Source organism: Rhinoderma darwinii, chromosome 2 (genome assembly GCF_050947455.1).
Source record: "Rhinoderma darwinii isolate aRhiDar2 chromosome 2, aRhiDar2.hap1, whole genome shotgun sequence".
NCBI lineage: Eukaryota > Metazoa > Chordata > Amphibia > Anura > Rhinodermatidae > Rhinoderma > Rhinoderma darwinii.
The window spans coordinates 263,782,488-263,926,666 of record NC_134688.1 but is presented as its reverse complement, the minus strand read 5'-3'; the positions used below and the strand labels follow the sequence as shown (position 1 = coordinate 263,926,666).

General features: G+C 43.0%; 3 protein-coding genes across 6 annotated transcripts; all 3 read right to left on the bottom strand.

The window, feature by feature from the left end:
- Nucleotides 1–3,836: 3,836 nt before the first annotated feature.
- On the bottom strand, nucleotides 3,837–24,708 carry RRAGC (Ras related GTP binding C). Of its 2 annotated transcripts, none has more exons than XM_075853238.1 (7): nucleotides 24,257–24,708; nucleotides 16,129–16,332; nucleotides 14,234–14,433; nucleotides 13,608–13,722; nucleotides 10,002–10,144; nucleotides 7,637–7,785; nucleotides 3,837–5,942 (listed from the first exon to the last, which is right to left on the bottom strand). In XM_075853238.1, the coding sequence occupies exons 1-7, from the start codon at nucleotides 24,440–24,442 to the stop codon at nucleotides 5,791–5,793; spliced, it is 1,149 nt and encodes a 382-aa protein (XP_075709353.1). In that variant the 5' UTR covers nucleotides 24,443–24,708; the 3' UTR covers nucleotides 3,837–5,790. The 2 variants fall into 2 exon arrangements, with proteins under 2 accessions (XP_075709353.1, XP_075709354.1); XM_075853239.1 differs by having other exon boundaries at nucleotides 24,607–24,696.
- Nucleotides 24,709–35,779: 11,071 nt separating this feature from the next.
- Nucleotides 35,780–47,610, bottom strand: MYCBP (MYC binding protein). 2 transcript variants are annotated; one of them, XM_075850526.1, is made up of 5 exons: nucleotides 47,560–47,610; nucleotides 44,528–44,600; nucleotides 39,692–39,740; nucleotides 38,244–38,373; nucleotides 35,780–35,951 (listed from the first exon to the last, which is right to left on the bottom strand). In XM_075850526.1, exons 1-5 carry the CDS (start codon nucleotides 47,572–47,574, stop codon nucleotides 35,907–35,909), a joined length of 312 nt encoding a protein of 103 aa, XP_075706641.1. In that variant the 5' UTR covers nucleotides 47,575–47,610; the 3' UTR covers nucleotides 35,780–35,906. The 2 variants fall into 2 exon arrangements, with proteins under 2 accessions (XP_075706641.1, XP_075706640.1); XM_075850525.1 differs by lacking the exon at nucleotides 47,560–47,610 and adding an exon at nucleotides 47,163–47,270.
- A 12,484-nt stretch (nucleotides 47,611–60,094) lies between these two features.
- TBC1D32 (TBC1 domain family member 32) lies at nucleotides 60,095–127,087 on the bottom strand. 2 transcript variants are annotated; one of them, XM_075853237.1, is made up of 35 exons: nucleotides 127,032–127,053; nucleotides 126,850–126,922; nucleotides 123,790–123,984; nucleotides 122,204–122,365; nucleotides 119,350–119,527; nucleotides 118,276–118,347; nucleotides 115,345–115,470; nucleotides 114,927–115,005; nucleotides 113,451–113,548; nucleotides 113,308–113,369; nucleotides 112,158–112,293; nucleotides 110,968–111,027; nucleotides 106,513–106,609; nucleotides 104,159–104,296; nucleotides 103,664–103,756; nucleotides 101,382–101,524; nucleotides 98,728–98,852; nucleotides 96,819–97,020; nucleotides 92,927–93,009; nucleotides 91,943–92,081; nucleotides 86,915–87,002; nucleotides 85,856–85,974; nucleotides 84,124–84,243; nucleotides 81,810–81,898; nucleotides 81,153–81,275; nucleotides 78,258–78,366; nucleotides 76,493–76,586; nucleotides 75,875–75,997; nucleotides 74,279–74,362; nucleotides 72,874–72,937; nucleotides 70,149–70,264; nucleotides 66,688–66,842; nucleotides 65,459–65,599; nucleotides 64,813–65,001; nucleotides 60,095–60,389 (listed from the first exon to the last, which is right to left on the bottom strand). In XM_075853237.1, exons 3-35 carry the CDS (start codon nucleotides 123,951–123,953, stop codon nucleotides 60,279–60,281), a joined length of 3,882 nt encoding a protein of 1,293 aa, XP_075709352.1. In that variant the 5' UTR covers nucleotides 123,954–123,984; nucleotides 126,850–126,922; nucleotides 127,032–127,053; the 3' UTR covers nucleotides 60,095–60,278. The 2 variants fall into 2 exon arrangements, with proteins under 2 accessions (XP_075709352.1, XP_075709351.1); XM_075853236.1 differs by having other exon boundaries at nucleotides 126,850–127,087.
- Between the last annotated feature and the right edge of the window lie 17,092 nt (nucleotides 127,088–144,179).

The following is a 144,179-nucleotide window of genomic DNA, read 5'->3' as shown; positions in this document are numbered from 1 at the left end:
AAGTATGATGCTAGGAGCCCGGCTCCTTGCACTGTGTTCGGTCCGGGACTTGCGGCCGAAATACGTCCGTCAATTACGGACGTAATTAGTGTGTGTGCACATACCCTTAGAATTTTTGTGAGTGGATTAAGAGTTCTCTCTGTCTAGACAATGTACCTCCAGGACCTCTTTTCTTGCGGTTTATAACTCCGCAGCAAATTCCACCCGGGTACTGCAGGGATTCTGTCTGAAAGTCTGCACCATATCGTGTTTTATTTGGTGCAGACTTTTGGCTGTTTTTTTCCGCTGCCGACACCATATGAGAGGAGAAAAAAAAAAGTCAATATTCACCTCCCCCTGGACTCTAAGGGTATGTGCACACGACCTATTTTCAAACGTCATTCAGGGGTTTTACGCCTTGAATTACGCCTGAAAAGACGGCTCCAATACGTCTGCAAACATCTGCCCATTGCTTGCAATGGGTTTTACGATGTTCTGTTCAGACGAGGTGTAATTTTACGCGTTGCTGTCAAAAGACGGCACGTAAAATTACGCCCGCGTCAAAGAAGTACAGGACGTGTGTGTGTGTGTGTGTGTGTGTGTGTGTGTGTGTGTGTGTGTGTGTGTGTGTGTGTGTGTGTGTGTGTATGTATGTGTGTATATATATATATATATATATATTTTATATTTCTATTTTTTGTAGAGTCTTGATTGTATTCTTTTCCTAAATACTGGGATCAGTAAATTATGGAACAACTCCCCTATCTGATTATATGATGACCGCCCAGTGGCACTTTCATGGTTAAAACGGTGGTCTCCAACGTGTGGTGCTCCAGCTGCTGCAGAACTACAACTAAAAATGAAACCCTTAGTGTTCCTGAATCCTTTCGTGAGTCTTGGACGTGTAAGCTCTGCTGTTTGTGATCCACACTTGTCATCCATTTCAGGGACAGGAAAGACGTCTGACAGCTTCAATTGCCAGCCCTCATTGACCTGCTGTGTCAGTGGCTCAGTGAACCCCGCTCTCAGGATATGTTCACACAGAGTTTGTTCAGGCTTTTTTTTTGGTGTATTTCGGAGCGTACACCAGTCGCATTACTTTCCAAAATAAACGTTCAAAATACCTGCGAACATAATTTTATGCCGCCGTTTCAAAAAGCGTGGTGTCAAATTATGCCTCGTAAAAAAAAAAGTCGTGCACGTCACTTCCTGAGGTGTTTTTAGGCAGATTTTGACCATTTCCTCTGGTTAACGTCAAAAACACTTTGAAGAAACACTTCTAAAACGTTCGGCAAATCTGCCTCAAAAACACCTGGTTTTCAGAGGCGGTTTTCTTTTAAAAACAGCCTCGTATTTTCTGCCTCCTACAGATGCCATGTGAACATACCCTCACTGTGAAGAGACAGACTTGATTGAATCTATGACTATAGATTGGTTGCCAGTGAGCACCCCCTCCTGCTTTTTCCCCTTAAAGGGGTTTTCCCATCAGGGACATTTATGAACTGAATGGCAGTTACGGAAACCGCGTGACTGCCATTCACTACTATGGGACTTACGGACACCGCATAGCTTAGCGAGCTACGCAGTTTTCTTCTTCATGGTCAGGAATCACACGAGTCAGACGGACCACAGAGCGGTAGAACGGTGTTTAGGGGGCCCCATTCTAGAGATAGGTGCGGGTCCCAGAGATAGGACCCACATTCATGTGATATTTATGACATATCCTGTGGACATGTCATAAATGTCCCGGATAGTAAAACTCCTTTAATATTGTAAGCTTTATCTTCACTTGATTTAAGCCCTCCCACAATGGGAATTGTAGTTAAATTAAATATATGGGCAATTACTATGTTTTTTTTTGTTTTATAGTTTACACGTCCCGTACAGTACAGCACAGCAGTTCTCCCGGAGCAATGCAGGGACTCCTAGTCATAGATAACTATAACGCTAGGAGTCCAGCTCCCTGAAGTGTGTTCGACATACGGTCCGTATATCACAGACCGTACATGCGCGAGTGAATCCGGCCTTAAGGTGATGAGTATATCTTGCTGCTGGGAACCCTGCTGATCAGCTGTAAACTGTGGGCAGATCCAACACAATTGTTCGATTCCCCTGCGGTACTACCACAGGGGAAATTAAGCATTAAATATTGCCCATGGAAATCAATGGGTTGGCTGTGTAATGCAGACAGGACAGGCCAGGCCCTCCAGATAGATACTCTTCTTTTAGCCACCTTCCTCTCTGGCAAATAAATGAGGGACAACCTCAATTAACTCCATCCTCAATTCCCTAAAAGGGGCCTTGAAAATGGGTTTTCTAAATCAGACAACCCCTTTAATGAATAGTTTCTGATGTTAAGATGACAGATTGAACAATGCAAATGCAAGATCTGAAATAACTAGGAAAGCTGGGCGATTTCTAGCTCTGAAGGCTGCAGAATTATGAATTCAGCTCTGTGTTACAACACAAAGTGTAACTCAGGACCAGTACAAGATTAGTAATGCAAAGTTTTATAGTTATTCAAATCATTGTATGTAGGAAGACTCCAGGCAAAACAGATACTTGGTCTCAAGAGGCAGTGAATAATTTGCCAATCCAGCGCAAAAGGATTGAAACTTCAAGCTTTATTCCGGTCCATTTAGTGTTTGCAGAATCATTTGCAGGACAGACATCAACGCTTACGCGTTTTGAACACCAAACACGTTCTTAAGCATAGCAGGGGACAGTCAGGGATTCTGGTGCTATTTATTTAATAAGCAACCTCAGGCCCAGCACAGGGTATAACAAAGTATCAGTTTTGCCAGGAATGTTAGGGACTGTTCACATCTGCGTTGGAGGCTTTGTTAGGTGCCTCTGTCACAGATCTGGGCCAAATGCCAGAAACTGTGCAGCATGCTGCGCTATTGTTTCCGCCAAACCAGCGGACCCCACAATGGAAACTCATTGGAACCAGCGCTTCCAGCATTTTCATTCTGCTCCTCACACAGAGAAGAGCAGCGGAAACACCGCAGGCAGATGTGAACAGGCACTTAGCTATAAACTTCCTTTAAAGGGACACAATCATGAAAAAGTCTATGCCCATAATAAAACGGATCATCAAATACGCAAAACGGCTTAAACCGTAGGCATTAGCTGTTCGTTACGCTCGTGTTCGCGTGTTACCTTACAGTGTCATAGTAGGGTGTATTTTAGAACTAATCTAATGGTTGCCTTAGCAGTCTCGATCAGGCAATATGTTTGACCTGTCACAAACTTTAAGGGTATGTCCACACGAGGCGTTAACACGGAGAAATTTCCATCTGGATTTTCCAGGCATTAATTCTACAACATATTACCGTAGCAGCAGAGTGGATGAGATTTTAACAAACCTTAGCCAGCAGAAAACATGTGGAAATTGACCTGCGGTAGATTCGGAGTCAGTTTCTTTTGCGAAAATGCTGCGGAACTTGCACACTGCAGATTTTCCATCGAGCATTTCAGTGAGTACGCAGTATGTGGACGTACTTCAAAAACATAATTAAAAGTGGAGATGATATAGATGCTGCACAAGTCTTACAAAGTGGACAGACAACTGTCCTGGATGCAGCGATTTAATGAGGAAAACAGAGCCAAACACAAACTTCTAAATTTATTATTTTTCCTTTTTTTTAGCTTTTTCACATCACGGTTTGAAAAAAATAGATATAAATGATAGTGTCCCTTTAAGTGAGTCACTTAACTACCAGAGGGCGGCAAATGTACATACGGTTTGAAAAACAAGGCAATGTGATTACTTGACTTCTTCAAAGTGACCACTTTCTGTAGCCGATCTTGTTCTGCTAAAAGGGTGTAAGCCAGACGAGATCTGGGAAAAGGGAAACTCTACCATGAGTAAATATGTTTATTGATAACCCTTGTTAATACATTATTCATTGAAAAGGAAATATAAATATATAAGCTTTTTCCACATTTTCTGTTGACGTTCATTCTGGTCCATATTCACCAAATCACTGATCATTTGCAGAATGCGCTCTAGTCAACCACACAGAGGTTCATATACAGACAAGTTACAGTGGCACTTTGTTACATAATGATCCAGCAAGAAAGGGCCTTTGGTACAGCGAGTGGTGCAACATTATGGAATCATCACCATACTAGAATACACCAGTGGATTGAAGAAAGCAGAATAAAAACTAAAAAAAAAGCGTAATCTGAATTATAAACTGCAATAGGCGCCACATGATGTATAAAATGCTGCGTAAATGATTTGGGATTAGTGGATAAGTAGTGTTACTGAATGAGGGTTAATTTTTACCAGCAAGGGTACACACAGGATAATCTATGTGCTTAAAAACATTTACAGCATGAGTCCCATATACCAAACAGAAATCATCAATCAGTGCATAAATGACAACTAAAACTACAAGTGATCAAATACCTCATTAGCTTAGCAGTAAAAAGGGGCATTGCAACCCATAATGGGGTTCCCCATAACCAGTTTTGCCATATTGGTTTATTTCGCGATCCACTAATTATTATTTTTTTTAGAAAAAAAATTATTAATAATGAAAATTTGAGAGGAGGAATGGCATTAGCATGTCTGCTACCCAGATGTTTTTCCCCTCCTCTGCTGTAAGCACAGTGCAGCAGCTGACCGGTCTGACAGACTGGTTGCTATGGAAACTGTCTAACAGCTACAGCCTATTAAATGACGTTGCCAGGCAACCAGTCTGTCTCACAGTACTCACGATCTTCCGCTCAAGACCGCACCGGCACTGAGTTGAAGGCGGAGAAAGGGCAATGATTCTTGCCAGTACTTAAGCCACAGATTTTCTTTTCTCTCTTAGGAGGAGAAACTCTTTAAAATAACCAAAACTTCTCCATGTAGTTCAAGAATCAGTGGGGTTAATAGCAGCCCTCTAAATAGAGTTTGCTTGCCTCTTACTATACATGGTTTAAATCACAGAAAATAACATTTCATATTGTGAATAATAAAACGACTTTCAATAAACTATAAAATTCATGACCAATATGGCACCCTTTGCTTACTGTTCAGTTTATTTCACAACAAACCTTGAAATAATAATTAAAAAAAAACAAAAAACACAACATATTTTTATACATAGGCACCAGCCCAAATAGGCATTTGGAATTAAGCTGAAGAACTGCAAATATGAAGATAATCTGAATCGGTGTATAGAGGTGTGCGCTGGACTAAGAGCAATACAGTGAAAAACGACTGAAATATATTCCCAGGTATCATTTCCAATGGTGTCAGGAGCAGAGAGAGCAGCTGGCCAGTTTATCTGCGTTTCTTCTCTCACCTAGAAGATTTGATGGGCTTTCACAGGGTATAGGGAATCACGTAATGCATGCCAGGATTTCTCCTCCTTCTGGAATGTTTTCGGGTCTTGAGATTGTGTTCTGCGAACCAATCCCCAAATTTGTGATTCCCATGTTTGATATTAATGGCAAAAGATTTGCAATGAAGTCAGTATTTAATTTAAAAAAAAAACAAAGAAAAACAAAAAACCAGGTAAGATGACATGCGGATTTTCACATGCATACACTGCTTTTGAGATTTACCAGAGGAAAACAAATCCAAACCAAAATGATCCATTTCAAAATGTAAAACCGTTGAATCATGGCAGGAACGCAAACATGTCACTATGATCGGACATTTAAAAGGAAATGGTGCACAGCAGATGATGGAAATCCACAAGGTTTGTCCTTCGTTCCCTGTATTTCTTGCCCTGGCCTTGTCTCAAGTGACACACACCGTGGCGGGCAGTGCACTTGGGCTACTGGTCGCAAAGTCCACAAGGTTTTACTCTAGACAGCATTTGCAGGTGTGCCATTGTGAGTCACTGCATTGAGATTTGGACTGCTGGATTGATGGCTGAAGGTCCGATGGGTGGAAGCCCCTACCTCAAACACCTCATGGATGGCTTTTCGAAAGCAGTGAAAATTGTAGTCTATTAATCCTGCAGAAGAGATCAAAACGCATTTCATTTAATTTCTTGAAGCAAAAACATTTTTTAATTACATAGTTATTTAGGTTGAAAAAAAAGGACATGTCCATCAAGTTCAATCTCTCCTACATCATTCATTGGTTTGGAGTGTAAAATCTCATCTAAATTATACTCAAGCTAAAAACCTCAAGATTCAGTTTGTGCCTAGAATAAAGGGCCTTTTACACCGGCCGACAATAGGCCGGTCCAGCAAGCGCCGATCAATGAGACATAGTTGATCGGCGCTGGTTTGCCCGTGTCACACGAAGCTATGGATGGGGACGAGCGGTCGTTACTCCGATCGCTCGTCCCCATCCATCATCATCATGTCGGCAGCGCATCTCCCTGTTTACACAGGGAGACGTGCTGCCGACAACGATAATCTTTTACTTTTTCAAAACGATCCGATCAGACGACGATCGAGCGTTTGCTCGTTCATCTGCTGATCGTTCCAGTTTACACAGGGCAATTATCAGCAACGAGTGTTATATGAACGCTTGTCTGTCTGATAATCGCCCAGTGTAAAACTCCCTTTAGTCTTCTCGATGATCTCTCTATCTTGCTTACCTGGGTTGCAGTACTACAGCGGGCATTTCCCATGCAAATAACACATCATTTACTTTCCATAGTTTGTCAGGTCCCAGTGCTGCGTGGATAACGGGAAACAGGCGGTTGGCCAGGGAGCAAAACCTTCCACTGCCTATGCTGTGAGATGTAACCATTTGCTTCACAATAAAGAAGCAAATGATTTGTTTTTAAGTGGCGTGATCTTTTTTTTTTTTTCCTTTTTAGTACCATCAAGGTAATTCCCAATTTCACACAGTAGTGCCAATAATGCCTTCACTCTTGCTGGCTGTTACAAGATTAAAATCTTTTCCACTCTAAACTACTGGAAACTAAAAAAATGTAATGTCTTCATCTAGGTCTAAACTGTGCTGAAAGTCTAATATTAATTCTTAATAAAAAGAAGTGCCAGAAACGCGGATATTAGTGGCCTGTCACCTAAGCCAGATTCAGACTGCCATATTATACATCCGTGTGTGTGGTCAGTTAAAAAAAAAAAAAAACCCGGATAGCCTTTGGACTTATGCAATTCAATGGGGCTATTCACACGTCAATGGTTTTCACGCAGCACGTGTCTGTTGCGTGAAACTCAATGCATGTCCCATTTTGGTCACCCAATGAAGTCAAGGGTGTGTGCTGTCCATGTTTTTCACACACCAGTTGCTAAAGAAATGAGGAACACTGATGCCACACGAAACTGAAAAACGCATGAAATACGGTCCGTTTTTTTGTAGACGCAAAAGTCAGGCCTTATTGAGTAAATGGCTGCTCCAGCCCCCTTGGAGCGGACTCCCACTTTTCTCCTATGCACAGGAAGAGGGAAAAATGTGTCAACCAGCATCTGGAGAGTAATGGGGGGGGGGGGGCATAAATTTATGAATATCAGTGGTTCCAAGCCATGCACTGCATCCAGTGCTTCGCAAGTATGAAATTTTTAAAAATTGTGACGATGTACCGGATAATTGACGGACCACTAAAATCAGCTGGTCTGTCACTTCTTTATGCTGCCCTCAGACAGGACAGCATGGACACGACGGATCCGCTTTAAGTTTAGTTGTGTTGCAATAAAGGCCTGGACTCTTCCTGCACGACCATATGCTTACCTTTCCTCTCAAAGCTTTCTTCTCTAAGAATACAAACAAGGGACAGGAATTTCGTAACTTCTTTTAAATAGAGAACAGTTGTGTTGTTGAGCTTGATGATCGCCATGGACTCCTTGTCATATGCAGTCCCATTACACTCAGCATGCAAGCTGTGCAAATAGAAAGAAACTTGTATATGACACAGGTAGGAATAGGTAACAAGAAGAGTCATGGTAAGATGTCCAATGGACACAGAGATGCCAGCCCTCAGTAATCAACACCATTGACCATCACAAGATATTTTAACGTAATGGAAGCCCTGAACACGAATCAAGTTGTTAAACACACCAGTCTTGTACCAACTCCTGAAATCATGTAGGGCTGTAAAAAACCAAGTTGCCCCCCTTACTTGAAGTCCGAAAACTGGAGAAACTAATTTTTTCACCACTGGCGATGGGTACACGCTGCTGTAAGTGTCGATAGGGCTTAACTCTGACTAATGGAGGGAGGCACAGCATCAAGTGACTTTGCAAGGTGGCGCACATTTCCCTCTGTTTCCTTAAAACGTGCCCCAAATTCTCCTTAATCGGGCTGTGTGGACCCGGCCCTACGGCAGGTCGTTGCAGGCTAGACCAAGCCAACATATGTTATAGCATTATTGGCTTCTTTAACCCCTTACCGACGCAGCCATTTTTCATTTTTTCCCTTCACACATTCTAAAAGCCATAACGTTTTTATCTTCCCATCGACACAGCCTTTTTTTTTTTTTTTTTTTGTGGGACGAGTTGTATTTTTTCACGGCACCATTTAAAGTACTGGGAAACAGAAGAAAAAAATCTGTCTTGGGTAGAATGGGTAAAAACAGCGATTCCTTGATACGATTACGGGAATATCAAATTTATATAATTTTTTTTTTTTTTATGAATTGCATCATGGCCGCCGGAGTTCATGTACACTCCAGTGTCCTGTAAAACTCATGTGCTCATAGATTACACTGCGGGTGAAAAGCGTAGAAACTTCGATATAGTTCTGTCGATAGCAGACATTAGCTAGCACCGGCATTATTGTACCAAGCCGGATTGGTTGCAGATTATGGGACAAGAGATAGGAAATGCTGTATGATGTTTCACCTCATGCACTCTTTTTCAGGGCAAGACAGAATTGGGGATCCAATTGGGGTGCTGGCTATTCACATTCCTCAAATATCAATCACGGTCTGTGACAACGGAGAGTAAAATTTAGTTTTAATATATTTACTGTCCACAATTACCAGTGATGAGTTATATTGAAGTGGATCTGACATATTTTGAGAGCAGTGATTTTTGCAGAGGGGATAACTGCTAAATAATGCCATATACAAGTCATAATGGCCAGAAAGGTGTGTGTACATGAGGGACAACAATGACAGCTTATTCCGAAAAGTCACCTGAAAAGTTAGGTACGTTTTAACTGTTTTTATTAGTCCCCCTAGGGGGCTTGAAATAGTGATTGTTGCCCAAAAACGTGCGTATTGCAGTATATTGTGTTTTTTACCAGCTCCTATTAAGAGGAGAGGGCAAAGCACAATCCATACTTCCCCCCCCTTCCTGCAATCTCGGATGAACAGATATGAAATGCACTATTTCTGAGGTTTTCTTAGTCGGTTTTCCTTGACCTTAAAAGGGCCTCACGGCAATGAATCGAAAAATAATGTAAATTCAGCGCAATTAATGTACGTCATCTTGCGAATTTCGGTTTTATCAATTATTTTCTCCCGGTTTAAACTGTACCTGCAGACAAAGTTGAATCCAATTGTAGAGCAGGGGACCGTAAGGTCCCTGCTTCACCATTCACTATGTATCGCTGGACGCAAGGCAGTTACGTCACCGCGCCTGTCTGATCTGAGCTGCACAGACCAGAGGGATCTCCTCCATTTGTCATTGAAACGGGGGTAGGGGAGTATGTATATTATTATTTTTATCAGGCACTATTGGGCGCATTATACTGCGTGGAAGTCCGTTATGCGGGCTTTATACTATGTAGAGGCAGCTATGAAAGCATTATACAGTGGTCCGGTGACGGCAGTTATGGGGGGCATTATATTATGTAGAGGCAGCTATGAGAGCATTCTACTGTGTAGCGGAAGTTATGCGCCATTATACTGTGTGGGGAGCACTATGAGGTGGTATATTATATACAGTAGTATAGAGCAGGCTTGGTATCAATATTAATTCAATGGCGCAGAATGCAAACTGGGGTGTGGCTTAAATAATCATTCAATAATCGTAATCGAGGTTACATGCTCAAACAATCGTGATTTTGATTTAGGGCATAATTGCCCAGTCTTAGTAACGTTTTTGATACATGAGGCTATTTTGCACAACGAACACACAGCATACATATTTACCTGTATATACAGGATACATCTATGACAACATCTATCATATCACAACACAGCTCATAGGACTGCATGTCTACCGGAGAACTGTCTGTTGCAATATAGATCTTGCTGACCACGTCAAATAAAAAAGCCTTTTCAATGCCAGAATTCTGAAAAACATAAGACAAAACAGATAAATCTCCTACATATGTATAAGGCTTATCTAAAAAACTAAAAATTAACATCTCCTTGGTCCGATAAGCCACAAAGAATTGGAGGAATACCATTTTTAGCTTGTATCTTGTTTTTAGATTTGTTTCTGAGAAAATAACCAATATGGCTACGACTACAGATCCCAAAGGGGGCGTCCTCCAACTTTCTAACACTTCTGAATGACATCTGGCAGGTTATGCTGAGATTTACACCCTGCCCCCCACTCCGGAGCAGTTAGAAATCTGCCTGTGATGTGTGATTTTTCATAAAATCTGCACTTTGCAAAGACTTACTGTATTCTCACACATTCCTTTGCATAACAGCCATAAAAAAAAACACATCAAGGCAGATTTGTTTTACGACTGCTGCGATATTTCAGTTTGTAACGGGTTGTCTGGTTAGACAGCTTTTTCCAAATGTGAGTGGTGTTTAGCAGAGAGAGAGGGGGGGGGGATCATAACCCCCCTCCTCCTACCAGCCAGAGTGCAGAGCAGCTTCACAGACCATCCAGGAAACACCTTTACACAATTCCTAAAATGTAATTGTGGGATTTATTTTATAAACATCTGTTACTTGGACGGAGTAAGAGGGTCATCTAGGTTCACTCACGAGTGCGTCTTAAAATCTTGTACAAAGCAGCCAGAAATCACATGAGATCCTGACGACACGTCTCAAAAGATATGAGAATCAGGAAAAAAAGGCATGAGGCACAGCCCAGGGTATTTCTGGTATAGCTTATAGTCACTCAAAAGAGAAGAAGCCCTTTTACAACTCAAATAAAAGGAACCCGTATTATTAGGAATTCGAGCCTACTAAGATGATGGGCATACATGCAATCCATTGGGTACAGTCTATTAATACTCCTGACATTCCCAGGTCCCATCCAGCTTTTATCAATAGAGTTTAACTGCTAAGTGTGGCAGTCACAATTCCTCTATAAGGGTGCCCCATACGTGCAGCGGCCGTGCTGCTATAGTGTGCCATGCAGAGCAGAACCACGCGGTTTTACCCACAATTGTCGCAGTTTTGCGATGCGGTTTTTGCCTGAGCAGACTGTACAGGTGGCGCATATTGAGACCATGTGTCTCCCCTATACAAGCAGATTGGCCTAAAACTGCATTGCAAAACTACAGCCATTCGCTGTAAAACCGCATCACAAAACCAGGGCGTTCCTCAACCACAATGCACACTACCACAGCACGGCGGCTGCACGCACGGGCACCCTTATGAGACAAAGTGCTGCTCATGTAATTTGATTAGTGTCTGCTAGCATTCTATCACTACAGCATGAACGGCAGAAAATATCTATCAATTTACTAAGCAAGAGCTGTAAAATAACTATTTTATGTCTTTTAGCCGTGACAGTATAACAAATATTTACCAGGTCAGAAAAGGCAGAGAGCAAGACAGTAGCAGCACAAGGCTACATTCACACGACAGGGAGAAACGTGAATACTGGCCGTCAAAAAAAAAAATAGGACGTCCTACTTTGGCAGATTTCACGGCCAGACGGCCCCCACAGAACTCAATGGATCCGTTTTTCAGGAATCAATCCTTGCGACAGCCGTTAAAAACCGATCCTGGCCAAGTGGACTGCCAGGGCACAGCTCTACTTTAAGCTCTTAGCCCAGGGAAACACTTGACATCACTGCCGGTAACGCCTGCTAGTGCGTCGGCAACACACTGGCCAGAGCTTCCGCTCTTAGAGAGCCCCTCGTGTCACTGTCCCTATATGGACAGAGACGTCAGGGGATCCCCCTGGAGCGGCAACCGAGGGACTCTGCGCCTAGAGGGAGCCCCAATGGTGCTATCTACAGGGGAGGGGTGGTGCGTGTGCGGCGCTATCTAGAGGACACTATGGCACTAGCTACATGGGCATGGTGTGTGGCTATCTACATGGGCACTGTGGCACTATCTACCGGGGCATTCTGCCACTATCTACATGGGCACTGTGGTGTTTTCAGGGGGTTTGGATAAAAAATAAAAACCTAACAAATTAAATCCATCCACGGCCATTTTGCATCAGTGCGTCTCCAAACTATCATCCATTTCTAATGGCCGTTTGACATCAGTTTTGCATCCGTTTTTCACGGCAGTTAAAAAAAAAACGGACGAATTTTATTTGACATTTCACAGCCCTGATGTAGATGATGCTCCACACCCTCCCCCCCTCCCTGTAGTAATTTTCCGGGATGGTCTCTGTAAATTCTGGACAGTCCCGGAAAATTTGCTACAGTTCTCAACTAAGCACTATGCCCCCTGTACTAGCGCAACACTACCCTGCATTGATCAATAAAATGCCTCCAAAACTCACCTATGCAGCACTGTCTTCAGGTGTGGTCTCTTTGTGGGTTCTGCAAAAGCGGTGCCGATAGCCATCAAGGGAACCAATAGTTCCCTCGCCCCAGATCAGTTTTTAACTGCTGTCAATACATGGAACAACCGTTAAAAACGGACCCATTGACTTCTATGGGGGCCGTCTGGCTGTGTAAACGGCCAAAAATAGGACATGTCCTATTTTCTGACGGCCAATATTATCGGGCCTTTAAATAAACGGCTGTGTGAATACACCTATACAACCTCATCGCTCTGAAAACGGCCATGTGACGGCCGTTCAAAAAACATCTGTCACACGTGTGAATGTAGCCCTAGTCTCTAAACACTGGACGGTAATAGGAAACCGCCAAATTAGACTGAAACGTGGAGTGCACATAATACAATACAAATATGGACAGGCACATTTTTCTGTTGTGCTCTTTTCCCTCAGATATGCTGCCGTCTCTCTCATTCATTTACATAGCACTAAGAAATGAAAGCAAGGACTTCCCTATAGAGAAGCCGGTGAGAAAAAAAACACAGCTGCAAGGCTCGGAAACTGAAAGATGTTAAGTAAATGTTGCTATAAATAAGAACAGAGGAGGGCATATTGACATAGTAAAATCATGTACAGTTTTGTTGGAGACATAACTGAAGATATTATAAGTGGGAGTCCAAGTGCGGACATCCCCCGATTTGCTTGGGACAGACTCCGACAAGCCAATGTACTCCATAGTCTGGCATTATCTTTCCGGAGTGAAGCCGAGAGGGCTTGGTGACGTCAGCATGTAAACCAGGATTTTTATAGAATAGCAACATTTTATTTTTGCAAAATGAAAGCAATTTCTTTGTATATATCTTTCCCATCTGGATAAAGTATAAAACCCAGTAAAAGGGGTAAGGATATCAAGATGCATAAAGCAAACACTCCGGGTGCATAGGATATGGTCTCTTGAGGCACTTTGAAGATGCAAGGTCTTAAAAAAAAATTATTAAATGGGTTTGAACAGCCTTTTAAAACCATAATAATTATTTGCTGTACATCCTCGATATTACATATGTGCCGCAAGGCAGAACAGCAAACAAAACAGGATATATACTCACAGATATAAAAATGTTTAGCAAGTTTTCTAATGTTGGCAATTGCGGAATAAGCTTCTGCACAACTTTACTGAAAGCTTCAAATATTGAGTGGTCATAAATACTGGTCAGATAGAAGCTGAAAGAAAAGAAAAATATCGGTTCATAACACAAGCAAAATCACCAATAGAGCATGCATCGATGGCAACATGAAATTCCAAGAACCAGCAGCAACGTCACAGTCTTCAGAATAGCCATGAGGAATGATTAGAGTTCGGACATTTGTGGAATAGGTGTATACACTTATGGAGTATGGGGTCTGTGTACCCTGAAACACTTAGACATGGACCCGACAGCCTAATGTGTATGGGGGCAGACTGACTGTCCACGGACATCTACTGTTAAGGAGAACCAGGATTGGACACGGATTTCAACATGTCCGATCCTTTGTTCCCTAGGAGAGGAGAGCTGTATGGCAACTCCTCAACCGCCTCGCCTTATGGCAGTTTGTGTTTGGGTCAATCCGTGTGCGTCTTGATGAGCTGGTCAGGGGAGATAGCTGTTGGATGAATGAAGGTTTGGCCAACAGCTATATTAAGTGTATGGCCATCTAAACTCATCCCAATTTGCACTCAACCCCTTTAGCTCACCTTAAATGGAGTTTTTCCAGTCCAACATCAGCCAGGTCATCATTCGCTCTCTGGTGAATATCCCTCTGAGTTTCTATCTTGTGGTCATCGGATAACCCATCTACTTTGTGAATGAAAACTTCAAAATTCATGTCCGGATTTGCTTTATAGGCTTTGGTGACTGTGACATGAAGTCTTGCCAGGGCTTCCATGTAGTCGTCCTGCAGGGAAACCGCAATAAGAGAACCATTCAGTCATGGAAGTTTACTTGAATAACTAAGCAATGCATCTAGAAAAGATTACACTTGCTTACCGTGGCCGTCTTATAGAAGATACTTTCTACAATGTCCTCACCCTCTATAGGCCAGGATCACTTTGGGCATTTTTGTTGTGTTTTTTGTTTTTAACACAACCAAAAGAAAACGCATCTGTAAAAACGTATGGCTTTTTAAATACCCACAAGTGTTGCAACTGTTCGGGTCCTATTACATGAGCGTTTGCTTGTTTATCAGCTAATCTTTGCCCTGTTTATACGGCCCGATAAAATCGGGAACAAGCTTTCATATGAACGCGCGTTCACCCAACCATTGGTCTGTATAAAAGGGCCTTAAGCCTATGACCATTAAACGGGAAATCATACAGTTTTCTAATCTACATGTATTAAAAATTCTGCTGACATACATTATAGTCACAGTGGAATGGTATAGCCCACAGATTAGTCCTGTGTAATGCATCCACAGGCTAATGGACTAGAACATCACGTGGCCCATAGCATTCAGTTCCACTACACAATGTGTTGGGACCACAGGGGACACAGGCATAGGCTAAGTGAATTAGAATTATGGTGACATAGTGATAAACCACTACATCGCTCTGCATGTATTCACCTTCTCTAGATTTATAAAAATGGCTGCCTGTCTCTAGGGGATGTTGTCACGTTGTTAATAGTTTAATTTAAAAAAAAAAATATATATATATATATATATATATCTATATCTCAAAACACACAGAGAGAGAGGGAGGGAGAAGAATGGAAGAGCTGCTCCTCAGACACGATGATGAGATGTTGAATGTAGAAATACTTTATTACTTCTGCTCCTCAATAACCTATTATATGCCTGGACAGTGTTACCTGAATGCCAGTGGTCACATGACTGCCGCCATCTTTAGTCCTTTCAGTCATCCTATGGATGCATTTCTATGGACTATTGTTGTTTTAGATAAAGGCAGCTACACTGATATAAGAAAGGTATGGGAGCGGAATTTTAAATACATGTATATTAGAATTCTGCATGATTTCCTATTATATAAATGAATAAAACAAAAGTAAAAGTTGACCTGAAATCATCTTCACTAATATTCATCAGACTGCTGCAGAAATATAACAAATAAATTGGTAGCAGTGAACATACCCTTAAAAGGGTAGCGATCGGTGGGGTTCTAAGCTGTCCAACGCCCAGCAAAAGGGGCATTGATCATTGCGATGTGGATTACCCTAGCCTGTTTATTCTCTTAATTAACACACGGTCTTTACTTACGGTTTCGGGGGCATTTTTGTTTGTCCAAAACACTGCAGCCAGTTGTTACTCTAAAATACATACTAAAACATGAGCGGTTTGTTCTTGTTTGATTGACAAGCCTTTTGAAGAATAACATGGCACGCACAATAGTTAACGTTTGCATTCTTTCATTTCAAATGCAATAAACTATATTTGCAATTTTTGAAATATTTGACAAGCTGGCCTTTTAAGTGCAGCAGCTCTGGTACAGCAATCCAGAATGGAATAATACATGCTCGCAAGCCATAGATACATTATTAGTAACAGGTTGTTAAAAAAAAAAAAAAGATACGATTGCCTTTCATTCATTTTTGCCTCTCTATATTATGCACCTATATATGTGGTATAGATCATCACCTGGGCATCAATCACATAAATTAATGCTCCTGTCCCTCGGAAAATCATTTCATAGTCGAATGTTGGGTCAAAAAAATCCACTTGTCCTGGAAAGTCCCAGATTTGAAAATTGACAAAAGAACTATTGGAGATGTCATCCTTGTAGATCTTGTTGGTGCTTTCCAAAAATAAAGTTTCATTAGGGGACATCTTGTGGAACACCACCTAGAGAACAGAAAGAAAAAAATACAAATAGTCACAATGTACAGGATATTAACATTTCTAAGATAAACGTGCTTCAAATAGCCAAACTGCTATGCACATCTTTCATGTGGAAAAATAATAGATTGTTTCATGTGTTAATGGTTAACATCTTTCTGCATTTTACAGTTGTGTGAATGGGGCCTTAGTTACATAATAATTTCGCACATTTAGTTGCCTAATTATGCACCCCTAGATATTCTCCCAAGACAGACAAAACCTCACTTTTACTTTCTTAAAGAGGCTCTGTCACCACATTATAAGTGCCATGTCTCCTATATAAGGAGATCGGCGCTATAATGTAGGTGACAGCAGTGCTTTTTATTTAGAAAAACTATCTATTTTAAACCACTTTATGAGCGATTTTTAGCTTTATGCTAATTAGTTTCTTAATGCCCAAGTGGGTGTATTTTTACTTTAGACCAAGTGGGCATTGTGGAGAGGAGTGCATGACACTGACCAATCAGTGCCCAATCAGCATCATACACTTCTCCCCATTCATTTACATTGCACTAGCGATCGTTATATCGCTATGTGCAGCCACATAAACACACTATAGTTCTCCTTGCACAGGAGTCTTTAGGGGGACACCTATGTTTTTGGAATTCCGCCACTGCCTGGGATCACCTGTGAATTCTTCATATGGCGCATCAAACAGCCTCTCCTATCAACTGTGTCAGTGTAAGGTCGCAATTCTGTGCTGTGCACGTGGGTCCACCACATCCACGAGGTCTCCGTGATTCTGGAACCGCGCCACTGCTGCAGTTGGCTTTGGTGTCAACTTCATGTGGTGCCTCTGCGCCAGGAGCCACCATCTTGGATGTTAGGTGGTATACTCTGCACTGCTGCTCGGACTCGTGGACCTGTCAAATGTCTGGAGACACACTTCTACGCAGAGGCACCGGCACTGGGAGGGACTGGGACAGTGAAAACGTTGACCAATGAGTTCTAAAACTGCACCATAGAGACCGGAGGTTGCGGAGTTCTCACTTAGGGTATGTGCACACGCTAGCTTCCTTTTACGTCTGAAAAGACAGACTGTTTTCAGGAGAAAACAGCTGCGTCGTTTCAGACGTAAAAGCTCCTCCTCGCATTTTGCGAGGCGTCTTTGACGGCCGATCATTTGAGCTGTTCTTCATTGAATGCAATAAAGAACGGCTCAAATTACGTTGCAAAGAAGTGCCCTGCACTTCTTTGCCGAGGCAGTCATTTTACGCGTCGTCGTTTGACAGCTGTCAAACGACAACGCGTAAATGACAGGCCGTCGGCACAGTACGTCGGCAAACTCATTCAAATGAATGGGCAGATGTTTGCCGACGTATTGGAGCCATATTTTCAGACGTAAATCGAGGCATAATACGCCTCGTTTACGCCTGAAAATAGGTCGTGTGAACCCAGCCTTATACAAAAGTCAGCCACCGCACATCTAAGGCCCAGCACTAAATTTGAAATTATGAGGCATTCTCCTGTTAAACCTGAACTATACGTAAATCTGCCAGTATATCGTCTCTGGTTGACCCCCTGATTTACTATACTGCTCTTGATCCTATTTATTAGAAGTGACAGAAGTTTAGCACTCCATTACGTTACCTGATCTGAAACGAAGTACTGAATATGAGGCCTAAAATCATTGGAGACCCTCTGTTGTACAACACCTCTCTATGATACATGTAGTTGTTAATGCGCTCTCTCAGCCTGATTCCCCTTTATGGACATCGCCTTTAATCCTGCTCCCCAGAACGGACTAGTCAATCTCCATTTGAAAGGCGTCTGTTATCAGAGGCGCAGTTAACCAGACACACGTGACTTACACTCTGAACCCTGCCTCCCAATCCCGTTTCACTCTATGCATACCAGATCTCACTTATCCACACTGCGGAATACCACCCACCTAACTCTCTTGCTTCACAATGAATGACTAAAAGGACAATCTGCTGCAGAGAAGCTTAGAGAATATGCCAGCACTGATTCTCAAGATGGCGCAGCAATACCACGCACCTCAAGCATAAAAAGCATGATCCCTCCAGCGCTGCCAATAGTGACTCCAAAGAAGAAGCAGAACCCACTTAGACAAGTCTCCATCCAGCTCCTGGCTGCGAGCAAAACATCCCTCACAAGAAAGATAGAGGTGAAAATCGATGCAGGTCGCATTTGACACTATGTGTAGGGCTCAGATCTAGAATCAAAAACCCTGAAGAAAGAATCTCACAAGCAGCAGATAGATTAAATCCTTTTCCAGCGAAACTACTAGCCACAACCAGAAACTGTGCAGCAAAAAATAAATAAATCGATGACCTTGACGGGTTCAAACGCTTTAAATAGTCAGATCTAGAAGACACCATGAAGGCGTTTCACTCCCTTGAGTGGCCCTTCTTAATAGCTTGCCATCAACAGTTGGGATTTGGTCCCCGGTTCATTGACTGAGTCCAACTTATATACAAAACGGAAAAGGTTTGTGGAAACTGTATCCCATCAGCTTACTTCCGGTTACACAAAGGTATTTGTCAGGGTTGTCCCTTGTCACCAGCTGTATTCACTATTGCCATTGAAGCTTTAGCACTCCACCTGCGGACAACCCACTCCATAACTGGCATCTGCTTAGTGTACGTGCATTTTATGCGGATGAAGATACTTTCATTGTGTGATCCACATGACGCCTAGTATGTCAGTCAATGATCATTTGGAGGTATCGGGACTTTAAATCAATTGGCAGAAGTCCGCCCTGAGGTTCCCATATGATCATCATATAACCACCTTCCTAATAGTATTTCATGGGATACCAGTGGCCACTAAATTAAAGAATATCTTGGCATCCAAATGGTTAGGAAACACTCCTTATTGATTCATTAGAAGTTCACCGTCCCCCCCCTTCTGGATTTCATAGCAATGAAGTTCAGAATCTGGGGCAAATTACCGCTGTAAGTAGCCAGTCGTATTAACCTAATAAAGCGGGTTAAACAACCCAAATGCTCATACACATTACAGCATATGCCCATTAAGGTCCCCCTGAGCTTTTTTTTTAGGGCACTAAAGGACTGTCAGGGATCATTATGGAAGACAACGCCCCCTGGAATGCAAGAAGAGTGAGGCCTCATTTACACGAGCGTGTGCGTTTTGCGCGCGCAAAAAACGCCGCGTTTTGCGTGCGCAAAAGGCACTTGACAGCTCCGTGTGTCATCCGTGTATGATGCGCGGCTGCGTGATTTTCGCGCAGCCGCCATCATAGAGATGAGGCTAGTCGACGTCAGTCACTGTCCATGGTGCTGAAAGAGTTAACTGATCGGCAGTAACTCTTTCAGCATCCACGACAGTGAATTCCGATCACCATATCGAGTAACCTGTTTAAAAAAAAAAAAAAAGAGGTTCGTACTTACCGAGAACTTCCCGGCCGTTGCCTTGGTGACGCGTCCTTGGTGACGCGCCTCTCTTGACATCTGGCCCCACCTCCCTGGCTGACGCGGCAGTCCATGTGACCTCTGCAGCCTGTGCTTGGCTTGTGATTGGCTGCAGCTGTCACTTGGACTGAATTGTCATCCCGGGAGGTCAGACTGGAGGAAGAAGCCGGGAGTTATCGGTAAGTCAGAACTTTTTTTTTTTTTACACGTTCACGTATATTGGAATCGGAAGTCACTGTCCAGGGTGCTGAACCAGTTTAACTCTTTCAGCACCCTGCACAGTGACTGTCTCCTGCCGGGTTCGGTCGAACCCGGTAAAGTTCGGTTCGCTCATGTCTAAGACATTCGGTTCGGATGTTTGTAAACAGAAAAGCACGTGGTGCTTTTCTGTTTACATTCAGTTTGACAGCTCTTGCGCGAATCACGCAGTTCGCACGGAAGTGCTTCCGTGCGACCTTCGTGGTTTTCACGCACCCATTGACTTCAATGGGTGCGTGATGCGCGAAAAACGCACGATTATAGAACATGTCGTGAGTTTTTTTTCAGCGCACTCACGCTGAGCAAAACTCACGGACTGTCTGCATGCCCCCATAGAGTAATATAGATGCGTACGACACGCGTGAAAAGCACGAGCGTATATTACGATCGTGTAAATGAGGCCTGAGTCTGAGAACTTACAGCTGAGAAACCGGTGGGGGCTTGGGCACTCCCACATCTCTGGGGAGGAGGCATGTGTCTCTTTCTGTGTTTCTTTGTTCTGAATAAAAGTTTCAGTCTTCCTCCTGGCTGACTGAGGGAAGCTGTGTACCAAACATCTTTGGCTGGGTTACTTCTTTCCAGGCATGCCTTCAGCTTTCAATTTACAGAGGTGGTTATTCGGTGTGAAATACGGACCTGACAGGACCACATACATATGGGTTCTTCACGACAAACTTCAATTATTTAACCTACAAAAACACAAGGACTGTGCAGGAATTCTACTTTGAGTTTTATCTCTTTATGCTGCTTTATTTCCAACGTTATATTTTTCACGCTACCTATGTATACTTTGTCAGCAACATGTTAAGCAAATAAAAGAAAAAGAAGTTACCCACGGGCCCCTTCTCAGTAGACCTTGCATATTGCTTCTGTCATCATAGAGCGCTCGTACACTGCAGATCAGAAGGGCGTGAAGGTAAATTAGAATATTAAAACCACTTACATTAAAGAACTTGTATTAAAACCTAAAGAGGAAATAGCTTTGTACAATGCACAATTCAGTGGGATACTTCTGCAAATACCCACCCGTGTTTCCAGCAGAGTGACTAAACTTTATATTCAAATAGCTAAAGCGTAAAAGGTCTTTCTTGACAAAAAGTGGGATCTGCCCTGCCACCAGAGCTGGTGGCTTCCTCTAGGTCTATGGCCGTGTCAATCTCTGCCTCACAACACAAAAATATATAATAAAAATCTCAGTAACAAGTGTCCCTGCCCAGCAATGTCTACCAAATCTTGTCAATCTGGGGAAAGGGAATGACACAACAGGACCCACATGCGGGTTACATTTTAGATTTACTAAGCAGAACGCACCAGAATTCTGTCCCCCCCATTATTTGAATTGTCCCTTGAAACAGGGAAAACAAGGCCAATATGCAAATGTATAAGAGTATGCCCCAAAATCAATAATGCCAAGCCCTCAGTGCTTTCTAGGTCAGGTTTGGTCAGTCTTCCATGGGACTTTGTCGAGGGTTCAGAAGACAGTAATGGCTACTGTTATCACTTTTCACCTGAAAATCAACCACAACATACTCAAATATGCTTGACGTAGACACAAGCGAAGGAGTCAACAGGTCATAACCAGACCAGAACACTAGCTAAAATATTGGTCATCCTCACACCAGTCTTCAATTCAAAATTGGTTAGTGGGAAGTCCACATCTGCGTTGGAGGCTCTGTTAGGGGCCTCAGTTGCAGATCTGGCAGTAACTACAGAAAACAATAGTATCCGATAAAACCACGGACACCCCAACGGAACCCAATAAGTTCCGTCAGCCGCCGTTGGTGTGCGTGGTGCAACAGAACCGTGGAGTCCGGCATTCCCTAGTTCTGCTCCTCTGACTAAACAGAACGGAATGCCCTGACGCAGATGTGAACAGGCCCTTAGGAAAACCATCCATATGCAACGTAAGCGAGTCCTCAGAGCTTGATGGACTGGGTCAGCATTGAATACTATGAGGAATGTTTAAATATATAAAGCAAAATTCTTTTCAAGGGGTTGTCTTATAACTATTTATCACCTATATACGTGATATGATCATAATGAGAAAACACCTTTAAGGCTTATTGTATAATACAAATTTCTAGAACTTTCAGATATACAGTACTTCAATTCAAAGTCACTGTTTGCGGTTAGCGAACAAACATTATTTTGATTACATTCAGAGGCTGAAAACGCAACGTTAGGCTATCAGATTCACGTGCGTGAAAAACACGCGTGAATCTGGTCCGTGTGTGTTGCATGATGCAGGTGTGCTTTGCGAGTGGCGTGCGTTATTTACGTACTAGCAAAGCACATTTTTTATCTCAAATTGATGTGCAAATCACGCACCGCACACCGGTGTACATCCGTGTGCAGTGCGTGGTTTTCACGCACCTGTTGACTTCAATTGGCTCGTAGGTGTCTGAAAATGCACCAATATAGGACATGCAGTGATTTTCACGCAGCGGACTCTCGCTGCATGAAAACTCACATGTGAATGGCCCCATTGAAATCAATGAGTCCGTGTGCTGCGCGTGATTTCCATGCGCAGTGCACAGACGTTATTCACGTTCGTGTGAATTGGCCCTAAGGGCTGAGTGTGCATGTGCTTTATGCCTCATGTACACGACTGTGTGTTCTATGGAAGAATAGGACATGTCCCATCTTTCCACGGATCGGAAAGTCTGGTCCATTTTCACAGACCCAATCCACCCGCTGAAGTGAATGGGTCAGTGAAAACAATCGGGTGCCAATCGGATGCCGTGAAAAACAGTCCAAGTGGCACTCGGTCGTGTGCAATGGGCATAAGGCTTCCTTCAGACGCATTTTGTGTGTTGTGTTTTTTTGGGGGAGGGGAAAACAAACAAAAAACAAATAAAAATAAACCAGATATCTGCTCACAAGCCATGCACCCGCATGAGTGAGACACGAGCAAAACTATTTTTTTTGGGGGGGGGGGGGGAGGTCTGAATATAAATAAGGTTTTTATTTACTAATGGAAAACAGATGGTTAAACTGTGAGGATTGATACAAATTTGCGGAACGATTATACAATGAAGCTTTATTTACATACCAGCATGCTGGAAACTAGAGTGCAAGAACCCTCCTGACCCTGAGAAACCGTTATCAACACCCAGGAAGGAACAACCCAAACCCCCGCTCTCTACTCAGACCAGAGACCGGCAAAGAACAAAACCAAGAGCACAAGAGACTCTTGGAAAAAGGAAGTTTTCAGAGGAGTCATGTGGAGATGCGCCACATGATCGGTCTAGGTGCTTCCAAAGTGGCTCGAGGAAAGTGACCACCATTTTCTGAGCTGCCAACCTGAACAATTTCGTACAACCCCTTGAAATAGCTCGGCACGCAGACAAAATATTGTTTATTTTAGGAAACTGACCACTCCAGATCCAATAGGAGTTCTTTAGTGGCCAAGCGATGAGACCTTCCATAGGAAAAAATAAAAAAAAGAAGTTAACAGTGCTATTTAGTCATAGACAAACCCTGGGATCCGTCTCGCACTTCAGACTGCTTATTTTTTCAACATATCGCGGTCGCTGCAGTGGAAATGTAGTATTACATGGGGACTATCCAGATGAATGGCCATCCATGTCCCCTCTATTGTGTCCATATTCTCTAATAGGCATAAGAGCAGGGGAGAACCACCAGCATAAATGTGTAGGCTCCTGGCATCTAACCAGCCCTCTTATACGATCTGAGTCCAGGTAATAACACTGGGCACATATCCATGCCATAAATGTGTGGGCTCCTGGGATCTAACCAGCCCTCTTATACGGATCTGAGTTCAGGTAATAACACTGGGCACATATCCATGCCATAAATGTGTGGGCTCCTGGGATCTAACCAGCCCTCTTATACGGATCTGAGTTCAGGTAATAACACTGGGCACATATCCATGCCATAAATGTGTGGGCTCCTGGGATCTAACCAGCCCTCTTATACGGATCTGAGTTCAGGTAATAACACTGGGCACATATCCATGCGTGAAATCCCATAAACATGCGCCATAGACAGCTGAGGTTATCATTAATTATTTATCATCGTGATAAGTCACTTCATGGATGGCATGCGATCAACCGCCTAAACTAATAGGTCACAAAGTTCCATTGGCGGGCATGGGTCTTGTTAGAACTACCAGGGAATGCTGGGAGTAGTAGTTCCACAACAGCGGGAGGACCACAGGTTGCAGAGCACTGGTCTAGAAGACGGCACAATAAAGCAGGCAGACAAAGCCTTACCTTCTGGATGGAGGACTTGCCGCTGCGCCTCATACCCATGAGTAGGATGCGGGGCTTGCTGTCTGACGCGGTCGAAGTCTCGTCCATTTCTGACTCATCAGCCCCATAGCCGAAGTCCTTGGGAAAAGAGTCCGCCACCCCGTAGCTGCCGGACAGCGGTTCCTCCACAGAGTACTGTATAGACATTTTGTGCTGTTATAGACGCCGGCGCGGTGTTCCGGTCACCATAATCCAGCCAGCACGGTCACGTGATACACCCGTCCCGGTTGCCTGGTTTCAGCCAATTTGCCTAAACCTTCCAGCTCCACCTGGCGGCGAGCGATATACTAATACCCTGAGAGTCTTATTACCGTATTGTTGTTGTGGAACCGGGAGATAAATACACCGTTCTCTTTTTCCTTTTCTTAGAGCTACCAAACCCTCTTAGCAGCGCACACCCAGTTTCCTGCGTAGCGCCCTCTCATTGGTCAGTAGCTCAGGAGCCCCGGCTGAGTGATTGGATGTGAAGGCTAGTCATTCACCAAAGTCCCGCAGCAAACTAGGTTGCATCAGGATCATGTGGCTGGCAATCACCTGACTGAGTACAGAGAGGATGGGGTTAGGGTGTCACACGTGACCTTTAACCTGCTTACTTTCCGAGCTAATCGACAATCGTATAAGTGCAGTCTAAGCAATATTTGTTGAAATGAGAATGTATGGTTCGTGGCTACCGAGGAATTATACTACACTTTACTGGTTTATAAAAGTTATACTATCAGTCCATACATGAATATCTAAAGAAATAGACACATACAGACTTCTCTGATCACATTTCCGTCAGAGGCTCTGTTCCGAGCCCCCACTTGCAGTCCCATCCGATCCGATGGGACGAAAAGTCAGCTACGCTATTCATCCCGTCAAAACCCTTGCACAACGGAGACAAACTGAAACCATTGGGACCGGATCCGTCACCATTGAAATCAATGGTGATGGAAACGGAAATCATTGGTTTCAGTTTGTGTTAGTCAGGGCTCCGTCTGCTTTTCGTCGGAACGGAGCCCTGACGCTGGTGTAAACATAGCCTTTTGCAGCGCTATTTTCCCATCAAAACGACAGACACTACGACGGAACTTGACGGACTCCATTGTAAGTCAGGACTTGGCACCTGCCCACACTGCCAAAAGTACCAATACCTGCTGTAATAACCACAGTATCACTCAGCTTGATTGGCCAGCAAACTCGCCTGACCTAAACCCCATAGAGAATCTATAGTGTATTATCAAGAGAAAGATGAGAGACACCAGACCCAACAATGCAGACGAGCTGAAGGCCGCTATCAAAGCAACCTGGGCTTCCATAACACCTCAGCAGTGCCACAGGCTGATCGCCTCCATGCCACGCCGCATTGATAACACCTCAGCAGTGCCACAGGCTGATCGCCTCCATGCCATGCCGCATTGATAACACCTCAGCAGTGCCACAGGCTGATCGCCTCCATGCCATGCCGCATTGATAACACCTCAGCAGTGCCACAGGCTGATCGCCTCCATGCCACGCCGCATTGATGCAGTAATTCATGCAAAAGGAGCCCTGACCAAGTATTGAGGGCATATACTGTACATACACCGTGTTCCAAATTATTAGTTTTTCAATTAAACTCATGGATGGTATTGTGTCTTAGGGCTTTTTGGATCATTGTGATCAATCTCAGACACCTGTGATAATTAGTTTGCCAGGTGTGCCCAATCAAAGGAAAACTACTTAAAGGGAACCTGTCACCAGCATTTCACCTATTGAACTTTACTTATCTTTCACTGGCCGCTGCTATCAATAGTTCATTACCGTTATCCCCTCTCCTAAACTCCTCCTCCAACTGTTAATAACGGTCTGCAAACATTATGCGGCTTTTATCGTAATGGTCCGGTGTCCCTCTGTGCGCACACAACAGAACAGGACATCGATGCACAAGCGCAGGATTTTGTGTGCTGGGAGAAGGCGAGGAGCTGGCAATCAAAAGTAAGGAGGCGGGATTAACTCGGAAAGACTTGAGGAATGAAGATGTGACTCTTTTCAAACGAAGATTTGACTCTTTTATGCTCATTAGCATACGGTGTGGGAACACTAAAAAACTGAATACTAAAGGTACAGAGCCGACTAAGAAGACAATTATAGGTTATATAGAAATGATTTTTCACCCACGACCACCAGGTATTGCTGGTTTAATAGGTGAAATGCTGGTGACAGGTTCCCTTTAAGAAGGACGTTCCACATTATTAAGCAGGCCACAGGTTTCAAGCAATATGAGAAAGAAAAAGGATCTCTCTGCTGCCGAAAAGCGTGAAATAGTGCAATACCTTGGACAACGTATGAAAACATTGGATATTTCAAGAAAACTTAAGCGTGATCATCGTACTGTGAAAAGATTTGTGGCTGATTCAGAGCACAGACTGGTTCGTTCAGATAAAGTCATAATGAGGAAGGTTTCTGCCAGACAAATTAATAGGATTAGGAGAGCAGCTGCTAAAATTCCATTGCAAAGCAGCAAACAGGTATTTGAAGCCGCTGATGCCTCTGGAGTCCCGGGAACCTCAAGGTGTAGGATGGTTTGCAAGTGTGCATAAAGCTATTATTCGGCCACCCCTAAACAATGCTCACAAGCAGAAACGGTTGCAGTGGGCTCAGAAATACATGAAGACTAATCTTCAAACCGTGTTGTTTACTGATGAGTGCCGTGCAACCCTGGATGGTCCAGTTGGATGGAGTAGTGGATGGTTGGTGAATGGCCACCATGTCCCAACAAGGCTGCGACGTCAGCAAAGAGGTTTGCCGAGTCCTGTTTTGGGCTGGAATCATGGGGCGAGAGATGGTAGGCCCCTTTAGGGTCCCTGACGGTGTGAAAATGACCTCTGCAAAGTACGTAGAGTTTATGACTGACCACTTCCTTCCGTGGTACAAAAAGAACCGTGCCTTCCATAGCAAAATTATCTTCATGCATGACAATGCACCATTTCATGCTGCAAAGAATACTTGTGTCATTGGCTGCTATGGGCATAAAAGGAGAGAAACTCATGGTGTGGCCCCCATGTTCCCCTGACCTCAACCGTATTGAGAACCTTTGGAGCATCCTCAAGCAAAATATCTATGAGGGTGGGAGGCACATCAAAACAGAAGCTCTGGAGGCTATTCTGACATCCTGCAAAGATATTCAAGCAGAAACTGTCCAAATACTCACAAATTCAATGGATGCAAGAATTGTGAAGGTGATATCAAAGAAGGGGTCCTATGTTAACATGTAACTTGGCCTGTTAAGTTTTTTTTGATTGAAAGAGCTTTTCATTTCTGTAAATATGACCTCCTGATGCTGCAAATTCAACAAATTACCATTTTAGTTCTCTTTACAACCTTTAAAATGTTTTGATCTCTGTTGTGCATAATAATTTGAAACAGTGCATTTTGGGTTTTTTACTTCTAAAAAAAATCTGTTATCATTAGGAGATTTGTTCAATAAAATTCGCATTATAATCCAACGGTTGATGGCTTGAAGATTATACTGACTGTCATTTGCATCGACTATTTAGGAAAATCAGCGAAAAATAACATTTGCATAATAATTTGGAATGCGGTGTACTTTTCAGTAGGCCTACATTTTGGTATTAAAAATCATTTTTGAAATTGGGCTTATATAATATTCAAATTTTCTGAGACACAAAATTTTGGGTTTTCATTAACTATTAGCCATAGTCATCAGCATTAAAAGAAAAAAATACTGGAAATAGATCACTCTGTGTGTAAATAAATTAACTTTTTATTCAATTCGAATTCATTGAGGACTAGTATATATCTATTCAGCCCTGATATTATACCCAAAGTGACGGTTTGACTGGACAATCACTTTCATTTTGACACGTATCCAGTTTCCAAGGATTCATTTAGGTCATTATTTAAGAGAATAATTATGGTTTTGTAAATAATAAATACGATCCTATATGGTGGCATATAGGGGTCTATTTTACAGATCTGTAGGCAGTTTGCGCAAAGCTGTTTGGTGCCCTCCATGCATCGCCATATTTTCCCCTAGTACCAATGCTTCTGGGAGTGGACACCATAATACAACATGCAATAATGCATGCCATGATTTAGTTTTACTCATAAATTTACATGGAATCATTGAGAGAATCTAAACTTCCATTAGCCTCCTTAAAAAAAATTGGCGGTACACAGATAAAGTATGGCATAAAGAATTCTATGGGTACATCATGCCATCTTCCCAACACCCAGTGAAGACCAGAACATTATGAAGTCTACTGAAGCAAGGGAGCGTCTAAACTCCTTCAGGAAGTGTCCGAGATTGCCCTTGACCAGAAATCTGACAGTAATAACACTACTATACCAATAATTTTCACAACTGGATATTTCCAACTTTGTCTAGGGTGGTTTGGGAACTGAAGAGTCAGGGCTCTTTAGTCAGGAAATTAGCGGGGGTCAATGTTTGCAGACCACCACCAACACGTTATTCTGGATTTCCTCTTTCAGGGTACAGGACCATTTCTGTACCCGGAGCAAAGTGCTGATGCAACATTCACAAGATCTCTATTTAGTAAAAATATTGCACAGAACTTCGGAATGACAAGCACGAGGATGTCTTCAGTCAACAGACATTTTTATCTACAGCTTCCTTATTCTGTTTTCTCATGTTTCACTTGTTGTAAAGCAACTAGTCACACAGCAGATTTTGTTGCAGAAACATATGCGACTAAATAGCAGGATCATTTATCTGAATAGGGTTGTTTCTGCAGCAAGCGTATGGATCTCTGTAAGTTCCATTCAGATAAAGAATGCAGGTTTTCAAATCGCAAATTTCTGCAAAAAAAACGCACGTAAATAGGGGGGTTACTAATAACAAATTGCAAGAAATCAGGTAGCTTGTCCAGTCAGATTTAAATAAACTTCATTCATTGTATAATGAAAAGATATGAAACTTAGGGCTTGTCCACACGTAACGGAATTGCTGCGTATTTTCTGTACGGAATCGCGGACGTAAAATACGTAGAAGAATACAGTAGCAGCAAAGTGGGTGAGATTTAACAAATCTCATCCACACGCTGCGTAAAATTTCGGAGTACAAATTCACCTGCGGTGCGTAGTTTTCATACCACAGCATGCCAATTCCTGCTGCGGAAAGTGGACTGAATTGCTGCGTTTTTCAGGAGATTTCACCATCTCCCAGATTGTGATCGCAGCAAAATACGCACCATTTTCTGCAGTAAAAAACGCAGGAAATGGTGCGGTTTTTCTGCAGCGGAATGTCTGCTAGTTTTAACGGAAATGCTGCAGACATTTTCTGCAGCAATTTCATTATGTGTGGACAAACTCTTACCAATATGTTTTGCTTCAATTCCTTGCAATTTTCAACATTTGTTTGCTGTCGTTGGACATTCTTATTTAGATTATAAAAACTCAAACAAACCTAGTCCTACTTGCACACAATTGCAGTTTGATGCAATATATCATTGTAGGTAAAAGTTGTGGTCAGATTTTCTTAAAGTAAACGTTCGACAAACTTCTGACATGTCATAGTGACATGTCAGAAGTTGTGATTGGTGGGGGTCCGAGCACTGAGACCCCCATCAATCACTAAAACGAAGCGGCAGAAGCGCTCGTGTCAACGTTCAGCCGCTGCGTTTCTGTTTGGCTTTTTCCGGAAATCAATGTATTAGAGTACGGGCGCAATAGAAAGTCTATAAGCTCGTACTCCACTACGTCGGCTTACCGGAAAAAGCCGAACAGAAACAAAGCGACTGAGTGCTCACACGAGCGCTTCTGCCGCTTCGTTTCAGCGATTGGTGGGGGTCTCAGTGTTCGAATGTTTAGTTAAATGGTCACAAATGGTTCCTTGATACTTGCAATACCTAAGGCCTTATTCACATGAGCGTATTTCACGTCCGCTTTACGCGTGTTAAAACAACAGACGTCACACAGACCTATGCAATTCAATGGGGCCATTACGTGTTTTTCACGCAGCTTGTGTCTGCTGCGTGAAACTTACTGCCTGTCCTATTCTTGTGCATCACGCACCCATTGAAGTCTATGGCGGCATGAAAAAAAAAAAGCACAGCACACGAACATCATCCGTGTGCGGTCTGTGATTCAAGCAACAGTTGCTAAAGAAATGATGAGGAAAAGAAAAACACCTCGTTCAGGTTTTTTTGCTGACGTAAAAAACCCATGACATACGCGCGTAAAAACGCAAATCCGCACCGTACACGAATGCCACATGGAACTGGAATGCAGGAAAAACGCTGCATATTTTTACACGCGAAAAACGGACACGTTCGTGTGACTAAGGCCTTAGGGAAACACTGGATTTTACATGCAATTGCAGGCAACTCCAGGTCACCATTTATTTGCAACTTTAAAAACATCATTTCAATTTTTCTTAAGTCTCATTAGGGAATATTTATATTTGATCATCATATTTTAACTATAATGTACGGTCATATCAATATACACTAGCAGTGTCCTGGGATATAATCACTACTTTTAAGGGTATGTGCACACACACTAATTACGTCCGTAATTGACGGACGTATTTCGGCCGCAAGTCCCGGACTGAAGACAGTGCAGGGAGCCGGGCTCCTAGCATCATACTTATGTACGATGCTAGGAGTCCCTGCCTCTCCGTGGAACTACTGTCCCGTACTGAAAACATGATTACAGTACGGGACAGTTGTCCTGCAGAGAGGCAGGGACTCCTAGCATCGTACATAACTATGATGCTAGGAGCCCGGCTCCCTGCAGTGTGTTCGGTACGGACGTAATTAGTGTGTGTGCACATACCCTTACCCATATGTGGCTAACGGATGAAAGAAGCAGAGCGCCACATGGGGGGAGACAGTACAGGAACAATAACGTTAACAGCGATAGGGAAGATTCTCACCTGTTGTTGTGTCGTCACAACAACTATTAGCGTGTCGTAAATCCAGCCTTACAGGACCTGCAGGTGCCACAGGTATCGCTTCTGGGGGTGTCGGGACAATGCAAGGTTTAAAATGTAGAGGAAAAACACGGCTCTAGCACTAACAAAAGGATTATGTCCAAAAGTTACCCTTCTTCAGATAAGCAGGACAACATTGTTATGGTTAGCTGAAGAAAGGGCTTTGCCCGAAATACAAAACCTCTTCTCTGGACATTATACAATGACCCCTCAAGTTACAATAATAATTGGTTCCAGGACGACCATTGTAAGTTGAAAATATTGTAACTAGAGACCACAACTCTATGGAAAACTAGTAATTGGTACCAGAGGCCCCTAAAATATCAACAAAAACAAAAAAAAATTATGATTTTAAGTGATTGAGCAGATAAAGCAAATCCATACCTATAAAATTTAGAAACAGCTGATGGAAGCTGTAACCCACTGTCTAAGATGAGGACAGGAGCCTCTTCGGAGTCCTGTACAGTACATAGGGCCGTCCTCATCTGGGGTCACAAAGAGTAACTCACCCTGGCCCAAGTATAGCGCAGTACAGGACAGAGGTGCTACTAGACTGCCAACCAGGGCATGCACTTCAGAAATACAGGTGGTTTACCAGTGAAATGCCCATGTTGATTGGCTTGATCCTCTAGCCAATTATATGAACCGCAGATCGAGACCGGCTGTGGCATAGTCTGTTTAATGTGGCTTCAAGTTATAATGCCCTGGGAAAGACCACTGTATGATAAAAACATTGTTACCTATGGTTAGTAACTGTATTCTGATAAAATATATCCTCCTTTACGATTTGGTAGCGCCAGTGCCATGTTTTTTCTCTACATTTGAAACTTTACTTTAGGGTTATCAAGATACCAGAATTTGGACTTCGATACCGTTACTTCGTGTAGTATTGTGATACTCTATACCAAAACTATACTTTGCCAACAATAAAAAAAAAAAGTTCTTCCATTTTCGGATGTGAGGCGCGAGGTGATGAATTTTGAACCTCACATTAATTAGTAATTAAACCCATCATGTTCCTCAGTCATAATGGACAACATTGGGTTAATGTGTAAGGTACATGATGGGCTTAAATACTATTAATATGAGGCACATGGAGGTTAAAAATTCATCACCTCGCGCCTCACATTAATAAGTGAAAGAAAGCAGTTTTTATTTTATAACCGCGTAAACATCAAATGATGCTATAAATTTATTGTGGTCGCGACGATAGCGAATATATGTATATCTTATGTATTGAGACTTATTTTAATGTTTGTTGTAACAAAAATGTGTGCGTTTCTTTAAAATTTAACATTACTTTATTTTTTACTTTTTATTTTTAAACTTTAATGTACTGGCATATATCTATATGACAGTCATTAGCCTGTGGACGGATTGTACACAGCCAGTTGTTCGGACATACCTAAGTATGCCCTAACAGGAAATATGGTAGGACAGCCCTGGGGTCCTCCAATGGACCCTGGGCAGTCTGCCCATATATGGTATGCCCCTCGATCTGTGATGCGATCCAAAGGGCATCCCCCGTTCTCATTTACTCCTTGAATGCTGCGGTCAGCTTTGATCGAAGCATTCAGGGGAATAACGACAGGGATGAGAGGTTTCTCTGATCTCCGCCGCGGGGCTGTGGCTGTGTAATACAACTTTTGCCCTGCTCCTGACAATAAGTGCGCAAGCGCGGTCAGCATATTATGCGGCTGGCGCTTCCCTAATAAGCAGCGGCGCAGGCACTGAAGACAGAATATGGGGGTGTTTTGCAGTGCGTCCGCTATGTTCGGTCTTCAGTGCCGCTGATCATTAGTGCAGCATCGGCCCCATCATATCATGCTGACCGCGCGCACTCGTCAGGACTCAGGAGCCCGGCAATGGCTGTATTACACAAGTATTACACAGCCGCAGCTGTGTTCTCATACATTCATGTGATACAATGCTAAGCTGTGCGGCCGCAAATACATGAAATAACAGTACCGGACCGTTTGAAGGGTGCACAGTATTGAAACAGTATCGAAGTTTCGATGCATCCCTACTACTTTATTTTACTTTACCCATAACTTATTTTTTTTTTCCTTTGATGCAGCTTTAGGAGTGCTTGTTTTTTGTGGGACGAGTTGTATTTCTCAGTTGCACAGTTTCGGGGTACATATAATTTTTTTTTTATTTTTTTTTTTAAATTAATAAAAAGTTAAAGACATTTCCCTATCATTCTTATCATTTTACAGATCTGTAGGCAGTTTGCGCAAAGCTGTTTGGTGCCCTCCATACATCCCCATATTTTCCCCTAAAACCAATGCTTCTGGCAGTGGACACCATAATAAAACATCCCTATCACTCCCTATCATTTTTTTTTTCAACATGTTTGCCGTGCGGTATAAATAGCATGTTAACTGTATTCTATGGGTCATTAAGATTATACCACATATGTATTTTTTTAAATGTTTTTGGGAAAAAAAATATATATTATTTTACATGGCTGCTTTCCGAGAGGAATGACTTATTTTTCTGTCGACGTAGCTATATGTGTTTTAGGAGCTATTGTTTTAGGAGGGACAAGTTGTAGTTTTTATTAGTACCATTTTGGGATGCATATTATTTACGGATTATCTTTAATCAATTTTTGTGGAAGAGGGAGTGGGGGGGGGGGGGGGGAAGAAAACCCGCCATAGCCTTTGGTTTATGCCGTGATGTATAAACGTTAACAGGTCGTTACAGCTGTGGCGATAAAAAAAATGTCAACAGATTTTCTTTTTGTAACAAAATAAAAAAATATATAAATGAAACCATACCAAGGTAAAACTATAACCAAGGACTTCATTTCAAGTACATAACTTCAACCAACTTGTAGTTAACTTTTGCCCCACTAGAGATATTTTATCTTTAATGGATATATCTTAACCTATGAAGATCCCATATTCTGAAAAGTCTCCCAGATCTATATCCCTCTTTCCTTAATACCACCCCCATTCAACTGCTTACTTTACTTTCTTTTTTTTTTTAAACTACCATAATTCAAAGCGTCAGTTCGGTCATTGAATAATTTTAATTCATTTTTACATACTTCCTTTTGTATTATTGGTAAGTAACCATGTTAAACTTGCTTCCAATAACTATTGGAACAATATCCGGTTTACAAATCTGTGCCATTTACGAATGCGTTTGATTAGTGTGCAATGTTTATTTACTGCTATTTTCTTGGAAAACGTAACAAAAAAAGTTTTATACGTTTTGACCTGTCACAGCTTTAAAAACGAGAGGTTTTGCAGATATGCCATAAATGCTTCATATTGGAATACCCTTTAATGGGGTTGTTGAGTTAAAGCAAAGTTTATCATTGTACGATGTAAAGTTATTTAAAGCGTAACTGTTTACATAAAAGTTAAAAAGATCAGTGATATGTCAGAAGATTTGATCTGTGGGTGTCCGGATGAGGAGAACCCAACCAATCCGAGTACTGCGCCCTTTCAGCTGTGATTGGATCTCTTCGGCGAGTTAGCTGAAGACTGCTCATGGAAGTCTATGAGCCCATCCTAAGACAACCACATCTCTCCGAGGAGAGCAAAAATGATCCTATCGCAGCGGAAGGGGCATATTGCTCGGGTGAGCGCTTCTGCCCCTATGTTTCAGCAATCGGTGGGGGTTTCAGCACCCGGACCACTAGCAGACAAAGCTTCTGACATGTCACTATGAAACGGCAGTTACTATTTAACATGCTTCTTGTTTCATTGCTTCACTATTTACAAGATCTTTGCCTTGTTTTGAGCAAGATGGAACATTTTTGTTAACATTCAGAGGATAAGAACTTGTCTGGGCCTTAGTTTATTACAACGTATCAGTGTAGGCAAGGACAAGAAAGAGATTTGTAATGATGCTGTGGTAACATCGTTTTGAGGAGTATGCGCAGTCAGATCTTGAGAACTACGAGGAACACTCTCATAATCAAGTCAATAGACCACAATCATTTTCATGCGAGTGTGTCTGTAGTCTGCAGATATGCTTTGCTACGTAACCTGGATTGTGATCCTGATCAAATCAGAGACCGCATAATACAATCTGTGCTGACATTGAACCTCTGCCTCCAGTTACATGATAACATCAGTGGGGTGAGCTGCGAGTTCAGACACCATTCACAAAGGTGCTGTGGTGGTGTGTAGTGCCCCTGAACATGGTCATTCATTTCATACATATTTCACAAATTCTGCTCCTTGAAAATCAGACTTTTCTCTTAAATCAGGGAAATCATTTAAAAATATTTTTTTTTTCATGTATAAGCCAGAAATTCTCCATGACTAGTAAGCTTTTAACCAGTTTGTATTAGGCTCTGTTCACATCTGCGTCATGGCTTCAGATTATAGCAGTGCTGGATCCATCCCAGGACGGACCAGTGGCCTCCATTGGGTTTCGCTGAGGTGTCAGTCGTTTTGACAGGAAAAGTACAGCGCTGCACGCAGTGCTGTCTTTCACGTCAAATTTGACGGAATCTGCAACAGAGGCTATGAACGGAGCCTCTGACGCAGATGTGAACAGAGCCTTACATGCAGAAAGTAAAAAAACAGTTTCAGTAGACGATTTGTTTATTTTAGGACTAAAACAACTGTACATTTGTGCCCAAAATATAATAAATCCTAAGGTTATTTATTATTTACATATCCAGTGCAATAAATCAGAGCTATTCTTATTCTATTATTCTGGATGTTTTTCATCTGTATGAGGTTCAAGCTGTGCAAGCTGAAAAAGTAAATAGAAAGAAGAAAAAAAAAAAAGTTACTTTCTATGGAAATACAGATGGGTGTACTAAACAAATCAATGGCAGCCATACACTGCTAAAGGACACAAAAAACTCCACTAATATTCAGGTTAACACAGTACTGGGCAAGCTATAAACCAACCTGTCCAATCACCCCCTCCCCCGCATGAGACATCGGGAGTACCATTGTGAAGGGACAAAAAGGCATGAGATTATAGGTGGGATATGCAACAAAGAATAAATAAATACATCTCTCATGTCTAAGGCTTGTGTAGTTTACATCTTTTTCTGCAACTATATAATCCCTCAAAACACCTTTGGAACCACTTATCTCCTGTTGGCAAAATAGACAAGACTCTTGGAGGGAGCCGGGCTCATAGCATCATAGTTATGTACGATGCTAGGAGTCCCTGCCTCGCTGCGGGACAACTGTCCCGTACTGTAATCATGTTTTCAGTACGGGACAGTAGTTCCACGGAGAGGCAGGGACTCCTAGCGTCGTACATAACTATGATGCTAGGAGCCCGGCTCCCGGCACTGTGTTCGGTCCAGGACTTGCGGCCGAAATACGTCCGTCAATTACGGACGTAACATGGTCGTGTGAATCCAGCTTAACAGTGCAGGTCCCAGAGGTCGGAAAAAACTTATCATTTCCCTAATCGAATTTGTTATTTGGTCTATTATGTGATTGCATACTTGTCTCTGCCCAAATACGTTTACATGGGCAGAAAAAGTATATATTCATCATTAAAGAGGCTCTGTCACCAGATTTTGCAACCCCTATCTGCTATTGCAGCAGATCGGCGCTGCAATGTAGATTACAGTAACGTTTTTATTTTTAAAAAACGAGCATTTTTGGCCAAGTTATGACCATTTTTGTATTTATGCAAATGAGGTTTGCAAAAGTCCAAGTGGGCGTGTTTAAAGTAAAAGTCCAACTGGGCGTGTATTATGTGCGTACATCGGGCGTTTTTACTACTTTTACTAGCTGGGCGTTCTGACGAGAAGTATCATCCACTTCTCTTCAGAACGCCCAGCTTCTGGCAGTGCAGACACAGCCGTGTTCTCGAGAGATCACGCTGTGTCGTCACTCACAGGTCCTGCATCGTGTCAGACGAGCGAGGACACATCGGCACCAGAGGCTACAGTTGATTCTGCAGCAGCATCAGCATTTGCAGGTAAGTAGCTACATCGACTTACCTGCAAACGCCGATGCTGCTGCAGAATCATCTGTAGCCTCTGGTGCCGATGTGTCCTCGCTCGTCTGACACGATGCAGGACCTGTGAGTGACGACACAGCGTGATCTCTCGAGAACACGGCTGTGTCTGCACTGCCAGAAGCTGGGCGTTCTGAAGAGAAGTGGATGATACTTCTCGTCAGAACGCCCAGCTAGTAAAAGTATTAAAAACGCCCCGATGTACGCACATAATACACGCCCAGTTGGACTTTTGCAAACCTCATTTGCATAAATACAAAAATGGTCATAACTTGGCCAAAAATGCTCGTTTTTTAAAAATAAAAACGTTACTGTAATCTACATTGCAGCGCCGATCTGCTGCAATAGGAGATAGGGGTTGCAAAATCTGGTGACAGAGCCTCTTTAAATAAAAATATACTATAGTTCTATATAATTTTATGCAGTTTTCTGTGAAAATCATTAGTACAGATCTTTGCTATTTTAAAGCAGATCTGTCAAAAGCATGATGTCCTATGGTAGACTTTGTTTCAACATAAGAAATTATTTTTCAATAGGTGGCCACACTCCAATAGCTGTTGGCCAAATGCTCCTCCGGCCGACAGCTTATTCTCCCGATCTCCCCATACACGCTCTGTTCGGCCGAGTGTTCATGTGTTCTTAATGGGGAGAGGGGAATAAGCCTCTGCCAGACACCTCTTGCTTATCTCCCTTGAGAACAAAGGATCAGGCATTTTGAAATTCAACACACTGTGCTATTGTTTCCATAAAAAAAAACAAAAAAAAACAAAGGCCTAGCGGAACGGAGGCAAACAAACAAAAAAGACATTGAAATTAATGGTATTGCAAACGGAAACTATACTTTTCGTTTGTCTTTCTGTTCCTCTGATGGAACAGATGAACGGAAAGCTAAACGGAAGGCTAACGATGATGTGAACAGGCCCTAATGTGTATGGCCACTTAATCCTGGAGTGGGGCTTATTTAGGATCCAGATGCTTCCAGCTCATGTATGCTCAGCCACATTAATATAAAAAAAAATAATTATATGGGAGGGGAAACCGAGTAAAGACACTAACCTTTGCTTTCAGTTCTTTGTTCTCTTCTAGAACAGCTTCATATTTTTGTTTCAGTTCTGCGATCTCCAAGCGTAAAGCTTCTACGTCTGGGGTTTCTGGACCAGCAGCTCCCATGTGCTGTTTTAGGAAGCTGGATATACTGTTAAGGATCTCAGAAAGAGAAATGGTTATAAACCATACCTAATAGACATCCCAAACTATGCAATGAATATATAGCACGGTGCCGTTTCCGAAGATAAATATTCAAAAACAATAAAAGAATAAGTTTTTTCAGACACCAGAGTGGTTTCTGAAAAATCTTTTTCTTTTTTTGAATACTGTTAAGGTTGACTACGTTTTAATAAAATACATGTACGCCCATTTGTGGACAGTGGCTTTAGTCAGTGATGTACTAAAAATATAAAACCAACCGATACACACATTAGAATTAAAAAAAACATGATATTTAATATGCCAGGATTGGCTAGCAGGCTATAATCTGATTTTTTTTGCCCACCTACAGAGAGACAGAAATGATAAATCGACTATTATATACTATTTACCTATATTCCCAAAGGAATATAATTTTCCTATAAAGAAACCGGAGTACTCGGGGGAAACCCACACAAACACAGGTAGAACATAAAAACTCCAGATGTTGTAATTGGTCGGATTTAAATCCAGCGCGGCCTACTGGAGGACAGGAGGGAGCGGTCAATCTGTGTGCAGCTAACGCCATGCTAAATGTGAACAAAGCACAGCCCACTGGATAAGCTGCAGCCTGCCACTACCTATAAAGGAAGGGGCCATAGTTTACAGGAAAACAAGTTAGCCATGCTGGGTAAAATGAGTCACTGTATATTTCCCATACTGGGTTGCTGCAGCAGTCGGTGTACTGTGACTGGAGCAATCCGTTTCTGACACCAACCACTGCATAACTTCCGGTGCCCAGTGGTAGCAGGTAAAGCTGATCAGTGCAGGGTCCGGAAGTCGGACTCCCACCAATCATATACTGAGGACGTATCATCAGTATGAAAAACCACCCCCTTAATATGAAATGTATGTATTAGTTCCTTTTTAACTTCAGCAATCCAGTCACTATGTGTTTGCAAATGTCAAAAGCGCTACCAGGGAGGCTGGGTCCACATGTGTAAAAATCTGCAAAAAGCAAAATTACATGCTGTGAATTTTAACATTCGCACCGCTTGTCAATTTCCGTGCGCAGCATGTAGATATAATTTGATGTACTTGGCAAGTACTGTAATCCACTGCGGATTTTCCATGCGCAAATTTACAGAGAAAATCTGCAGCATTTCTGCTACGTGCGAACCAGGCCTAATAATCCACCTGTCTGGCTTATAAAAACAGTAAATCCAAAATCTTGCATTGTAGTTAGTAACGTAGACCAGTGAATAAACTAAGCATTTTACCTATTTAGGTGACAAAAATGTTACGCATAGAAAGGATACTCCAATGCATTATTCGGCTTTTCTGGCTCTTCGTACAGTTCAACTAACACTGGAACAGAAAATGAACACTATTTAGCATTTTTAGCGCAGATTTTGTCTTGTTTTAGCAAGAAGTGTCAGCGGTGCCCATAGCAACCAGATTCCAGCTTTCATTTTTCCAATGCAGACTTGATCTGACTGCTTAATTTGGACTGTAGAGTTTTTCACATAGCATGCAGACAAAATTACCACACCTTTATTAGAAAATACAAAATTTACATTATAATATATAATTTGTCCCAAGCCCCCCCATTTCTCCTTACTGTACGACCGCAGTGGGGAGAACTTTAAAGGGGTTGTCCATACCCATATTCTAGTAATCGTTGGGGCCCCCAGCGATGAGACATTTATCACCTATCCCGTCGATAAGTGCTCATCTTTGGGACAAAACTTTTAAAAAAGAGAACCGCTCAGCTCTCCTGACATGTTTATTTTAGTAAATACCGTACTAGTATTCCCCATAAAAAAAAAACAAATTCCAGTTCCTCACGTATTTCTCCTAGAAATTTTTAAATACATTTGCAACTGCGTGTAACCAACTGGGGTTATGTCTCTACAGTCTAAGGCCCCATGCACACGACCGTAAAAAATCATCGTAACTGCAGACCGTAATACGGTCTGTAATTACAGACCCGGCGGTTCTATTGGCATCGGACACCTTTCTGTATCGCTACGGATAGGTGTCCGTGCCGTAGAACCGTGTTGGGAATTGTGGAGCATGTCCTACTTTTAGTTTTTTACGGGCCGTGCTCCCTTAATTTGTATGGGAGCACAGCCCGAAAATTCGGCCCACGGCAGATGGCCGTACCCGCAACCGCGGGCCGTGATTACGGGCACGGCTGTGTGCATGAGGCCCAACACTGTCCTATCAGTGCTGACACTATTAGACTGTGTAGGGATACATTCTTTTGACACTGGGAATGTTAACACCCAGTTGTCAATTTATTTATAAATTTCTAGGAGGAATAACAGAGCAACGGCACAACAGTTGTAAGGGGCAGTTCACATGGAGGAATTTTAGCAGCGGAGTCGACTGCAGATTCTGCCTCCCATTTAATTCAATGGGAGCCTGACACTTTTTTTTCCCAGCTAGCCTTTTTTTTTCAGCCAGCGGGAAAAACAAGTGTCCTGCTCGATCTTCGGGCAGATACCACCCAATCCTCCCATTGAATTCAGTGGAAGGAGGAATCTTCCCGTCGGCAAGAAGATTACATGGCTGATTTTGCGGTGGAACCTGCTGTTCAAAATTCGCTGTGTGAACGTACCCTAACAGTGGAGGGTACCCCTCTCCACCATTTCCCAGACAAAAATGGAACAGAGCAGACGAACACCTGTATTATCTGCAAGATATTTACAAGACTGTTAGTAAATATAATGGAAATATAAAATTAGAGCCGAAGAGGTCCAGACGTTAGAGTTAGTACACCAGGGAGGGTAAAGGGAAAGAGATTCATAAAGTAGTATAACCTGCCTTCTGAAGAGTAACAGGGGACTGAATAGTCAGTTTAATTAAAAAAATATATATATTTTTTTATAAACAACAAGCATGGAGCATGCCATTAGGCAGCTGGCAGAGGTCGCAAAAATTAATCAACTTTGACGCCTGTAAAGGCTCCTGAACGCCCTGAATTAATCTCATAGGTATTGTTAAAGCATGAGACTGAATTCATTTTGAGCAGGACGGCACAGATAACACAGTATGAGGTAAAATAAGTACATAAGAGTTTCTCAGAACCTCTCTTTATGTGCTTCTTTAAAAAAAACGCACTTCCGGACGGCCCCTAATAACTTCAAGTCAGGCACCGGCACATTTAGCAAGTAATACTCTAAGTTTTGACCAGCGGCGCGTCATTAGTAGCTGCCCGGCTCTTAGCTTAGAAGGGTCGCAAAGGATAGAGGACTAATCCTACATAGACAAGGTGGTAGAGGGGGAGACAAGTCTCTGCTGTGGCAGTGCCCAGGTCAGAGTTCTTACAGGAGGTAGGATGATTGCCAGTCCTTTCCCTGTGCCATCAATTCCCTTCTTCCATTGCATCCTCTTCATTTCACCCCCCTCAGCCCCTGTGTTTATGTGCCTGTGTGTATTGTACAACAGTGTGCTCCTTCAGGGTCATTTGCCCCTGCTCCATGTCTGCCGCTGACCTCATTACCTCCATAGGGGGACTCTTTCTATACCTCACCAATTGCTTAGGCTTTGCTCACATCTGCGTCAGGGCTCTGTTCCGACGACTACAGTATTCATCCCGTCAAAATGACAGACCCCTTGCACAAGAGACAAATTGAAACCATTGGCACCGGATCAGTCACCATTGAAATCAATAGTGATGGAAACGGAAACCTTTGGTTTCCATTTGTGTCAGTCGGGGCTCCGTTCCGACGGAAAGCTCAGACGGAACAGAGCCCTGACGCAGATGTGAATGAAGCCTTATGTGTTCTTACCTGGGTTCACAGGTCACGGTAAAAATGCATTATTTTGCCGTAAACCCGGGCAAAAACAGCACCCTTTTGCAGTGATTTTTGCAAAATTGGCCAAACACCCCCCTCCCCAACAAAAAAAGGAAAAAAGAATTTGCACTGCAATGTGTGAACCCAGATATCACCTGATACTGCTGCACATTTATCATGTGTGTATAGAAGACATCCAGATTATTTGGACTGCTCATTTTTGTGTTTTGGGGAGGCGTATTATAGTACTGCTTATATTAAGCAGTGTTGTACAGTACCCCCATGAACCACAGATTTGAACAGTCCAAATAAAATGAACGTCGGGGGCAACACGCAGGGCACATGACTTATGTTTCAGTTCCACTATTTCAACTACTTTTGCCTTGACTTGGTCTGCTCGCATCTTCTGCACTGGTCCCTGAGTGACAGGTTGTCTGCTTCAAGAAAAGTCGTGTCCACACTTATGTTCAGTGTGTAATATAAGATAGGTTTAGACTTCCCTAAACTCGCTATTTATGCATGAAAGCATTGGTTATAGGAATGTTATCTCTGCATAAATAGTGAGTTTTTAACACCACGTATCCGTATATATTAATTTGAATTTAAGCAAATTACATACTTTCCTTGGTTAAAAACACTACTCAAAAATGCTAAGAGGAGAGTTTTTACCCTGCCGGAAAAAATGCAGTGCGAGCTCTGGCAGCTGTGGTTTAGTGTTCTAAAGCTGCCTATGTCAAAATCGGACATTTCAAGAATAGTTAGTAAAGTACGTTACAAGTTAACGAGAGGAGTCTTGTGGTAAAAAACCACCACCGCATCTGAATTTTTTTTTTATGCGGTTCCAACCGCAGCTCAAGCGCAACGTGTGAATGGACCCTTATATGACTTGCATCCTGCACGCACATACTAATGGTCAGAAATAGTGTTAGTCCTCATGTACCGGCCTTTTCGGGTGACTTTTCAGAATAATCTATCATGTGAGTGTACATGAGGAATAGGACTATTTCTGGCCATAATATGACTTGTATTCTGCATTTGTCACCAGTTTCCCTCTCGGTATGCTTCAATTTTCAGTCTTCCCTGAGTGAGGCGGCAAAAACTAGCTGGAATGATATTTTCCATACACTGCACACAGAGATCTTGCTCTCCTATGTTTCTATAGCCACATTCAAAAGCAGAATCAGCATAGAGGAGACTATACAGAAGTAATGAGCAGTGTAGCTGTGAATCCAGTACTGTGGTGAGAAAACATTTCTCCCCCCTCCATAAACTTCTATGGGCAGTATGTAACCGAATTCCTTAGTGATCTGATAATCCAACTCTTCTTTAAAGACTGATTTAAGCAGGAAATTGAGAGTGAATGATAAGTGCAGAGGGCAGGGAGAGGAGAAGTGGTGGCCTATACGTGGAGAAAGAGACAATTTTCTTTATTGAGATATATTACAAGGTTTATTATATTCACGTGTACTTTTGAATTATGCATAGTTTGTTGAAACGGCAATGACTATTTTACCCCTCGGCGATTTCCAACATACTATTACTTTGGATGTACGTCATCACAATATGGAACAAGTTTAGGAGCTGAAGCAAGCACCATAAGCAGTGAGTTTCAATCAACTGAAACCCAATGCGGACGCCCGCCTGCATCTCTAATCCCGGCCGCTCTAACCGCTCCGGCGCGGTGGTCAATAGCGACCCCGGCAACTGAGCAGTTAGATAGAGAGAAGGGGCTCTTTCTGTTCCCCGATCGACCCCCAAGACAAAATCACGGGGTGCCGATTGATTACGGTGGCCTGATCTATTATTAAATAAGCACTCCAGCAAATTATTATTTTTTCACATATCTTGCTATCTCACCTGCAATATTCTAGCAGTCTCATTGGTTTCTTCCCAGCTTAGTTGCATCTATACATTTTGAACCCCTTCAGTATTGACAGCTGTGTCATGTGATCTCAGTCGGACACCCAGACTAGACAATGTTCCGATATGTAGATAGGAGGTCATTTCTCCTGTATAGATTACTTTCTGTGAGCTACAGGATTACATCCTCTACCACATTGCTCCTGGCAGCACTGAGACACCCCCCCCCCCCCACACCTGAAGAAATAATATTTGTCCTATCTAAAGGGAGTAGGAGTGAAGTGATATAACAGGTCCACACAATATCTAGCTGCAGATATATAACTCCCCTGACTGTCTATACTATCTGTGAGTGTGGGGTGTAGAATCTCCAGTGTATTCCTATGAGATGCAGCTTCACACTGCTCTACCCTGCATCCTGCTTAGAAGCGCTTTTTGTCACCAGTGCTACCATTATTACTATGATAGTAGAACCAAGTCTACACTGTTCACCTTTAGTAAGTGTGTCAAGGACACCAGCCTTTTCCAAATATCTTCTGAACTGTTCCCTTTTGGAATCTGCTGCCTAGAAAAAAAAGAAAAAAAGGCAAGTAAAACAAGAGACAAAATATTGTTTTCATGGAAACATTTATAAAGAACGTCATTTTGTCAGCAGATTTTATTAGGCTTCAATACCAAAAATTGCAGTATTAAAACATTTATATAAAAAGAGCCGCGTTTCTGAACGCAGATTAGTTCAACTTAATGGGGATGATCTGCAAGTGGCTAACCGACGCTGTTTCGGTGGAATACACCGCGTAAACCGCACTTAAAAGGAGCGACGTCCCGTTTTTTTAACAATATTATTTGCATTTCCTCCCACTAAAAATTCCTTTTCTAATGAAAGCAATAAGAGGCTTTTTACAAGCATTTTTCAGGCTTATTCGGATGCTGAAAGAACAGCGGAATCGGCATGAGAATTCCGCCATGTGAATAGGGCCTAAGAACATGCTCACATGTAACATTAGAAAGAAACATGACAAAGCAGTGTGAAATAGATAAAGATGTTCCTGTCACACCATGGATTTTTTTTTTTATATGCCAAATTGAGTGTAACATTTTGATACAATGAAAGGGCTCAGGCATAGTGGTGTGCATGGCCCGTCATTTGCGGCTCAGATGGCCGCAAAGTATCATCCGCAGGCCGCTCACAAATGACGTGCCGAGCACATTCATTACAACGAGCCCGGACCGCAAAATGCAGCCGTAATAAGACATGTCCTATCTTTTTGCGGTCCAGGCTCCAGGGCAATGCACAAGCCGTGTGCACGGGCCCATAGAGATGAATGGGACCGCAATTCACCCACAGATTTGCGGCCGCAAAAAACACGTGCCTCATGCACACGACTATATAACGGCTCTGTACATCTCCGGGATGTACAGGGCCGTAATGTGGCAGACATAGACTTCTGGGGGCCCATGCTGTACTCAGATTTCATAGGGAGGTATTTTCTGATGGATTGTATATATATAAAAAAAAAAAAAAAAAATAGTCAATGTTCCATCAGGTGCTGTATTCAGAGATATTCTACCCTGGAAGAATTGCCTCCTTAGGCCACGTTTACACTGCATATTTTTATCCGTATATCGGAGTGCAAACCGCTTGTACTACGCGCCGAAATACGCCTGCAAACAGCTTCCCATTTATTTCAATTAAAAATGAGACGTGTAGTTCATACAAGGCATATTTTTACGCTGCTGAATTAAAAAAACGCCTCATAAAAATAAGCTTGGTAAAAAAGAAGCGATACGTCACTTCGTGAAGCGCTTTACAAACTGATTTTCTAAAACGCCCGGATTTAGAGGCTATTTTCTCTTCAAATGAGCCTGGTAATTTTCAGCCTGTACATATGCTGTGTGAACACGGCCTTACACATATCTCTGTCAGACCTGGCTATCCAGTCTCTACAAAGCTGAAGCAGCTTAAGCCATTGCTACACCTAGGCTTTTTGTAGTACTACATAATTGATTTTAACTATTGAGTGACAGCTGCAGTCCAAGATTGCATGTAACTCAATGTACTCGTGTGGACATCAGTTGTAGGTAGGGGGCAGTGTAGTTAAAAATCTATTATTATGTAGTACTGCAATAAGTGTAGGTGTTAGCCCTGGCCTTCTAGTTGCCACTCCCACACCAGGTGCGGCTCATTTCTTTAGTAAGCTTTCCTGGGTGTAGCAGGCGGCATGAACAGCTGGGAGATACAGGGCAGTAAGTCTGGATTCATACATCACTGGCAGATTGCAGTTTTTACAAAAACGGTTAGGCTACATTCACCTGTGCTGTCCTTTGTGCTGTCAATGGGCGGCTAGGTGCGTGAAAACTCCTGCATGTGTGAATAGCCCCATTAAAATCAATAGAGCCTTGTTGTGCGTTGTTTCAACTCATAGCACACGGACGAGAATCACGCTAGTCTGAACGAGCCCTAATATGGCCAACGTGTGAATAGCCCATAATGACGCGGCAGAGAGCCACACCATGACAGGACCCTGCTGTTTAGGCACAGTTCTACCGCGATTGTAGTTCATCAGGGCTAGGGCTACACATCAACATTGGCCGCTATCAGGTCATGTGGCAAACGATTCACGCGTCGTCCTGCAACCGTGACTCCAGTCGCAAGAAACCCAACCCTGCTGAACTTCTTACAACTGTGGTGTCGTGGCAACGTGTCGTTCGGAAAGAGACTACATTGACCTTCAATACCTGCGACGCAGCCAAAGTCGCCGTGTAGACCTAGCCTAAAACCGTCACACCGCTAAAACTACAGAATAAACAGCAGCGGTTTTGGCTCTGCCACCCCATTACCTCCCCTGGTGAATGTACCTTTGTGCCATTTTTCTTTTTTTTTTTAACATGTCTTTGAATATAAAGTGGAGAGGTTCTAACAAACCAGACACTTAAAAGGCTATTGCATTCATAAAGAGGCAGTATTACCAGTGGACACCGCTACAGCCAGAGAACATATAAGGAAATGCACTCCTCTATTATATCTAAACCATGGTTTCGTTTATCAGTAGAACAAACAACATAATGAGGAACATTGCTATTTCTTTGAAATGATACCCCAGCGTTCCCGCAAGCCTCGTCTCACCTTGTAGTTCGCCATTGCGTTCCGAAGCTCGCTTCAGGTTTGTTAAGCAACAATCACCCCAGTAACCACATGAACGGTATATAACGCATGCGCAGTAACCAGCGCCCGATAAGGGAAGACCGCATGCGCAATTAGTACTAGGATGGTAACGTTGCTGACGCATGCGCAGGCTACCCTATCCAAGGCAGGCTACCCTATCCAAGAGCTTGTTGTTGCGCTGTACTGAATGAGTTGTGAGTGATAATGCTAGGGTTACGTCTAGAATGGCTTTGTTCCTGGTCGGTCCTCCCTCCAGCAACTCCATTCTAGACGGGTTCACTACTGAGGTGACTAGATTGGAGTTGCTGGAGGGGGGACCGACCAGGAACAACTCCATTCCCTGTGACCTCACACCTACCTGGAGCAACTCCATTCTAGACACGGCCGTAATGCTAGCTGGCCTGTCTGCGCTCGGTTCTTTCAGTCAGATATGACAGAATCACTGTTGAATTTGGCTTGTGTCTGCCAGATAGTGCCAACATACAGAGTGCCTGGCAGCATGCTCCACTATACGCAGTGCCTCACCTACCGTGTATATACCAGGGGTTGCCCGCTATATACAGTGCCTGACAAAAATTGTCCAATGATCTTACTGCAGTTAAATGAAGGGGTTCACAGAAAAAAAGTGTCTCTTTCTGCGGAAGATGAACGAGCTCCCTCGATGACTCACTGCCTATCCCTTGTACAAGTTCTGATGTGGCCATTTCCCTTTACTTTGCCTCTTTATGGTGGTCATTAAAGGGATAACCCCTTCCCAACATCCCAGGTCACGAGGGAAAGAACGGAGTAGGCTCACGGGCTGAGCCCGCTTTATAACTGGCGCGCTTTGTCTGTGGGTTACAGCGTCACTGCAACAAGCGGGTCCTGCTCGTTTAACCCCTTAAATGCCAGGGTTAATATCGGCTTAGAAGCCGTTAGAAAGAGGGAGGGCCACCCTCTGACGTCACATCCCCGCACCCCCGTGACTCGATATTGGGGCTACCAGATGCGGGGCTTAATAGAAGCCTTTGAACATTATGATATATTTCAGTATATCGTGTAAGCGATCCAACAATTATCGGTTTAAGTCTAGGGGGACAAAAAAAAAAAAAAGATAAATACAGCTAAATAAAGTATATATATATATATACAGTCCAATTGTAGATGAACACAGCACTCCACGCAGCTATATATTAGGCCATGTGCACGTTACCAGAGGGTGAATCAGTTCCCCAACTTGAATACATAGAAACCAGGGGACAGAATAACGGCACCAGGACTTCCAGATAGATGAAAAAAGGGTGGATTTATTCACCTCGAGAGCAGCGACGTTTCGGGGTTCGTCACAGAACCTTTCTCAAGCTGTACAACACTACACACATTGTCAGGTACAAATAGGAAGTACATCCAATAATTAACATAAAACCAATTGATGTACAATTTGCAAAAATCAAGTGTATACATAGAACTTTCAACCCATATTATGGAACAGTTGTTCAAAGTGCATAAGTACAATCGTGCGTTCATATATCAGGTGCAGTGTACGTGGATACAAAATATGTAAAAACAATCTACTGTGCTGCAATTAGGCTAATCAATGAAAGCTGCAGAGGCCAATCTAAAAGATATAGATCTATGTAAATCACATAGGAGATCATACATTACCAATCTGTTGCACACCTTGAGACAGCAGCATTCGCGCGCGCCTACTGCACGTGCTCAAAGATGGCGCCAAGACCGGAAATAGAGTCTATGGAACGCAAGCGGTGAAAAAGTCACCATTGCGCATGTGCCGGATCGGAACTTGCGTTCCAGCCCATTTGCGCATGCGTGGGCTGCGTTTACCCAATGTCAGTTCTAAAAACCTCAAAAGTTCAGGATTTACGAACATATGAGACTAAAGCAGTAAAGATAATACTGCATAAATGATATAGTGTGTGAACCGTGGGAAAAAGATATACAAGACATCTACTTTCAGATGGCACAGTGGTGAATACTCAGTTAAAGGGAACCTGTCACCAGCATTTCACCTATTGAACTCTCCTCACCCCTCACTGGTCGCTGCTATGAAAAGTTCATTGCCGTTACCCCCTCTCCTAAACTCCTCCTCCGACTGTAAATAACGGTCTGCAAACATTTTGCGCCTTTTATCGTAATGATCCGGTGTCCCTTTGTGCGTACACCCCAGAAGAGGACATCAATGCACAAGCACCGGATTTTGTGTGCTGGGGGAAGGCGAGGAGCTGTCAATCAAAAGTAAGGAGGCGGAGTAAACTCGGAAAGACTTGAGGAATGATGGTGTGGAAACATAAAAATACTGAATACTAAAAAGGTACAGATCCGACTAAGAAGACAATTATAGGTTATATAGAAATGATTTTTCACCCACTACCACCAGGTAGTGCTGGTTTAATAGGCGAAATGCTGGTGACAGGTTCCCTTTAAGACAGTATAGCTCAACTAGATGGCTTCACTATAAATCAATTTTAGTGGGAAGAGAATCATCCCACATGGGATTTCACACTCGATCCACACCCATACTCTCTAGGGGATGCATATATATAGAATATTTTCATCTATCTGGAAGTCCTGGTGCCGTTATTTTGTCCTATGGTATATATATATATATATATATATATATATATATAGCAGAAGAAAATTTGCAGCACTCCAACATGAAAAAAATGGTGGTTTATTCAATCCAAACTAACAGCTGTTAGTTTGGATTGAATAAACCACCATTTTTTTCATGTTGGAGTGCTGCAAATTTTCTTCTGCTATATATCATTATACGTCCTAGGATCGGGACGTTTTGCTGGGCACCTGGTCGATTATTCATTAGTGAGTGCTGCTGTCTTCTTGTGTGCTATATATATATATATATATATATATATATATATACACACACACAGTACTGTGCAAACGTTTTAGGCAGTTGTGGAAAATTTCTACAAATTAAGAATCGTTTCAAAAATAGAAGTGCTAATAGTTGTTTTATATCAATTAACAAAACAGAAAATGATTAAACCGAAGAGAAATCTAAATCGAATCAATATTTGGTGTGACCACCCTTTGCCTTCAAAACAGCATAAATTCTTCTAAAGTAGAACCAAATTCACTCAGAAGCCAGAAAAAGTATCACTATATGTAAGATTATAAAGGTAGATCAAGCATTTGGTTGCACACATCAGAATAACCAAGACATGGTGAGACTTGTCAAACTAGCACTGTCTATGTCACAATAGTAGTTTGAAACATGTCTGTGCTAGCAATGCCTCAGACCCAGCCAAAGCATCCAAGGCCTCATGAACATGTACAGCATCATATTACTTTTAACCCCTAAGGGTATGTGCACACGGTAGCAGGCTTTTACGTCTGAAAACACAAGACTGTTTTCAGGAGAAAACAGCTGCCTCGTTTCATACGTAAATGCTCCTCGCATTTTGCGAGGCTTCTCTGACGCTCGTAAATTTTGAGCTGCTTTTCATTGAGTTCAATGAAGAACGGCTTAAATTACATCTGAAAGAAGTGTCCTGCACTTCTTTTGCCGAGGCTGTCATTTTACGCGTCGTCATTTGACAGCTGTCAAACGACGACGCGTAAATTACATCTGCACAGTACGTCGGCAAACCCATTCAAATGAATGGGCAGATGTTTGCCGACGTATTGTAGCCCTATTTTCAGACGTAAAACGAGGCATAATACGCCTCGTTTACGTCTGAAAATAGGTCGTGTGAACCCAGCCTTAATGACCGCCGATAAGCCTTTTCACGGCGGTCATTAATGGGCTTTATTCTACAGCGCCGCCATTCCACGGCGCTGTATTAGAATAAAGTAAACAGAGCAGGGAGCCGTCAAATCTCCCTGCTCTCAGCTGCCAGAGGTAGCTGAGGGCTGGGGGCGTCCCTGCTCGACCGGGTGAGATCGATATTAGTATCGATCTCACCCGTTTAACCCTTCAGATGCGGTGCTGAATAGCGTGCACCGCATCTGAGTGGTTTTGGAAAGAGGGAGGGAGCTACCTCTCATCCCATTGACACCCGGCGATAAGATCGCCAAGTGTCTGTGTCTCCGATGGCAGGCGGGGGGCTAATAAAGGCCCCCAGGTCTGCCCGTAGTAAATACCTGCTAGGTCATGCCTCTGGCATGACCTAGCATATGCCTGTCAGTTTTAAACGGACAGGCAGTAATACACTGCAACACGAAGTATTGCAGTGTATTTTAATAGCGATCGGAGGATCGCATAGTAAAGTCCCCTAGTGGGACTAGTATAAAAGTAAAAAAAAAGTTGAATAAAGTTAATAAAAAAAAAGGGAAAAATAAATAAATGAAAAACCCACTTTTTCCACTTACAAAATGCTTTACTATTAAAAAAAACACAATAAAGCAAAAAAGTTACACATATTTGGTATCGCCGCGTCCGTAACGACCCCAACTATAAAGCTGTTACATTATTTAACCCGCACGGTGAACACCGTAAAAAATAAAATAAAAAACAATGGAAAAATTGCTGTTTTCTGTTAATCCTGACTTAAAAAAAATTTCATAAAAAGTGATCAAAAAGTCGCATCTACTCCAAAATGGTACCAATAAAAACTACAAGTCTTCCCGCAAAAAAAAAGCCCTCATACAACCGCATCAGCGGAACAATAAAAAAGTTATGGCTATTCAAATATGGAGATACAAGAACAAATAATTTTGAAAAAAGAGTGTTTTTACTGTGTAATTAGTAAAACATACAAAATCTATACAAATTTGGTATCTTTGCAATCGTAACAACCCACTGAATAAAGTTGTGTTGTTATTTATACCACACGGTAAACAACGTCGATTTAGGGCGCAAAAAAAGAGTGGTGAAATTTCAGGTTTTCTATCCACCCCCCAAAAAAGTTAATGAATAAATTATATGTACCCCAAAATGGTGCTATTAAAAAGTACAACTTGTCCCGCAAAAAGCAAGACCTTACACAGCTATGTCAACGCAAAAATAAAAAAGTTATAGCTCTTCAAATGTGACAATGGAAAAATGTAAAAAATGGCTTGGTCATTAGGGCCCAGAATTCAAGCAGGGGGAAGGGGTTAAGGGAGACTACTATAGTAAACAGCATCCAATGGAATATGGGCCATTTTTATGCGGAATCTGACAGAAATAAACTCTGTGTAAAATCCGAGGCATATGGAGGGTCTGTACAACTCAAAGGTACTACAGAGCCATAATAGTCTAGTGTGCATGAGGCCTAAAAGTAAAAAAAAGAACTGTGACAAGTAGAAATGGGTTATGGAGAATCATATAAGATGCAGGTCCTATAAAATGAACATCTCAATCATGATGCATGGAGTTAGAGGATGACAGTATCCTGACAGAATGAGAAAGTAAGGAGCTATTGTACATCACTTGGGGCAGGGCCATCCAAAGTAGCATTGTTTCCTCTACAGAATATTGCCGCAGCCCGGACTTATATACCCATCATTGGAAGGACACTCACATTTCTTCTTTGATAGAATGGATTCAAGAAGTGAACGTTATCATGAGAATAGAAGAGCTCACTGGGTTGTTGTCCACCTGGCAGTATGGGATTGCTTTTCTGGACTCTTGAGGTTTTTACATTCTATCCTTTTATGGTGGAGCCTTTGGTGTGGGGTCCCAGAGAGCCTAGCTGAAGGAAAGGTCTAGCCCTCCACTTTTCTTGCTCTCTTCTTTCTGTCCTTTTCTTCCCTCTACTTTGCTATTAGACCCCATTTCTTCTGACTGGGCCATGTATATATTTGCCATCCTTGCAGCACCTAACTGCTGTTCACCCTTCTCATTGTAATGTTTATTTGTTTATTATTATAAACCTCAATAGACAAAAATAAAACAAAAAAACACATTTTGTGGGAGAATGTGGAATTAACATAATGGATGCAGTCTGGCAAGGATGGAGTGGACCAAATCCAAGCAATCAATCCATTATTTAGACACTTTTTCTATAACCTCCGGCCCAGATACAGCTTTGGAAATAATAGACGTCTAAACATTAATCTTGAACCTATTGCCTATGTGATCGTTTACAAATGTAAAAACTTGTACCCAGAAGCCGCAGAGGAAACAGTAGAAGTACTAAAGTTTTTCACACCTTTTAGGGTCAGTTCACACGTTGTGTAAATACTACGGATTTTCCGTAACGGAATTGGTTGCGGAAAACCCGCAGCATAATACAGTAGCAGCAAAGTGGATGAGATTTGAACAAATCTCATTCACACTGTAATGGATTTGCCTGACACAGCTTCTTTGTCGACGCCCGTGGTTAATCAGCCTGCATCTGTGCCTAGGTCTATTAGAGTGACTCGATCTGCTACCACTCAGGCTGGGAGGCTGAGGAGTGGGAGAACCTATCACAGCCTGGCCAGACGAAGCTAGCTCCCGCCCTCTGTCTATTTATACCTTAATTTCCTGCTCCTCCTTTGCCTGTGACTGTCTGGATTCCTGGCTCTGCTGCTCCTGCTAATACTATTGACCTCTGCTTCATATTGACCCTGGCTTTATTGACTACTCTCCTGCTCTGCGTTTGGTGCCTCGTACACTCCTGGTTTGACTCAGCTCGTTCACTACTCTTGTTGCTCACGGTGTTGCCGTGGGCAACTGTCCCATTTCCTTTAGCTTCTGTGTACCCTTGTCTGTTGGTCTGTCGTGCACTTATAGAGCGTAGGGACCGTCGCCCAGTTGTACGCCGTCGCCTAGGACGGGTCATGCAAGTAGGCAGGGACTGAGTGGAGGGTAGATTAGGGCTCACCTGTCTGTCTCCCTACCCCGTCATTACACACACGCTGTGTAAATACTGAGTGGAAAAACCGGTGCGGAATTTTATTCTGCAGGATGTCAATTGTATTTGCGTAAACGCTGCTTACTTGTTGCGGGTTTTCCCCATTGAATTCAATCGAGAGGTAAAACCCACAACAAATAGCAGGTGACGCGTTTTTGCGGCGTTTTTGCAGCAATTCCACGGCAAATAAACGCAACAAAGAAAGAAAAAATTCTCATACTTGCCGAGAAGTCTGTTTCTTCTTTCACGCCGGCCTCCTGCAATAATGTTTCATCCCATGTGACCTCAGTAGCCAATCACAGGCTGTAGCGGCGGTCACATGGGATGAAACTTTATCCCAGGAGGCCGGCCTGGATGACAGCAGAGGGCCGATCTCTTGGGATGTCGTGTCATCCCATGTGACCGCCACTGCAGCCAATCACAGGCTGCAGAGGTGTCCTGGGCTGAAACGTCATCCCAGGAGGCCGGCCTGCTAAATGCTGTCGTTTTCCAGAGCAGACATTCCTGGTCGAAAAACTGCACCACAGTTTGGTGCGGTTTTTCGGCCGTAATTCCCTGCGGCGAACAGGGCGGAAACGCTGCATGCTTTTACGTAGTATATCTGCCCCGTGAGAACTAAGCCTTAGGCCAGATTCACACGAGCGTGTTCGGTCCGTGATATACGGTCCATATGTCGGCCGCATTTCCCGGACCGAACACACTGCAAGGTGCATAGTTATCTATGACGCTAGGTGTCACTGCCTCTCCGTGGAACTACTGTCTTGTACTTAAAACATGATTACAGTACGGGACAGTTTTCACGCAGCGAGGCAGTGACGCCTTGCGTCATAGATAACTATGATGCTAGGAACCCGGCTTCCTGCAGTATGTTCGGTACGGGAATTATAAGGCCGACATACGGACCATATATCGCGGATCGAACACGCTCATGTGAATCCGTCCTTAGGGCACAAACCTGGGCTTATTTTATGCAGATGCATTTAGTAAAGGTGGTTCTGTGGACTATGTGTACTTGGGTAGATCTGGCATTAGATAAGGAAAGGACTTGTTGGGATTATGAAAGTAGATACTTGAGATAAATAGTGGAAAGAGTATGTTCGACTAGCAACATTGTAAAGCGGTCCATACATGTACAATAGCTGTCAGTTAAATGCTCGTTCAGCCAACAGCTATTTGGCTTGGTTGAGCATGCATGTGTTTTTATTGAGGAGAGAGGAATAAGCAGATACCAGTGACTTCTCCCATGGGAATAATGTATAGGGCATGTTAAAATCCAACATGCCGATCCTACTTTCCCCGACATCTGCTGTAAGGGGAGAGTCGGCACATCCCCATACACATTAGATAGCCGGCCGATCCCACCAAAATCATCGTTTTAGGCCGAATTTCCTCTAATATGTATGGACGCCCTAAGTGATAATGCGAGGCTCCTGTTAACCCGTTACCTCTTTGGCCACTTTTGACCTTCCTGACAGAGTCTCATTTTTCAAATCTGACATGTTTCACTTTATGTGGTAATAACTCCGGAATGCCTTTACCTATCCAAGCGATTCTGAGGTTGTTTTCTCGTAACACATTGGACTTTGTTACTGGCAAAATTTGCTCGATAAATTCAATATTTAATTGTGAAAAACACCCAAATTTAGGGAAAAATTGCAAAAAAATTTTTTTTCTCAATTTAAATGTATCTGCTTGTAAGACAGGCAGTTATACCACACAAAAATGTTGCTAATTAACATCCCCCAGATGTCTACTTTAGATTGGCATCGTTTTTTGAACATCATTTTATTTTTCTAGGACATTACACGGCTTTGAACTTTAGCAGCAATTTCTCACATTTTCAAGAAAATTTCAAAAGGCTATTTTTACAGGGACCAGTTCACTTGTGAAGTGGCTTTGAGGTCCTTATATATTAGAAACCCCCAATAAGTCACCCCATTTTAAAAACGTCACCCCTCAAAGTATTCAAAACAGCATTTAGAAAGTTTCTTAAACCTTTAGACGTTTCACAGGAATTAAAGCAAAGTAGAGGTGAAATTGACAAATGTCATTTTTTTTTTTTTGCAGAATTCATTTTTAATCAATTTTTCTTGTAACAAAGTTTTTTTTTTAGAGAAATGCAACTCAATATTTATTGCCCAGGTTTTAGGAAATATCCCACATGTGGCCCTAGTGTGGTAATAAACTGAAGCACCGGCCTCAGAAGTAAAGGAGCACCTAGTGGATTTTGGGCCTCCTTTTTATTAAATATATTTTAGGCACCATATCAGGTTTGAAGGGCTCTTGCGGTGCCAAAACAGTGGAATTCCCCCAAAAGTGACCCCATTTGGGAAACTACACACCTCAAGGAAATTATCTAGGGGTATAGTGAGCATTTTGACTGCACAGGTTTTTTGCAGAAATTATTGGAAGTAGACCGTGAAAATTAAAATCTAAATTTTTTCAAAGAAAATGTAGGTTAAGCTATTTATTTTTTTCTCATTTCCACAAACACTAAAGGAGAAAAAGCACCACAAAATTTGTAAAGCTATTTCTCCCGAGTAAAACAATACCACACATGTGGTCATAAACGGCTGTTTGGAAACACGGCAGGGCTTAGAAGGGAAAGAGTGCTATTTGGCTATTGGAGCTCAAATTTAGCAGGAATGGTTTGCGGAGGCCATGTCACATTTACAAAGCCTCTGAGGGACCAAAACAATGAAAACACCCAAAAAGTGACTCCATTTAGAAAACTACAGCCCTTGAGGAATTCATCTAGGGGTGTAGTGAGCATTTTGACCCCACATGTGTTTCATAGCATTTATTAGAATTGGGCAGTGAAAATAAAAACAATCCATTTTCTTCAATAAGACGTAGCTTTAGCTCAAAATCTATAATTTTCTGAACAAATAAAAGGAAAAAAATAACCCCAACATTTGTAAAGCAAGTTCTTCAGCGTACGGCAATACCCCATATGTGGTAATAAACTGCTATTTGGGCACACGGCAGGGCTCAGAAGGGAAGGAGCGGCATTTGGCTTTTGGAGTGCAGATTTTGCTGGATTGGTTTCTGGGCGCCTGTGGGACCAAAACAGTGGAAACCCCACAGAAGTGACCCCATTTTGGAAACTACACCCGTCAATGCATTCACCTAGGTGTGTAGTGAGCATGTTAACCCCACAGGTGTTTTGTAGACATTAGTGTGCACTCGATGTTGCAGATTAAAAAGTTTTTTTTTTCCATAGATATGCCACTATGTGGTGCCCAGCTTGTACCACCATCACAAGACAGCTCTCTAATTATTATGCTGTGTTTCCCGGTTTTAGAAACACCCTAAATGTGCCCCTAATCTTTTGCTTGGACATTTGACGGCTCAGGAGTGAAAGAGTACCATGTAAAATTGAGGCCTAATTTGGCGATTTACAGAGTATTGGTTCACAATTGCAGGGCTCTGATGTGAAATAATAAAATAAATCCTTGAGAAGTGACCCCATTTTGGAAACTGCACCTCTCAAGGCATTTATTAAGGAGTGTAGTGAACATTTTCACCCCACAGGTCTTTTCCATAAATGAATGTGCTGCGGATGGTGCAAAATAAAAATTTACATTTTTCCCGAGATATGCCATTTCAGTGGCAAATATGTCGTGCCCAGATTGTGCCACTGGAGACACACACCAAAAAATTGTTAAAAAGGTTCTCCCGGGTATGGTGATGCCATATATGTGGAAGTAAACTGCTGTTTGGGCACGCTGTAGGGTGCAGAGCGGAGGAAGCGCCATTTGGCTTTTGGAGGGCGGATTTTGCTTGGTAGTAGTTTTGTTTGAGTATAGCTGGTGTTTCCGTTTATAATGTGGGGGCATATGTAAGCTGGGCCGAGTACATCAGTGGCATTGTCAGGTAGTATAATAATGGGGTAAAAAAACAATAAAATGATCCATAGATGTGTGTTACGCTGTGAAGCAATCCTTTCTGCACAGGCCTTTGTCGCACTGATATATGGTGTCCTTCCTTATCCCCCTTTTGGTCCACACTCTGCACCTTTGCAGTTTGGGGAATTTTACTGGGAAGTGTTGTCCTGGTATAATACGGGCGCCCTCTTTTCCAGCAGATATGTTTGGGCCCTCCCCTTCCTGGTTCCCTAATTTTAGGGCCTTGATAAATCGCCTCTTGAAACAGAAGAAATGTTCCCCTTGGAGCTGCACAACCGCATATTTTTATTTCCTGACTTATTGGAGCCTTAACTCATTTTATTTTTTGACAGACGTAGTGTTATGAGGGCTGGGGCTGTTATTTTGCGGGATGAGCTGTAGTTATTATTGGTACCATTTTTGGGTACAGGCGACTTTTTGATCACTTTTTATCCTATTTTTTGGGAGGCCAGGTGACCAAAAAACTGCAATCTGGCATAGTTTTTTTTATACAGCGTTCACCATGCGTTATAAACTACATGTTAACTTTATTCTGCGGGTCAGTACGATTCCGGCGATACCTAATTTATAGGACTTTTTTATGTTTTACAACTTTTTGCACAATAAAATTAGTTTTGTAAAAATAATGTATTTTTTCTGTCGCCATGTTGTGAGTAGCATAACTTTTTAATTTTTTTGTCGATGGAGCTGTATGAGGACTTGTTTTTTGCGGGACGAGTTTTTATAGATACCATTTTTGGATACTTGCGACTTTTTGATCACTTTTTATTTCAATTTTTGTAGGGAAAAGTGACCAAAAAACAGAAATACTGGCATTGTTTTTTACGTTTTTTTGTACACCGTTCACCGTGTGGAATAAATAACGCAATATTTTTATAGCCCAGTTCGTTACAGACGGGGGGGATACCATATATGTATCCTTTTTTTTTTTTTGACACTTTTCTTTAGTCCCACTAGGGGGGACTTGAAGGTCCAACTGTCTGATTTTTTTTCTAATAAATTGCACTACCAATGTAGTGCAATGTATTAGATCGGTCAGTCAGTCATTCACTGACAGCAAGCCGATTAGGCTTCGCCTCCCGGTGGGGCCTGATCGGCTTCCGTAATGGCAAAGCAGGAGGCCATTGTTAGGTCTCCTGTTGCCATAGTAGCAGTCCGCAGCCCTGATTGTACAATCAGGGCTGCCGATCTGCTGACAACAACTAAGATGCAGCAATCGCTTTAGATCGCTGCATTTAAGGGGTTAATGGCAGGGATCAGAGCTAGCTCCGGTTCCTGCCATTACAGGTGGATGTCAGCTGTAACATACAGCTGACATCCACCGCTGATGACGCCGGCTCAGCTCCTGAGCCGGCGCCATCTTGCTGGCGGCTACGGAAGCCTTTCAGGCCCTGCCTCCGGGTGGGGGCTGAAAGTTTTCGGTGCTAGGCAGATCGGGAGGCCAGTATTTGGCCTCCGGTTGCCATTGCAGCCACCGGCACCCTGGCAGTTTCATTGCTAGGGTGCCGAAGAGCTGCAAACACCTTAAATGCAGCGATCGCTATTCAGCGCTGCCTTTAAGGGGTTAATGGCGAGGATCGAAGCTATCTTCGGTCCCCGCCATTACAGCCGGATGTTAGCTGTAAGATACAGCGGACATCCGGGGGTGATGGCACCGACTCCGCTTCTGAGCCAGTGCCATGCATTTGTCGTAAGTATACGACATTTTGTGGGAAGCACTGGCTTTCCATGACGTATACTTACGACAAATGTCGGGAAGGGGTTAAATCTGAGCACACAAGTAGTGTGGTGCCTAAACACCTACATATAAAAAGCAGAATTAACATATTAAAAAAGTTAAAAAATAACTTATTTTATTTTTATAAGAGGATTCTATCATAAAATTGATATTCACCATATTATACACTATAAAGCATCCCGAAAATTCTATCTAAACCCATTCAACATAAGACAAACCAATAAAGACAACATCTTGTAAGAATACACCATTGTTATGGGAAGCTGCAAATATCACTCGCTCAGGTTATGAGAACTAGAACATAAGTCAAATGAAGTCGTAATCATGGGGGCAGGGATTTTCTTGACTCCCCGTCAGTCACTTCTGTAAAGAACACTATAGTGAACCTTGCTCCAGCCTGAAATGGCTGATAACAGGGAATAATATATTGCATTCAACTGCTCTGTTAACGACAATAATATAGGCTTTAGGTTTAGTGTCCCTTTAAATAAAGAACATATTTTTAATAAACACATATTACACATAATAAACACAACATCTATATATACAAATATGTTTTAATGTTTATTCCACCTTTTCTTCTTTTTTTAAAAAAAGCACTCTTGGTGTAGAGGGGTTGGTATTTTTTTTCTTTCTGTGGCTGGTTCAGTTATGTGCAGCATTTTTTCATTTCTTTTAGTACCATTGGCCTATAAACGTGCTCTAGGCTTTCCATGAATTCCAGATAATCGCTAACTTTAAATCCATGAATTGCTTCCTCCTGTGTGGACATAAAAAAATACAAAGTATAAACATAGCTTCCTAAAATTCATTGTTACTGTATTAAAGTCCCAGAGACCTCTTAACATTAATGGCTAATGCTCAGGATAGGCGAGGGTCCAACCTCCAGGACCCCTGCCGATCAGAACAGTAAAGTAGCTAAACTTGGTGCTGCAGCTCGCCCCATTCAACTGTTCACAACCAAGTGTAAATAATTTAGGGGACACTGTGCTCAAATGAGCCAGAGATCAGATCCCCACTCAGGCCCGCCAGAACCCGGGCAAGTGCCAGGGCCCAATACCCTTGGGGGTGCCCACTCGGCCGCCGACGCTGCCGTCATGTCTAGGAAGCCCCTGTCTAGGAAGTGACTTGTGCCACCCATCGTCATGGGCCCCTCCATGCCAGGTGGCGCCGCTAGCAACCGCTATGGCTGTTAAAGAGGTAGCAACGTCAAATTCAATAGTATCTGCATCTTTAGGACGCAGATACTAGTGAACACTATGGCAGAGCAGGCAGGTATCTCCCTACTCAGACATTTACTAGCCTACAGGCCGTGTTCGGCCTGCAGCCTATCATGCGTAGGGACGGGATCCCTGCGCAGGGTGGTGTGATGACGTCACTGGATCACGCCGGCCTACGCAAGGATCTCGTCGGTGTTGATTCGCTCCGTTCGTTGCGGAAACGGGGCTTAGGTGAGTATGAATTTTTTTGTTTTATTTATTTGGGGGTCGCTATATGGCTCTATATACAGGAGGGGGGGTCGCTATATGGCGCTATCTACAGGAGGGGGCTGTATGGCACTATCTACAGGGGAGGGCTGTATGGCACTATCTACAGGGTAGAGCTGTATGGCGCTATCTACAGGAGGGGGGCTGTATGGCGCTATCCACAGGAGGGGGGCTGTATGGCGCCATCTACATGGGGGCGTATGGTGCTATCTACAGGGAGGACCATATGGCACTATCTACAGGGGGGGCTGTGTGGCACTACCTTGGATGGGGGCTTTTTGGCACTACCTAGGAGGAGGGCTATGTGGCACAACCTTGGAGGGGGACTGTGTGGCACTATCTACAGAGGGCACTAAATTTATGGGGGTACAAACAGGGGGTCTAACTTTTATATGGGGGCATAACCAGGGCCTAACTTCTATATGGGGGCACAAAGTGACGTTTTCTGCTATTTTACTTCCGCCGTGAGTTCCCCCGCAAAGAGGCCCACTAAGTCTGTGTCGCCCAAGGGCCCACATAAACCTGGAACCGGCCCTGTCCCCACTAATCATATTTTTGTTGGTCTAGCCTAAGGTTAATGCTTCCACCTAAGCATTTATAAAACTGTTGGCCAAGAATTTGCATTGTGAGTCACGAAGAGAAGCAATATTTTAGGAAAGCTATTCCACAATGAAAATTTCTTCTGTCATTGAAATTATCACAGATATGTAGGTCCTATCCCAACAAACGTCTCTTTAATTAAGATATATATTTTATGCATTGTGATAACCCCCTCAATTAAGATTCTGTATGAATCAACTGCAGTCCTATGGAAAGACACCGTAAACACATGGTTTTATCAACACCAGTTGCGCGAAATGACAAACTTGGCTTTTCTACAGCTCTGTGGTCATTATTGTTTGTTTTTTAGAGCAGATCTGTCATCAGTATATGTTGCCCTATGTAAGTGCAGTATAGTGGGAGGACAGGCTTGCTACCCTGACAGCCTTAGTGACACAAATTAATATTGTGCCATTTGGCTAATAGGAGCTATCAACAATACACTGGACTCATAGTTAGTTATAATTCCGATGTATTCATGAGGAGAGGAGTGATTATTGGCTGGGTGTGCAGGGGAGCAGCAGACTTGTCCCTCTTTTTAGACCTTGAGCGGAAGGGTTATTGGATTTTGCACATGTGCAGCACCAGCACTTCTACGGACTGTGAAGAACACATTCAGATCCCAATAACAGTATGGAGATATGGACATGTCAGACACTGGTCGCAACATATTCGGGCCACAAGTTATTCTTAAGAGAATCAAAAGGGGCTACCTAATGAATAATTAACAGTTTTCCCTTTCTCTTAAAGGGAGTCTGTCAGCAGTTTTGTCTCACTTAAACCACTAAAAAGGTGATGGTGAACAAGTTGAAACATCCCCACGTTACTGATCAAACTGCCAGTATGATGCCGGAGACCAGTAGAGTCATCATACAAGAGGGGAGGGGTTGGGGAAACTTTACAGCCGAGATCCCAGGACACTTCCCTAGTTGTTGAACGCCCAGCAGACACTTGCGAGTCATTGGGATGTTTCAATTTGTTTTCCTATGACCTATTTAGCAATGTTAGCAGTTGTAGGGTCAAAACTGCTGACGGACTCCCTTTAAGAGAAAGCTTGAGAGAAGAAAAGGGAAACTCCTTTAAAAAAGGAGCCTTGATACCCTGATGTGGAACAACCCTCCTCTGGGTGCATGAATGATCTCGTAAGGAAAGGACAACTGGCTCACTTTAAAAAAAAAAAAAATTCACTTAATGTTTTTTGCCGTTTTCTCAAGCTTAGACATGCCCTCACAATTTCCTGATTATCCAGTTAACTCTTTACAATCCCTATTGCTACTTGATATAGTTACTAAATAGACAGGGAAAGGAATAGTGTTGAGGTTATCCAACGCTATAATGTGTAAGGTACTTGATATACTGCTCAGGTGCCACGGAGGCAGCATATACCATCTATGACTAATAATGATTGTAATAATAATCACAGTATCACCTGCTGTTAGCAATAAGCTTACTCATCTATACATTACTCATCGGTCGTACCTTACCACTTACAGGCTTCACAGAGCCAGGATTATACCTACTTGTACTTGTCCCAGGTGTCGTCAGGATGCCACTGACTTTAGGCACTTAATGTGGACCTGTGCTCCTATTGTTCAATTCTGGGGTGAAATCATTCTTTACTTAAGCTCTATTATGGGAATTAGGTTTCCCCTTCACCCAAACTAAGTATTTTTGGTCTTGTAGATGACGTTCAGTGGTCTTTCCACTAACAGATTTTCTGGACATAAACAATGTTTCAATTAAAAAAATCTATTTCCCTTTGATGGACAACAGCTACTACTACTTCTGTACCCCACTGGCTAGATAAATGTATGTTAGACATGACATCCTTACCATACTAATTACTATCTGGTAGGATTCTCTTACTGCCAAATTATCTCTCTGTTACACATTGTTAGGCATCATGCACAAAGCCGTTTCTATTTTACAGACTGCAAAACATGGATATAAAAAACCATAATGTCTTCTGCGTGCAGTTAGTTTTTGTTTTTTTTGTGGATCCATACGCTAGAATGGGTGAGACGGACCGCAAATATGGACAATAATAGGACCCATTTTATCATTTGCAAAACGGACACACAGATCCGCAAAAAATAACAAGTGTGCATGGCCCCATAGAGATAAATGGTTCAGTATGCTATCTGCAAAAAAATGGTTAGAACACTTACATGTATGTTTTATCGGTTGTTATGAAAAACTTAAACCAAGCTAAAAAAAAAAAAACTAAGAATCTCTGCATGCTGTGTGATAATACTTAATGATCTTGTATTACTGCATGAATTGTTTTTTTTAACATTGTGAAGTGAGATTTTGTGGAGGTTTTGCTTAAAGAGGCTCGAATCAGTGACCAATCAGCATCATGCACTCCTCTCCATTCATTTACACAGCACATAGTGTTTTCTTACTAGAACGATGTGCAGCCACATACACAAGTGTCCTGATAATGAATACACATGATCTCCAGCCTGGAAGTCATGTGTATTCAGAATCCTGACACTTCTGAACCTTTTCTGTGAGATTCCAGCAAGCCACTGGTAATCTCGCGAGATTACGCGGTAAACGAGATTTAGTTTCCCTTGCTGGAAATCTCACAGAAAAGATTCAGAAGTGTCAGGATTCTGAGTACACATGACATCCAGGCTGGAGGTCATGTGTATTCATTATCAGGACACTTGTGTATGTGGCTGCACATCGTTCTAGTAAGAACACTATGTGCTGTGTAAATGAACGGAGAGGAGTTCATGATGCTGATTGGTCACTGATTCGTCAGCATCATACACTTCTATTCACAACGCCCAGTTAGTAAAACAAGTAAACACGCCCAGTTAAAAACACAATACACGCCCAGTTGTCCATTTCAAAGCTAATTTGCATATATATATAAAATAGCTCATAACTTGGCCAAAAATAAACGTTTTTAAAAAAAACAAAACGTTACTGTTCTCTACATTGCAGCGCCGATCACATGCAATAGGAGATAGGGATTTGAGAATCTGGTGAAAGAGCCTCTTTAAAATACTTCCAAATACAAGCCACCCTGTATTACAGTAAATTTCCTTCTTGCATTTTGAATCATGGGATCTGAATTACCCTTACTTTAAGGAAGACTTGTAGATCTTGGGTTTGGGTATGTTGCAGGATTTCTTGCTGAAGGTGTTTGAATATTGCAATGCACATATAGACCTGATAATCTGCTCCAAGGAGAATACATACACCCAGATAATGACAGATCTCACCCCAGTTCAAGTAGTTCCAGAAACATTGACTTAGCCAGTGCTGGCAGATCTGAAACAAAGCACAGTACGTCAGAGATATATAAAAATGTGGAATCCTGGGACCAGCTTTGTGCTTTCTGAGTGGGGTTAGATTACCAACAAGTTTGGACAAAAGAGAAATCAATGTGTAATAAGGAAAAAAAAAAGGATTTTTTTTTTTTCATTTTAATAATTGCACATACATATATGGCAGCCACTCAGTATGAGGAACATGCATTCAAAAAGTGACTTGACAGCGCCCGAAAGATGCCGCATGGGCAACCCACTGTGCTGGGAACTTGTTCAGTTCCTTGCACAGCCGTGTGCGACGCTGTGCAATGAAAAACAGTGAAGCAAACACTAAATCAGCGCTGCGGCCCCTTCCTCATCAGGATTGGTTGGGGTCCTAGTAATAGGCAATCACTTTACAAGATTGTAATAACCATTAAGTCTAGCTTAAGAAGCAAAACGAATATCAACAATATTACCTGGGATGGTGTGAAGCCGGACATCCGAAATGCTGAAAACACAAGTGGCACCTCTGTCTTCATCAGCATCTCTACGTAATGAGCAGTGCAAAAATAGATGGGATGGATTCCGGTTGCTCTTATGTCCACAGGCAAGTGTTTCTGAAAAGCACGAAGAAGGAACACAAAATATGCAGTCACCTAGGTTAAGAAGGTTATGCTCTAATCTTGTAATAGGACAAGTTAATAACAGTTACAAAAAAAGCTAGAACTTGCAGCTTTCAGTGTGTTCATAGTTCTGTTTGCCATTGGCAAATAAGTTGCGTAAACCCAAATATTGGACATTAGAGGAGCTTGTGATGTCCTTGCTCATGCCCAGTATTTCACACATTACAGCTGCAGTTTGTGCTGCAGAGCTTCATATTCTACAGTAACCGGGGACAGGAAGTTGCAATCATAGTCAGCCATTTTGGAAGTTATGGAGAATGGTCCTCTAGTTATCAGGTCACTTGCCTACTTACAAGTATACACAGATGCTTCCCTGCTCCCACTACTGCCTCTTTTCTTGTCTGTTAATCTTTTATATGTTACACACATTCCTGTGCCTACTTTATTTATTTCAAAAGGAGAATGCACCCCTAGGGCTATGATCAGCCATGTCAAACCCAACGTGGATCTTTCCATGTCTAGATGACAGAAGTCATGCACTACAATAAAAACTCTTCCTCTAAGGGTTTCCCCTCTTTCAATGTAAATCATTCTGGTAGAAATGGTTTATAAAATATGATAAGAAACAGTTTTATGTAAATGGTGTTGACTGGGTGCACCCAAAAGCACAGCACTACACCTAACAATACTAATAAAAGAATATTAATTATACACATGTATGTAGAAAAGGATGAACATAGGCAGATTTATTACTGGACCGCGTACACGGACTCACTCCCTTTACCTTTATGACCAAGAGCGCTCAAATTCCCCTGGGCTTCCCTGCAGTCCATCAGCACATACAGGCTGTTTTATGCACCTATATTCAGAAGGACAAGCAGGACGGCTGCACTATTGCCAGATCTACTGTATATGCACTTTTCTCATTTACAATAGGTTCACATAGGGCAAACTGGTTTTTGGGTTTTTTAAAGCAAGTCCGGGAAGAACTTTTGCTTAGTAGGACTAGTAAACTAGTGAAGGACAAAGTGGCAACCCCGCTGAGCCATATTTTTCTTGTCAACGTGCAGAAGATTACTTACGGAAATGTGGAGACGTGGAAGCCACAGATATGCGGAGGTGAGGAGACTGGAGAATTTCTGCAGAAATGTGAATGTTTTTTCGGTGTCTCCTGACATTATCAGGAACATAGACGATGCAAACCAATCCTGACCAGGATAGCCTCCTTGTAAATATTCTAATGCAAGGACTGTCAAGGAAAGTTTACACTGGTTTTGGACTATATGCGGACATAAAAGGGTATGTAAAGTACATCACTGATGCTTTGGTGCCATTAGCAATAAAAGGAACTTCCAGAAATATTACCATAAAGAATTGGCCCCACATTGTACATGAAAATGTGACTTTTTACATGAAAATGTGAATCTAACTTTTTTTGTTTTTTTTGTTGCTTTGCCAGTACTTGATGTTACAGGTGTGCAGTATCTCTGCTCCTGTGCACCAACAACATTTCCAGCTCTCTATTCTGGCAAATCACGCTTTCTAAAAGGATTCTGTGCCCGCATATATTCCCACACATAACTTCCTCTATTTAGGCTAGTTAGGAGGCGGAATGTGATATGGATGATGACAGTGCTGCACTAGAACTGCCAAAAAAACTGGAAGTGTTGTCATTAGGAAACAAAAGGCAACCCCCATTTATTTATAAATACAGCAATAGGGGAAATAAAAAGATCTACAATGCCAAGTGCAACAATTGGGCTAATCCTTTTCCCTGGGCTAAAGGATATAAATCGCCATTCATTTTCACTACGTGGGCATGAAATGGACTAAAGTCTACAAAATGGGAATCATGTTTTTCTAGGTTCACAACTAGGAAAGACTGGGCCCCATAGCAAACTTTTGACTGGGGCCCCCCCTCCCCTGGGTGTCACACAACCCCCCCTTGTAGATAACGCCATACAGCCCCCTGCAGATAACGCCATACAGCCCCCTTTGTAGATATCTACAGAGGGGTTTGTATGGCGTTATCTACAAAGGGGGCTGTATGGCGTTATCTACAGAGGGAGCTGTATGGCGCTATCTACAGAGGGGGCTGTATGGCGTTCTCTACAGAGGGGGCTGTATGGCGTTCTCTACAGAGGGGGCTGTATGGCGTTCTCTACAGAGGGGGCTGTATGGCGTTCTCTACAGAGGGGGCTGTATGGCGTTCTCTACAGAGGGGGCTGTATGGCGTTCTCTACAGAGGGGGCTGCATGGCGTTCTCTACAGAGGGGGCTGCATGGCGTTCTCTACAGAGGGGGCTGCATGGCGTTCTCTACAGAGGGGGCTGCATGGCGTTCTCTACAGAGGGGGCTGCATGGCGTTCTCTACAGAGGGGGCTGCATGGCGTTCTCTACAGAGGGGGCTGCATGGCGTTCTCTACAGAGGGGCCTGCATGGCGTTCTCTACAGAGGGGCCTGCATGGCGTTCTCTACAGAGGGGCCTGCATGGCGTTCTCTACAGAGGGGGCTGCATGGCGTTCTCTACAGAGGGGGCTGCATGGCGTTCTCTACAGAGGGGGCTGCATGGCGTTCTCTACAGAGGGGGCTGCATGGCGTTCTCTACAGAGGGGGCTGCATGGCGTTCTCTACAGAGGGGGCTGCATGGCGTTCTCTACAGAGGGGGCTGCATGGCGTTCTCTACAGAGGGGGCTGCATGGCGTTCTCTACAGAGGGGGCTGCATGGCGTTCTCTACAGAGGGGGCTGCATGGCGTTCTCTACAGAGGGGGCTGCATGGCGTTCTCTACAGAGGGGGCTGCATGGCGTTCTCTACAGGGGGGGCTGCATGGCGTTCTCTACAGGGGGGACTCTGTATGGCGTTATCTACAGGGGGGACTCTGTATGGCGTTATCTACAGGGGGGACTCTGTATGGCGTTATCTACAGGGGGGACTCTGTATGGCGTTATCTACAGAGGGGGCTGTATGGCGTTATCTACAGAGGGGGCTGTATGGCGTTCTCTACAGGGGGGCTGTATGGCGTAATCTACAGAGGGGGCTGTATGGCGTAATCTACAGAGGGGGCTGTATACGCCATACAGCCCCCCCTGTAGAGAACGCCATACAGCCCCCCTGTAGAGAATGCCATACAGCCCCCCCTGTAGAGAACGCCATACAGCCTCCCCTGTAGAGAACGCCATACAGCCCCCCACCCTGTAGGGAACACCATACAGCCCCCCCTGTAGGGAACACCATACAGCCCCCCCCCTGTAGGGAACGCCATACAGCCCCCCGTAGGGAACGCCATACAGCCCCCCCCTGTAGGGAACGCCGTACAGCCCCCCCTGTAGGGAACGCCATACAGCTCCCCCCTGGTAGGTAACGCCATACAGCTCCCCCCCTGTGGGGAACGCCATACAGTGTCCCCCCTCCCAAAAAAATGCGACCTACAGTGTGTCCTACAAAATACATGTATCCCCTATCCACAGGACAGGGGATACATGTGTGATCGCTGGCACTGATAAGGAGTGAAGTTCTCCATGACTAACCTCTGACTTCCGGCGTCTGCGCAGCTCAATAAAAATGAAAGGAGCGCTGGTCACGCATGCGCACAAGCGCGACCGGCGCTCCATTCATTTCTACAGAGCTGCCGACACAGACCCCGGAAGTCCGAGGTTTGTGATGGAGAACTTCAGGGGAGTTTCAGTCCCCCGTTCTCCCTATCAATGCCAGCGATCACACATATATCACCTATCCTGTGGATAGGGGATACATGTCTTTTGTTTAATGGCACAGCGGGGAGATACCTCCCTGCTCTGCCGTAGTGTTCAGTGGCGTCGCGCAATAGCAGCCATAGCGGCTGCTAGCGGAGCCTCCGGCCACGGTGAGGGCCCATGCCGGCGAGCGACACAGGCCTCCTCATGCCGCGGGCCCCGTAGCAGCCGCTATGGCTGCTACGGCGGTAGTTACGCCACTGCAGGCTATGTTCACATATTCGTCCTGGTTTCTGTTTATAACAGAAGCAATGACGCCGTGCCGGATCTGTCGTACAACGGATACCACCAGTGCCTGACATACCCTATTGACTCATAATAGGGTCTGTCAAGGAACGTCGTGGTCATTTAAAAAAATATGCCGGAACATGTGATGGAGCCTCAGACAAAGATGTGAACAGAGCCTTATTAGTTCCTCCCCGGTAATTATATTCGGTAAAATTCATATTCCATACATTTCTCATTGCCACATTAAGACCCTTCTCAGTCCTAAATTCTGTGCCAATTGTGTCTTGAGTAATGAGTAATCTGAAACAGACTAGTTGCTAGGGATATACTTCCTGACAATCTCATAGGAAATACTGTGGTTGTTAGGCAGGTTATCACCAACAACTAGACTGTCAGTTATAACTCAGCTTTTCATCTCAAAGCGTTACTGACACCGAGCAGACAGCACAGAAGGGGAAAAGCAGATTGAAAGTATACTACAACATGCCACCTTCCATGCTATAGTACTAAACAGATTTTTTTTTTTAAATAGAATTTTAGCTTGAGAACCTCTTTAGGATACGTAATGGGGAGCTAACAGATACTTGTTGCTGTTGAAGGAAATTTTCACACTGTCGAAGAAGCCGAGTAAGATCCTGCTCTTTGTTACCAGCTAGAACACCTAGATGTCTGCCATACCTGAAGAAACAGAAACACACATTATTTTATGAAGAAAAGGAGACTTTTACAAATGTACAGTAATGAGATGAAATTGAGAAATCATGGACCTAAAAACATACCTGCTAACTCTCCTGGGAATGTCTGGGAGACTTCCAGAAAAATGGGAGGCTTCTGGAAGAGCCAGCAAATCTCCCAGAAGCTGTGTCATCTTTAAATTATACTTGTCTCTTCCCATTCCTGCAGTCCTTTTCACTCGCTGGCAACCCGCCACGGACAACCAAGCTTACAGGGCGCTGCCTGCAGCGCTGAGGAGTGAAGAGGACTGCAGGAATGGGAAGAGGTGAGTGTATGAACATCTGGTCTGGGGTCTGTATTAAGGGGTAGTCTGACCTGGGGTCTGTATGAAGGGGGCTCTGGTCTAGATTAAGGGGTCTAATCTGGCGTCTGTATTAAGGGGGCTTTGATCTGATGTCTGTATTAAAAGGAGTCTGGGGTCTATTTTTTTTTTAGGTCCTATATGGGGTCTATTTATTTAGGAGGTCTAATCTGTATTTAAAGGGTCTGGTCTAGGGTCTATATTTATTTAGGGTGTGTGAGATCTGGAGTCTGTATTCATTTTGGGATGTGATCAAGGGGGTCAAACACACTAGTTGCTATTCAAATGCCGTAGATTGGGGTGTGTACCTTATAAATGGGTGGGGCATAAGGTCAAAAAATGTGGCCGGCACGCGGAACGTGCCACTTTAAACATCACATTTTATAATCGCCCCGATGTCCCTTTTAAAAAGTTGTCAATTATGTCAAACAAAGTAGAAGCGACTCCGGCACCCAGAGTAGTAGCCACCTTCCTTCTCCCACACAAGGATAGGGTGTTCACCAGGTAAAGTGATATGTTAATTCTGTACATAGCCAAGATGCATCATAGTCCTGAATGAGAACTAGACTGAAAACCATGGTCCCCATACAGTTTTAAAATAATCACAAAAGGACCACCAAGAGGGCAAACATTTGAAATGATGACTTTTGCACCGCGGTTCCATCTAGTTTGAACAACCCTCATTTCCCATGTAGCCCAGCAATGCAATTATTCACACCTAGGCCCTGGGGACCTATTCGTGTTGTCCCCGTCTCCAGATAGCTTCTTTCTCTCTATGCTGGCTGCTCTGCAAAAAGTGAAGGACTGTGAAGAACTCTGGACACAGTACATTTTGTACTCTATGCTTCACCTCAGGAGCATGTACATAAAGCTGGTGCCTTCACACCCTACGTTTAACGTATACATAGGAAGTTTCTTCCCGGTGTCTACCTCAAACGTAGGCCAAAAACCGTGATAGGTACATAGCCTAACCCCTGTGTTCTCTGCAGGATTTCTGCAAGACTGTTTGTTTTAGGAACATGGGGAAACTCCTGCAAACTGACAACCAGTGGGGGCAAATCTATCTCCTGTTTACTTTTAGCATTTCTAGACTTAGCGTTTGTTTAAAATCACTGCTAGCGCTGTGGGGTGTGGTAAATTGGCGCTACCATATAATGAGGTAGTTTTTTTATTATCGGACATTCAAAATAATGTATTTTGGGGATACAACCCTTCTTCAGATTACACAGTACCGACATCTCAAGAAGTGGTGGTATTCCCGAAACTCGTTATTTTGGATGTCTAATAATAAAAACAACCTCATTATATGGTAGCGCCAATGCCTGGTGATTTTTAAAATTTTTTTACTTTATTGAGAATACTGTTCTAGCGCCCCAGATCTGCGGAGTCCTTGAAGGCAGTATAACTGCGGCACTGGCAGCACTTTTCTACTTCTACACTACTGTAACAGTTTCGTCATACGGTGTTAACCCTTTGAGGCGCTCTGCTCTTTTTTTTTTACCAGCAATACATCTGACACAATAGTTTCTAGACATACACTGACTAATCACCAGAGGCTATACTATACAATGGTTATGTGAGGCAGCCTATCCCGAACAACGATATCTTAGTAAAAAAAAATATATATATTCATTTAGGTGGAAACTTTTTTTTTTTTAAACAGATACATTTTTATTAAAATTATTTGAGAAAATAACATTTCTACTGACTCACCTTAATGGCGATAGAGTTGTATGAATCTTATAAATGTTAAAAGGGTTTTCCCCAAAATTCAACCCCTGTAGACATATAAATGTCTTAGGCCCCGTGCACACGACCGTAAAAAAATGTCTAATCGCGGACCACAATACGGTCCGCAATTACGGATCGCCCGGTTCTATTGGCCGCAGACACCTTTCCGTAGCACTACGGAAAGGTGTCCGTGCCATAGAACCATGCCGGGAAATATGGAGCATGTCCTACTTTTCAGATTTTGTGGGCCGTGTTCCCATACTTTGTATGGGAGCACGGCATGAAAATGTGGCCCGCGGGTGTCGGCGGTCGGCCGTGTGCATGAGGCCTTAGATAGAGGATAGGGGATCCCCAGCTCAGGAGTGGCTATGACAGTTTTGGCCCAGCTATTTATTACATGGTTGCGCATTTACTGGGTTTACTTCCTTTAAAAAAAGGGTGGACTTCTCACAAAGTATTATCTTCTAAAAAAAATGCATTTAGTGGATTGTAGAGCCATTTACTGTTACATAGATTTTACCTGATAACAATTCTTACACTCAGTTTCTGGGATGGAGTGAGACTTTCATTCGGTATGTGTAAATCTAGATGAAGAAAAATTACAATTTTAGAAATCCTATTTTAGAAAGCCAATTTACACATAGCAATTTAGTTATTTAAAGTTCTTTTGGATGTGATTCAGTTATTGTGAACTACCAGTCATGTTTTTGCAGTGTTTATGTGGTGTTGTAGTTATGTAGTAGATTTTCTGATGTTTTAAAAAAAAAAAAAAAAATAAGATCTACAACGTAAAAATAAAAAATAAAAAAATGAAAGTGTGTGAATCTTAGCGAAGTAAAATCTAGTTATCCCTCATATTACAGAATCCTTAGTAGATGTCTACATATTGTGGTGCATTGTGCAAGTGGAGCGCCTGCATCTCTCCCCTGAGCAGTGTGTTCCACATTAATCAAGAGGGTTCACGCCCTAGGTTAGACCTAGCATTGTTTTTTCTTTCCGAATTAGAAAAGTGGTGGACAATACTGATAAAGCAGTGTCACTCTGTGCCACTCTAAAGCCGTGCCCCACTTTTCACAACACATTCCGCCCGGACGCCATATTTTAACATGTATTTACAAAGATAATTCCTCTCTTGTATCTTCTGCCAATAGACCTGAAAGTATCCGACATTGACACAGACCTCTGTAAAGCCAAATTCAGACGACCGTAGTATACGTCCGTGTGTTAAAACAACGGCCGTCACATGGATGCATGTATTTCAATGGGGCCGTTCACACGGCCTTTGTTTCAACAGACCGTGTGAAAGGTCCGTTGAAAAATAGAACATGTCTTATTTTCTTCAGTTTTTATGGATACCTCGATAGACTTAAGTCTATGAAAATACGTGAAACCGGGACCCGCACGGGTGCAACTCGGATGTGAAAAACGGACGTTTTTCACGACCGAGTTTGCACTCGTTCGTGTGAATCTGGCCTAAGGCCTTATTCACACAAACGTGTTAAACGTCCGTGTGACGGCTGTTGAAACAACGGCAGTCACACGGACCTATATAATTCAATGTGGCCGTTCACACGGCCGTTGTTTCAACGGACCGTGTGAAGGGTCCGTGAGAAAATAGGGCATGTCCTATTTTTTCACGCTTCACGCATCCCTCCATAGACTCTAGTCTGTGGAGGATGCGTGATATCGTGTCCCACAGCGCAGCGCACGGCTGCACCTCGGACGTGAAACACGGCCCATGTGGATCTAGCCTAAAAGTTAGAAAATAACTGAAATGTTGCATTCTTTGGAAGGGAGTTAAAGAGGATTTCAGGATGCAGGGGCTACATGACTAGTAGTAATAAACAAGGGTAAATGCTGCCGCTGGAGTTATCCTATAAAAAAATTCTGAAGATTTAAACAAAAAAAATTAGCTTTGAATTTACCTTTATATTCAGACCGTTCAAAAACACAGTTGGAAGGAATGTCATAAATGTGGGATATATATTTCTCTAATAATTCTCCATACGCTGCAGGAAAACAAAAGTAATGCAAGTGAGCAGTTTGTTAATAGCACATATAGTACAACATATAAATGTTCAACCTCTCCTCAGCCTCGGCCTACAATACAAAATCACAGTCCTTACCCTCTATTACTTTGAGCTTTCACCTGCACCAACGTGAGTATCTTTCCATATACTTTACTTTTATTTAGGCATTAATTGTGGAATGTTTAAAAACATTTTATAATTTATTTTTTTATACTATCTGGTGGTATTGTGTACGTTTAAAAGGCCCCATCTGGCATTAGATGAATTGTGGCCGGTTGGCAAGGGACTGCTTTGCTGACTGGGCATTTGATAACTACTCTGGTGCTACTAATGGTCTTATTGGGCACAAACACTAAGATTTACCATAGATAAGAGGTTTTGTCACCAGATCTTGCATATTTAACGTCTATGATAATAGTCTGAAAGTCCCCTTATGTCTCCTAAAACTGCAGTTTGGATTTTTACAGTGTGATCCTTTATTCTCCATATAACAGGCAAGTTGAGCCAAGGATAGCCGTCAGGTGTATGACCATTTTGCTAACAGTCATTTTATGTGTATGGTCAGTTAAAGGCTAACTAAGCTTTCAACAAACTGCTTAGTTTATGTAAGGCTTTTCTCAGAAAGCCGCTGTAGCGGTGTACGGGCTCATAGGCTTTCAATTGAGTCTGTACACCAACTGCTCGGCTTTCCGAGAAAAAACAAACAGAAAGCAAGCAGCTCAGCGCTCACACGAGCGCTTCTGCCGCTTCGTTTTAGCGATTGGTGGGGGTCTCAGTGCTTGGACCCCACCGATCAAAACTTATGACCGGTCACTATGACATGTCAGAAGTTTGTTGAATATTTAATTACCCTTTAAAGGCTATGTACACCTTTGCATGGCAATTATTTTTTTTAGTAAACAGGTCAGTCATTGTGTTTGGTGTAACTTTATAAAAAGTTTTTATAAAAAATAAATTTTACTTCTTTAGATACAGCTGCTTTGTACCCTATATAGAGAGCAGCTGTATCATTCGCTATTACCTGAATCTGTCAGTGCCGTGGACCGGACAGGTTCAGGGTCAGTGGGTCCTGCGTGTCTGACAAGCAGGATCCTCCTGTAATCTATCACATCTAAGTTCATAAGGTAGATGTGATAGATTACAGGTGGATCCTGCATGTCAGAGACGCTCAGGACCCGCTTTCACTGAACCAGTCAGTCCCACGGACCTGACGGGAACAGGACTTAGCGAAAGATACAGCTTCTATGTATAGAGAATACAGAGCAGCTGTATCTCAAAAATTAAAACAAATTTTTTATAAAAAAAACGAATTAAAAAGTTATACCAAACACACTGACTGGCCTGTTTATTAAAAAAAATAAAATAAAAAATGCCCTTCAAAAGGTTTACATAGCCTTTAAGGTCTTTTGATAGCATTCATTCAATGCAACTATATCTTTGTCTTGACCTCCTATGAGATCTACTATAGATAATAAAACATACAGCACTCACCTGATCCTCTTAATACTCCAGGCTTGGTTTTAATGGTTTTACAGAACAGTTTCTTACAATTCTCTAGCCAAGTTACCCTTTGGTCCGTGCCTCCAGATGAGAGAAACTTCATGAGCTCATGGTCTAGGAGAAGAAGTACACCAATAAGTTAGGGTGGCTTTACACACCTTGATAACACGTACAGTTCGTACATTTTTGACTAATTTTGATTAGTCTTAACGTCGATAATCAAAATCGCAAATCATTAGGTTTGCTAAAAAGGTAAGATTAGCAAATCGCTGTCTGTAAATGTACTCGCTGGATGACCTTAGTCATTACATCAATACATGGAGGTCACTTTTCATTGACAGGGTTCTCACACATTGCTCACACGTTATAAAATGCAGCTCATCCGGAAGTGCTGCAAGGACAAGCCTGCGTACAATGAGTTCTATGGAAGCCATATGAACAGACGAGCCTGCAGCCATTATTACTGCTCCCTTCTTGCTTCTGCATTTTGTGGCTACATTCAGCCTCAAAATTATAATGCAAAATAGTGTAAAACCTAACATAACATAATCTGTGCAGAACAACTTTAAGTACACGGTGATGTTTTAATAGTGATATCTTACTACCCACCTTGTTTAGGGTCCTCAGTTCCAGAAACCTCTGGTATATAGCACTTTGGTAAAGGATAGGATGAAAACATTGACCAAGGATACGGATCGTTACCCTACACAAAGAAATCACAGATAGGGCGGATTAATAAAAAGATTTCCAAACTAATATTTAGAAAATGAAAATATATAATAATAGCGTCAGCATGTGCTTTCTGCAATGCTATAGTAGCATTGGATGTTCCTGCAGCAGCAGTACATCCGAAAACAATGTGGCTTATCTTTCAACTGCGGTAGCGTCACATAACATTATGACAGAACTATTCTTCTGATGTGATCTGATTTTCAGACTAAAGGAGTTTTACACTCAGTGATTATCTTGCAGACGAGCACTCATATAACACTCGTTGCCGATAATTGCCCTCAAACGCTCAATCATCTGCTGGTCATAAAAAAGTAAAATATTATCGTTGTCGGCAGCACATCTCCCTGTGTAAACAGGGAGATGCGCTGCCGACATGACGATAATGTATGGGGGACGAGCGATCAGAATAATGACCGCTCGTCCCCATCCATAGCGCCTGGTGACAGGAGCAAACAAGCGCCGATCAACAATGTCTCGTTGATCGGCCGCTTATCGGCCGGTGTAAAAGGCCCTTAAAGCTGATAGCAATCACATCTAAATTCTGAACTTAGATGTGATCATTATCAGCTGGATCCCGTGTGTCAGAGACATGCAGTCACATGGGATGAAACGCCATCCCAGGAGGCAGGCCTGGAGGAAGAAATACAGATTTCTGGGTAAGTATAAGATTTTTTTCCCCCACAGCAATAAATGCAACAACTGCTATTTGTTGCGGGTTTTACCTCCCCATTAAATTTAATGGGGAAAACCCGGAACAAATAAGCAGCGTTTACGCAAATTGACATGCTGCGGAATAAAACTCTGCACTGCATGTTGATTATGGAGCGTTTTCTTCCACTGACTATTTCCACAGCACGTGGATGAGATTAGTTCTATCTCATCCACTTTGCTGCTACTGTATTATGCTGCAGATTTTCCGTAACTAATTCCATTGCGGAAATTCTGCAGTATTTATGCAACATGTGAACTGACCCTAAAAACTTTTCATTTTTATATTATTTCCACTTAATTGCAGTCTGCAGCGTGTTTTGTAATTCGCATGATCCCATATACGGACAGTGACTTGAGGGGCTCTCTCTAGGAGCGGAATCCCTGGACGTTTTTTCCAAAAAAACGGCTGTGTGAATACAGCCATAGAACTACATTGTTCTGAAAAAGGCCGTGCGTCGGCTGTTAAAAAAAACGTCATGTGAATGTAGCCTAAGATAAAAGTTAGTTCTCACTGTTCACATTTTACTTATTTTAAAAGATGACCCCAGATTTCCTTAAAGGGGATCAGTCATGTATACATGTAGATACACGGCAGCCATCAATAACTGATGAGAGCGTCGGGGGGAGTGCTACCCACAAAAATACAGTGGACTAATAACTAGGATTCCGCTGTATTCTTTGTTAGCTGCTATTAGCTTAAAAAGGCACAATATTTTTGTTTAGTTTGAGCTAATAGTAGAGCAGACAGCTCCCTGTGATATGCTGGCCTCAAACTGGGCAGCATAGCATGGTGACAGATCCGTTTTAATGCCTTTACATTTGCTGATTTTCCATGATAAAAAGACTTGGTATTATATTAATAAGAAGTATTATATTAGTACTTATTCTAACAATCAATGAGGCACAAATGTATTAAAGCATAGATCCTCACCTGAAGCAACACCCTCGGGGGTAAAACTCGCTCATGTGGTCCTCCAATTACATTCATCCGTACCAGAATATGGTTTCTCTCCACAGACAGACCATCAATAATGATATTCCTGCAAATGCATGCAAATATTACCAGTAAACAAGTTAGGCCTCATGCACACGACCGTAAAAACTCCCGTTATTACGGGTCGTAATTACGACCCGTAATAACGGGCTCATAGACTTCTATTGGCGACGGGTGCCTTCCCGTTTTCTCACGGGAAGGTGCCCGTGCCGTTGAAAAAGATAGAACATGTCCTATTTCAGGCCGTAATAACGGCACGGACAGTCCATAGAAGTCTATGGAGCTCTCGTAATGACGGGTGGCTACATGTGTGCACCCGTCATTACGGCAGCGTTGCTAAGCGACGTCAGTAAATAGTCACTGTCCAGGGAGCTGAAAGAGTTAACTGATCGGCAGTAACTCTTTCAGCACCCTGGACAGTGACTACCGATCAGTATAAACCTGTAAAAAATAAAAGACTTTCATACTTACCGACAACTTCCTGCTTCCTCCAGTCCGGTCTCCCGCCCGTTGCCTTGGTGACGCGTCTCTCTCGACATCCGGCCCGACGTCCTGGATGACGTTTCAGGCCATGTGATCGCTGCAGCCAATCACAGGTCAATCACAGGCTGCAGCGGTCACATGGACTGCCGCGTCATCCAGGGATGTCGGGCTGGATGTGAAGAGAGGGACGCGTCACCAAGACAACGGCCGGGTAAGTATGAATTTCTTTAACTTTTATTACAGAAAAGGCTGTCCCTTCTCTCTATCCTGCACTGATAGAGAGAAGGGGCTGCCGATTAGTGCAGTGCTATTTTGCCGCCAAAAACGTGCTCGTAAATACGGGTGGAATACGTGTGACACCGGACCCATATTTACGGGCACGGTTCGTAAATACTGGTGCAAAACGGGTGGAATACGTGTGACACCGGACCCGTATTTACGCCAGTATTTACGGGTGGGAAAAAATACGGTCGTGTGCATGTAATTATTATTAGTGGTTTTCTCAGATTGAATATATTAGGGCCTGTTCACATCAGCGTTCGGTTTCCATTGATGGGTTTCCGTCAGACCTTTCTGTCGGAGGAACCCAAGGTTGTTTGCATTACCATTGATTTCAAATAGTCAAATTTCAAATGTTAAATAGTCGACTGCGCTATTGATCCTGTCCAAAAAAATGGAAACCTTACGGAACGGAGACAAACAGAAACCATTAGCAACGGAAGCATTACCCCTGAAATCAATGGTAATGCAAACGAAAGCTATGGTTTCCGTTTGCCTTTTCGTTGATGGGTTCGTCCGACGGAAAGGTCTGACGGAACCCATCAACTGAATCCGGACACTGATGTGAACACAGCCTAACCAGACAGTCCTGCATCTTTTACTAGCTCTGTCACGTTTAGCCATGCCCTCGCAAACAAACTCTCAAGGGTGAACAGCATCCCCCTCTCCTGATAAAGGGTTGTCCAATTGTAAAAAAAAAAAAATGTTGCTTATGAATATGTGTTCAAATAACAAAATAGATAATACTTAGGCCTCATGCACACGACCGTAGCCATGCGCAGAGCCGTGATTTCCTGGTGACACCCGCGAGCCGTCCGCAAATCGCGGGCCGTGCACATGGCCTTTATTTTCAATGAGCCCGGACCGCAGAACACGGCCGTAATAAGGCATGTCAGTTCTTTCTGCGGTCCGGGCTCCAGGGCCATGCACGGACCGTGTGCATGTCCCCATAGGAATGAATGGGGCCGCAATTCTCCCGTGGATTTTCGGGGGCATTGCGGCCGCAAAAGCACGTTCGTGTGCATGGGGCCTTACAGGTTAAAGAGGACCTGTCAGATTTCCTGACATGTCTGTTTTAGTGTTGTCCATAAAATAACAATTGTCAAGCATCTTTTCTTTTATCTCTGCATTGTGCCGTCCCTCTGTTATTCCTCCTAGAAACTTATAAATATATTGACAACTGGGTGTTACCATTCCACTTGTTGAAGGGGTGTTTTCCTACACAGTCTCAGACTGTGCGCACTGATTGGACAATGTCAGGCTGTGTGTGTATGCACACACACACACACACACACACTAAATGGTAACGCCCAGTTGTCAATTTATTCCAAATTTTTTAGGAGGAACAACAGAGGAATGGTACAACGCAAAAAAGTTTTAAGAAAAGATGCTCCAGAATTATTACTTTATTGGGAATACAATTATTTACTAAAACAGATATGTCACGAGAGGTGACAGGTGCCCTTTTACTCCCCTAATTTCCAGAGTAGATGCTCCCGTGATACCCCGCTGGTCTCTGTTTACATTGCAGCAGTGACGTTGTGCCGTACTAGTGCTAGGAAATACAGCACGTGACCACTCAGGCCAACAATTGGCTGCATGCGTCACATGCCACTATAGCACATCATCACTGCTAAGAGGTCAACAGAGACTGGCGGAGGACCACGGAAGCATCGGTGCTGGTGCAGCAGGGCATTTAATGGGCATTGTTATTTTAACACATTTTCAGCAGCAAAAAGTTTTTTTCGAATTTTTTAATAAGACAGTCCCTTTCCATATGTTTTTTTAGGGCATAAGGCCATCAAAGAGGGGGGCCCCCCTGCTTATAAAGAGCAGATCTCAATGTGGCAGACTCAGCCCACCTACCTATAAAATAGTTGGCCAGTCATTTGAAACATATGTTCAGCCACAACTTCTTCCATCAAACAGCCGATACAGTTTCAGAAGCCGGACCCGTGAGTCGACGGGTCCAGCTTCATTTGAGAAAGGGATTGTCTTGATGAAACAACTGCCCTAATTTACCAATTTACACATCTTATTCAATAGATATTTTTTTTCCCTGCCACTTACTGTGAACCTGTAGAAGAATCTGTAATGTTTTCCCTCTGGGCATTAAAAAGCATCTCACATACTTTGTACTGGGATTCCAGAAGTAACAGAGTATCAAGATTACAGCACAAGACATTCAATAATCTGAAAATGGAACAAAATGATAAATGGGTATCACACCCAATGCCACTTTATGTTATTATAGCCATTGCAACTTTTTATATGTTTCATAGCAGGACACCAGCACAGGCATACAGTAATACTTCAAACATTTTGCTTTTCGGATTGATGTAGAACAAGGTTATTATATAACATATATTATATCATATACAGATGTAAAGTTCTACTTTATGTTAATTATCTGGTATAAATGGCAAGCCCTGTGATTGGTAGATCAGCTGAGAAGGAAATGGTCATTTAGATCGCCCTCGTAGGGCCACGTATCCCCTTTAGGTCCAGGAAAGGCGGCTGTGTTTAATCTGTGCAATAGCAGCCACTATCTTACTGTTATTAGGACTTCTAATAGATAAGTCTAAATGAAAGAAATCTGCCTGGTGATGCGTTCTTATTAAACCACAAAATGTATTTCTATCTGCAAAATACAACATCGCTGTATAATATCCTATCATGACTGCCAGACATATGCAAAAACAAGTCCAAAACAACATTTACCATTACCTTAATCCGAAAATGTGTGACTGGTCATAGTTGAATAATGAATTAATTTTAGCAACCGAATTTACAATGACAAGCCGATCAAATACATCCTTGAAGACAAAAAAAGAGACAGTGTAACATTTCATTTCTTCTCTTGTAGCTCGATTATAAGTCCAAATACAGACATACATTAATGCATTGATTAACCCCTTAGTGGCCAGCCTATTTTAGGCCCTAATGACCAAGCTATTTTATTCGTTTTTCTATAGTCGCATTCAAAGAGCTATAACTTTTTTTATTTTTCCGTCGACATAGCTGTATGAGGACTTGTTTTTTGCGGGATTAGTTGTACTTTTTAATGGCACCATTTTGGGGTACATATCATTTTTTGATTAACTTTTATTAACTTTTTGGGGGGGGGAGTAGGAAAAAAAACATGAAATTCCGCCATTGTTCTATGCATTTTAAATTGACACCGTTTACTGTGCGGCGTAAATAACACGTTACCTTTATTCTATGGGTCGGTACGATTGTGACGATACCACATATGTAGAGGTTTTTTATGTTTTACGACAATAAAAACACTTTTGAACTAAAATTATTTGTTTTTGCATCGTCGCTTTCCAAGATCTGTAATTTTTTTTATTTTTTCATCAATGTGTAATTTTTTTGGGCTTGTTTTTTGCGGGACGAGACGTAGTTTTGATTGGTACTGTTTTGGGGTACATGGGACTTACTGATTAACTTTTATTATGACTTTTTTGGGGGGGCAATGTAAAAATAGCAATTTTGCCATTGTTTTTTGCGTTTTGTTTTACGGTGTTCACCTTGTGGTTTAAATTACATATTAACTTTATTGTTTGTGACATTACGGTGTACTTTTATTTATTTTTACACTTTTACTAAATAAAACCACTTTTTATGGAAAAAAAATTGATTTCTTTTTTTTACTGTAATTTTTATTAATAACTTATTTCACATTGCTTACTTATTTTATTAGCCCCACTCGGGGACTTTACTCTGAGATCTTTAGATCGCTGCTATAATGCTTTGGTATACTTAGTATACCAAAGCATTATTGCCTGTCAGTGTAAGGGTATGTACACACACACTAATTACGTCCGTAAGTGACGGACGTATTTCGGCCGCAAGTAGTGGACCGAACTCAGTGCAGGGAGCCGGGCTCCTAGCATCATACATATGTACGATGCTAGGAGTCCCTGCCTCTCCGTGGAACTACTGTCCCGTACTGAAAACATGATTACAGTACGGGACAGTTGTCCTGCAGCGAGGCAGGGAATCCTAGCATCGTATATAACTATGATGCTAGGAGCCCGGCTCCCTGCACTGTGTTCGGTCCGGTACTTGCGGCCGAAATACGTCCGTAACTTACGGACGTAATTAGTGTGTGTGCACATACCCTAAATCTGACAGGCAATCTATTAGGCCCCATGCACACGACTGTATTTTTTCCCTCCCGTAAATACGGGTCCGTTGTCACACGTTTTTAACCCGTATTTAACCCGTATTTATGGACCCGTGCCCGTAGATACGGGTCCATTGTCATCCGTATTCCACCCGTATTCACGGACCCGTAAAAAAAGGGGGCTGGAAATGATGTCACATGATCGCTCAGACGCCATTATCTCTGCTTCTCTTTATTCAAAAATTGAAATCCGCTCACCTAGCAACGCTCCCGTAATTATGGGTGCACACACGTAGCCACCCGTAATTACGGGAGCTCCATAGACTTCTATGGGCCTGCCCGTGCCGTAATTACAGCCTGAAATATTTTTCAACAGCCCGGGCACCTTCCCGTATGCAAACCCGTGGCCAATAGAAGCCTATGAGCCCATAATTACGGGCCGTAATTACGGTCATGTGCATGGGGCCTCCGGCACATCCTAATAGGCATATGTCCAGGGCAGACCTGGGGGCTTTTATCAGGCCCCCGGCTGCTATGGAACCCTATCGGAGGCCCGCGATTGCATTTGCGGGTCGCCGATGGGTGAGAGAGGGAGCTCCCTCCCTCTGTAAACGATTTAAATGCCGCGATCGCTATTGATCGTAGCATTTAACAGTCGTTGGAGCAGGAGTCCGGCTGTCATCAGACAGCCGAGCCCTGGCTCCAGCCTGCACGGGACACCCGTGTAGGGCTTAGACTGGGCCGCCGCGGCGGCCTAGCCTAAAGCCCCTTAGTGACCGCTGTGAAAAGGCGTATTGGTGGTCACTAAGGGGTTAAAGAGCTCCATGGCAATTCCATGTTTTCTATGACAGAATAATTATCAGAGTGGACATTGATAAATTGACATTTCTGCAAACTATTCTTACTCACAACAAAAGATGTGGGGACTTCACGGAGAGAGTACTCGTCTTTTGATGGCAAATCTTGCTTCCCTAGTAGCTCATATACAGCATGATATGATGACAGTAAGTTCATCAGGGCTAGAAAAGACTACATTGGGAAAAAAAATCTGAAATCTATATACTTTTATATATGTGACATGGTTAAGTATTCTGTTCAGTCATAACATTAAAACCACCTGCCTAATATTGTGTAGATCCCACTTGTGCCTCCTAAACAGCTCTGACCCGTTGAGGCATGAGCTCCACAAGATCAATGAAGGTGTCCTGTGGTATCCAAAGTTTCCCAGTAGAACATTGACCAGAGCATTACACAGCCTCTGCTGGCTTGCTTTCTTCCCACAGTGAATCCTGGTGCCATCTACTCCCCAGTTAAGTGGCACACACGCACCCGGCCGTCCACTTGATGCAAGAGAAAACGTGATTCATCCGACCAGGCAACCTTCTTCCATTGCTCCAAGGTCCAGTTCTGATGCTCACGTGCCCATTGTAGGCGCTTTTGCAAGTGGATGGGGCACTTTGACGGGTCTGCGGCTATGCGGCCCCAAATACAGCTGACTGCAACACACTGTGGGTTCTGACACCTTTTTATCATAGCCAGGAATAATTTTTTCAGCTATTTTTTCTACAGCAGATCTTCTGTGGGATCAGATGGGATAGCCTTCACTCTGCACACACATCAATGAGCTTTGGGCGCCCCTAATCACGTCCCCGGTTCGCCTTCCTTGGACACTCTTGGTAGGTACTGACCACTGAATACCAGAAACACCCCACAAGACCTGCCATTTTGGAAATGCTCTGTCCCAGTCATCACAATTTGGTCTTTGTTAAAGTCGCTTTGTTAAAAGGCCCATTCTTCCAGCTTCCAACACATCAACATTTATGAACGGACTGTACACTTGCTGACTAACATAACCCCCCCCCCTTGACAGGTGCCATTGTTACGAGAGTAAATGTTATTCACGTCACCTAAAATACAATAGCAAAAGAATATATATACCTGTAATAAATTTAAATTGTAGCAAATAATTATACAGTGTATGGGGGACTTAGAATGTTCTGTATTTATTTTATGACTAGATACTTCCTTCAAGCTGTATGTAGACATGTTCCATACATATAAATGTAAATTCGGTCAATACAAGTCATAGACAGCTCTATAGAGATAGGTACCCTAGTGGTGCAAACACAAGGATATGTAAGCAGGAATAGCGGATCGGAGCTCTGTAATAAAGTAAGGGACTGCTATAGCCTTAAAGTGTAGCTAAACGTTTGAGAAACTTCTGACATGTCATAGTGAATGTATCGGTGTACGGACTCAACAGAAAATCTATGAGCCCGTACTCCGATGCATCGGCTTTCCGGAAAAAGCTGAACAGACACAAAGCAGCTGAGCGCTCACACGAGCACTTCAGCTGCTTCGTTCTAGTGATTGGTGGGGGTCTCAGTGCTCGGACCCCACCAATCCAAACTTCTGACATGTCACTATGACATGTCAGAAGTTTGTCAGATGTTTAGCTACACTTTAAGTGCTTTGTATTAGGAAAATGCCTCACATCATTTATGCTGCTGGTACCATAGGTAAACTTTTTTATGCAGGTGCAAGGAATGAATGCAGCAAGACCCCTAGAAATCAGTAGATGTATGGAGGAGCAACTTTTATTATTTTTGGTTTGTCATGTCTTTTCAAAGTGCACATTTACCTTCTGGCAGCTCCTGTCTATAGGATCCACAGGAGTGGGTTTGGGATGAATAACCCTGACATCTACTCGTCCACATTCAAGGGCAGCCCACAACTCCGTGACAAAAGCCTGGATAAAGCCTGCAAGAAGTGTTTGCAAAATTATTTAGTGACCAAAACCAGACATTGTCAGCATTGCTTCAAATAAGGGCATCTGTAAAGTGTCCATAAAGGGGAATACAGGAGTGCTTGCTGTACAGCCTCCCAAACCAAAGTTTAGGATCCTTCTAAAAAAGGATGTGAAGGTGGATTTAAAAGCGATTTAACCGTTCATCGACAAATTATAGATGCCCCTTTTCAGAAAGGTTGTACACTTTGGGGTAACCTATGGGGAAACCGGGCATCAAGTGTTCAATTCCCCTGCAGCGCAACCACAGGGAAAACAAAGCATTACACTGTTCCCATTTAAATCAATTGGCCATCTATTTACGCTGGGCCGTCTGTGTGCTGAGTCCTCTAGATCTAAACATGCTCTTTTTAGCTGCTCTCCATTCTGGCTAACAGATGAGAGTCCTAAACAGAGTTCCCCCTTTATTAGTGTTATATTAGGAATTCCCTAATAGGATATTTTCAAATGGGTTTTCTAAAGCCTCAATGTCTCATGTCCCAAGTTTTGTGGTTTTTCGGATTGTGATATAGGGTTGAATAGAGTTTAGATCTAAAAACAGTAATTTTTCTAATTCCATTTCAGTTTCGCTTGGAATTATGTGTCAATAGTGACATTACATCTCACTGCATCGATTGGCGACAATGGATGTCACAACATCATGCAGGGTTTTTTTTTTTAAATTTAAAAGTGTAGGGTATCTTGTGGACTTGGGGTGGGGGGCAATGTGGAATTAAAAAGTTTGATATTTTTATGGATCAAAGAAAACCACATTAAATAGGTCAATCTTTTAGCACTAGGTTCACATTTCTGTACTCATCAATTTCATAATATATCCTTATAGGGATCTGAGCTCTTTTTTTCTGATGCACAGATTAAATTACCAAACCATATCCAAACCAATCAGAATATTACCTGACTTTCGCAGGGCTACTGCACCAGGAGCTGTTGCTGCTACCTGTGTAACCAAAACTCCATAGCCAAATTTTTCACTTCTGTTAACCTGCAAAAAATTAAACAATATATGTATTCAAGAGCTGTGAGAATACTAGGCAGGTAATTTATATTAAAGCACCCAAAAATACCTAAAGCAGACAATATTCAGTTAGGTTTTTCAAAATGATATGTAATTCACTAATGCTATGTAATGCTGAACTTTTAAATCTAATCCATAAGGGCGTAGATATGATCAGTGACTGCAGCTTAGCTGCAAAGTCTGATAAGAAGAGTCTGCCTCCTAGTTCCTCACATTTGAAGCTCTGCTTGTTAAGATACAATTTTTTCCCTTAAAGGGTAACTAAACGTTGAACAAACTTCTGACATGTCATAGTGACATGTCAGAAGATTTGATTGGTGGGGGTCCGAGCACGGAGACTCCCACCGATCGCGAAAACGAAGCGGCAGAAGCACTTGTGCTAACCCCTTAACGACCAGTCCATTTTGTGCGTTACTGACCAAGGATTATTTTTTGTTTTTTCACGGCCGCATTCCAACAGTCGTAACTTTTTTTTTATTCTGTCGACATAGCCGTATAAGAGCTTGTTTTTTGCGGGACGAGTTGTGATTTGCATTTGCACCATTTTTAGATGTATATAATACATCGATTAACTTTTATTAACTTTATTTTAGGAGAGAATTGAAAATAAGCAGCTATTCCAGCATTGCTTTTCATGTTATAAATTTATGCTGTTTACTGTGCAGCATAAATAACATGTTACCTTTATTCTATGGGTCAGCACGATTACAGTGATACCGAATATGTAAAGATTTTATATGTTTTCCTACGTTTGCACAAAAAAACTTTTTAGAAAAAATGTACTTGTTTTTGCATTGCTGCATTCCAAGAGCCGTAACTTCTTTATTTTTCCGTCAATGTGGCCGTATGTGGGCTTGATTTTTGTGGGGCAAGGTGTAGTTTTCATTAGTACTATTATGGGGTAGACGGGACTTATTGATTAACTTTTATTATTTATGGGGGGAATGGGAGAAAAAAAAAATTTTTGCCATTGTTTTATTATTTTTTTTTTGGACGGGACGCCGTTCATCCGGGGGTTTAATTAATGTGTTAAATTTAGTGTTCGAGTTGTTACAATCGCGGCGATACCTTATATGTGTGTGTCTTATTTGTTTTGACACTTTTGCTAAATGGGAAAAAAAGTTTTATTTTATTTTTACTGTATGTTATTTATTTTTTTCAGAAACTTTATTTAACTATTTAATTTTTTTTTTCGTCCCACTAGGGGACTTTATTTTGTGATCTTTAGATCGCAGATATAAGGTTTTGGTATACTTAATATACCAAAGCATTATTGCCTGTCAGTGTAAAACTGACAGGCAATCTATTAGGCCATGTCCCTGGCATGGCCTAATAGGCAGTTGCTGAAGACAGACCTGGGGGACTGTGTTAGGCCCCGGGCTGCCATGGAAACCTAACAAGGCCCCGCAATTTTTTTGCGGGGCCAGAGATGGGGTGACAGAGGGAGCTCCCTCTCTCTGTCAAACACATTAGATGCCGCTGTCGCTATTGACAGCAGCATCTAATGGGTTAAACTGCCGGAATCAGCGTGCACTTCGATTCCGTCAGTTGGGGCAGGAGCCAGGCTGTGTATAACAGCCGTGCTCCTGCCGCTGATCGCGTGGGTACAGTGTCAGTACCCGCGCCATCACAGGACGGATATATCCGTCCTTATGCGGGAACTAGCTCCTACATAGGACAGATATATCAGTCCTTCGTCGTTAAGGTGTTAATCTAAAACATAAGCTTTATTGGATTTGTTTGAAACTATACAAAAAAATAAACGCCCTGGTGTGAAAGTGTTTAAAATACAATTCTGACCAGAGTTAGAGTCTCAGGACTGTATCCACTAGTGTCACTTTCTTTTTGTGTGCACCAGGGACCGACTAGCATCTATACAATTCCCACACTAGCCTGGACCCTGATCACAAGTCCTCTTGTTTGTGTGGGAGTTGAAGTCCTTTCCTCTGTATATGTTGGAGGCTGCTTGTTTGCTCTGAGAAGAGCGGCCTCCAAACTCAGAGCTTCTATACTATTCTGGCAGATAGTCCCTATATTAATTTCACTGCTCCAACATGGAGCCTTTTTTTACTGGCTCTTCAGGGAGCAAACTGTCAGCATAATGGGACAGTTTTGATAATGGCAGTGGAAGCAGGATACGGGAACACAGGGAGCAGGATAGAACTAAGGACCATTTGCTTAACGAACATGGGTAGACATAACAACGCTAAGGCAAGGAGTGAAAGGGCGGAGCCCTTTTATAGACCAGGGTGATCTGGGGATTGGTTAGGGAACTTTTAGAATGCAAGCGCTGGCCCTTTAAGGTCGGGGACAAGCGCGCACCTTAGAACCCAGTCCAGGGCAGGACGGCCACGCGAGCTGGTGTCTCTGAGGAGGGAGATGCTGGCAAGAGCCCGAGAGTCTACGGTCGCAGCCCTCTGACAGTGAGGGGCATTCCACGACCGCAGCCGTTAAACAGGTCTAAGACACCCTATGGATTCAGGAGCACCCTAATGAACTATGCCATAGAGAGGTAAGTATGTCGAAAGTAACAAATTGAAATAACTTCCTAACAGCCAACCAAATGAACAAGGCCTGTCTGAGAAGGGGGAGGCCCCCGGGATATGACCAGAGTACAGAACGGACACGAAATAGGACATGAAGAGGATGTATATTATCTGGAGAAAAAAAAGGTTGGACAATAAATAAATGCCCTACACTAATTCTCCCTTTTCCACCTACATAAATGTGTTAACTGAGAAGTCCAAGAATACCATTTCAGGTCAGACAGGCTGCTGTTTATAAGCACTAGTCCAGCACAATCTCAGTCACACGGCAGTATTCTGGTCAGTATTTATAAGCCAAAACCAGGAGTGGAGCATAAATCGAAAAAGTATAATGGAAAGATTGTCACTTCTTCCGAGTGTTTTGGACCCATTACTGGTTTTGGGTTCCAAATTTTCATCCACTGATAAAGAATACTGTTGTGTGAAAGTAGACTAGGTCAGCGCACAGAGCGTTGATTTCCATTAGAGGAAGGACAGGTTGGCAAGTAACTAAACTACCATTGAGAAAATGAATATTATCAGATCACTGCCACGTACAGTATATTCTGAGGCAAGTAAGCACATCAGTAAGTCTGTCCCTGGAAATCCACTTTCATTCCATTGGCAATGGACTGAATCCAATATTTGTTATCAAATGCTCTATTATGTTGTATATACCAAATAGTGGTGATCCCCGCATCGAAATCCACCTCTATTAGATAAAGCAGAGAGCCACAATCAGTCTTGCTCTCAGCTTTGGCGGACAGCAGTGTTTAAAATAGATACCTATTGATACAATTAGGAAACTTTTCTTTATGGGGAGGCAACGGGTAATGTTCGGGTGTTCCAGTATACTTCTGTATTTCGTTGTCCGTTCTTGAAGTTACGTACATGATACAAAAATTAGATTTCCTCTTATACACACATAAGAAGACTTGCTTTCCACTAGCCGTATTCAATCTAGGAGCACAGAAACATTGGCTCACATTTATCAATGTGTTTTAGGCCAGTTTTCAGCGAAAAATGCGCCTTTCCAAAAGACACATTTATAACGTGCAGTGAATTGGCAATTTTTTTTTTCAATCAATTTAATCAAATTGGTGCAAACCTTTTCTGCCTTCTCTACTTTAAGGGGAATAAAATTCTCCATTATTAGGTAGTGTGCGCCATTGTTTAAATCTAAATCTGCATCCACGTCAGTGTCATACATATAGACTATATGGCTAAACGTACATGGACACCTGACGATAACACCTGTACGAGCTCGTTGGACATCCTATTCCAAAACATTTTAAAAGGAAACTCTGCTCCCTGTTGCAGCTTAAACCACCTCCACTCGTGTGTCTGTAGGAATTTGTGCATTTATCGAGGTCAGACACTGATGTTGGATGAGAAGGTCTGGCTAGCAATCGGCACCAAGTTGAAAGCATATAATTGTCTTAAATGTCTTTGTATGATTTAGTATTAACATTACCCTTCACTGGAAGTAATAGGTTAAACCCTGAAAGCAGCTCTGAACAATCCCTCCTCCCCCAAATTTTACAGCACTGTGCATTCTGGTAGGAAGGGTTCTCCTGGTATCTGCCAAACCAAGATTCATCCATCAGACTGTGAGAGTGAAAGATGATTCATCGCTCCAGATACTAGTGGTGGCGTGCTTTACACCTCTTTATCCGACACTTGGCATTGTGCACGGTGATCTTAGGATTGTCTGCAGCTGCTCATTTCATGAAATTCGTGACGCACATTTATGAGGTCACTTCCAGTTTGGAACTTTGCAGCGAGGGATGCAACTGACAATAAGCGATTTCTACATGCCACGTGCTTCAGCATATGGCGGCCCCGCTGTTAATTTGTGTGGCCTACTATTTTGTGGCTGTGATGATTCCTTTACAATAATAGCACTTACAGTTGACCAGGGCAGATAGAGCATTTTCAGGTGGCATCCTATGACAGTGCCACATTTAAAGTATTTGAGCCCTTCAGTACGACCCATACTACTACCAATGTTTGTCTATGGAGATTTCATGGATGTGACTGAAACACCTGAACTCAATAATTAGCAGGGGGGGACCACATACTTTTAGCCATGCAGTGTACATGTGTATATATCTGCCAGTATTTAATCTGTGTACGATGTACGTAGTGATTGATGTGGAAAGTGATTTGGATCCACAAAGTGTACTTCGTTTTGTGTCCATAAACATGGTCACAAAACAAACATGAAGTGTTGTCATGAGGACAAAGTACAGGTATTGGGTCTATAATTTTAAGCCCTGATAACAATAAAGAAGAAAGTTTATATTCTGCTTAAATTTATAAACTTTTTTCCATATTTTTCATGTATTCTGATGAGACATTCTAACTGTAGTGTCAACCTACCTGTAGTTTCTTTGTAAATCTGCCAAACATATAATGTATGCACTCATTGATGGCTCCAGTTTGCTGGAGAAGGAGCAGTCCTCTTGGAGTAGAAGCAAAATTTAACAAGCTATCCAGTAAAGAATCCTCCCAAAGCATTCTAAGGCAAAAAGAAATGAGCACCAAAATCACTAAAACAAAACACAAGTGAGCTATAGTGCACCTGGGCAGGCAAGAAAGATGTATATAAGATAGGTGGACACGAATAAGTCCTGTTCCTTGGCTCTAACTATATCGATCACAAAAACTGAACCCTTTCACAACGGTGACAAACGGAAACCATTAGCAAATTATCCGTCACCGTTGAGATCAATGGTGATGCAAATGGAAGCTATGGTTTCCGTTTGCCTTTCCTTTGAGGGGTTCCCCCGACGGAAATCTCAGACGGAATCCCTCAATGGAAAGACACGGATTTAAACAGGCCCTAAGCAATCTTACTATACACTGTATTGGTGTATGCATGCTATAAAATAATCTTATGTTAGCTTTAGTTGCTGTTTCGTTAAAGGTGTTCCTATGTGTGTTCTGACTAAAGTCTTACTAATTTAAAGTGAAGGATCACCTTTATCAACCTTCTGACATGTCATAAAGAGCTTAAAACCCCCACTCACTGGATTGAGGGGGCTGATCGTGTGCTTTTCATCTGCAGCTCAACCTTGAGATTTCATAATCTTTAGCCTAGTATTATGATGAGGATTTTTGGGTGTATCTTTGAGCCATGTTATTGGTTGGGTATCTATTATAGTTGTATTGCCTTAATAGGAGCACAGCCAGCAAAGCTTGTAGATATGTAATCTTCTTGTTAAGTAGGATAAGCTAGACGCTCAGTAGACTGTCCAACGTACCATCATTTACTCATCAATAGAGGTTTAAGCTCCCTATTCTGTCTTCTGCAAGGTTTCATTGTCATGTCAGTGGGTGATTAAAATTAGAACATAGACTTACGTCCCCTGGGAATCCTGACTTCCAGAGGAAAGAGATGCAGCTCCTGCGACAGGCGTTGGAGTTCTTTCAGAAATGAAAATGGTCTGTAAATAAATAAAAGTAGTCAAATGTTGCCAAGTGATGATCTTCCGCAGAAACAAGACATTTTTTTTGTGAACTAAGGTTACTATAAAAGCACGCATTTGAGACAGCTTAGATCTCTTCCTCGTGTATTATGTGGTGCAGAAACTGGTATGTTATGAGATTGATAGGTGACAGCAAATTAACAAAACAATTGACAGATACGTGTAAAAAGAATACTCAAATTAAATATATATTATGCTTTATAATCTGATCCATTTGTCATGTAAGGAGAGGACAGTCTGAGGACAGTAAATCTCTGTCTTTTATCATCATGTCGCTATTAGGTCTAAAATTCTTTGCAGATTAATTCCTTAAAGGGGTTTTCTCATCAGAGACATTTATGACATATCCACAGGATATGTCATAAATGTCAGATAGATGTGAGTCCCACCTCAGGGACCCACAGCTATCTCTAGAACGGGGCCCCTTAAACCCTGTTCTACTGCTATGTGTTATAGCTGAAAAGTGTGAGCTACGCTGTTTCCGTAACTCCCATAGTAGTGAATGGCAGTTGTTGAAGCAGTGTAGCATGCGAGCTACGCTGTTTCTGTAACTACCATTCAGTTCTATGGGACTTACAGAAACAGCGTAGCTCAGCGAGCAACGCGGTTTCTTTAATTCGTGGTCGTAAATCACACTTTTCATCTAAAACACATAGCAGTAGAACGAGGCTTAGGGGGCCCCGTTCTAGAGATAGTTGCGGGTTCCAGAGGTGGGACCCTCATCTATCTGACATTTATGACATATCCTGTGAATATGTCATAAATGTCTCTGATGGGAAAACCCCTTTAATAGATCTCTAAAGCGATTGGAACTTTGTTTTTCTGATACAGAGCGCTTTATCCTTGCATAGACATGGATTTTAAATATAACATTCTAGCTGCCTGCAAGTCACCACTAGAGGGAGCTTCAATGTATAACAGTATGCAGTAAAGGGTCATCCCCATCATAGATATATATGGCATATTCACAGATTATGCCATAAATGTTTAATAGGCGTTTCAGGTTTTATTAGTTGTTTGTACGCCAATAGTTGACGTTTGGGAAATGTATTTCATGGTCTGTCATCTTTTCCTAATATTGGTAAAAGGTTTTTCACAGTTTTGCATAGCTTTGTCCAAACACCGGAGACTTTCTTAAAGGGAATCTGTTAGCAAACTGCTGACAGAGCCGTATAGGGGAGGGGCATTGTAAACATACTTTTCATCTATGTCCTGAGGTTGATGGACCAAGAAACCAACATTTGATTCCCCTGGCACGGTGGTCACAAGTGGTTACAAGCCATGAGCACCTCAACATCAAGTGCCCCTTGCAACCACATTGTTGGGGTAATTAAATATGGATTTCTCTCAACATTCATGACCGAGACCAAAGAGGTATGTTTACAATGCCCTCCCCTATATTTCTCATGTGTCCATCACATGAATATGGACAAAATTGTATCCACTGGAAGCAAACAATGAATGTTCCTACTAAATAACAAGCAGCAGAGATATTGAAAGCCGTAATAAATTAATACAGAAAGTATATTGGGAAATTTTTCTAACTTTCAACTAAGCAAAAATCAACCATAATTTGCTAAAAGTTGACTACCCCTTTTAGCCCAAAGGAAAAGCAATTTTTCAGCCATAGTTCCCTAGAGCTTTCCTCCACATGGTGCTTTTCTTCTCCTTAGTAGGATGATTCTTCTGGAGTTGAGGGTTTGCTGTGTAGTTATAGCTTTTGCCTGGAAGTCTAGTTTTAAGCTATACATTTGGGGCATTGAAATAAGTGTACAAATAAATGGGAATCAATTTTATCAAAGAAAGTGTTACGTATATTTTGTAAACGGTCACAGCTTTAACTTTGCAGTTGAGGAGTCAGGTGGGAGTTCTAGGCAGTTATGGTGGACTAAATTTAATTAACAGAGTAAGGTAAATTTGGTGAACAGGCTGAGATTTGGAAGTGCCCAGCCTGAAGGATGTAGTAATGGTAATGACATCCAGGGGTGGGCACAGTGGTTAAGCATAGGAGTGAGGATTTAGGGCTTGTGCACACGTAGTGGAATTGCTGCGTATTTTCCGTCCGAAATTGCGGATGCGCAGCAGAATACGGTAGCAGCAAAGTGGGTGAGATTTTACAAATCTCATCCACACGCTGCGTAAAATTTCCGACCAGAAATTCACCTGCGGTGGTATTTTTCGTACTGCAGCATGTCAATTCCTGCTGCAGAAAGTGGACTGAATTGCTGCGTTTTTCAGAGGAGATGTCACCATTTGGTAACATTAAGAAAAATGCAGCAAAATCCGCACTATCATCTGTAGTAAAAAAAAAACGCAGGAAATGGTGCGGTTTTTCTGCAGCGGAATGTCTGCTAGTTTCTGCGGAATTGCTGCAGAAATATTCTGCAGCAATTACGTTACGTGTGGACAAGCCCTTATTAGTAGGGTAATTGGTGCCCTTGAAGTGCACTGGCCCTGCTAGAATGGCATAGCCAGAGCGTGCCATCCCCTTTATTTCTGCCTGGCCAGGTGCTATGTCAGACAGCTGGGGATCTCACAGTATTTGTTAATTCCAATTGCATAACACTTCATCTGACTACTGTGATTGTTTTAGTCCCGTTATTATAATGAGGGCCATGCAGCGGAGACGCAGGCATAGCGGAATGGGCGGCTTGACGGAGGTATTAGCAATGAAAGCCTATAAGGTTTGGGCAAGCTAAGGGGTTAAATACATGAGTATTAATGCTTTGGTCCGGTATTTTATATTAATGATTAGTTAGAGGGGTCAATGAAAGGCCTTGGCATGTGTAAAACCAAGGGGGCAGGAAAAGGTCTTGACACATGCCAGGGGAGGGGTTATATGTTATATTATCAGTGAAGTGAGTGTTAGGGCAGCAGTGTGGAGTTAGGTTCCAAGAAGGATAGACCCACCCGCCCTCCCTATTATTATTTTTTTTATGTAGACATAGTGTTTTTGCCTTGTTTTTTCTTTATTCAGCTGCTGAGTTCGTGGTCGTTGGATATGGGTTGTTTCTTGCTGGATGGGGGAGAAAAGGGTCTTTGAAGGCTAATAGTTGGATTAATACAAGGTCCATTTTAGGGGTGCAGAGTGTTTACAATATAAGCTATCTATGGTACAGCTGTATTTGGGCTCCTGGCGGTGGTTTGGGGCCCCAAGAGTGGAAGAAAAGAGATTTGGTGCATAAGGTTTTAACCTGGGTGCCCTTGGGTCGGTGTTTGCGGCCAAGGGTAAACAGGTCCTCGAGTGCACTATTATTGGGAACATAAATTCTGAGTGGTCTAGTCTATTTTAGTTAATGCCTCCATGGAATCTTCCTGTCAATTCTGATGCGATGTGTTTAATTTATATTGAATTTGTTATTTATTTGTATTTAAAGTTTTGATATGAAAATGTTGAAGGATCATAAAATTGGCTGCTGTGGCCTTTTGAAACCAAAATAGATGTCAGTGTTTTTTTTCAAGGGGTCAATCTTGGGGAAGTCGGGGAATTCTTAAATTAAGTATGGGAGAGAGGATTTAAGTTGAATGAAGTTTGAGTAGTCTAGAATCTCTCCAGTCACGCTGTGGTCTTTTTGGAACCCAAATAAAGTGTTTTGGGCATTTATTCCAGAGTCTACGTTTACTGTAGTTTTGGTTGTTTTAAGGTGGAGTGAGGGTCCATCCCATATCTAAAGTCATGCAGGCGCATATCATTACTAATAATATTGTTATGACCTGCTTGTGGCAGACTGACATGTTCTACTTAGTTCAATTAAAATGAATGTTACCTTTCTCCATGCTCCTGCAATGCATATATGTAATTGGTAAGGTGCCAACACTTGAAGTCCTTCACATGTGTGGTACATTTGACGACACACAAATAAGAATGATTCTTTCAGGACAAGCAGCAGATCTGACTCTGTAAAGTTGGTCATATCGTCACTGAGAAGTTTCTTGGAAAATTGGGCAATTACATGAGCACCTGCGGCACTAGAATGATATATGCAGGGTTAACAGCTGGTCAATCACACGAGCACCTGCAATACTAGAATCAAATGTTTCAGCAAACATTTGATCGTTCATAGAGACATATCAAAAGGATCGGTGAGGGTTCGGGAGCTGAAGCCCCCACTGACTCTGAAGCGCTGAGCTAAGCGCTTTGCACTTTCGGCTGTGATCAGCGCTCCCTGTCAGGCTGAAGACGGGTTACATAGATCGTCAATGTGAGCTTGTCTTCAGGCTGACCTGGAGCACCAGTCACAGCTGAAGATGAGAAGCACACAGCTGAGCACTTCTGCACCTTCGTTTTAGCGTTGGTGGGGGTTTCAGCTCCCGGATCCCCACCGATCCAAACTTTTGATATGTCTCTATGACCTATCAAAAGATTGACGAAAGTGAAGTCACTCTTTAAACTGACTGACAATACAATGAAAAGCATGTTTTTGCCTTCCTTCTCCAGGATGGGATAGCCTTTTTCCCAGGTAAAATCAATGCTCCACCGATGCTTTTGCAGACTGGTGGATGGCTACTGTGGTCAACATAAAAGCCAGATCCATGTAGTCACTCATTGACTGAAGCACTTGTGCATTGATAACTGAATATCAGAAGCTGCCTATTAAACACAGCACATAATAAAAAGATTTATTAAGGAATCTGAAGCAACCCCTCTGAGGCTTCCAGGTCATGGACATATATAGTGGTGCTTATTGTGCATTCCTATGGGATGGAATGTAAGTGCATGCTCCATCAAACTGTGTAGCCATTTTGGTTTTAGGCTTAGGTTTCCTTTACAAAACCCAAAAATTTCTATTTAAACCAAATCAGAACACAAATATTCCCAAAAAATATTTGTAAATAATCTTTATTAGTCCCCAATCAAGGATAAATTACCCCCCTACAATTATAACCAGACATAGTACAAAACAGTATAAAAAACATTTATATTAAAAACAGTCTCAGTTGAAAAGAGTCACAATAGTCCAATATGAATTATATATATCTCAATGGATATTCACCAGGGGATAAGTACCTAGGATCAAGTTAGACTGGGAAAAACACAGGTCCAGTCTAACAAAAGTGCAAGAAGAAACAACAATTAGAGCATTGTCAAATACCTATGATAGCAGATGGAAAATCTACACCTGAGGAGACACCTCGACGCACGTTTCGCACCCTTCGTCAAGGTGTCTCCCCAGGTGTAGATTTTCCATCTGCCATCATGTTTATCGCAGGTATTTTTCACTGTTGATGAAAAAGAGACGTACAGGAGAGAGAATGTCTGCGAGTGTACTAAACCTCACACAAGCATGAGATAAACACTGCTGCTTACTTCAAACAAAACCTATACTGCTACAACAGAATGCAACTGGATGCCTATAGAGTTGGATCCTGTTGCCATTGACTTCTATTGTAAAAAAACAAACATTAACAGTGTGTTTTTGACCATACATAAAAACATAGCAATCTGTACTTTTCGGTCCTGTCAAAAAGAGTATCCAGACGTATACTTTTTTTTTCTTTATCTACAATAGTACTCAATGACAACAGGATCTCACTGTACGACAAAAACTTGGTGTGAACCTAGCCTGTACTGAGATTTCAGCTACAAATATTACATTCTTACTGCAGTTAAACCATTGTCACACAATTTTTTAAAGATCGCAAAACCTCTTTAACTAATTTTACTGCACAACGTACCCGTCTTTGGTAGAATCAGTGTTTTCTCCATAGAGAAGGAGTGAGAGCCCTGCTTCATTAGAGGCAATCCTACCCAAAATATCAGCAAGAAACGTCAGTGTGCATTCATCACAGTTCTGGTGAACCTGAAAACATACAAAAAATAGTCTTGAAAGACAATGAAAGTAGATGGGCACCAAACATATACATTTCCCCCATAAATAACAAAAAAAATTCCCTTTAACACCTTGGGTTGTGGCACCACAATCCTACTCTAAAAGCCATGATAGAATATAAATTGTAAGGGAGACAATATAAGATAAAATACCATTAAAGACCACATCATTCCAAGCTCAGAGCAATGCCGACGCTCTGGCCTAGATTCAGTGTTTTTCAAGCTCCTAAAATCATTGCCCATATATGAACAGTGACGTCAAGGGTTTTCCCAAGACAGGAGCCCCCGGCCATAGCAGTTGCGATGCTCTGGCCAGGGACTCCACAGCATAAAGCCCCTGACATCACTGTACATATATGGACCGTATCGCCAGAAGCTTCCCTGAGGTCAGCGTTTAAAGAAGTGCTGTGCCCAGGGAGTTTGGGCAACATATCCCACTGTATGCATATACAGTGGGATACAGCCATGCCTTCCGTCGGAGGTATACTTTGGGACTCCTCCCAACGTATGCCTCGGATGGATGGAAAGAATTTGATGTGAACAGGCTCACCTACATTGTTAAAAAGGTTTCACGAATACAGTGATTAGGCAAAGGGGTTCATGTTAGTCCAAATAAACTTCTGAACTTCACTTCTGGTCTCCGCACGGCAACGCTTCACTGCAACAGTGATTTTATCTTCTGTAATTTAGTTTTTTCTATTTCTAGTCAATCGGTCCTCACCCCCACCCTGAATACATATTATCTATTGCATTTCCCCCTATGGTGTACTTTCCTAGAACGTTTACATCATGCCTGCCAACTTATAAGTTTGCAAAAATGAGATGTGTGAGAATGCTAAGATGATAAGGGGGCACAAACATTCCAGGCAAAGCTGCATTTAGTAACCCCACATGTTACAACGTATAGAGTGCATTAGAATGATTCCCTACACCATGGTTTCCCACACTGTGGGTCGCTACCCCATTTGGGGGTTGTGTGAAGACCTCCGGGAAGTCGTGAGCCACTGACTGATGTCCTGGTTTCAACCATATCTGCGTCCTAAGGACGCATTCACTTTGCCGTGATCGGCTCGGAGCAGACAGGCACGATGTAGTGACATCATTGCGCCTGTCTGTGCTGTACCACACAGAGCACAGACCGGAGTAGCAGAAGAATCTCCCCCACACATCGTGGGAACAGACTTAGGGGAGTATGTATTTTATTGTTTATATTAAGAACTACTAGGGCTGTGAGGTGGCAGCTACTGGGGTATTATACTACGTGGGGGCAGCTGTGGGGCATTATACTGCGAGGTGGCGGTTTTGTGGATATTATACCGTTTGGGGACAGCTATAGGGACATTATCCTTTGTGGGGGCAGCTATGGGGGCATTATCCTGTGTGGGGGCAGCCATAGGGGCATTATCCTGTGTGGGGGCAGCCATAGGGACATTATCCTGTGGGGGCACTTATAGGACATTAAACTGTCTGTGGGGCAGCTATAGTGGCATTATAGTGTGTGGGGGCAGCTAAGGGAGCATCAAACTGTGTGGGAGCAGCTATAGGGGCATTATCCTCTGGGGGCAGTTATAGGGCATGAAACTGTGTGCTGGGCAGCTATTGGGCATTATACTGGCACTAAGGGGTTATACTGTGTGGGGGCAGATATGGGGGCATTATACTGTGAGGTGGCGCTTTTGGGGATATTATACCGTGTGGGGCAGCTATAGGGGCATTATCCTGTGTAGGGGCAGCTATATAAGCATTTTCCTGTGTGGGGGCAGCTATAGGGGCATTATAGTGTGTGGGGGCAGCTATGGGAGCATCATACTGTGTGGGAGCAGCTATAGGGGCATTATCCTGTGGGGGCAGTTATAGGGCATTAAACTGTGTGTGGGGCAGCTATGGGGCATTATACTGTGGGGGCACTAAGGAGTTATACTGTGTGGGGGCAGATATGGGAGCATTATACTGTATGGGGGCAGCTTTACAGGCATTATACTGTGTAGGGAGGCACTATAGGGGCATTATATATGGGCATTAGACTGTGTGGGGCAGCTATAGGGGCAGTATACTGAGTGGGGGCACTAAGGGGTCATTATACTGTGTAGGGGCAGCTATGGGGGCATTATACTGTGTGGGGAGGCACTATAGGGGCATTATACTGTGTGGGGGTCCACTGGGTTGGGGTCCACTCATATGTGTTTAACCCCCTCCTGTGCTAAACCCCTAGCTACGCCTCTGTTGGCCACTAAAGGATGGGTCGACCCACCATCAGCAGCAATAGTCAGGCCTCAGCTATGCACAGCAGCAGGATACCTTGAGGCCGCCCCCCTCCCCCGCCCGCACAATTATCGCTGTTTTCTATGTTGCAGGGACTTATTTTTCGAATGGAGCCAAGTACCAGCATCTAACTACAAATGATGTTGACAGTACGGTAGTGGGGGGGTCCGAAACAAAAGTCTCGGCCAAAAGTGGGTACCGGCCTCAGAAAGTTTGGGAACCACTGCCCTACACTGACCTTTTTTCCTTTCAGCAACTTTTGTATTGGAGACAGCAGGCTCTCTATAACTGCCCCAATGTACAAACATTCCTTGGCACATTCTTTCCGATCACAGAGCATTTTGAGAACTTCCATAGCTAGATGTGCTGGAGCATAGCTGCCTGGGGGTACAAACATCAATACATGTTACAAAGATTTTATAATTGGAATGCGTTTTGGTTGCATTAGTATAAACCATTTCTTGCAAAGAGATCCTAAATGACACCCCTACTTTAGGAGGTCCACTATCGAAAGGGAATTCCAGTTGAAATCATCTTCTGCCATACTGTATAATATGGTATTGTGAGGGTCTGTGAATTTAGATCCATAATGGTTCCAAAGACAAAGTGGAGGCAGTGCTCTGTGGAATATCTGAACCCCATCCCCATTGCTTGGAGATTTCTGTTACTAGAACTGTCAAGCAGCAATGAAAGGGTTGGTGCCGCCCCTTTTTTGTGTAGATGCACCCTCAATGGCCCAATGCCATGAAGTTCTGTAATGTCTATATGTGAAAAAATTATTTAACTGGTTCCCGACCGCTGGCTGTGTTTTTACGGCCAGCGGTCAGGGTCCTTAAAACCCGCGCCATAGACTTTTTACGGCGCGGGTTTTAACGTGCTGCCCGAGCGATCGGGCAGCTGAATGTCGGGTCTCCGGCTGTCAGTGACTGCCGGGGACCCTGAGGAGAGGATAGAAGAAGCTTTCGCTGCTTCTGTCTTCTCCGATCTCTTTTACACAGCGCTCAATGAACGCTGTGTATAGGAATAGAGGCAGCGGCCGCGGCGCTGTCTCTATTCCTCCCGGTGATCATGTGACTGGTCACATGATCGCCGGGTGCCATTAGTGACAGACTGCTGCTGGGTCTTACTAGACCCAGCACAGCCCTATTAGTGACAATCGTCAGTATGAGATGGCCGATTTCCCCTGTAACTGGGGCTGCTGTACATCTTTAGTTAGGGTATGTTCACACGGCAACGGCAATTCTGTCTGAAATTACGGAGCTGTTTTCAGGTGAAAACAGCTCCTGAATTTAAGACATTTTGACAAGTGCACGCGTTTTTCGTGGCGTCTTTTACGGACGTAATTGGAGCTGGTTTTCATTGGAGTCAATGAAAAATGGCTCCAATTACGTTCCAAGAAGTGACATGCACGTCTTTTGACAGCGGCACGTAAATAAAAAGCCAGTCTGCACAGAACACCGTAAGACCCATTGAATTCAATGGGCAGATGTTTGCAGACGGTTTGGAGCCATTTTTTCGGCCGTAATTCGAGGCGTAAAACGCCTGAATTACGTCTGGAAATAGGGCGTGTGAACATACCCTTACAGTGGAAAAGCATGGTCTAAAAGAATGAAAAAATATATATAAAGTTCCCCAAAGGTCTTTTTTGACCTTTGAGGGACAGACCATAGTAATTAAAAAAGAAAAGTAAAGTGCAAAAAAAAATGAATAATAAATACACATAAAATACCCACCCCAAAAATTAGTCTCCCCCCCCGCCAATAATTGTCGTAACGCTAGCCCGGACCCAATTACCCTAATATAGACATGTAATATATTACAATTTACGGTAGAAAATGACGATCACAAATAAAAGGTATATTTTAGGGTAAAATCTGTTATTACCCAAAAAAATAGCTGAAACGTAAAAAAGCTTATTTTTTTACTATTATTTTCAAACTTTAAGAATAAAAATTGTAAAATAGCAAAAAGGATGTGTATAAAAATGATTAAAAAAAAAAAGAAACCTGCATTGTCTACGGAAAAAACATCGCAAAAATCACGTCGCTAGCCCAAGAAATAAAAAAGTTATAGCCATTTAACTAACGCGTGCTAAAAAGTGCTAAACGGTGTCTGGTCCTGAAGGCTCAAAATAGCCCGGTCCTGAACTGGATAGGCAGAATTCACAAACAGTGGCCCAACTGTTAACAGTGGAAGTCATGGCAGGAGGTTAACACTTGGTATGTCAGCCTGTGCTTCATGTTCCATTCTGTATGAAGCTCGGAGGAGAGTATCGTGCACGGGTCAAATTCTAATTAATTGGACCCGAGCACGATACTCTTGGTGCGTCGTACGGTTGCCACGGCAACAGTACCGCCCAGCGTGCAGGAGCGTCTTCACGCCCAATGTTATTTTGGGCGGGAGAGTACAACTGGAGGGACACTAATTAAAATGACAAAACTTGCTTTTCCTAGCAAAGTTCTTAAAAATACTAAACATACTGTACATGTAAAAAGCACAATAAAATCTAACAATCATTACCTGCAAAGGCTCCAGCTGCCGTTTTCTGTCCATTTGGGCAATACAACATAATATGTGTAAACAGCACGACCAGGTCACACAGAGACACTGATTCTGAAACACATTAAATTGCTATAAAGAATGAACTCTTAAAATCGAGTCTTTTTAATAAACATGAATAAGGGGATAATCAGAGGATAGCCACGCTCCTTTAGGCTGGGTTCACACTGTGCATTTTTAGCATGCTTTTTTTTTTGTTTTGGTTAATGAAATTGAGGGACATGTGAGTTTATCTACTAAAACAGTAAAACACATGCTAAAAATGCAACAAAATGCAGAGTGTGATCCCAGTCTTAACATGACCTCTAAATAGTAAAGGAATATTATTTCTAATCCTCAAATTCCCTGCTGGAGGGGGGTAATGTACAGGTTATAGGTCGATAAGGGGTTAATGTATTGAAGCAATGAATGCCTTCTTTATACTTTCTTTAGGATCATTATATAATGCCTGGTTACCTTTGTGGTTTTTCAGTTTTATAGGGAAAAGCTTTCTGCCATGTTTATAGATGAGTAGCCTTCCAAGAACATTAAGTGAATGAACAAAGTATAAATACTGCAACTCTTTCCTTGAGTAGAAGGTCTTCAGTTTAATGCCTGGATACAAACACAAAACATATGACTAAATAAAGTGATTATTATATTTTTATATTACATGTACACTTCCTTCATTTTAGCTTTACATGCCATACATTGAGCATGTTTTATACATATCAATGCTAAACTTCAAATTCCACTGGTTTCTTGTATCAAAATAAATCTATCCACTTTATTTTTTGATGATCTGTACAGATTTCTGTTGGGAGATCATGTATAAAACAAGTTGAAACGATAACAGGAGTGTTGCCAATTGTTTCCTTGGGCAACAGCATTCTACATACAGTTTCTTAATGGGATCATTATACAACCCCCATAAATGTTTTGTTATGGTGATGACCCTTTGGAAGAACTCTTCTGGAAGGGACTAAGAATTAGCGTTCCACTTCATTTCTTTGTGTGGGATGGGAAGTGAAAATGACTGTCACTTTTATAGGAGTGTAGAATTGCTCTTTAAAGCCTGACTCAAAACCTAAGAAGTCATGTGTGACTGCACAAAATTCCTTCATGTCAGGAAGCTGAGATATAAGAAGCTGCCCATCCATTTCAGGATTTGTACCCAGAAAATCCTGTGTTCCAGACAGTAGCTCTTCAAATTGAGCCATCTGAAATGCTGAATCTGTTTTCTAGGCTCTCTTAAATCCTGCCTCTTGATATTATTTGCTTCATTACCTGAATAGTCTTACCCTTTTAGCTTCCTACAGTATATAAACCAAGCTCTTTTGCTTCCCAATTGCCAGACTATTGAGCTTGCTGCCTGTAATCTAGTTCCTTGCTGCCTCTCTACAAACTGTTGCTGCCCATCTGTGTACCAAGCTTGGATGGTTTCCGGACCACTTCACTGCCTCACTATAACCTGATGCAGCTTATCTATGCACCGAACCTGGACTGTTACTGGACTACTTTTGCTATTATCACCCTCCTGCCTGATCGTTTCTGTCACTGGACTCTGAATCTGCTACAGACCTTGACAGTCAGGGTCCTCACAATGAAAAGCTGGATGGGGGGTGGTCTGTATAATAAAGTATTGGTTCTTTAGGTTTAAAGAGACTTTTCTCTTTGGACAACCCCATTCCGTATGTTATACAAGGACATATTAGGTTAACAGTCAGGAGGGGTTCTCCTAATCAGAATCCCCCTCTATTAGCCAGAGCCACTTCAATAATCAAATGCGGAGCAGATTTCCCAGCGATATTGGCTGATGGCTGGCAGGACAATCTTTCCGGGGAGGGGGCATGCCTGACAAAAAAAAACTATGTTTCTGCTTCCTGGACCCCTATGAGTGTGTGTGAGAAAAGTATAGAATACAGCATAAAAAGCTACTAAAATGTTTTATATTGGTAACACATAAATGTGACAAGTTAACATGTTGACAAAAAAAAAAAAAAGCCAAATGCAAATTTTTCTGTTGCTCTTTTGTCCAATTGATTTGTATGGGAAAATCCTAGGAAAAACGGACGTGGAAAAGGATTTAGGCTGTGTTCACATCAGCGTTGGGCTTCCGTTCATGGGTTCCGTTCGACCATTCCGTCGGAGGAACCGATGAACGGAAAGACAAATGGAAACCATAGCCTCCATTTGCATTACCATTGATTTTAACGGTAATGCTTCCATAGCAGTTGGTTTTCGTTCTGTAAGGTTTCAGTTTTTTTAGCGGAAACAATAGCATAGTCAACTATTGTACCGTAGTCGGAAAAGATTTTTTTCCTTAAGATGAGGAAAATTGGCTTTGGGCCTGTTCACATCAGCGTTTCCCTTCCGTTGAGTCGACTGCGCTATTGATTCCGTCTAAAACAATGGAACCCTGTTACAACGGTGACAAACAGAAACCTTTAGAAACGTTTCCGTCACCATTGATATCATTGGTGATGCAAACGGAAGCTTAGGTTTCCACTTGCTTTTCCGTTGAGGGGTTAACCTGACGGAAACCTCCACGGAAGGGCAATGCTGATGTGAACACAGCCTTTGGCCTCATGGGGGTTTTACCTTCCTCTGACTCAACATTGTAGAATAAATGGCTGAACATGTCTTTTTTCGGCCTTAATAACTATGGTGGCTTTATTGATAGTTCGATAAAATTCCTTTTCCTTTGGACAAGCCCTTATCAGCATATGGAAATACATTTAAAGTAGAACAATCTATACCATGTTATATCTATTAATTGATATGTATAAAATAGAAAAACAAACACATTTACCTGTCTGTTTTATACTTACCAGGATATGGTTGGGAGGATGCTGTTTTAGTGTTTTCATCAGCTCCTGACTGTGATGACTCATAATAATAGAAGCACTGCTCAATGGCTGCAATTATCTGGAAGACAATAGATTATCCTCACCTCCAGTTTACAGATACACAAGCAATGCATTCCCTGCTACACTCTCTGCAATCTGCAACTAGGGTAATAAAACCGTATGGAATTTATTGTGTCCCTGATACAGACTGTAAACTGCATCAGGGACACTATAACCATTGGAGGTCTAAAAATGTAAAATAAAAGACAGGCACTCTAAACAAGATCATCTTTAAGATGCCCATACCAAGTTAATCTAATGGGTACCCATCATATCGTACATGTTTGAAGAAAGATGGGACTGTATTCTGTGTTAAGCATTCAGCGCAAGATCAGGAGGTCAGCAGCTCACAATTGATTTTGCAGACCTCCAGTTTAATGGGGCTGTATAATAGACACTTTTGGAAATGTTGTACATGTCCTTGTTTAAAGTACTCTGACTCATGACAGAGGAACTTTAATTCAATATATTCTACATATTATTGACAAAATACCATTCACAGATGCTTTTCGGTATACAGCAGCCTATACAGGGCCGGCCTTAGGATAGATGGCGCCCTGTGCGAAATTATCTTTCGGTGCCCCCCCCCCAGCATGAAAAATATGCCCCATAAAAAAGTATAATGCCCTATATAGTGTCCTCACACAGTATAATGCCCCTTTAGTGCCCCCCATACAGAATAATATTTAATAATATATTGTAACCCCTTCAAGGACACAGTATTTTGTCCTCTAATTGTGCCCACACAGTATTATGCCCCTAAGTGCCACACACAGTATATTGCCCTCTGTAGTACCCCTACACAGTATAATGTCCGCTTAGTGGCCCACATACAGTATAATGCCACCCTCCCCTGGCTGCCACACACAGCCTGCCCCACTTGTAGATAGCGCCCCCGTGTAGATTGTGCCATACAGCCTCCCTGTAGACAGTGCCATAATCCCCCACCTCCTCCTTGTAGATCGTGCCATACAGCCCCCCACATCCCCCTTGTAGACAGTGCCCCCAAAAAAAAAAAATTTTACTCACCTAGACTCCGTTCCCACGACGGGATCCTTGCGTAGGCCGACGTGATCCTGTAGCCTAGTAGAGAGTTTCCCGACCTTTTCGTACTAGAGGCACCCCTTGAAAAATAAAAACTTCCTCAGGGCACCCCTACCAAAAATAGTTTAGAGAAAGACAGAAAACGGCTAAAAACAAGCACTACACTCTTAGGGGGGATTCACACGAGCGTGTATTCGGTCCGTGCGGGCCGCGTGGTTTTCACGCGGCACGCATGGACCAATACAAGTCTATGGGGCAGTACAGACAGTCCGTGCTTTTTGCGCAGCGTTTGTCTGCTGCGCAAAAAGCGCGACAGGTTCAATAACTCTGCGTATTTCGCGCATCACGCACCCATTGAAGTCAATGGGTGCGTGAAAATCACGCGCACCACACGGAAGCACTTCCGTGGGACGAGCGTGATTCGCGCAACAGCAGTGAAAAGGATGAATGAAAACCGAAAAGCACCACGTGCTTTTCTGTTTCCGAACATCCAAACGGAGTGTCTTTGCGATGAGCGAAGCCGGACAAGCGTACCGAACTTCACCGGGTTCGGCCAAACTCGTTTTGGCCGATCCCGGCAAAAAAATTATCGGTACGCGACGTCAGGAGATAGTCACTGTCCATGGTGCTGAAAGAGTTAAACTGTTTCAGCACCATGGACAGTGACTTGCGATCCCAAAATACATTAACCTGTAAAAAAAAAAACGAAGTTCTAACTTACCGATTACTCCTGTCTCCTTCCTGCAGTCCGACCTCCCGGGATGACACTTCAGTTCAAGTGACAGCTCCAGCCAATCACAGGCCAAGCACAGGCTGCAGCCAATCACAGGCTGCAGCGGTCACTTGGACTGCTGCGTCATCCAGGGAGGTGGGGCCCGATGTCAAGAGAGGCGCGTCACCAAGGACGCGTCACCAAGGACGCGTCACCAAGGCAACGGCCGGGAAGTTCTCGGTAAGTAGGAACTTTATCTTTTTTTTTTACAGGTTTTTCGCTGTTGTGTTCGGCATTCACTGTCGAGGGTGCTGAAAGATTTAGCTCTTTCAGCACCTTGGACAGTGACGGGCGTTGACAAGCCTCATCTCTATGATGCCGGCTGCGCGAAAATCACGCAGCCGCGCATCAGACACGCATGACACACGCAGCTGTCAAATGGTTTTTGCGCTCGCAAAACGCTGCGTTGTTTGCGCGCGCAAAAACGCAACGTTCGTGTGAATCTCCCCTTAGGGTATGTTCTCACAGCGTTTTCCTTCAGGAATTTTGAAGCAGACTTTGAATTGGCAGCGTTGTTTGAAAATATATTTTTTTAAGTTGTTGAAGCTAATACAAAAGATGCAGGTAAAAAAGCACCAAACGAGCACCACAGGTATTTTCTGCCTCCTTTTAATTTCAATTGGAGCTCTGAGGTGGAAACCACTTGAAGACGATCAGCCCCCCATTCACTGTAAAATGAGCATCAGCCCGCCACTCACTGTAAAATGAGCATCAGCCCACCACTCACGGAAATTATCATCAGCCCCCTCACAGTAATGACCATCAGCCCGCCACTCACAGATTCCCCCTATAGATAGTGCCACACAGCCCCCTTGTAGGTAGTGCCACACAGCCCTCTATAGATAGTGCCACACAGCCCTCTATAGATAGTGCCACACAGCCCCCTGTTGTTAGTGCCACTAATTGTTGGTAGTGCCACACAGCCCCCTGTTGGTAGTGCCACCCGGCCCCCTGGTAGGTTGTGCCACACGGCCCCCTTGTAGGTTGTGCCACACGGCCCCCTTGTAGGTTGTGCCACACGGCCCCCTGGTAAGTTGTGCCACACGGCCCCCTGGTAGGTTGTGCCACACGGCCCCCTGGTAGGTTGTGCCACACGGCCCCCTGGTAGGTTGTGCCACACGGCCCCCTGGTAGCTAGTGCCACACGGCCCCCTGGTAGCTAGTGCCACACGGCCCCCTGGTAGCTAGTGAAACACGGCCCCCTGGTAGCTAGTGCCACACGGCCCCCTGGTAGCTAGTGCCACACGGCCCCCTGTTAGCTAGTGCCACACGGCCCCCTGGTAGCTAGTGCCACACGGCCCCCTGGTAGCTAGTGCCACACGGCCCCCTGGTAGCTAGTGCCACACGGCCCCCTGGTAGCTAGTGCCACACGGCCCCCTGGTAGCTAGTGCCACACGGCCCCCTGGTAGCTAGTGCCACACGGCCCCCTGGTAGCTAGTGCCACACGGCCCCCTGGTAGCTAGTGCCACACGGCCCCCTGGTAGCTAGTGCCACACGGCCCCCTGGTAGCTAGTGCCACACGGCCCCCTGGTAGCTAGTGCCACACGGCCCCCTGGTAGGTAGTGCCACACAGCCCCCTGGTAGGTAGTGCCACACAGCCCCCTGGTAGGTAGTGCCACACAGCCCCCTGGTAGGTAGTGCCACACAGCCCCCTGGTAGGTAGTGCAACACAGCCCCCTGGTAGGTAGTGCAACACAGCCCCCTTGTATGTAGTGCCACACAGTCCACAGTCCCATTGGAGATAGCACCCCCTTCCTGTAGATAGCGCCACTGCTGTAGCTCCCTGAGGGAGCGGAACTCCTATGTGGCCGGGGATTCCACTCCTGGGGTGCTCAACTTGATGTCTCTGTCCATATATGGATAGTGGCACCAGGTGCAACTCCTGAAGTAGAAATTCCCATCCACAGCGTTGCCGACGTTGTGACCAGGGATTCCACTCCAGGAGAAGCCCGTCGTCTGTGTCCATTTATGGACAGTGACGTCACTGGCTTCTCCTGTAGTGGAATCCCCGCTCACAGCGTTGGCAATGCTGTGGACGGGGATTACGCTTCAGCAATTGCCTCTGATGTCACTGTCCATATATTGATAGAGACATCAAGCGCTCCTTCAGGGAGCTACAGTGGCGCTAGTAGAAAGCAGAGCAGAAAGATACCTCCCTGCTCTAATATAGTGGCATCGCTACCGCTGTAGCAGGAGCTTCTAGCGGCGCTGCCGGCCATGGGGGGGCTCGACGGGCAGCACGGGTGCCCTCATGCCAGTGTCGCCGCTAGCAGCCACTATGGCTGCTACAGCGGTAGCGACGCCGCTAAGTGAAGAAACGCCCGGGCGGGCGGTGGCTGCTGAGTCGCTGGGCCCTTCTTAAATAAGCAGGGGAAGGGAGCTAGCACAGCGCCCCCTTCCACCTGCTGGAGTCATGAGCCCTGTGCAATGGCACAGGTCGTACATCCCCAAGGCCGGCCCTGAGCCTATAGTCTACTAATGGAACTTTGCTAGCCTAGTCTACCGCTAGAAGGGCTGATGAAACAAATGGGCTGGAGTTTTACTAGCAGTGAGAATACTCACCAAAGATTTATATCTTTTTTCAAGAAGTCGCAACACCACTGTCCTGCTGTAATAGGCATGCTGGAGGGTAAACAGAAAAGCAGACAGCATAAGGTAATATACTTTTAAATAGCAAACATATGCCTCCACAGCAGAAAAGCTGATTGATTATGTAGTAGTACATCTTCCACTACAGCGTGGTTCATTTATAGGTATATGTGTTGTCTGTATTAAATGAGAAGAAAAAAGTTTCTACATTATAAGTCATGACAGATATTAAAGAGGTTGACCAAAATTATAAAAACATAATTACTTTCTTCCAAAAACAACACTACAGGTTGTCTGTGGTATTGCAGCGGAGATATTTTCACTACAATTAAGTTTAGCTGCAATACCAGACACAAACTGTAGTAGACAGGTGTAGTGTTGTTTTTGGAAAAAAGTAGCCAAGTTTTTGTTATCCTGAACAACCTTTTTAACTAACTGCCTGTTCCCTTGTATTACTCATTATTAAATTATACTAGTTATAAGATATTTATTTTGGTCATTTTATTGAATACACTTTTGTGAACTTAGGAAAATATATCTTTACTTCATCTGTAGTTGTCAATCTCTTGTTTATTTTTGAGGGTGCCCCACATAGATAGCCCCATAAGCTTACGAGGGGTTTTATACTGTGGATGCTCTCATCCTTTCAGGGTTCTTAAAGTATGAGGTGGAAGAGCTCTCCTTGTACATTGATCATAGATCACGAGGGTTGCAGTAGGGGAGTTGGCTGCAAAGTGTGTATGTGGTGCCAGGGGTGAATTGGGACTGCCCTGGGCTTTAGGTCTGAGAATATGGATATCACTATGAAACTGATCAACCAGAACAGGGCTGTTAGTCACTGCCAGCTTCAGACAGGTTTCACTGCTGGGCCCCTCTGGGTATGTTCACAGAAGGAAGGAAGGCAGATGACATGGTTTATATCCATGACTCTTCCTCATTCCTTCGTGCAATGTGTTTTTTTGTGGCACCCCTATCCGTGTTGGGGGTCCGTTTAGTGGATAAAGTTATTGTTCACTAAGAATGCCTTCGTATCCACATAGGCTACCTTGTTATATAAAATGGTGCACTTGATAACACACAACTTGATAATTTGTTCTTGTTCTAGGTGTCAGTCAATATACATATAGTGATTTGGTAAACGCAGTAATGCAGTCATAAATTACCATCCATTTCTTGAACCACACAGCCTTGGTATCGATCATTGACAAGTAGAAAACTGGATCCTGGAGCATTTGTGAGCTTGATTCCTGAGTTACCGATAATAGAGACAATGTGCTCTCTATAATTTCTTCCATGTACCTAAACACAAGAAAATATTGCACTTAGTCTTTCTACATTAATAGACACATATCACATACTGGGTCAAATTTCTTCTGTAAACAGGTTGTCTGCTTAAGAAATCCCCAGTTTCAAATACTCTGCTAGGAAATTCTGAGGTAATGGATGGGTGTCTCATGTTTAGAACTATCATTTCTTACTGTATAATGCCCCCTTTAATGCCCCTAACTCATTAGAACGCCTCCTTTACTGCCCCCACACAGTATAATGCCCCTTAAATTCCCCCTCCACAGTATAATGTCCCCTTTAGTGAGCCCCACACAGTATTATGCCTCCATTAGTGCCCCCACACAATATTATGTCCCCCAAGTGCCCCCACAGCATAATGCCCCCTTTAGTGCCCCCACACAGTATATTGCCCTCTTTAGTGCCCCTACACAGTGTAATGCCCCCTATTGCCCTCCTCCACAGTATAAAGTTCCCTTTAGTTCCCCCCACACAGTATAATGTCCCCTTTTGTGCCCCCATAGAGTATAAATAATGTCTTGGTGCCTGGAGGCCCAGGGAGCAAGCAGTGGAGTAGAGAAGAAGCGCACGGGCCGGAAGGTAGCTGCAGAGTTGCCGGGCCCGGGTACTTCAGAAACCCAAGGGGAGGGGAGCCAGCGCATAACTCCAAGGAGAGTTATTCGCCCTGTGCAATCTCACAGGTTGCACAACCCAAAGGGCGGCCCTGTATACAGGTAGCTAAGATATACATGTTTGTGGAACAAGGGAAAGCTTTTCTCACACAGTGAAGTTTTGGCATGCATTAGAATTGGATGCAGAAAGAGGAAAAGCACAAGACCTCCTTTTATAACTCTCCTCTATTTACAATCTACTGGCATAGCCTACAAAAAAAAGAAAAACGACTTTACAAGAACTGCACTATGTAAACAAAACTGTACAGAACTCTGTAATAAAGAAACCAAAATCAAGAGATTTTTTTTTCTCATAATTTTATCTGCATACAAAGAAGAACAGCATTGGACGCATTACTTTTCAGGATGTCTGATCCAGAACGATGGGACTTCCTTCTGGTAATCATTCAAAAGGCGAATCTAGAGAAACAAAATAGAAATGTAAATTACATTAAAAAATGCAAAAACAAAGGAAAAAGGGAATGTGGCATATAAGCTTACCTTTTTCAGTGTTCGGACAACTTCAGGGTTGTTGATGTCAACGCCATTTAATAATATTGGTTTATGACTTGAAACAAATGACAATTCTAAGTGTTTGGCTAAAAAGAAAAAAAATAATAATAAGTGAATATATGACTAAATAATGCTTTAGAGACCTGACGCAGGATCCACCTGTTATCGATCACATCTAAGTTCATAACTTAGATGTGATCAATTAGAGGTGGATCCTGCTTTTCAGAGACACGCAGAACCTGATGACACAAAACCCGTTTGTCTTGCGGACCTGACGGATTCAGGTCTTAGCGCATGATACAAAGCAGCCATATCTCAAAAAGTAAAATAGTTAAAATAATTTTTAAAACTAAAATTAGAAAGTTGCACCAAACAGACCGTTTATAAGTTATAACTCACATCTGAACACCCACAATACACGAATGTCTGATGACTAATATCAGACTAAGTTCTAGTGTTCTAGAGCTTAGAATTTTAGCTTTCAAATGATACCAAGATCAAAGCTCTAGGTGTAATATTGTTTGAAGGGAGAGGTGAAAGGGAGAAAGCTGCAAGTGACAGCAGGAAGAAAGAACACAGCCTGTTACTGTCATCTCTTCCCCTGTACCCAGTGACCTTGGGGAGGGGGGTGATACAGGCACTTTTCTTGCAATAAACTATTTTTTCAACTAAAAGGGTGACAAGATGAGAAGTGGCACATTAAATCACCAATACCCCCTGTGCCCAATCAGATATTTGTCGACTCATAAGCCTAAGTGACATGTGTGAACTCTGCACATCCTCAATATTTATTTTTATGAGTTGTTGTCGTTTGTCTCTCGCTCTGCTTGTGTCCGATTTTTAGCCACAAACATGAATGTATTTATGTCTTTTTTAAGAAACCTTACGCTTTGATGCAAAATTGCATGAGGGCACCCATGAGTGTAAAGTGGTGGCTGACGTCTTCACAATGTGCCAGGTATCTACTTGAAAAGAATATACGGGTATATAGAGATGTAACAAGTTTTTCTTTTATTTATTTATAGGTTTTATTAAAAGTGTCAAGGTCTTCCCGGCAGCAACAAGGTTAAAACAAAAAGTAAAATGTTGCACTGTTACATTGTGCAAGTAATACATATAACATGTGTAAATTTCATATAAAATTAGGTTATAAAATAAAACTAGATATGCCTTAAAATATAAAATTGACCTAGTAATATGATGGTTATTCTTATTGCACAGTTTTCTGCCTTTACCTTGGAAGACTGCCTTGTGCAACTTCAGCCTAATGTAACGCTATATTTAGTGGCGGCAGCGGCACCCATCTTTACCCGGCAATATTGCCAGGGATATAAACAGCTACTAGCAAGGGGTTGTCCACTTAGGAATCTAGTAGGCAATGCTGCATATGCAGTTGTGCAAAGTCTTCTGCGCTAGTTTTTAAATGCATAACTAGCCATCAAATAGAGTAATAAAAATACATACCCAAGCTTGTGTAGACTTCTCGTGCCATATTCAAAGGAGATGAAGAAAATGTTTTTGCATAAAAGCGTAAAATTCTTTCCTATAAATAATCAAAGATTTATTCTTTTTGTTACAATAGAACGCAGTTATTTTAAATGACAAAAGATCAACCTGAAGGGAAATGTGTGCATTCAATATATGTGCATTCAATGTGTAGCATCGGTGAGGGGACCCCAATCAACCACCAGAAGAGAGGGTGCTGCTGCCCTTTTATGTTTTGAGGGTTCTGTTGAAGTCAATGGAGAGCCCAGCGGCATTGCTCAGAGATACGGAAATCTATGAGTAAAGGGGTACTGTACTCAAGAGATTTCCCTGATGCCATCTGAGATAACTCTATGAAAGGTGCACATTTCTTTCAATCTGTTTTTAACAATCTTACTGTGAATGTGGAGTCCGGATCAGCCAGCGCCAATGTAAGATTTTTATGAAGTACTTTCCAGCATTCACAATTGAGAACGTCTGATGGGGGAGCAGAACACAATGTTTGCATGGCCTCTTTCCGCACCTTTACAAAGAGAGCAATAAGTATTGAACAATTATAAAAACTTCTTAAGACTTCAATGACAGAATTCAAACAATTTCTTAAGCAGAGCTGGAAGATCCCAGTAGTCATGTAGCCAATGTGCTTGCATGCGGGCTAACTTACATGCAAACAGTTGAAAAACATTAAAAATAGCTCAATAATGTGCATTTTAATATCAACGTGAGTTTGCCAAATGGGTTCCATCTTGTAATCAGGGCCGGCCTTAGGATATATGGCGCCCCAGGCAAAATTATCTTTCGGCGCCCTGCCCCATCATAAAAAATATGCCCCATTAAAAAAGTATAATACACCCACACAGTAGAATTCCCTATATAGTGACCCCACACAGTATAATGCCCCCTTAGTCCCCCCCCATACAGTATAATAATAATATATTCTAAGACCTTCAAGGACACAGTATTTTGTCCTCTAATTGTGCCCACACAGTAGTATGCCCCCTAAGTGCCACACACAGTATATTGCCCCCTGTATTACCCCTACACAGTATAATGTCCGCTTAGTGGCCCTCACACAGTATAATGCCCTCCTCCCCTGGCTGCCACACACAGCCCCCCTTATAGATAGTGCCCCCCTGTAGATTGAGCCATACAGCCTCTCTGTAGACAGTACCATAATCCCCCACGTCCTGCTTGTAGATAGTGCCATACAGCTCCCCACCTCCGCCTCGTAGACAGTGCCTTACAGCCCCCCCACCTCCGCCTTGTAGTCAGTGTCATAAAGCCCCCCACCTCCCCCTTGTAGACAGTATCCCCAACCAAAATTTTTTTTTACTCACCTAGGCTCCGTTCCCACGACGAACTGAGCTGCTCTACGACGGGATCCTTGCATAGGCCGGCGTGATCCTGTAGCCTAGTACAGAGTTTCCCAACGTTTTCGGACTCGAGGCACCACTGGAAAAATAAAATTTCCTCAGGGCACCCCTACCAAAAATGGTTTTGAGAAAGACAGAAAAAGGCTAAAAACAAGCACTACACTCGTAGGGTATGTTCACACAGCATTTTTTGTAAGATAAAAAAAATTTGCCGCAAAATTCCTTCAGGAATTTTGAAGCAAATTTTGAATGTGTTGTTTGACCTTTTTATGCGTTTTTTTTAAGCTGTTGAAGCTAATGCAAAATACGCAGGCAAAAAAGCTCTCCAAACAGGCGCGCAGGTATTTTCTGCCTCCTACTAATTCTCAATTGGAGAGGTGGAAAACACTTAAAGGCTATCAGCCCACCACTCACAGTAAAATGACCATCAGCCCGCCACTCACAGTAAAATGACCATCAGCCCAGCACTCACCACAAAATTACCGTCAGCCCTCCACTCACCGATTCCCCCTATAGATAGTGCCACACAGCCCCCTTGTAGGTAGTGCCACACAGCCCCATTGTAGGTAGTGCCACACAGCCCCCTTGTAGGTAGTGCCACACAGCCCCCTTGTAGGTAGTGCCACACAGCCCCCTTGTAGGTAGTGCCACACAGCCCCCTTGTAGGTAGTGCCACACAGCCCCCTTGTAGATAGCTTCCCCCTTCCGGTAGATAGCGCCACTGTAACTCCAAGAGAAACCCCAGTCATCTGTGTCCATTTATGGATAGTGACATCAAGGGCTTCTCCTGGAGTGGAATCGCCGGTCACAGAGTCAGCAACACTGTGGGTGGGGATTCCGCTTCAGGAGTTGCCCCTGATGTCACGGTCCATATATGGACAGAGATATCAAGTGCTCCATTCAGGAGCGGAATCCCCGGCCACATGGGAATTCCGCTCCTTCAGGGAGCTACAGTGGCACTAGTGGATAGCAGAGCAGGGAGATACCTCCCTGTTCTGCTATAGTGGCATAACTAACGCTGTAGCAGCCGCAGCAGCTGGGCCGGCAATGGGGGGGTACATCCCAATGGGCGGCACGGGCGCCCTCATGCCCGGTGTCACCACAGCGGTAGCAACACCACTGAGTGAAGACACACCCGGGCGGAAAGGCAGCTGCTGAGTCGCCGGGCCCAGGCGCTTCTGAAACAAGCAGGGGAAGGGATCCAGCTTAGCGCCCCCTTCCACCTGCTGGATTTATGCGCCCTGTGCAATGGCACAGGTCGCACACCGCTAAGGCTGTCCCTGCTTGTAATATTAGTAGATGTGGGCAAGTGTGCCCACATTTACTAATGCTGGCTAATCGTTAAACAGTGCGAACTTAGACCAGGAAGGCACATAATTCACCACATTTATCACAGTGGTGCATGCTGCATGGTCATTTTTGTGCATTGTGCATGACCAGTTAAGACACTTTGGATTAAGCTGCGTGAAAATTTTGTGCCAGTTTTTTGGTGCATTTTTGGCTCACATTGTCGCTCTCTTTCTAGCAGGTCATGCCCTTTCCTGCTAAGCCATGCCCCCTTTACAGAACACTTTTAAAAAGTGTCTAGTGAAGTGCAGACATCAAAATTGCGCCAAAGTGCTCCAGTTTGTTGAATTTTTTAACACTTTCTAGACCCAGGCACCGTAGTAAATCTGCCCCACTCTGTTCCAATTCAGCCTCCTTGTATCAAGCCTTACGGGGGGGGGGGGGGGGGTAGCGTACAGACGTAGCAGGGCATGCATACAACATAAGTGCTTCCACACAAAGGAGAACAAGACCGCAACAGATATTCCTAAAACCCCCTTTGCCCTGTGCAGTCCAGTCCCTATACAACTATATATTTGGGATAAATAAGATATCATTTGACAAATCCCACTCTCACAATGACCTGACAGGTAATATCTCCAATAATAAGAATCACTAATATCCGGTACCTCCTCAGGCTGACTTGGATCCAGCTGCTCAGCAATTAGTTGTAACTGTTCCTGATTCATGAATGTATAACTCTGGAAAAAACAAATATTGTACATGAATTGTAGTAGAGGCGAGGTTCTTCATAATCGTGTATTCAGGGGTATTTGGAGCCCATCTTGGACATTGGACCATCCTCATCATTGGACTATGGTTGTGTGATATATTTGTATGTGTGCTAAGGGGGTACCTGGGCTATTATATTAGGAAACTACATTGGATGTTACTTTGATTTCAGTGCCAAATCTGACCAAGGACATCATCTGCATGGAGTTTATATGTTATCCCCATGTGGCCGGTAGATGTTTTTCCTATTTGCTCTCCGGCCCTAACTTTCAATCATCCCCCCTGATCATTATACACATGCAAATTACTAAACTAAAGCTACACTTTCCCCTATGTTTTCCAACCGAGGTTCTGAAGGATCTCATCAGAACTGCCCAAGACTGCAGAGAACGGACATAGTTTGTCTTTTACACTAGGGAGTTAAACGGACTGCAGCCTACTCAAAGATGTTCTCTATGAGCATGGGCAAAGAATTCTCCTAAATCTTATGCAGTATTTAGTGTCATCTGAAAATTATTGAATGCTTTTCCCATCCCCACAGCTAGTTTCTGTAAGGTGCTACAAGAAGTGTGAAAGTGACAGAAAAACAAGCCTAAATAAGTAGGCCAACAGAGAGTCTAAAACTACAGCCCCTTGCGTACTAAAGGGCCATATATAAGTTAAAGGGGTCTGTCCTAAGACAAGTTTTGTTTTCCTGCTATGCAAAATAAAATAAAAAAAGTCTGATTTTTAGGACAAAAACGTATGCCAAAATGACACACTTTGGCATGTGTTGCACTCATGGAAAATAATTGGTCACTTTCGTATATGTTTGAATATGTTTTTCTTAAGTTAACAAAATGCTTTCAAAAGTATGCAAAATACATAAATAAATGAAAAAGTGGTGTGCAAGGGGTCTAATGCGCATGGCTATGTCAGCCAGAAGTTGGAAAGGGCACAATGAATGAAAAGTAATATAAAATCGACAGTACCTGATTGAAGGATGAATCGCTGTCAGAGCAGTTATCAGTGTATCTGCTGCTGTGCTGCTCATGAAAGGCTTTCCTCTGCATTTCTCGGTTTTTGGCCTGATCCTCTTCAAACTTATTGAGAAGAGTCTCCACTACAGCCATCATTAGATTCTTCAGTGACAGCATCATTTCCGTGTACCTTTAGTAAAAAATCAAGATATTATTAATGCAAACCAGTAGCTGATGTGTTCATGCTAACCGGGTATTGGGACTATTTTGCCAAATAATTTGTTTTCAGGAATCCTGGACCATCAGGCTCTGCTTTGAGCAGCCCCTGCTGTTGAGACCCCAATGATTATCTGTTATTGCCAGGTAAGGCTTCGTTCACATCTGCGTCATGAGTTTTCCGTCAGGGGAACCCATGAACGAACCCTGACAATCATTGAATTCAATGGTGACGGATCCGGTGCAAATGGTTTCCGTTTGTCACCATTGTGTAAGTGTTCCGTCGTTTTGACGGAATGAATAGCGCAGTCAAGTACGGTATTGATTCAGTCAAAAAACGGTGACAAGCGGATCCGTCACCATTGAAATCAATGGTAATGCAAATGGAAACCTATGGTTTCCGTATGTTTCAGTTAGGGTTTCGTTCATGGGTTACCTTGACGGAAAGCTCAGACGGAACACATGATTGGAGCCCTGACGCAGATGCTTACTATTTGTTTATGTTATCTCGGCAGGAGAAATGAAGCATTATAGGGAACCCATTGAAATCAATGGCTTTCCGTGTAACACCTGGATGACAGCAGTCCTCCAAAGTGACAGCCTCTACTTTCAAATAGCTCTCCACCTTAACACATAGAGAGGGGTCGCCATTCAAGTCCTTATTGGTGAAGCCCTCACTAAAACAGCATATAAAAAGTGGTTGTCAAAAGAGGACAAACTGATTTTTTTAAATTTTTTAACCCTCGTAATTACAGCGCTCATAATGTTTTTACCTTACAGTCTACTAAGGCACTGTTCATGCAAGTTTTGGCTTCCGTTTATAATGGAAGCCATGTCGCTGTGACGGATCTGTTTTTTGAAACCGATCCAAGCAGACACGGACTATAAAGGGCCCTATCAGGGCTCAGGGTTTTTAAATGAAGAATATCACTGCAGACTGTGCTATTTCTGTCATCAGAAATACCAAAAAGGCTGACAGAAGCTCCAATGCAGGTTCTCAATGTAAATGTGAATAGAGCCTTAGCTGAATGAACTTTTTCCTTTTTAGAAAGGTTCTGAAGCTACAGTACATACACATTTACATATTATTTATATGTACCTATATGTATATATGGATAACATAATAAATATTTTTTCTCGGTTGAATAAAATACAGAAGTTGGTTAATTGTTTTTACAGGTTGTTACGGCTATAATGAAATGTTATTCGATGTCATGTAGATGTATTCTTACAGAATTTCTCATGAATTTCATTTTAGCCTCATTCATTATCTTTAAGTTCATAAATAAGTAAAGTGTTAATTTTTTATTTATAAAATCTTCCCTGGGGCGGCCATATTAGAGACCCAAGCACTCCCTTCCTGCACTTTATGTATAGACAGTACAGCTGGATGTGTGTGTGCTTTATGCCAGCTGAAATGAATGGGAGTAGGATTTCAGAGAAGTCCCAAAAAGCTTTTTACGGTCTCCAGAAAGTGTGGAGTACAGTCTCTCCTGCAGAGACCAGAGGGAATGCATACAGAGCCTTATCTATGTGTGTATAGTATTGCTATCCGGCCTTAAAGCCCTTTTACACTGCAAATTATCAGGCAAGCGATCTCTCTGAGAACGCTCGTTCATCGGCTGATTGTATCGTTTATACAGCCGAAAATATTTTCATTATTGGCAGCACATAACAGGGAGACGTGCTGCCGACATGATAGAAATGTATGGGGACGAGCGATTGGAGTAACAAGCGCTCTTCCCCATACTAGCTCCTTGTGAAAGGAGAAAACGAGCGCCGATCAACGAGCTGTCTCGATTGACACTCGTTTACCCAGCCCACGTCAGGCCGTGTAAGAGGACCCTTATCTATGCCTCCAGTAACACAATAAAGCTGTCATTAACTTGCCAACTCTTTAATGATAATCAAATGATTCTCCTAATCATTACATACAGCAAAGCTTATTGTAACTGCTCTAGTGGCCAGTGTGAAAACTGTAAGGCTGGGTCCACACGAGGCGGAAATGCTACAGATCTTCCGTGTGGAAAATCTGCAGTGGATTACTGTACTAGCCATGTGGATGAGATTCTAAAAAATATCATCCACATGCTGCAGAACATTTTCTGCATGGAAATCAGAGCTTGTTGTGGCTATTCACAGTCGATTTAATCATTTTCAATGTTTGAAGGGATGAAATCTGCGGCATAATCTGCACTGATTTTTGCTGTGGATACGCTGCAGATTTGTTAAGGAAAAATCCACAACAAATCCGCTATGTGTGCAGGTACCCCATCTCATTTTTTTGAAGAACACCAAAATAAAATATCCACAACTGGTGCATGGTGGGGTTTGTTGTATGTGAAGGTCACGTTCAGACAGCTGTGATATATTTCCAAATTGTGTAGCTGTAAATTTTAAATACAGATAAAGATCACCAACAGGAGAAAACACAGAATTTTTTTGTTAGCACCATGTATGTGTATTTGGGACGAGCTTGTGCATCCATTATGTCGGGCACTAGTCCTCTTACATTAAAAGTGCTGACATTAGCACTGAAGAAACTCCCAGAAAGAGGATTGCCTATTTGGGCACACTCTGGCAAAAAGTTTTGTCATTCCTACTGTATACAATACAGAGACTCGCAGATCACAGTAATGCAAAGACTCACTCCTTGGATTCTCGAGTCCGTTTGGTAACACGTTGTACAAGCGTGTCATAGCCAGATCCCTCTCCTTGAGTCTGTGCGAATGTACATATCTCCGTTTCATCATCAATCACTGATCCCAGGGAGCTCTTGATGTAATGTCTTAAGTACTTCACTAGCTCATAGCTGTAAAAAAGGCAGACATTCTTAAATACAGGAACTTGTAATAATATATCAAATAAAAAATGGCATCAGGCAAATCAAATTCAATACAGTCTAGGGAAACCTGTAAACGGAATGAAGTAAAGGCCCTTTTACACGGGCCAATGATGGTGCAAACAATCGTTCATACTGTGATGGATGGTGAATTTGCTTATATTCTCTGTATTAAATTAGATTATGAATTATCAATCAGGATGCCGAATCATTCATAGAGGTAATTTCTATTCCATCTGCAGCGACCTCCTCCTCCTCCCCTTTTTCAGAAACATATATATTTTCTGAATGTTTCTTCTGTAACCTTGTAGCAGTCTGGCTGAACAAGTCTAGCAATGTCTGTGTCTCTTACTTCTCTCCGATATATATCGATATAACCTATGATCTGGATAAATTCCCAGAGTGAGTGTCTGTTGGAACACTCGTCTAAAATTTCAGTCTAATATATTTTGAGCCATGACTTCCTCAACAATACGAACGCTCAATCCCGATCATTTCCCTGTGTAAACAGGGCAACGATCAGCCGATAAATAAGCAAAAGTTTGCTTAATCGACTGATCAGCTCGTTTAATCAGCCAATAAAATAGTCGCCAGTCGGCAGCAGATCTCCCTGTGTATCGACGAACTCTCTTGTCGATCGGTGCTCGTTTTCACGGCCCATTACATGGCTTTGTAAAATGACCCTTAGAATCTGAGGGTAAGGACACACAGTTGCCGCCATTTGACCAAAAACTGTGCCAACATGTGGTATTAGGGCTTACATGCAGCAGATTTGTTGCAGAAATGTCTCCGACTGCGCTATTTATCTGAATGAGGCTTGCAAAAAAAACGCTAAAAAGTTAAAAAACGAAACTCAAGTTAAAATTTCATACCACAGTGTATTTATTGCGTTACGTGTCAAGTTAAAGATTGCTACATCTGTACAATAAATCACACAGGCAACAAATCAATATTTATAAGGCCGGATTCACACGAGCGTGTGCTTTTGTGCGCGTTGTCATCAGTGTTGGCTGCGTGATTTTCACGTATATGCCATGCTTATAACACGCGGTTTTGAAGTTTAGAAAAATAAATGAAGGAAGTGCTTTTATTTTTTCCTTCATTTCTTTATCTACTGTTGCGCGACACACGAAAGTGCTTCTGTGTGCCGTGCGTGATTATCACGCACCCATTGACTTCAACGGGTGCGTGATGTGCGAAAAACGGTAAGTATAGGACATGTCGTGAGTTTTACGCAGCGGACATACGCTGCGTGAAAATCATGGACAGTCTGAACGGCCCCATTCACTAACATAGGTCCATGCGACGCGCGTGATTTTCACGGATGTAAAACACGTTCGTGTGAATAAGGCCTAAGTAAAAGTATACATAGCCCCGACACCAGTATTTATTACTTGTGAAAATGTTCATCAGTCTCCTCGAGATGAAGAAGGATCTCCTCTGCACATTCAGCCGACGGTGCACTGGCTAGCTTCTCTTTTACACTCTGTAGTAATTGTCTAACCATTGACTGGAGGGAGACCTCATCCTCAGCTGAAAAACTCGCCATCATATACATCCAAGTCTTCTGCCACAAATAATGGCAACAACTGTAGATTAAATGGATAAATCTAAAAATTAGACCATTATTTGCAAATTCAGCCAAACATGATAGGAGGTGTCTGGCAGCAGGTGAATTCACTCTCCCCATTGAAAAAAACAGGCACGCTTGGCCCAGCATGCATGTTTATGGTGGAGTCAGGAGAAATAGCGGTTGCATGTGTATAGCAAGCTTTAGGTCTCAATCAAAAGGAAGTATTTTTGTCAGTATTTGTAAGCCAAAACCAGGAGTGGTTCCAGAACACGGAAAAAGTACAAATCTTTCCATAATAGTTTTTTTCTGCGTAGGTTCCACTCCTGGTTTTCACTTGCACATAATGGAGCAAAATACTGCCGTGTAAATGAGGCCTTAGGCCTCATTTACACGAGCGTAATATACGCGCGTGCGACGCGCGTGCTTTTCACGCGTGTCGTATGCACCTATATTACTCTATGGGGCAGTGCAGACGATGCGTGAATTTTGCGCAGCACGAGTGCGTTGCGTAAAACTCACGACATGTTCTATAATCGTGCGTTTTTCGCGCATCACGCACCCATTGAAGTCAATGGGTGCGTGAAAACCACGCATGCCGCACGGAAGCACTTCCGTGCGAACTGCGTGATTCGCGCAAGAGCTGTCAAACTGAATGTAAACAGAAAAGAACCACGTGCTTTTCTGTTTACAAACATCCGAACGGAGTGTCTTAGACATGAGCGAAACGAACTTTACCGGGTTCGGCCGAACTCGTTTTGACCGAACCCGGCAGGAGACAGTCACTGTGCAGGGTGCTGAAAGAGTTAAACTGGTTCAGCACCCTGGACAGTGACTTCCGATTACAATATACGTGAACGTGTAAATAAAAAAAAAGTTCTGACTTAACGAGAACTCCCGGCTTCTTCCTCCAGTCTGACCTCCCGGGATGACAATTCAGTCCAAGTGACAGCTGCAGCCAATCACAAGCCTAGCACAGGCTGCAGCGGTCACATGGACAGCCGCGTCATCCAGGGAGGTGGGGCCAGATGTCAAGAGAGGCGCGTCACCAAGGACGCGTCACCAAGGCAACGGCCGTGAAGTTCTCGGTAAGTACGAACCTCTTTTTTTTTTAAACAGGTTACTCGATATGGTGATCGGAATGCACTGTCGAGGGTGCTGAAAGCGTTACTGCCGATCAGTTAACTCTTTCAGCACCATGGACAGTGACTGACGTCGACTAGCCTCATCTCTATGATGGCGGCTGCGCGAAAATCACGCAGCCGCGCATCATACACGGATGACACACGGAGCTGTCAAGTGCCTTTTGCGCACGCAAAATGCAGCGTTTTTTGCGCGCGCAAAACGCACACGCTCGTGTAAATCAGGCCTTAGGCTGGATTCACACGAGCATATTCGGTCCATAAAGAACGAAACGTATTTCGGCCGCAAGTCCCGGACCGAACACACTGTAGGGAGCCGGGCTCCTAGCATCATAGTTATGTACGACGCTAGGAGTCCCTGCCTATGATGCTAGGAGCCCGGCTCCCTACAGTGTGTTCGGTCCGGGACTTGCGGCCGAAATACGTTCCATCCTTTACGGACCGATATTGCTCATGTGAATCCAGCCTGAAGGCTTATTCAAACGAACAAGATATACATCCGTGCAACGCGCATGATTTTCACACGCGTCGCACGGACCTATATTAGTCTATGGGGCCGTGCAGACATGTGCGTGATTTTTACTCAGCGCGAGTCCGCTGAAAAAAAGTCCCGACATGTCCGTTCTTTGGGCGTTTTTTGCGCATCACGCACCCATTGAAGTCAATGGGTGCATGAAAACCACGCATGCCACACGGAAGCACTTCCGTGGGATGCACGTGATTTGCGCAACAGCTGTGAAAAGGATGAATGAAAACAGAAAAGCACCACGTGCTTTTCTGTTTACAAACATCCAAACAGAGTGTCATAATGATGGCGGCTGCGGAAAATCACGCAGCCGCACATTATATGCTGAGGCCACACGGAGCTGTTAAGTGCCTTTTGCGCAGGCAAAACGCAGTGTTTTTTGCGTGCGCAAAAAGCACACGCTCGTGTGAACCCAGCCTCAGGGTAAGAGCGTATAGAAGATGTAGAGCATATATATCCTAAATTTGTTATTCTGGGCTGCAGAGCATATACCCGCTGTTCACTGTTCTGCGGGCTGCAGAGCATATACCCGCTGTTCACTGTTCTGCGGGCTGCAGAGCATATACCCGCTGTTCACTGTTCTAAAGCTTGGGAACTGCATAACATTCAGAGATTATTTTGGCATATATTTTGGCCAGTATATGTCACTATACCCTTTTGTTTTCATCTATATTAAAAGTGCAGTCAACGTTTTTTTTTACATAATTTTGTTGCTGAAGTTTTTGTGACATTGTTAAATGTAAACAAACTGTAAGGAAATGTTCCCAGCGCTTATTTATCATTCACATTTTCGTGCTAACAAATGGTCAAGTGCTCCACACGTCATATACGGCAGAGTCTGGAGTCACCGGGTGTTACTATAGTAACACTACAGCGTCACTTCTACTGTTTACATGCCTAAAGGGAAGTACTTTATCTTCGGCTGAAACGGCGTCATAGTGAAAGGAAATTAACCCTCATTAAGTTTACGTATATGTCACACACTAAATCTGAATTACAGCACGTCCAACACTCATCAATGAAAAGCATGGCACTGTTCAGAAATATGGCCATGGCCTTTCAGGAAATGATCCCATTTATTGGGACTAATCCCAAAATAGCAGGATGTACCTGTTTAAATGTGTCTCATAATTCTGCTCCACGAGCTCCCATTTAAAGCTACAACAATTTTTCTTCAAAATAAACCAATAAATAACATTATTATGGAAGCACTCACTGCGGTCACTTGTCGCCCTGTCTCCTTAGCGATGGTTGACTGTTATCTGGATCACATTACATCCAACCAGGAGCTACACAAAAAGAGAGGAGAAAAGCTATGGGCGTGTAAACTAATGCAATCAGTCTCTGAATAGCATTCCAAGGATACTTAGAAAGTCAAACAATCTGTAGCTTAGTTACAAGGCTGACATCTCCAGACGTTTCTAAGAGCTCCATGTCTGATCGCCAGCACTACGGAAGCCTTTCAGAGACAAACTTATCTTGCTTGCTTCGCTTTTTTTCCACTTAACCCTTTAATCACCAGGGAATTTTGACTCAGCAGTGATTTCTTGTATGTTTAAACCTCTTTTTGAGTTACATTATGCAAGGTACTTATTTTATTTTTTTATATATTTTTTACAAAGTTTTAAGCAAGGGGTTATTCAAAAAAAAAATAAGCTTTTACAGATAAAGAAATATTATTAAAGTTAAAGGGGTTTTCTTATTACAACTTTTTATAATAAAGCAGGATTGGTGAACATGTAAAAAAAATGAACAGGCTGGGTTTGCTAGAGCAAGAGATGTTCAGAGTGCCCCTCTGCTCTGGCTAATTTAGGGGTTACCAGGCAGGAGACCCCCCCACCCCATGGCATCCATGTTACCTAATAGAGCATATGGAAAGAAGTTGTCTTCATGAGACAACCATGGCTGGCGGCGGGATATTATCACTGATCCGGTGGCGCGGCGCTCCTCCATGCTGATTCTATGACTCTCTACCTGAGTCCTGGCACGCGTACTGTCGCTGACGCTGTCAGCGTCATGACGTCGTGTACGCTGGGCAGCATCAGGACACAGTAAACTGGCGCCCGGAGGGAGTATAACAGGCAGAAGCGGAGGAGGTACATTTATACAAAGGCAGCACACTGCCATAGAATATTATCTCCAGGGTCTGATTTATTTATTTTATTTTGTGGTCAAAGTGACCTAAATTTTTGGGTAGGATTCTGAGAAATGAGGAGGTACATATAATATGTGTGTATCATACACATATCATACACACATATTATATGTAACTCCTCCTTGGTTTTCCTATCAGAGACGTTTATGACATATCCACAGGATATGTCATAAATGTTAGCTAGATGCCGGTCCCACCTCTGGGACCTGCAACTATCTCTAGAATGGGGCCCCCTAAACCCCATTTCTACTGCTCTTTGTTGTGCCTGAAGCGTGCGATTTCCGATCATGAATTACGGAAACAGCGTAGCTCGCTGAGCTACGCTATTTCCGTAACTCCCATAGTAGTGAATGGCAGTTACGGAAGCAGCGTAGCATGTGTGCTATGCTGTGTTTGTAACTACCATTCAGTTTTATGGTACTTACGGAAACAGCGTAGCTCAGCGAGTTACGCTGATTTCTTCTTCATGGTCGTAAATCACACGCTTCAGCGGGAACACAGAGCGGTAGAACAGGGTTTTAGGGGCCCCGTTCTAGAGATCGGTACAGGTCCCAGAGGTGGGACCGGCATCTAGCTAACATATACTGTGGATATGTCATAAATGTCTCTGATGGGAAAACCCCTTTAAGTCACTTTGACCACAAAATAAAAAATGAAACAGACCTTGGAGACAATAGCCTAGGATCGTGCTGCTTGTGACGACAAGTGGTCAGTGCTGTACCCGCCTATTGCAGATAGGTTCACCAAGCAAATATATATATATTTTCATATTTATGTGGCTATAGTTTCCTCTCATTAGGGTATAGATATTATCTTGCACTTTTGCACTTTATATTCTTGTGTGGTTCAGCATGTGGTTCCCTTCCAGGTTTACTAGTTGCACATAATACATTTATACGGCTATTGTATTGTATTCTTTTGATATTGGCTCATATTGTCCCATTTGGAATCCTATTTGAGATTTGTGTCTGTGGTTTGCTTCCTGTTTCATTTTTACAGGTTTGCTGATACTCTCTGATTTTTTTAAATGGTTTTATATTTTGTATGTAGTGTATAATAAAGTTTGTTCTTTTCATTCCTGTTTTTTGTATCCCTTTCTTGTTATTTTGGGTGTGTGCAATTTTGTACATGTGCCTTTTCCTCTCTTCCGGGAGATAATATTCTATGGCGGTGTGCTGCATTCATGCACTATCTGAACACATATTTTTGCAATAATACTATGAAGTCAGGCCATATAGTGCTAAAGACTGTATATGAGAGCTGTATATATACACTTAGGCGTCATTCACATCATTGTCTTGTGCCGTTCATGGGTTCCGTTAGACCAGCAGAAACCATAGCTTCCGTTCATTTCAATGATTTTAATGGTAATGCTTTAGTTGCCGTTTGTTTCCATTTCGTAAAGTTCTTGTTTTTTTAGTGGAAACAATAGTGCAGTCGACTACGCTATTGTTTCCGCTAAAAAAACTGAAACCTTATGGAATGGAGACAAACAGAAACAATTTGCAGCAAAAGCATTACCATTGAAATCAATGGTAATGCAAGCAGAAGCTATGGTTTCCGTTCATTGGTTCCTCCGACGGAATCCATGAACGAAACCTAACCCTGATGTGAACGGGGCCTTAAAGGGGTTGTCCGGGCATGAACAACAGATGACCTTTCCATGGGATAGGTCATCAGTATATGATCGGTGGGGATCTGACACCCAAACCCTGCACCAATCAGCTGCTCTGATGGACTGGACTCCGGACACAGAATAGTGGCCGAGCTGCAGTACTATAGTAATTGGAGCAGATTTGCAGTTCTGCAGCACGGCCGCTATGCAGTGTATTGAGCCAACTGCTCTGATCGACAGAATCTAAGGCTACTCTGAGGTATTCGCCAGAGCCCACTGCAAAGGTGGGATGGTTTTTGCTGCACAGAACCCAGGTTGTTCTAACAGAGATCAGTGTTGGATAAGGAGTGCAATGCAGGCTATACCTGAACAGGTAACCAGACAGCCAGAGGGTAAACAGAAAGTCCAAAACAGAGCAAGTGGATATCAGGTAACCAGAGGTCAGAACCAGCCAGGAGCAGATAATCAAAATTGGCAAACAAGGGGTTAACGAGAGACAAGCCAAGGTCAGTTTCCAAGTCCAGACGTCTAGGGCACAGGGTAAGTGAGAGCTTGATCACAACACCTAAGTAAGGCCTAATTCACATGACCGTGTTCGGTCCTTGATATACGGACCGCGCGTCGGCCACATTTCCCGGACCGAACGCACTGCAGGGAGCTGGGCTCCTAGCATCATAGTTATGTATGACTAGGGCCGGCGTCAGCACCCGGTGAACCTGGGCAAGTGCCGGGGCCCACTACGCTTGGGGGGGCCCACTCGGCCACCGGGTGTTGCCACTGCTGTCGTCACGGCATCACTGTCCATATAGCGGCTCTGCTCTGGGACGTAGTCTCCGGGCAAGCCCCTGATATCAATGTTCATATATGGACAGTGATGTCAGAGGGAGAGAAGGAGTCCCAGGTAGAGCGCTAGAAGAGCGCTAGTCCCAGGCCGAGTTCTAGTAGTGCTCTGCCCAGGACTATGGCTCTGGGGTTGCCCTGACAACACTGACCGTATATGGACAGTGACATCAGGGGTTTCTCCTGAAGCGGAATCCCCAGCCAGAGCATCAGCAATGCTCTGGCTGGGGATTCCACTCCTAGAGGGAACCCCAAAGGCGCTACTTACAGGGAGGGAGGCTGTGTGGTACTACCAGGGAGGGTAGCTGTGTGGCACTACCTGGGAGGAGGGGGCTGTGTGGCACTACCTGGGAGGAGGGGGCTGTGTGGCACTACCTGGGAGGAGGGGGCTGTGTGGCACTATCTACAAAGGGCACTAAATTTATGGGGGAACAAACTGCGGACCTATCTTCTATATGGGTGCATAAATAGGGCCTAACGTCTATATGGGGGCACAAAGTGACATTTTATGCCATTTTTCTGCCGCCGTTAGTTCCCCCGCAAAGGGGCCTTCTAAGTCTGTGTCGCCCAAGGGCTCACATAAACCTGGAGCTGGCCCTGTGTATGACGCTAGGTGTCCCTGCCTCCCAGCGGGAATACTGTCCCGTGCTGAAAACATGATTACAGTACAGTACAGTTTTCCTGCAACGAGGCAGGGACTCCTGATGCTAGGAGCCCGGCCCCCTTCACTGGGTTCGGTTCGGCAAATGCTGTCGACAAACGGTCCGAAGGAGAAAATTCAGAAGCAAAGAAAGAGGGAGAAGGCCAGGTATAAATACCCCACCCTACACTTGACAGGAAAAAGACAAATTGTCAAGCAAAAAATATGCCACTTAAACAACTAAAAAGCTTGTGCTGACTATTGCATTGACAGTTAATTAGCGTTGTCTTGTATAGAAAGCCCATATTGTAATACTTTATTTAGGCATTCTGAGTTAAGAGAGGGCATTTGGGGAGATTCGCTACAAAAAGCGTCTGTGTATCTCTCTGGAGGACCTAGCAGGTCTATGCATTACGTGGCTAGCCCATTGATTTCAATGAGTCCAATGTCATGCTTTATTTCACCTTTGATGATGCTGTTGGGGAATTCAGCACTTGCTGAATTTTCCTGCAAATAATAGCTTATCTATGGGGGTCCCAGAGTAGAGATGCCCTGTGATCATCTTATTTTCAGTGGCTCGTTCTAACAAAAATATTATAAAAAGAGGATAACCCATTAAGGATCAGGGTGTTGTATGCTCTATTGACCACTAGGGACTGGATATTGACTGTGCTAATGGCCTCCAGGGAATAAGTATCACCTGCACCTCTGACAGAGAAATGCAGCTTACTGTATCAAGGACGATAAGGTGCCAAACTGTGCCCTAGCTAGATGAAGACAGAATTAAAGCTGCCTGATTACCAAGTATTACCAGCAGTTAAGGATTGGAGTACCTTGGGCCCACAAGAGGAAATCATTCTTGGGGCCCATCCTTCAGCTATATAGAAATAATGCAACCACTCTAAAATCATGTAGAAAAACGTGTGTAGTAAACCAAAGACCAATATTACCACCATATTGTGACTATACCATATAAATTAAAGGGTTTTCTCATCTTAGTCATTTATGGCATATCCACAGGAAATGCCAAAAATGTCTCATAGATGTGGGTCCCAGTTCTGGGACCGCACCTACAGTATATTGAGAACTGGCCGCAGAATCCAGGTGGAGACTAGGGGAGGGAGGGTCGCGTGTGCCCGCAGCTCTCTCCATTCTGTTTAATGGGAGTTGCAGTGCTGCTCGGCTGATTCCATAGCAACCATACAACAGAATGGAGACAGCTGTGCGACCCCTTCTCCACTAGTCTCTGCCTGGATTCTGCGGCCAGTTCTTGATATAGGTGCGGGTCCCAGAGCATCTATCAGACATTTTTGAAATTTTCCCCTTTAATACAGTACAGTGAAAACCAGGGACTCGCCAATGATGTCTTCTCAGATAGGAGTCGTTAATTTTCCTGTCTTCATCTGGCCCAGAACATCATGACGGCTCCTTCCAGCCACAAATAAATTTTGCAGATTTTGCAACACAAACATCTTTGGCTCCTCACTTTTCTAGCACCCTCCTTACCTATTTCCCAGATGAAAATAATGCCCCCTCTTGATACCACACACTATGAGGGCGGATTTACATGAGCATGTGTGTTTAGCGCACGTAAAAAACACGGCGGTTTGCGTGCGCAAAAGGCACTTAACAGCTCCGTGTGTCATGTTCATATGGTGCGCGGCTGCGTGCTTTTCACGCAGCCGCCATCATTATGACACTCCGTTTGGATGTTTGTAAACAGAAAAGCACGTGGTGCTTTTCTGTTTACATTCATTCTTTTACTGCTGCAGCGCGAATAACGCGCGTCCCACGGAAGTGCTTCCACGCACCCATTTTCGTGATGCGCGAAAAACGCAGAAATATAGGACCTGTCTTGAGTTTTACGCAGCTGACTCACGCTGCGCAAAAATCACGGACAGTCTGCACTGCCCCATAGACTTGCATAGGTCCGTGCCAAACACGTGGGTGGCACGAACGTATTACACGTTCGTGTAAATCCGCCCTAAAAGTACCCCCTTTAGGCCTCACATAGTAATAGAGTTCCTCTAAGTACCCCACACAGTAATAGTGCCTCTTTGTACTCCCTAACAAGGAATGCCTCCATATGTGCTTCCATATAGTAGCAATATCCCCCTTTTGTAACCCATACAGTAGTTAGGACCCCTTTGTGCCCCCCTACAGAAGTTTGATCCTTCTTTGTGTCCCCATATAGTAGTTAGGACCCCCTTTGTGTCTCCATATAATAGTTTGATTTCCTTTGTGTTCCCATGTAGTAGCTAGGCCCCCTTTGTGCCATACTGTAGCAATTAGGCTCCCTACGTGCCCCATTCCGTAGTTAGGCCCCCTTTGTGCTCCCTATAGCAGTTAGGCCTCCTTTGCGCCCCCATAAAATAGTTAGGCCCCCTTGTGCCCTTATAATAGTTAGGTTCCCTTTGTGCCCCCCATATGGTAGGTAGGCATCCTTTTTGCCCCCATATAGTAGTTAGGTCCCCCTTTGCACCGCCTTTATAGTATTTAGGTCCCCTTTGTGTTCTATACAGTATTTAGGCCCCATATCTGCTGTCGATATATAGTTAGGCCCCCTTTGCACCCCCCATAAAATTTGGTTCCCTATTGCACCAATTTTTTAAAAAAATCCATAAGGGGAGAAAAGAAAACCTGGACCCCACATTCACTTTGCTATACTTGATCTATTGTGGCTCAGCAAAATTAAAAAATGTATGAACATGAGGTTCTTAGTTTTACATTTTGATCAAACTGTATAAGCCCACTTGCCACTTCACGGAAAACTCTTTTAAGTGGGTCCCTACTCTATCAAGTGCAGAATCTCATGGCAACCAGCGCTGCTGTAACACAGCACCCGCAGAGGAAACCTTGGCTCTGGGCCACCTCCCCCTACAGATACAGCACCACAGCAACAAAAATCACCAGACAATTCCCAAAAAAAGTGAACAGATGGATAAAGCTTACCTTTCCTTGTAGTCTCAGTGGCCAAATTGAGAACAAATAGGTAGAAACCCTTATGCAGTCACCTGATATTTAAAAAAAAAATCACCTCGCCTGACCCAGTCACCATGACGTCATCGCACCGCTTGCGTCGCTCAGCCCCAGCAGTCCTCCATTGTAAGAGGACGGTGTGGTAACGAGATCAGGTGAGTATGTAAAGATTTTTTTTGTCTTAAAAGTGGGAGTGGCATTATATACAAGGGGGCTCTATCTACAGAGGGGCTATATGTAGGGCACTGTCTACAGGGGGCTCTATATGCGGCACTCTCTATAGGGGGCTCTATGAGGGGCACTGTCTACAGGGGGCTCTATTTGGGGCACTGTCTACAAGGGGCTCTATGGGGGACGCTATCTACAGGGGCACTGTGTGTGTGTGTGTGTGTGTGTGTGGGACACAGTATATGGTGCTATTATAATCAGGGAGACAGTTTATAGCACTATTACAATTAGAGGTGCCATGCATGGCGCTATTTTTTTTTTTGGGGCGTAGTGTGTGGCACCATGAGAATTTTATATTGGTTTATAGGTTCAGAAATGTTTGAAAAGTGAGAAGCTGAAGACATCTGAGCGGCAAAAATAGAAATAAGCTGTGGCCCGAAGAAGTCATCATAGAGGTCTGGACCAGATGGAGAAGAAAAGAAAAAAGATCAAACTAGACTCTGAGATGTCACCCATGAGTCACTTAATGTAAATGTTTATTCTGCCTCTAATCAGTACTGTAGTCACTGTATGATCTCCAGTAAGATGATGGGTGGTATGATTTTTTTTGTGAAACGGCAACTCCCAGCATATCCTTACCATTGTTTGGGCCATGCTTGGAGCTGTACTTTTACGCAATACAAACTGACATATTTGTGTTGGAGCTGTATTTATGTACTTAGCTTGATTCTGGTGCTGTGTTTATGTACTGAGCTTTGTTCTGGTACTGTATATATGTACTGAGCTTGGTACTGGTGTTGTGTATATGTACTGAGCCTTGTTCTGGTGCTGTATATATGTACTGAGCTTTGTTCTGGTGCTGTATATATGTACTGAGCTTGGTTCTGGTGCTGTATATATGTAGTGAGCTTGGTTTTCGTGCCGTATAGGATATATTTATAATAACAAAATTGCAGGGCAGATTAAATTGTTTTCAATTCATTGTATATTTAATGGGAAACTGTCAGGTAGTTTTAACCCCTTTAACCGCCACCATGTGTCACATAGTCCTGCCTCCGAACCCACCTTTCCATGCTTGATTGAAATCCCCCTGGCTGTTATACATGACTACCAGTCTCCTCCAACTTTCTCGGATGTGCCATTACATTGTACTACTTGGGCACGCATCGTGCAGCGAGGTGTACTCTGCCTGGTTTCATCGCTGCACCACGAATGCTGGGCGAGTACAAGGCAACGCAAGAGTTGGAGGAGGCTGCTAGTGATGTAGATTAGTTAGGGGGATATCAATCAAGATCTGGGGGGTGCCATTTCAATTTTTGCCTCAAGTAATAGAAAAGCTACAATCAGCCCTGCCTGTAGCCTACAAAAATAAGCAGCCAATGGCTCTCTGCTCTGCTGCCAGAGGGAAGCAGCTTGCTGCCTGGGCCCACTGGAGTATCCTCTGGTCCTCCGGTGGACCAGTTCGATGCTGGTTACCAGGGATGCTGAATCTTCCATCTAGGCGCTTATTAGATGTGATGTGAACATAATTTGCTGCCCTATATAAGGGCAGCATATTATGGGGACCGGTCCACTGTACTATTTGTACAAACAACAGAAAAAAATATTGTGCCGTTTGGCTAATTGCACCTAACAAAGCACTACCCTTTCCCCCCTCACCAGTGACTGATGGTAAATGCATATACAGTCATGACTATGAATCAACTGCACTCTTTATTAGGTTGGTTAGAACCAAGTAGATAAATTATATACTGTATGTATGTTCACTTTTGAAATATATATAAATATAGTGGGTTATGTCTGGGTGCTGTCATGGCGCATTAGCCAACCATTATAAATCAAACAAAGGCCAAACTTTTGCCCCCATTACTGTCTCTGGCTCCAAGGCATACTAGAGCTTTGTAAAGCTTCCATTAAAGAACAGAAAGCATTTTGCAAAATATTAGATTTATTCTCTTTAACCCCTACATTGCTCTTTGAATGTGTTAGCATTGCAGAAGTTTATTTCTTAAATAAGCCATATTTTGATCCTTAAAAAAAATAAAGCAATAAGAATTTTCTAGAGTTTGATTGTAGAAAAAACAAATAGGTTTTTCATGTTTATTCATGTATAATATACCAGACATTGCATTTCTCAAAAATGCTCATTGAAAATAATGTCTTTGTGGAATTGTATCTGCTTGTGACATCGGGTTTAAAATGCATTATACAAATATTGTCACTTCTGTATGTTGCTTTTCTATTATCAATTTCTCTCCATCAGTGAGTAGAACTGCAAGACAGCAACCTGTGGATAAAAATGTACAGAAATATGTAAGTTACATTTATAATACTATTAGATTTTCAATGCTTGCAAGAAAAATTCTCTATTGGACTGAATGGACATATGATATCCAGTTTCACGGCAATCTATTAAAAAGAGTAAGGCCCCATGCACACGAACGTTCTTTTGCGGCCGCAATTCCCCCAAAAATCCACAGAAGAATTGCGACCCCATTAATTTCTATGTGCCCATGCACACGACCGTGGTTTCCATGGTCCGTGCATGGCCCAGGAGCCTGGACCGCGGAAAGAACGGACATGTCTTATTACGGCCGTATTCTGCGGTCCATTCTCAGCCATGTGCACGGCCCGCGATTTGCAGGTGGCTCGCGGGTGACGTTCCGCGGCCGGCTGACCCGAAAATCACGGCCGTTCACATGGCTACCGTCGTGTGCGCGAGGCCTAAAGGCACATTCAGACAGAGCAGTAATGTCGCTGTTTATTGCTGCGTCTAACGTAAAATTTTAAGAAAATGCTGCTCTTTTTCTGAAATTGCTGCAAAACAACAAGATTTTGCTGCGATTTTGCAGTAAATGCAGCAAAAAAAAGTGACATGACCGATAAGTCTGATTGTACCCTTACACACAAAATATTGGTTCACAAAATATTGGTTCAATTGCAAATATTGGCAATGCATCCTGAGATGACTTTAGACCCAACTATCAGCAACTGTAGTAAGGGTGTTGCTAATAATGTTCTTATTTTCTATACTGGGATCCAGAGAGGAGAAAGGATCTTTATAATGTGAGTGTGAACTGAGCTGTAACCTTGTGTTTACATTATTTGGCGATTTACTTACAAGCTGTCTTTATTGCAAAAGTTTTGGACTGCGGCAAAATTGCATACTTTTTATTTTTATTTCTTAGTTTACTCAAATATTAATCTTTTTAGTACAGATGAGTTTTTGTTTATAGTACCAAGATGAAACCATTGCCATTTTTAATATAGACAGAAGTACATCTATCTTTCTTAAAGGGAATTTATCATGAATACAATGTTAGTATTATGTATTAAGGGTTTTTTACATATTCAATAAATAAACTTTAAGGAAGGTTTTTAGTTTTTTTGAGAATACACATTATTGCCTATTGGTGTGGGGCTCAACTACAGTATCAGGCACAGCTGCATGTATAGATGCACATGTGTGCTTGCAAAAGATTAAAGGGGCTATCCCTATGTTCTTCTGATCAGTAGGTCCCAGGGATCGGTTGAGACCCTGACCGATCACATATTGATGGCCTATTGCAAAAATAGTCCATCTATGTATATTATCGGAAAAACCCTGTAACCCCTTGCTGACATTTGATGTAACCGGCCCCCTTGTCACTGAATTGGCCCTCCACAACGTGGATCGTGGGGTGATGATGGCTGTCATGGCAGCCTGGGGCCCGAAAGAAGCCCCCAGGTCTACCATCTTGGCGCTCCTGCAGGGCTTAATATGAGCCAAATAAAGCACAATAAAGTATTAAAGTGTATTGTACTAGCGATCTAACAATCACTTGTTCAAATCCCCAAAGGAACTAAAAGAAATTAAAAAAAACTGTTAAAGTATTTTGTAATATAGGAAAAACAAAATATTAAAAATAAAAAAAACTCATTTGCCATTTTCCTGTAAAGTAATTAAAAAAAATAAACATAATTGGAATCACCGTGTTGGTAGAATCCCCGTGTTGGTAAAAGTCCCAACTTTTATAATATACAGTTAGGTCCAAAATTATTAGGACAGTGACACAAGTTTTGGCATTTTAGCTGTTTACCAAAAGTTATTGAATATACAGTTCATATAATCAATATGGTTTAAAAGGCAGTCTCAACTTTAATTTGAGTGTATTCATATCCTAATTTGAGGAAGGGTTTAGGAATTACAGCTCTTTAATATGTAGCTGCCTCTTTTTCAAGGGACCAAAGTTAATTGGACAATTATCTCAAAAGCTATTTAATGGGCTGCATGGGCTGATCCCTCGTTAATCCATCATCATTTAAGCAGGTAAAAGGTCTGGAGTTGATTCCAGGTGTGGCATTTGCATTTGGAAGCTGTTGCTGTGAACCCACAACATGAGGATAAAGAAGCTCTCAATGCAAATGAAACAGACCATCGTTAGGCTGAAAAAAAAATGAAGAAATCTATCAGACAGATAGCACAAATGTTAGGAGTGGCCAAATCAACAGTTCGGTACATTCTTGAAAAAAAAAAAAGAGCACACTGGTGAACTTGTGATTACCAAAAGGCCTGGACGTCCATGGAAGACAACAGTGGTGGATGATCGCAGAATCCTTTCCATGGTGAAGAAAACCCCTTTCACAACATCTACCCAAGTGAAGAACACTCTTCTGTAAGTAGGTGTATCAGTATCTAAGTCTACCATAAAGAGAAGACTCCATGAGAGCAAATACAGAGGGTTCACCACAAGGTGCAAACCATTAATCAGCCTCAAAAATAGAAAGGCCAGATTAGACTTTGCCAAGCAACATGTAAAGAAGCCGGCCCAGTTCTGGAACAGCATGCTTTGGACAGATGAAACTAAGATCAACCTGTACCAGAATGATGGGAGGAAGAAAGTATGGAGAAGGCTTGGAACGGCACATGGTGGAGGCAGTGTGATGGCATGGGCATGCATGGCTGCCAAAGGCACTGGGTCACTAGTGTTTATTGATGATGAAACTGAAGACAGAAGTGTTCAGGGATATACACTACCGTTCAAAAGTTTAGGGTCAATTAGAAATTTCCTTATTTTTGCAAGAAAAGCACAGTTTTTTTCAATGAAGATAACATTAAATTAATCAGAAATACACGCTATACATTGTTAATGTGCTAAATGACTATTCTAGCTGCAAACGTCTGGTTTTTAATGCAATATTTACATAGGTGTATAGAGGCCCATTTCCAGCAACCATCACTCCAGTGTTCTAATGGTACATTGTGTTTGCTAACTGTGTTAGAAGGCTAATGGATGGTTAAAAAACACTTGAAAACCCTTGTGCAAAAACTGACCTTCCTTTGAGCTAGTTGAGAATCTGCAGCATTACATTTATGGGTTCGATTAAACTCTCAAAATGGCTAGAAAAAGAGAGCTTTCATGTGAAACTCGACAGTCTATTCTTGTTCTTAGAAATGAAGGCTATTCCATGCGAGAAATTGCCAAGAAACTGAAGATTTCCTACAACGGTGTGTACTACTCCCTTCAGAGGACAGCACACACAGGCTCTAACCAGAGTAGAAAGAGAAGTGGAAGGCCCCGCTGCACCACTGAGCAACAAGACAAGTACATTAGAGTCTCTAGTTTGAGAAATAGACACCTCACAGTTCCTCAACTGGCAGCTTCATTAAATAGTACCCGCAAAACGCCAGTGTCAACGTCTACAGTGAAGAGGCGACTCCGGGATGCTGGCCTTCAGGGCAGAGTGGCAAAGAAAAAGCCATATCTGAGACTGGCTAATAAAAGGAAAAGATTAATATGGGCAAACGCACACAGATATTGGACAGAGGAAGATTGGAAAAAAGTGTTATGGACAGACGAATCGAAGTTTGAGGTGTTTGGATCACACAGAAGAACATTTGTGAGACACAGAACAACTGAAAAGATGCTGGAAGAGTGCCTGATGCCATCTGTCAAGCATGGTGGAGGTAATGTGATGGTCTGGGGTTGCTTTGGTGCTGGTAAAGTGGGAGATTTGTACAAGGTAAAAGGGATTTTGAATAAGGAAGGCTATCACTCCATTTTGCAACGCCATGCCATACCCTGTGGACAGCGCTTGATTGGAGCCAATTTCATCCTACAACAGGACAATGACCCAAAGCACACCTCCAAATTATGCAAGAACTATTTAGGGAAGAAGCAGACAGCTGGTATTCTATCTGTAATGGAGTGGCCAGCGCAGTCACCAGATCTCAACCCCATAGAGCTGTTGTGGGAGCAGCTTGACCGTATGGTACGCAAGAAGTGCCCATCAAGCCAATCCAACTTGTGGGAGGGGCTTCTGGAAGCATGGGGTGAAATTTCTCCCGATTACCTCAGCAAATTAACAGCTAGAATGCCAAAGGTCTGCAATGCTGTAATTGCTGCAAATGGAGCATTCTTTGACGAAAGCAAAGTTTGAAGGAGAAAATTATTATTTAAAATAAAAATCACTATTTCTAACCTTGTGAATGTCTTGACTATATTTTCTAGTCATTTTGCAACTCATTTGATAAATATAAGTGTGAGTTTTCATGGAAAACACAAAATTGTCTGGGTGACCCCAAACTTTTGAACGGTAGTGTATTTTCTGCTCAGATTCAACCAAATGCAGCAAGGTTAATTGGACGTCACTTCACAGTACAGATGGTCAATGACCAAAAACATACTGCGAAAGCAAGCCAGGAGTTTTTTAAGGCAAAGAAGTGGAATATTCTGCATTGGCCAACTCAATCACCAGATCTCAACCCGATCGAGCTGCATTTCACTTGCTTAAGACAAAACTGAAGGCAGAAAGACCCACAAACAAGCAACAACTGAAGACAGCGGCAGTAAAGGCCTGGCAAAGCATCACAAAGGAGGAAACCCAGCGTTTGGTGATGTCCATGGGTTCCAGACTTCAGGCAGTCATTGCCTGCAAAGGATTCTCTAGAAAAGTATTTAAAAAAAAACATTTTATTTATGGTAATGTTAATTTGTCCAATTACTTTTGAGTCCCTGAAATGAGGAGGCTGTGTAGAAAAATGGTTGCAATTCCTAAACGTTTCACAGGATATTTTTGTTCAACCCCCTGAAAGTCTACACTTCAATTGCATCTCAGTTGTTTCATTTCAAATTCAGTGTGGTGGCATGCAGAGCCCAAATCATGAAGATTGTGTCGCTGTCCAAATAATTCTGGACCTAACTGTAAAATTATTTATCTTACAAAAAAACTGTTGCTGCTGATAAAAATGTAGTATGTACCCCGAAATGGTACCAATAAAAACTACAGCTCATCCCTGTTTTTATTTTGTAAAAGTAGCAAATGATAAAAAAAAAAATTGGAATTGTATTAGCCCACAGAATAAAGTTAACGTGATTTTTACCACTGGATGACTGGCGTAAAAACATACTCCCCCCCCCTAAAAAATGGAGGAATTGTGTTATTTTTTTCATTACACCCTACAAAATCATTTAAAAAAGTTTTCCAGTACTTAATATGATAAATTAAATGGTTCAAATGGTTAAAACTACTCAGCCTTCAAAAAAAAAAGGCCCTCATACGGCTATGTCGATGGAATAATAAAAAAGTTATAACTTTTGAAAGGTGAGGAGGAAAAAATTAAACAAAACAAATTAATAAAAAAGCAGCTTTTTTTTCTAGTCCTGGACAACCCCTTTAAATCTAGGAAAACCACATTAAAGTATGTGGACAGAAACGACAGTATTATATTGAACAGCGTAGATCGCATGCTACGCTGTTTCCTTAACTGACATTCACTAGTATTGGAGTTACGGAAACAGCGTTGGAAATCACACGCTTCAACGGGAACACAGAGCGGTAGAATGGGGTTTAGGGGGCCCAGTTCTAGAGATAGGTGCGGGTTCCAGAGGTGGGACCCGCATCTATCTAACATATCCTGTTGATATGTCATAAATGTCTCTGATGGGAAAACCCCTTTAAGTCACTTTGACCACAAAATAAAAAATAAAACAGACCTTGGAGACAATAGCCTAGGATCGTACTGCTATCCTATGGATATCCTATGGCTATGACATAAATGTCCCTGATGGGAAAATTCCTTTAACCGATTAAGGACTAGGCTGTTTTACAGCTAAATGACCAGAGAAAATGTGACAATTTTGCTATGCGCTTCTTTAGATGATTATAACTCTGCAGGTGAATAAAGTTCATCTTTGAATTTTACTGTTAAGGATCTGCCAGGCACAGCTTCTGTATCCATGCCCATAGGTAATCAGTCTGCACCTGCTTCTATGTCTGTGAGACTGACTCCATCTTCCACCACTCAGGATGGCAGGCTTAGGAGTGGGGGAGCCTATCACAGCCTGGCCAGACGGAGCTAGCTCCCGCCCTCTGTCTATTTATACCTGCCTTTCCTGTTCCTCCTTGCTTGTGATTCTTTTCTGTTGGTTTCCTGGCCCTGCTGCAGCTTCTTGAACTACTTGTCCCTGCTTTGTATAGACCCTAGCTTACTGACTACTCTTCTGCTCTGCGTTTGGTACCTCGTTCACTCCTGGTTTGACTCGGCTTGTTCACTACTCTCCTGCTCTGCGTTTGGCACCTCGTACTCTCCTGGTTTGACTCGGCTCGTTTACTACTCTTGTTGCTGCCGTGTTGCCGTGGGTAACTGCCCCGTTTCCCTTTGTTCTGTGTTTTCTTGTCTGGTTGTTGTCGTGCACTTACTGAGTGTAGGGATCATCGCCCAGTTGTACCCCGTCGCCTAGGGCGGGTCGTTGCAAGTAGGCAGGGACTGAGTGGCGGGTAGATTAGGGCTCACTTGTCTGTTTCCCTATCCCTGTCATTACATAATCACAAGCCTATATATCTACTCTACCCTGGTCTCTCACACCACTATGGACCCCCTTGAGACCCTGGTTCAGCAAATGCAGGGTCTCTCCCTACAGGTCCAGGCCCTGGCTCAGAGGGTCAACCAGCCTGATGCTACCATGGTAGTGCCCCTCACCTCCCCTCTTGAACCCCACCTCAAGTTGCCTGACCGGTTCTCAGGGGACCGGAAGACTTTTCTCTCCTTTCGGGAGAGTTGTAGGCTCTATTTTCGTTTAAAGCCCCACTCCTCAGGTTCTGAGAGCCAGCGGGTGGGTATAATTATGTCCCGGCTCCAGGAAGAGCCCCAATAATGGGCCTTCTCCTTGGCTCCTGACGCCCCTGAACTTTCCTCCGTTGATCTTTTCTTTTCTGCTCTCGGACTCATTTATGACGAGACTGACAGGACTGCCTTTGCCGAGAGTCAGCTGGTGACCTTACGTCAGGGTAAGAGACCTGTTGAGGAGTATTGCTCTGACTTTAGGAAGTGGTGCGTAGCTTCTCAGTGGAATGACCCTGCCTTAAGGTGCCAGTTTAGGTTGGGTCTGTCGAACGCCCTGAAAGACCTGCTAGTTAGCTATCCCTCTTCTGACTCCCTAGACCAGGTTATGGCTTTAACGGTACGACTTGACCGACATCTCAGGGAACGACAACGTGAACGTTTATGTGTTTTCTCCTCTGACTCCCCCATGATGCCTCCCGAGGTTCCGTTGCTTCGTTCTTCCACGGAAGACTCGGAGGTACCTATGCAACTCGGGGCCTCCGTGTCCCCCCAACAACGTAGAGAGTTCCGCAGGAAGAATGGTCTCTGCTTCTATTGTGGGGATGACAAGCATCAAGTGAACACCTGTCCTTTGCATAAGAATAAGCAGCCGGAAAATTTCCGCGCCTAAGTGATCATCGGGGAGGTCACTTGGGCGCACAGGTATTTCCCGTAAATATGAAACGTAATAAAATCTTGCTTCCCTTTCAGGTCTCTTTTGGTGGTAGGTCTGCTACCGGCAGTGCCTTCGTGGATTCAGGGTCGTCTGCTAATATCATGTCTGTGGAATTTGCTATGTCTCTAGCTATGCCTTTAATTGATTTGCCTAAACCTGTCCCGGTAGTGGGTATCGACTCCACTCCTCTTGCTAATGGTTATTTTACACAGCATACCCCTGTTTTTGAACTCCTTGTCGGCTCCATGCATTTGGAGCAGTGCTCTGTACTGTTGATGCAGGGATTATCGTCCGATTTGGTTTTAGGCCTTCCCTGGTTGCAGTTGCATAATCCCACGTTTGACTGGAATACTGGGGATCTTACCAAATGGGGTAATGAATGCTTGAC

Coding starts and splice junctions, on each gene's coding strand:
- MYCBP (XM_075850526.1), bottom strand. Junction 39,741..44,527: donor CCTTGACACACTTACTAAAG/GTGAACAGTGTA, acceptor TTTCTGTTCCAG/TGTTAGTTGAACTGTACGAA. Junction 35,952..38,243: donor ACAAAGAACTGAAAGCAAAG/GTTAGTGTCTTT, acceptor TTACTTTTTCAG/CTTGCACAGCTTGAACCTCA.
- TBC1D32 (XM_075853236.1), bottom strand. CDS start 123,953: ATGTATATGATGGCGAGTTTTTCAGCTGAGGATGAGGTCTCCCTCCAG. Junction 113,549..114,926: donor AGAAGTCTACACAAGCTTGG/GTATGTATTTTT, acceptor TTTTCTTTTTAG/CCAAACACTTAGAATTGTCA. Junction 92,082..92,926: donor AGTCAGGATTCCCAGGGGAC/GTAAGTCTATGT, acceptor TTTTTGCCTTAG/AATGCTTTGGGAGGATTCTT.
- RRAGC (XM_075853238.1), bottom strand. CDS start 24,442: ATGTCTATACAGTACTCTGTGGAGGAACCGCTGTCCGGCAGCTACGGG. Junction 13,723..14,233: donor CTGGAAAAACTCCATTTAAG/GTGAGCTAAAGG, acceptor CTTTTCTTTCAG/CTTCTATCTGACCAGTATTT. Junction 5,943..7,636: donor AGAAAGCTTTGAGAGGAAAG/GTAAGCATATGG, acceptor TCTCTTCTGCAG/GATTAATAGACTACAATTTT.